Source organism: Coregonus clupeaformis, chromosome 24 (assembly GCF_020615455.1).
Source record: "Coregonus clupeaformis isolate EN_2021a chromosome 24, ASM2061545v1, whole genome shotgun sequence".
Taxonomy (NCBI): domain Eukaryota; kingdom Metazoa; phylum Chordata; class Actinopteri; order Salmoniformes; family Salmonidae; genus Coregonus; species Coregonus clupeaformis.
The window spans coordinates 19,287,355-19,420,471 of NC_059215.1; the positions used below are offsets into that span (position 1 = coordinate 19,287,355).

Genomic DNA, 133,117 nt, shown 5'->3' on the forward strand with positions numbered 1-133,117 from the left:
AACTGCTCTAATTCTTTAATATTTGAGGGGTGCCTTCCACCAACTGCTGTTTTCAGATCTCGCCATAGGTTGTTGATGTTTTAGATCTGACTCTTCACTGGCAACTCCAGAACAGTCCAGCATCCCTTAACCATTCCTGGGTGCTTTTTGATGTGGGTGTTTGGTGTCGTCATCCTGCTGGAAAGATCCAGAACCTTCAATGGAGACACAGTTTTTGGACACTGGGTTGAACATTGGACAACAAAACACATGACATTTTGTATTGCCAATGAGCTCCGATTTTGTTTTATTGGTCCACAGAACATTTCCCCCAGGATTTAGGCTTGTTTAGGTGGGTTTTTGAGAAGTTCAATAGTGCTTTCTTTTGTCTCCTTCAGCAGTGGGGTCTTCCTATGTTCACCAATGACCAAATGAAGCATTCAAAGAAAATAACACCCTCCCTACAATCAATTATGGGGGAGGTTTGATAATGCTGTGGGTTTGCTTTGTTGTCTCTGATACTGGGGGACTTGAATGTGTGCAAGACATCATGAAATCAGAAGATTATCAAGGTGTTTTGGAGTGCAATGTTCGACCAAGTGTCCAAAAACTGTGTCTCTGTTAAAGGTTGTGGGTCATCCAGTACGACAACAACCACAACAAACACACATAAAAAGTAGAAAGATGCAGCAAGCTACAAGAACGCTTTGTTGGCAAAGGCTGTGCAACCAAGTTCTAGCTATGGGTGACAATTTTGTCCATGCCATTTGTCTTTATTTTCTAAAGTAAAATTGTAAACTTAAGTTTACAAAAATAAAATAGGTTCTGCAATGTTGAAAATTCAATAACAAGGTGGAGACCAAATCTATTTTTTTCAATTTCAACTTATTTTATTTGAAATAGGGAATAAGTTAAGAAAGGTGCAAGGGTACCAATATATTTGGCCTCAACTGTATGATTCAGTTTTGATAGCAGTTTAGAAATTGAGTTTTGACTACAGTTTTTGATAGCAGAATTAGAATCAGAGGCACCTTTAGAGGCTATATAAAAAGGCGTTCTCTTATTCTGACAAGATGAGGAGGTTGAAACCTGATGAAAGATTGTTTTCAACCATATGCCTCTGGCAGTTTCTGTCACCAGTCAGAGTCATTATATATATTTTTGATTGCAGAGTACCACGGAGCCTAGTTTTACAGATAGATGGCCACAATATGAACAAAGTGTAAAGGTAAAAGTGGAACAAATAAGGATGATGTAATTATATAAAGACAATACACAACTTTCTTCACTTCATCACTGATCAGTTCCCCATAACTGTGGGATGTACTGTAGACATGATGGCCAGTGGTAGAATGATGCTGAAAACAGACTTACAAACCAAAAGTATCTTTAAAAATGAATAAATTAAAAACAGGATATATACAAAAATATTAGCATTAAGGATATTTATGTACAATTTCCCAATGACAGTGGATATTTAAAATGCCAATTCAGCTTCCCAAGCCACTGGAAAGCTGAGTCCTCATATCTTCAGAATCATCTCTCCATCATTCCATGAAAACAAAACCACATTAATTACCTCCAAAATGACCAGCAGCTGCACTGATAACACTTTTCAAAGAATATATTGTGAAAGGTCTAATGGTTAGTCCTTTGCTGAAAATAACTGAAAACCATTGTAGAACATTGACTGGGTTTTAATCTGAATGTTTGAACAACCAAAGACTTAAAATCCATTCCTTAGATATGGGATGGAATACGGATGGTATTATTAGGTATGCAGTACACAAGTGTTTGAGCATGATTCACAAATAAGTTGATTATCATTGGAGTATATAATTACAGGGAAATGCTTATTGAACTTTGTAGTAAGAAAAGTTAATCAAGAGTAATAAAAATACACTTTAAACAATAGAAGAGAGTAGAAAAGAGTAGTTTTCATCATTGGCACAAAAACATTGCAGCAGGATTCATGGTGTCAGTCCTGAGAGGAGACTGTGTTCATCAGTAGGCTTTTTTTCTTCTTCTAGAAAAGTTGTAAATAGAGAATGCAAATAAACAAACAAACAAACAAATCATTCCCATCTCCTCTTCTTTAGGAGTGCCTGGAGAGGTGTTCCATGTATAGAAATTCTAATTCTATGGAAGTCTCTGCGTAGTCGAAGTCCCGCCCACCTCGGCCAACTCCTCAAGCTGTCAGTAGTATCATAAATGCTTAGTCAAGAATGGCTACAATGTAGAGGAGAAATGTTCACCTGAAATGCCTGTGGCCTGATAATAATGTCAAATATTCCAGTTAATCCAGGTTTGATAACAAAATTAATCAAAAACATAACATACAGTAAGTGATATCCTGAAAAAAATACCCCTCAGAGTTGCTTCTCAAGCAGTCTGTGGGTATATCTTGGAAGACAGTGTCCAGCATACCACAACAAGAAAACATCCTCAAACATGGAATCTCATTGTAGAGAGGAACCAATTGGGATAGGAGAAATCAGCTTCCTTTAGCCGTCTAAAGGTGTAGCTCTAAAGAGATGCATACAGTAGGTGGCTACTCATGTCAAATGTCCAATGATGCGTTTGGAGCTACCGCACAACGTCAATAGGAGCATATAGTAACTGACAGACATGAACACAACTCAAAATAAACCAGGAGATTCGTACTGTCCTTTTCAAATCAGAAGGATATCAATAAGATAACAAAATCATGATATCATCACAATGAATAATGATAATGATAGTCAGGAGTGTGTGTGTGGCCATTGGCAGTTCAGTTCCAGGTGCACAACAGAGGTCAGAGCATCAGAGGTTATTCTGGTTGTATCCAGAGCACTGTTCCACTCTTCCACCCTGAGCCCTGCTACAGACCCTCCAGTCCTACAGGTTCTCCCCAGGCTGGTACTGGGGCTCAGTGGAGGTGAAATAGTCTTCCAGAAAGCCCTGCAGGTACTCAAAGGTGGGCCGCTCCTCGGCGTCCTTCCTCCAGCAGGTCAACATGAGGTCGTGGAGGGACTCAGGGCACTCAGCTGGACAGGGCATCCTGTAACCACGCTCCACCTGGTCCAACACCTCCCGATTCACCATGCCTGGGGGAGGGAGGAGGGGAGGAAGAGGGAGATGGAGACAGAGAGAGAGGGTAAAGGGAGAGAAGAGAACACAAACATTAATATACAGGAACCATTCGCAGGCACAGAATGATGACCCCAAAGATACTGCGTCAACCTTCATGGTTTCAAAGGTTAACAGTGTCATCACATAGGAAGTCTTGCTTGCCAGCACTGTGTGTCTTCGGCAAGAAGTCAAGGGACGTGCTCTGAGAGGGATAAGCAATTCCATCACATATGGAATCTGTTCACTAAGTGACATTTTAGAAGAGTCATGGTAGCTACCTGGATATGGGACTCTGCCTTTGGTGGCCAGCTCGGTCAGCAAGACCCCGAAGGACCAGACGTCAGACTTGATGGTGAAGCGGCCATACAGTGCAGCTTCTGGGGCTGTCCACTTGATGGGGAACTTTGCTCCTGCAACAAGAAAGAGAGACACACATTAAACTAGAGAAATCTCAGTAATGTCTGAGGACAGCATTCCAATTTGTCTGAAAACCGAAAGATTAAGAGTGAGGTGAGTGAGACAAACAGGAGAGAGGTGATAGACAATAGAAAGAGAGAGATGGTAATCAGCGCCCTCTAGTGGTCTTACCCTGCCTGGCGGTGTACTCGTTGTCCTCTATGAGACGGGCCAGGCCGAAATCAGCCACTTTACACACCATGTTGTCTCCCACTAGGATGTTGGCAGCCCTTAGGTCTCTGTGGACGTAGTTCATCCTTTCTACGTACGCCATCCCTGAGGCAATCTGAAGAGGAGACACAGGTTTTGGTTTAACTGAAACAGACAGTGTGTGTGTGTTGGCACTTAGACAGTATTTACCATCTCTAAACTCTCTTACCTGTGAGGCCATGTCCACCAGCTGAGGAAGGCGGAGCATCTTGCCCATGTCTCCCTTCAGGAAGTCCAATAAGCTTCCTTGTCCCATGTACTCAGTAATAATATAGATGGGCTCTTCAGACACCACAGCGTAGAGCTGGACAAGCTTCTCATGTCTCAGCTTCTTCATGACCTGAGCCTCCTGGAGGAAGGCCTCGGGGGACATGGTACCGGTCTTCAGGGTCTTGATTGCTACCCGTGTCGTTCCATTCCACGTGCCTTCACAGACGAAAGTTACACAGCTAGTTATGTCGTTGTAGTAACAATTGTCATCAGATCATGTTTTCAAAACTGTCAAATAACACCAACTGCCAAGGAATGTGTTTTTGATGCAATGATAAATGCACTCTATAGACATTCGAAGTCCTCTACATGGCAATACTCCCTGCTTTGTCTGAGAGGATCAGCTAGTTTAGGGAGTCGGCTGAAGATCAGAAGAATCACACTGATTCCTACAGTAGCTGATTAAATCCCAAAGACAGTAGTGATAGTGGACAGAGACTGTCTTACCCATCCAGACCTCTCCGAAGCATCCCTGTCCCAGTTTGAGGTCGAGGCGGAGGGAGTCCCTGGGGATCTCCCAGGCATCACGGGCCAGGCCCTGGGTCTGAGGCTTAAGTACGGGACACACCTCCGTCAGACAGTGGCACAGTCCGTCTGCATACTCTGAGAGGAAGGGAAGAAAACATGGTGAGCTCCAATATCATCTTCTGGTAGTGTTACTGTTATTGGTTCTTCACATGTAAAGAGTCTCCTTTTCTCTTCTTGTTTAGAAGGAATGACTTACTGTGGTAGTGAGCGACAAGCTGCTGTAGGTTGTTAAACTGAGTGCGTGAGGTGATGTAGAACCCTCCACTGTCCAGCTTCCTGATCTTGTAATGTTTCACGTTCAGCCCTTTAGTGTTGTCATAGTCCAGGACTGACAGACAGTAGGCACCTGAGGAGAGGAACATAAGAAAGGAAATCAGTAAAGAAAGCAAGATAACCTTGGGGTGGAAATATTGCTTCATCCTTTATTCTTCAATCCATTAGCTGATGCTTTTAGCGACTTCTCCTCTTCCTGGGTTCCAAGGGAAGAGTAGTTTGAATGTGTCCTTTTGCGTTCACAAGTTCCTTTCCCTTGTGACAGGTCCCACAAAAACTAAACTGTAGCCAGTCTGCCACCAGAGGGCAGCACCAGCCCAGTGAGCCAGCCTGATGAGTGAACTCAAAGCCCCACTGGGAATGCCCCCTTCTTCCCTCTCTGTTTGAACTAGGCGGTAGGGCCTGTGGTTGTCGAACGTTGCAGATAGAGATGTCATGAAAAGTGCCAACATGATTCCTTATTCTACATGTTATCTAGAGGCATGTTTGTTCCAATAACATATTTCTATCCGAATACTTGTTCCCCTCCATTGTGCCCTGCTGAACACGCCCCTGGCTCCACAATGACCTACTTCTGTCCCACTCAGTCACCGAGTCCTCCCCACTGCTCCCACTCAGTTACCGGCAGCGTAGTCCCCTGTAGCTCAGTTGGTAGAACATGGCGCTTGCAACGCCAGGGTTGTGGGTTCGTTTCCCACGGGGGGCCAGTATGAAAATGTATGCACTCACTAACTGTAAGTTGCTCTGGATAAGAGCGTCTGCTAAATGACTAAAATGTAAAAAAAAAAAAAAAAAAAAAATAGCTGTGAAATAGCTACTTTAAAAGAACATGGTTACACAGCTACACTGCTTCATCCCCAGAAAAGGACAATGCCAATGGGCCGGCATTCCAATATGGTCTTAATTGTCAGTGGAGACACTTTGGTGTAATCTGTGATGTGTTTCCACTGGAGATGCTAGGCTCAGACACTCACCTTTGGTGGTCTCGCTCTCTCTCACCAAGAACGTCCCTTTCCTGTTCTCCAAACCCAAGAGGAGCCGCTCCGAGTCGCGACGTGTGATCTTCCCAAAATACCACCTAGGGAAGAGAGGGGAGAGAGCACGAGACACAGGGACCAGGTTCAGAGGAGGGGGGAAAAGGTGTGGCTGTGTGAGAGAGAGAGAGAACCGCCCGTGCTGGCTTCTGAAAATAAGTGACTTAAACTCCTTCTGTGCATGCCCCAATCAAAGAAGTATTGCATTCTGATTACTGCCCCTTACCTGGAAGCCATAGGCAATCTGAGATGACTGGTAGGATAAAGGTGAGAAATGGAATCATTACAGAGGTTAATTTGTGTGTGTTATTATCATGTGTGTCTATGCATGTCAGCTTGTACAGTATGTACACCTTCAAGGTGCATTCCATTTACAATTAAATACAGAGAGAGAGATTTACTCTTCTGCCTGGATGGAGTCAGAGGGAGCCACATAATTGCTGGGGATGTAACCGCTTTCTCCCGTAGTCAGAGATCGAGCCAGCCACCAGTCCCCTTCTCTGTGGAGACAAGAACGGAACAGAATCTCACTGACGTTCTACTTTACACAGTGATTCTACTTCACGTGGAGTGATTCTAAAGACAGTACTCAGTGAAAAACTAACACACATTCCTAATGAGTGGACTCAACAACAGGAGGAGATTACAGGGAGGTTTCCTGGACTGGTCCTAGGAAATCAGCCCTACAACTCCTAGGAATACTAATGGAATGGATCCACAGGGGATTCAAACACCAACGTGTACTATGACACCATTAACCAAATGCAGGGAAGTTATCATCATGTGAACAAGCAACTATGATGCGTTAGTGACATGAACACACTGGGACACACAAAGACAACAGAAGCTTCACTAACCTGCTGTTCAACTTTCTCCTAAATACAATTATGAAGGTATGCAATGGAGAAAAAGTTTGGGGAGATAGAGAGGAGATGTGAAGGGGGTGGGTGGGGTTAAAAAAAAGAGACAGAAAGCATGTTAGCAAAGCCGATTTGTAGAGATACAGTGTACAGAACAGAATCATTACAACAACAGTAGTTATCCACCATCCCCTCATCCCAACACTACAGCGGAAGCTTTAGGCCTAGCTCACCATTAAACCAGAAGTTAGTCTAAAACTTTTACATCAAAGCAGGATTTTCATTGATTGTATAGACAGAAGAGAGCTTATTTAAAACACAGAATAGAAAAGGTGATTCGAAGCACAAAAATGTGGTGTAGAACTAATATCAATATCAAGAAAGCATAATGATACATATCATTACATTGACATATTAGCCATTTAGCAGACACTCTTATCCAGAGCGACTTAAAGGAGCAATTAGGGTTAAGTGCCTTTCTCAAGGGCACATCGACAGATTTTTCACCTAGTTGGCTCGGGGATTCGAACCAGCGACCTTTCGGTTACTGGCCCAACGCTCTTAACCGCTAGGCAACCTGCCCCCCCTAAGCTACCTAAAGCTAAGACAATGCGTTTGGGTCATAAATGGGAAATAATAATGAAACATTATCGGGGGGTTCACTAGGCTTATGTGTTTGTCCTGGCAACACTGTAGGTCCTGTGTGGCTCAGTTGGTAGAGCATGGTAGAGGTTGGTAGAGGTTGGTAGAGCTTGGTAGAGGTTGGTAGAGGTTGGTAGAGCATGGTAGTGTTGGTAGAGGTTGGTGGAGCATGGTAGTGTTGGTAGAGGTTGGTAGAGCATGGTAGAGGATGGTAGAGGTTGGTAGAGCATGGTAGAGGTTGGTAGAGCATGGTAGAGGATGGTAGAGCATGGTAGAGGATGGTAGAGCATGGTAGAGGTTGGTAGAGCATGGTAGAGCATGGTAGAGGATGGTAGTGTTGGTAGAGGATGGTAGAGCATGGTAGAGGATGGTAGAGCATGGTAGAGGTTGGTAGAGCATGGTAGAGGTTGGTAGAGCATGGTAGAGGACGGTAGAGGTTGGTAGAGGATGGTAGTGTTGGTAGAGGATGGTAGAGGATGGTAGAGGATGGTAGAGCATGGTAGAGGATGGTAGTGTTGGTAGAGCATGGTAGAGCATGGTAGAGGTTGGTAGTGTTGGTAGAGGTTGGTAGAGCATGGTAGAGGTTGGTAGAGCATGGTAGAGCATGGTAGAGGTTGGTAGTGTTGGTAGAGCATGGTAGAGGTTGGTAGAGGTTGGTAGAGGATGGTAGAGGATGGTAGAGGATGGTAGAGGATGGTAGAGGATGGTAGAGGTTGGTAGAGCATGGTAGAGGATGGTAGAGGTTGGTAGAGGTTGGTAGAGGTTGGTAGAGCATGGTAGAGCATGGTAGAGGTTGGTAGAGCATGGTAGAGGTTGGTAGAGCATGGTAGAGGTTGGTAGAGGTTGGTAGAGGATGGTAGAGCATGGTAGAGGTTGGTAGAGGTTGGTAGAGCATGGTAGAGCATGGTAGAGGTTGGTAGAGGTTGGTAGAGGATGGTAGAGGATGGTAGAGGATGGTAGAGGTTGGTAGAGCATGGTAGAGGATGGTAGAGGTTGGTAGAGGTTGGTAGAGCATGGTAGAGGATGGTAGAGGATGGTAGAGGTTGGTAGAGGATGGTAGAGCATGGTAGAGGTTGGTAGAGCATGGTAGAGGTTGGTAGAGCATGGTAGAGGTTGGTAGAGGATGGTAGAGCATGGTAGAGCATGGTACAGGATGGTAGAGGTTGGTAGAGGTTGGTAGAGGATGGTAGAGGTTGGTAGAGCATGGTAGAGGTTGGTAGAGCATGGTAGAGGTTGGTAGAGGTTGGTAGAGGTTGGTAGAGGATGGTAGAGGATGGTAGAGGATGGTAGAGCATGGTAGAGGTTGGTAGAGGTTGGTAGAGGTTGGTAGAGCATGGTAGAGGTTGGTAGAGGTTGGTAGAGGTTGGTAGAGCATGGTAGAGGATGGTAGAGGTTGGTAGAGCATGGTAGAGCATGGTAGAGCATGGTAGAGGTTTGGTAGAGGATGGTAGAGGATGGTAGAGCATGGTAGAGGTTGGTAGAGGTTGGTAGAGCATGGTAGAGCATGGTAGGACATGGTAGTGTTGGTAGAGGTTGGTAGAGGTTGGTAGAGCATGGTAGAGGATGGTAGAGGTTGGTAGAGGTTGGTAGAGCATGGTAGAGGATGGTAGTGTTGGTAGAGGATGGTAGAGCATGGTAGAGGATGGTAGAGCATGGTAGAGCATGGTAGAGCATGGTAGAGGATGGTAGAGGTTGGTAGAGCATGGTAGAGGATGGTAGTGTTGGTAGAGGATGGTAGAGCATGGTAGAGGATGGTAGAGCATGGTAGAGGTTGGTAGAGCATGGTAGAGGTTGGTAGTGTTGGAAGAGCATGGTAGAGCATGGTAGAGGATGGTAGTGTTGGTAGAGGATGGTAGAGCATGGTAGAGGATGGTAGAGCATGGTAGAGCATGGTAGAGGTTGGTAGAGCATGGTAGAGCATGGTAGAGGATGGTAGAGGATGGTAGAGGTTGGTAGAGGTTGGTAGAGGTTGGTAGAGGTTGGTAGAGCATGGTAGAGGTTGGTAGAGGTTGGTAGAGGTTGGTAGAGGTTGGTAGAGGTTGGTAGAGCATGGTAGAGGTTGGTAGTGTTGGTAGAGTTGGTAGAGCATAGTAGTGTTGGTAGAGCATGGTAGAGGTTGGTAGAGCATGGTAGAGGTTGGTAGAGCATGGTAGAGGTTGGTAGAGCATGGTCGAGGTTGATAGAGCATGGTAGAGGTTGGTAGAGCATGGTAGAGGTTGGTAGAGCATGGTAGAGGTTGGTAGTGTTGGTAGAGCATGGCGCTCGCAACGCCAAGGTTGTTCGATTCCCACGGGGGACCAGTATGAAAAATGTATGCACTCAGTACTGTAAGTCGCTCTGGATAAGAGCGTCTGCTAAATGACAAAAATGTAAAAATTTAAACACTATGAGTAAAGCTGCATCAGCTTCAGGGGCAGATATAATAATAATAACAACAACAACAACAACAACCCTCTATCATTCTATTGTTCTCAGCTCAGGCCTTCTAGGTCAACACTTTGTTATAGCTGCAGTATTGGGGGCTAACTAGAATAATATGGTCCACTGCACTTCTATTGATTAGAGCAAGCCTAAAATTTGTAAAAGCATCACGGATTGACTCCCCATGATTGGGTTACATTATCAGAATGAATGAACAGTCATTTTTATAATTTGAACACGTACATTTTAGTTATTTAGCAGACAGTCTTATCAAGTAATCAGTGCATTCAACTAAGGTAGAGGGAAAAAAGGGGCTAGTCGCAACAAAAGAAATATCAGCCTCCAAGTAGAAGCACCAGTGAGACATACAGCTGTGCTTTTGTGAATGAGCATGAGAAAATAGTAAATCTAGAACAAAAACCTGTCAGCTCACACAAAACAGATCCTTATTAAGGGAGCCTGTTCCTATGGTTACGGGCTGTACAGAGGGGGTTTGGGGGCAGAACAGCCAGCCAGCGCAGCGAGAGATCAGACATGCAGAGTACAGTGAGTGTGTGTGTGTGTGTGTGTGTGTGTGTATACACAATGGGTGGGTCTAATCCTGAATGCTGATTGGTTTAAACCGCATTCCAGCCGGTGTCTATTCCACAAGTTACCACCAGCTAAATCTATGACGTTAAAATGTCTATTTACTCTGTTCCATCTGACTGCCCAATCCACTGTCTCATCAGCCCAGCCAGGCACTTTATAAACTTGATCTCCACTATAAAAAGCATCTAGACATTATCTCACATTTCTTTTAGACTAACATTTAGTTTTCAACGGCAGAGATTTGTGTAAACCTTCCTGTCTGTCTCTCCGACATTTGCAACATTGTTTCAATATTCAAATTCGATCTCCAGCTGTCCCATAGTAATGAACGTGTCGGGACGAGACAGACAGGCAGGAAGCTTTTCTCAGCCAGTCGAAATCATGAATCAGCATCACTTTTATGGATATATACAAAGAAATATCAATAGAAAACAGGTAAAACTTAATGAAGTGCAGCTAGTTTGCAGTCTTTCCAGCTTCAGTTTGAAATGATTGTGTTAGCTGTGTTGTTGGCTAGCTCCTCTGAACAACAGTGTCTTGGCGAGAGAGCACATTTTCTATGACAGGTGAAATCGCACATCATTAGCTCATTGTTATGGATGTATCCAAATTAATGTCACTAGAAAACAGCTTAAACAAATGCAAATGCAGCTACTTTGCTGTTATTCTGGCTGCACTGTTTGACGTGACTGTATGTTAGCCGTAGTTGGCTAGCTAGCAAGCAAGGGATAAGAACATTGCCAGCCAGTATGGCAATAGAACAAACGACTGGGTCGCGTCTCCGGCAACCAAACGGATAGAAGGAAGAACAACCAGCCGGCTTGGGTAGCAACCCTAGATTTGTGTCGGGACTATCTTGTGGAAGGATGAAATAGTATGAATAAATTCATCAAAATAACGTTTTTAATGAAAATATGTCAATCATTATATAAATATGTTGGTAACCCGATGTATAAAAGTGATAATGCCCTCGAAGCCGGTGTTTAGAGGATATATTATATCCTCCAAACCCTGGCTTCCCGGGCATTATTACTAAATGTACATGGGGGGGTATGGCTGTGTCTATCCCTGTAGGTGTGACATTATCCTCATCCCAGTGTGTGTGTGTGTGTGTGATGTTGCCTCACGTGTTGTTTACTATCTGTAGCCGCTCGCCCTTCCTGAAAGACAGATCGGAGGCAGTGCGAGACTCGTAGTCATACAGTGCCACGAATGTTGTCACTCCTCCTGTGGGGGAGAGAGCAGACAGAGACTTATCTCAGTGGAGAGGATCATGAAATATTAAGTGATATAGCAATACCATGTTTAAAAATACACAATATGTACAATTCATATATCCCGAATAAGCTGTGTTTCAAATTGTACTGAATAAGATTTGCATATACTACAGTAGTCAGTAGCATCGAATAAATGGCATCCAATGGAGCTCTATCCGTTTTATATAACAATTATTTCTTTAGTGAAATTAAATGATTTAAATGCTCCTCTGGGCGGCAGGCAGGTAGCTTAGTGGTTAAGAGCGTTGTGCCAGTAACCGAAAGGTCGCTGGTTCTAATCCCTGAGCCGACTAGGTGAAAAATCTGCCGATGTGCCCTTGAGCAAGGCACTTAACCATAATTGCTCCTGTAAGTCGCTCTGGATAAGAGCGTCTGCTAAATGACTAAAATGTAAAATGTAAAATTTTTATAATTTATTTATATGCCATACTAGGTTATTAGTGGGTTATCTGGGCCCTAGTGTCTTACCTGCGAGTGTCCCTCTGTTAGGAGACGTGATGCTACTGGTGGACTCCGCGCCCCCAAACAGGGCCAGCTCCGGGGTATTGGTCATGGGCTGAGTGGGCTGGCGTGTCCCATCCACTGCAGGGCTCCGATTGGGTGTGAGGGTATGCTGGGCAGGGCTGAAGTTGTGGCTGCCGCCCCCTCCTCCCGAGCTGATGTCTTTGGGCTTGCTCTTGGTTCCCCCCATGGCCTAGGCCTATAAGACAAACAGAGAGACGAATAAGCTTCTGCAATTCAGGAAAAAATATATACTAAAGTGTATATTTAAATAGAACACAGTTCACTAGTTAAACCTAGTTCTTCTCCTTTCTACATGGATGGTAAAGGCTTAGAATAGCTACAGTATTTTTAGCCAACTACCCTCTCACACTAGGCCTCCCCTCCTAGGCAGCTTAACCGAGGGCAGGGCCAAGAGTGGAAACTGAAGTACATGTGAAGTCATACAGTTGCTATGTTTTAACCACAGCAATATAGTGTCATGTGCAGTAATAATACATGCTAAACCTAAGCTTGTAGCTGCCACTCCTCAGCTACCATTCAGCCACGGCTATGAGACCCTGCCCCACTCCCATCCTCCACCCCCTCCACCACCTGCCTCCACACCCACCTATCCACAACTAAATACACAACCCAGCACAGCAAACAGAGAGGCTTCTTCCCCCCAAGAGAGATCATTGAAAATGAAATGTATGAAATGGTGTTACAGAAATGACAGAATGTTCAAGAACATGCTAAGAGAGCAAGAAATCAGCTACTAAAGTATATATGGACATGGATGTGTATGCCATCATGGCTTTCATCATGGCTTTGTGCCACTGTGTGGCCTCCAGTATTCAGTGGCAGAGCACATATTGTTCTCCGCCATCATGGTTTTGCAGTGGCACTACAACACTAGTCGATGGCAAAGGGCGTAGTCACTGTCCTCAGTTGATTTTACACCAATTAATGAGTCAGGCTCAATAGACTCCCTCCCAGTCAGATCAAAGGGCTGGTTGTACAGTATGGTACCCAAAGGGCTGGTTGTACAGTACCCAACCTAACCTCTTATTCACACCCTCCTACCACCCAGTGAATAGTGTGACTTGATGCCGTGTCATCGCTCGAGCTCATTTGCTCCAGATGAATGCTGTGATCATGTTGCCCAAGGTGACTCAGTCAATCTGGCCATGTGGCTACATATGGGCTCATAAACATAAAGGCATAATGACACATAAACATAATGGGCTAGAGTTCAATTGAGCATAAATATTTACATGTTGCTGAATCAGTGTGTATAAGTACTGTAGCAGCTGTAAACAGAACAGTTCTCTCTTGAGATAAATAAAGGAGATGTTCTCAATGAGAATAACCTGGATGAATAAAGGAGGCGTTAACTCAATGAGAATAACCTGCATGAAAAAAGGAGGCGTTATCTCAATGAGAATAACCTGGATGAATAAAGGAGGCGTTATCTCAATGAGAATAACCTGGATGAATAAAGGAGGCGTTATCTCAATGAGAATAACCTGGATGAATAAAGGAGGCGTTATCTCAATGAGAATAAACTGCAGTTCCACAAGAGATTTTGTCAAGAGTATACCAATGACATATGAGGAGTGTTTACACTATTTAACACACAATTAAAGGGATACTTCGCAATTTTGGAAAAATCCCCAGTCAGTTGAACTCGTGGATACCATTTTTATGTCTCTGTGTCCAGTATGAAGGAAGTTAGAGGCAGCTTCGCAAGCTAATGCTAACTACCCATAGACTTCCAGTCATTGGACTAATGCTAGTTAGCAACTTCCTCCAAATTGCACGCAGAGACATAAAAATAGCCAAAATCATTGCCAAAATCCTGAAGTATCCCTTTAAGGTGCAAAGATCGCTTGAAGACTCTTGCTCTCTACTCCTCCTCAGCTTCCTGCCTGCATTCTTAGAGACTCCAGTTATAAACACATTAAGTATCTCAGTCTTCTCTAATAACAGCTTAGTGCACGGAAATCATTACACTAAGTCCAGGATAATTTAGGGACTCAACCCACCACTACTGTCATGGATGGATATAGGCCTAGCAGTGGGGGTTTGCTTGGGATAGATACTAATTTGGAGAGAAGAGGCATGTTTTTTCAAAGTCCTAGTAGTAGTCACCTAAGCCCCAGGCTAGAAAGTGTCAATGTTGATTAGAAATTTGGTAATTACTGGTAGCTTCTCTTTTTGTTTTTGCTTGTCTGGGGTCAGACAGGGCTATGACCATAGAAATATAACCCCTAGAACAGACATCTCTATGGTTATGGTAGAAGTAGGTGGGCTAATGAGCCCTATGCTGAATCCACTGTTACCATTACTAGTGCTATTCATACTAATGAGACTACAACCAAGGGCTGTGACAGTCATGGAATTTTACATTTACATTTACATTTTAGTCATTTAGCAGACGCTCTTATCCAGAGCGACTTACAGTCAGTGCATACATTTTCATACTGCATACATTTTCAAATGACGGTTATTGGTCAGCCAAATGACCGCGGGGGTCACCGTAATAACCTGTTGAATAGCATTCATTTTCCTTTTCTTTTTCGCAGAAACGGACTCAACCGCACAAATGCTCGGCCGCCCCGTCTTCAGTGAGCTGTTCACGCCACACAGTTAGGACAGTTATTTTATTTGCATGACTGCCTTCATCCATAACCGGCAGTTACACGGTTATTGTGCCAGCCCTACTACAGCTACTTTCAATCTTGTGGATCTAACTATGGAGTCAGTCAGTGTGTGGTAGTGGTCTCATTCAACAGACATGTGTCTTACTGGTAAGCCTGCTAAGCTAAAGCAGAGCAGCAAGGCTAGGCTAAGACACCAAGGCTGAGACAGCAAGGCTAAAACAGCAAGGCTGAGACAGCAAGGCTAAAACAGCAAGGCTGAGACAGCAAGGCTGAGACAGCAAGGTTAAGACAGCAAGGCTGAGACAGCAAGGCTAAAACAGCAAGGCTGAGACAGCAAGGCTAAAACAGCAAGGCTGAGACAGCAAGGCTAAGACAGCAAGGCTGAAAAAATGTATGGCACACAAAGAAAAACACGCCTCTCTCAATTTGTGAGACCCATCCGTGCTTCACGTCTGTCAGAGGACACACACACACACACCTGGCAGGCACCCAGCCTCTTGCTGCTTATCAAACATAGGAGATTCCAATGGATGGAATGTACACTACACAGCAGCAGCCCGTCTAGCTTGCCATCCTCCATCTTTCTCACACAAACATTTTCATGAGGGGGAAAAGCTGAACCAGCGGGGCTCATTACATTTCTAGCCCAGCCGGTGTCGGGGGGTGCTGGTGGTTAGAGCGCGGGGGTCAATGAGGATAGAGAGGCGGTCCATATGTCACCCAAGGGTATGTCTGTACAACGGGGTAGTTCTACTGTACAATAGCTAACAGTCTGGCCAGGTTAGAGCGCACACACACTCGGGCAGACACAAAGAGGACGGGTGGCACAGCAAGCCGGTCTTTGTCTTTTGTGTGTCTCATCCAATAGACTGGTTGCATGGTTAATAAGCCATTTCCTCTCCCATCTCACCGTCTCACTCAGTCAAATAAACCCTTCATATTTCACACAACTGGCACTTTTATGATGGAGTAGTTATTTGAACGATATGTCGCAGGTATTTATTTAGTAATATACATTATCGCTTGTGAATATGCTGAAACCATGTTATTAGTGGCAATCAACGTAATTTCTCAATACTAAAATCAGCTTTAGACTATAGCATGCAATATATATAGCAAATTAAAATAAAACAACATTTCATCCCATTAACATCTAGCCAGAGGTGTTCTATCACAATACTCCAAAACAAAACTCCAACAAAGCTTGTTTGTCAGATCTGACCAAACCTGACCAAATCTAGTCTCAGATAGCTGAGTGAAGTAAACATCAGATAGGTCTCTAAGTGTAGCTCAGTTGGTAGAGCATGGCGCTTGCAACGCCAGGGTTGTGGGTTCGTGTCCCACGGGGGGTCAGTATGAAAAATGTATGCACTCACTAATTGTAAGTCGCTCTGGATAACAGCGTCTGCTAAATGACTAAAATGTAAATGTAAGTCTTGGCTCTGGGGCATTCCACCCATCCTCTATTACACTACTGGTCAAACAAAGAAGTCTATTGTCAGCTCACACTCACAGCGAACCCTGCAATCAAACACAATATGCCTGATTCACATCATATACACTACCAGTCAAAAGTTTGGACACACCTACACCTAGGGTTTTTCTTTATTTTTACTATTTTTTACATTGTAGAATAGTAGTGAAGACATCAAAACTATAAAATAAAACATATGGAATCATGTAGTAACCAAAAAAAGTGTTAAACAAATCAAAATATATTTTATATTTGAGATTCTTCAAATAGCCACCCTTTGCCTTGATGACAGCTTTGCACACTCTTGGCATTCTCTCAACCAGCTTCATGAGGTAGTCACCTGGAATGCATTTCAATTAACAGTTGTGCCTTCTTAAAAGTTAATTTGTGGAATTTCTTTCCCTCTTAATGTGTTTGAGCCAATCAGTTGTGTTGTGACAAGGTAGGGGGGGAGTATAGAGAAGACAGCCCTATTTGGTAAAATACCAAGTCCATATTATGGCAAGAACAGCTCAAATAAGCAAAGAGAAACGACAGTCCATCATCACTTTAAGACATGAAGGTCAGTCAATACGGAACATTTCAAGAAATTTGAAAGTTTCTTCAGGTGCAGTCGCAAAAACCATCAAGCGCTATGATCAAACTGGCTCTCATGAGGATCGCCACAGGAATGGAAGACCCAGAGTTGCCTCTGCTACAGAGGATACGTTCATTAGAGTTACCAGCCTTAGAAATTGCAGGCCAAATAAATGCTTCACAGAGTTCGAGTCACAGACACATCTCAACATCAACTGTTCAGAGGGGACTGTGTGAATCAGGCCTTCATGGTCAAATTGCTGCAAAGAAACCACTACTAAAGGACACCAATAAGAAGAAGAGACCTGCCTGGGCCAAGAAACACAAGCAATGGACATTAGACAGGTGGAAATGTGTCCTTTGGTCTCGAGTCCAAATTTGAGATTTTTGGTTCCAACCGCCGTGTCTTTGTGAGACGCGGTGTGGTTGAACAGATGATCTCCGCATGTGTAGTTCCCACCGTAAAGCATAGAGGAGGAGGTGTTATGGTGTGGGGATGCTTTGCTGGTGACACTGTCTGTGATTTATTTAGAATTCACACTTAACCAGCATGGCTACCACAGCATTCTGCAGCGATACGCCATCCCATCTGGTTTGGGCTTAGTGGGACTATCATTTGTTTTTCAACAGGACAATGAACCAACACACCTCCAGGCTGTGTAAGGGCTATTTGACCAAGAAGGATGGAGTGCTGCATCAGATGACCTGGCCTCCACAATCCCCCTACCTCAACCCAATTGAGATGGTTTGGGATGAGTCGGATGGCAGAGTGAAGGAAAAGCAGCCAACAAGTGCTAAGCATATGTGGGAACTCCTTCAAGACTGTTGGAAAAGCATTCCACGTGAAGCTGGTTGAGCGAATGCCAAGAGTGTGTAGAGTGCTGTCATAAAAGCAAAGGGTGGCTATTTGAAGAATCTCAAATATAAAATATATTTCAATTTGTTTAACACTCTTTTGGTTACTACTTGATTCCATATGTATTATTTCATAGTTTTGATGTCTTCACTATTATTCTACAATGTAGAAAATAGTAAAAATAAAGAAAAACCCTTGAATGAGTAGGTGTGTCCAAACTTATGACTGGTACTGTACATCCTAACCGAACCGTACTGTGCTGGCTCAGCCCTACTGTATGGTTTGAATCAGGCTGCACTGTGCCCATGCCCAAGACACTGTGCTTGCTATGGACCGAGGTCGACCACAATCTTGCGTGTGTTTTCATTTCTCTTCACACACCGCCTCTCCACAGTTGACAGCCACCTGGAAATATGGAAATGGTTCATTAAAGTCATGAAGCGACCATCATGTTTGGGCGGGAAAAGGAAAAGAAAGAGAGAGAGCGAGAGCGAGAGAGAGAGACACACACAGAGACAGAGAGACACACAGAGAGAGAGACAGAGAGACACACAGAGAGACAGCGAGACAGACAGAGAGAGAGAGACAACGCAGAGAGAGAGAATGCGAGAGAGAGAGAGAGAGAGAGAGAGAGAGAGAGCAAGAACTATACCACCCAGATTCTGCCTTTCTTTGTGATAAACCAGTGAGGTCCAGTCTGTGCCTCATTGGGTCTAATAAGCCTGAGGTAACTAAGCACTCAGCACCTGCTCCACCCAATACGAGGCAGAAAGAAACCCAGCAAAATCCCTCTGGCAACAAGGCATGGGGGAATGATGGATTTGCTTAATTATGCACAAGAAACCGGTAACGGATTCCAAATCCTTCAAGTCTCATGGGCTTTGGCTGAACAGGGGAATAATCTTTTAATTTAGCTGCCGGTTGTCTTATGTATATTACGTTTTTTTCTCTCTCTCTTCATTTTTCTGTTTCTTCTGAAAGGATAACAAGGATCATCTCTGAATAAGAAAGTGAAACTGAGACAATTCAAAGGCTATTGTGTCATTCATCTATTTATGACGGTGCATTGTCTGAACATTTCCTATTAATTCAATAACACATTCATAACATTTCCCTGATGAATTCAGTTAGTGTTTCTGTAAAATAAATTTGAAGCCCCTTTTTACATTTACATTTTTTACATTTACGTCATTTAGCAGACGCTCTTATCCAGAGCGACTTACAAATTGGTGCATTCACCCTATAACCAGTGGGTTAACCACTTTACAATTTTTTTTTTTTTGTTAAGAGAGGGGGGGGTAGAATAATTACTTTATCCTATCCCAGGTATTCCTTAAAGAGGTGGGGTTTCAAATGTCTCCGGAAGGTGGTGAGTGACTCCGCTGTCCTGGCGTCGTGAGGGAGCTTGTTCCACCATTGGGGTGCCAGAGCAGAGCAGCGAACAGTTTTGACTGGGCTGAGCGGGAACTATGCTTCCGCAGAGGAAGGGGAGCCAGCAGGCCAGAGGTGGATGAACGCAATGCCCTCGTTTGGGTGTAGGGACTGATCAGAGCCTGAAGATACGGAGGTGCCGTTCCCCTCACAGCTCCATAGGCAAGCACCATGGTCTTGTAACAGATGCGAACAGATTTTTGATCATTAAGCAGTCTTCATTTACTCATGAATAGTGGTTGTTTGTAACGCCAGGGTTGTGGGTATGATTCTCGCTGGGGCCACCCAAACAAATTTGTATGCACACACACTACTGTAAGTCGCTTTGGAGAAAATAGCATATGGCATATTATTATATTATGAAAGTAATAAAACAGCATACAGGCTTGATTCTATTTGTTCAGGCTAAGATTGAAACCCTATAGCCAACTATAATGATGATAGACTGTTGACTGTAAGTGAGAATGTTTAAGCCAATATTTACATAGTATTGCACTCTCATTCCAGTGAAAGGAGAACCACCTGTGGGAAAAAATAGACTGTTTTAAGTTCTGAGTCCCCCCCAAAAAAAGCTGTCATTGTGGCCTTGCTCTGACAGTCTGAGTCTGACATCAGTGGTGAAGTTTGACATTAAAGCCCCATCCTATCCACTAGCCTTCTTTCCGAAATGAAGAACAACAGATGCCAGACTGTTGGAGAGATACCCATCACGTTTGTACTGAGGCTCTTAGGCTCAGGCCAGGAAACACAAACATGTACTCTAGATGTGCTTCTTCCTTCTCTTGGCATGCAACTTATAGTACATCCAACCACACAGGTTCTAGACAACAAATCAACATACAGAATGACTCTGTCCTGTTACATAATAACATGTGACCTGCTTCCCAGGCTACTACCATTGTTATCAGCTGGAGACAAATCTGAGCCACAGGTATAGTCAACAGGGATGCTAAAGAAAAAATAGAGAGAAAGACTCATATCAAAAACTGAGGTACTGTACATTAAGTATCGACAAATCGGATCCTGAGGCGTAGGTTTCATGTCATTGCTCAATGTTCTCATTTAAGCGGAAGGTACACATCAACTTCTAGAGAAGAAGTGGGTTGAGGGGGAGCAGGTAGACTAGCGGTTAAGAGTGATGGTCCAGTAACTAAAAGGCTGCTGGTTTGAATCCCCGAGCAGAGTAGGTGATGTGCCCTTGAGCAAGGCACTTAACCCTAATTGTGCCTGTAAGTCGCTCTGAAAAAGAGTGTCTGCTAAATGATTAAAATGTAAATTTAGGGGGAGGGCATCAAGTAAAACAAAGACTAGGCAGCATTAAACCTGAGGGGTGTACAATGACGCGAGATAGAGGAGTTAGCGAGCTAACTTTGGCGAACTCTGAGTTCAACTCAGGATAACAGTTGAGACGAAAGTGGCAACGAATCCTTCAGAACTAACCTGCTCTGGGGCTGGGTAACTCGGGGCTAATGCTGCATTCGTAACCAAGTGTGAGGTGTGAATTTACCAGTTGTGAAGTCGTAAATACCAGTTGGATGCATTCACGTGCTTTGATGTTGCATTTAACTGCCGAAAATGCTGTTATCATGGTAATTTCCTCAGCATTGTATCAATGAAGAGTTCAGCATTTTACTTGCTGGGATAATCCACGTGTGAAATGCAAGTGCAGTTACATGCCTGTCTGGAGGTAACGGCAGGTGGAGGATCAATATCCACCTTCATAACATTTTCAGACACACAGAATCCTAAGTAGATCTAGCTAGCATCGTAGTACACCCCTATGGGGCTGTGTCTGAAAAATTTACTAACCATAAAATCCTTGCTTCCTCCAGTCCTTGTTTCCTCCATTCCATGCTCAAAGTTAATTGGAGGAGGTCCGAGGGAGGGACCTTGGACCTCCTCCTCCAAACGCATTTTGAGAGGAATTGAAGAAAACAAGGATTTAATGTTTTCAGACCCAGCCCTGGATCAGGCCTTGGAAGTATTCCTTCATCTTAATGCTCTCTATGTGGCCAGGGAGGGCAGGGAAAGTGGGAGGCTTTGGCCCAAAGCCTCCCACTTTCCCTGCCCTCCCTGCGTCACTGCCCACCAATCGCAGCCCTAATCCATCCGCTTGTTCTCCTCAGATTATCAACATCAATTCCTTAATCGCGTTCGGATATGCCGTGATGACATTCCATCTGGGGAGTCAGGACTAGCTGTAACCGAACATTGGTTGCAATACAATTTAAAAGGACCGGATATACCGGTTGTACTCACTGCAGGCAGCTACTGCCGCCGAGCACATATCTCATCCTGCCTAGACAAATCCATCTGCTGCAGTGTGCTAAATACGAGTAGGCACCCAACAGTAAATCTCCCCTACAGACGCCACAGAGCTAGGATTCAGTCAGAGAACTCATTAGGTAACTTAAGTCATGCTTATCCTGCTCAGACAGAGAGCTGCTCTGGTTCATAGCCCTTAACAAAGTTCAAGTACAGAATGAGGGTTTTTCGTTTCTTCCCACAAACAACATTTTTCTACTATTTATCTTTTATTTCCCTCTATACCTGTTGTTTACCAAGTGACAAATAAAATTGGATTTGAAATGGCACGCAGTGTTTACACATCCCTCTATTCGATTCAGCCAACCTTTGTAACAGGACCTAGCCTACATCCATCATGCACACTTCCTATTCAGTAAGACATTAATAGGTGAATTATTACTGTGTAGTTTCAATGGAGTCCATCCATACACCATTTAACACTCTCAAGCTTGTTGTGTTCAAACTCTTTTCATGTGATACAGTGTGTGTATCAAGTCAAGCCAGGAACACTCTAGGCCAAATAGCTCTCCCATGTTTGGAAGGGCCAAAATGTAAACATCCACCCACAGTGAGAGGAGGACACTGGCTGCTAGTGAGTGCTGACCTGAGTACAGCAGGGCGGCTCGGTCGACACTCACCACAGGCTGTGTCAGCCCAGAAAGACAGAGAAAGAGACCCTGCTCTGCTCTCCAATCACTGAGAGACACCAGGTCAGGATGGAGAGTTAGTGGAGCCAATATTTACCTCTCCACACAGACACACCAGCCGTTGCCATGGAGGTGATTCCTCGCATTCCACAAGCAACGGCTCAGATGCACTTGTACACTCACACTTATTTGTCAGAGAAACATGCAGAAAACGGCAGCAAGCTTCTCAGATAGAGAGAAAAACACAGCGTTCATCCTTTTCTCATGTTGACTCTTAGGAGTTTACTGTACTGTGGTTCTTAATAGGATCAGAGGCTGTGAGTCCTGATCCCTTTCACTGTTCAAGCGTGTGTGTGTGTGTGTGTGTGTGTGTGTCAGCAGCACTGATATTTCTGCTTTACCCAATCTAAGTTCATATCACTTACTGTTTTCAAAACAAAACATCCAGTCAGTGTGACCATAAAAGTCAGACTGCCCTCAAAAAAGGCTGAGGCTGGTTGGTCTTAAAACCCGGTCCCTCCACAGGCAGGTTACATTTTTACGACTTGAAAAACAACAAACGAGCCACTGGTCTGGCAGGGTTCCCAGGTCCATGGTTTTTCTAAAGGCCTGTTATCCCCAGTTCTTAATCTCACTGGAACACATATGAAATATTTTTGCAATTGAGGCTCAACTCGAAAATATCTAGGCCATTTTGTATTAGAGGGGATTCGTTTAGAGGACAGTTCCTGTGACGTTGTGGAGGGAGGGAGGAACGTTGTGGAGGAAGGGAGTGCTGAATGAACCAAAACAACAGAAGTGAATGTGAAGTCTCAAAGTTTTACCTTCACATCAAGCTACAAAAAGGTTAGATATTTCTCCCTTTTTCCATCTTTCCCTACTTTCCTCCTTTTGCATTCTTTAATAATTTGTTTTAATTTTATTTTTAATTTTAGTCATTTAGCAGACGCTCTTATCCACAGCGACTTACAGGAGCAATTAGGGTTAAGTGCCTTGCTCAAGGGCACAGATCGATTTTTCACCTGGTCAGCTTGGGGATTCGAACCAGCGACCTTTCGGTTACTGGCTCAACGCTCTTAACCGCTCAGTTACTGGCCCAGCACAACTTATACCACTCCACATTCTCCATGCTCCTATAATTCAGTCAAGTTACTCATTATAGGACACATCAAAATATTGCATCACAAAGTATCCTGTGACAAAATGAGAGTGTAGCGATAGCAAAGAAAAGCAACTTCTATCACACTCCCTGCAACCATGATTCAGAGACATAGCAAAGTCAGTAGAGGACAATTCAAACTATTCTGTGACAATCCTATTTGTAAGTCGCTCTGGATAAGAGCGTCTGCTAAATGACGTAAATGTAAATGTAAATGTAAACATGAGAGAGTGTGGCAAGACGAGAGCAGAGCAGAGCTAGCAGAGTGCAGCATGCCAGTATCACTCCATCCCTGCAGTGAGCCTCCCAGCCCAGCCTGGCCCATCTGATCTGAATCACAAGTCCCACATCAGTCCACAGATTAGACCTCCATGGGCATATCAAATCCCATGTTAGACAGCACCATTTCCCACGCAACTCTGACTGACTGAGCCATAGGCCTAAATATATTCCATCCCAACCCAGACTGTGCTGTACCATTCCTAGTGGCTTAGAAGAGGCTCTTAAGAGACAGACATGGAGAATTAAGATAATTTCCTCAGCTTCGACCTGGTTAGCTTACACAAGTTTGGGATGTGGATCTGCTAAATATAACTCTTTCCGTTTCTGATGATGCGTAAAGATTTTGGAATTGAAAAACTAAAATTGGTCGACTGCTTAGAATCACAAGACTATGAAAGAGATAAATCCTAGGGTGCCAAAAGTGATCATCACTGCTGGACTAATAAAAAGGTAGCAAACCAAAACACTACTTATGTGGACAGCTTCAGAGCAGCAGTGAAGCCTTAAAAATAGGTTAAAGTTTACAGAGGCTACTGTTAAACTGTAAGGAAGACACTGGGTAGGTGAGACAGCAGTTCATAATCTTGTTGTGTTAAAGGACAGCTTCGAAGTAGCCGTTATAACAGCAGTTGTGCCATTCCTATACGTGAGACATGACAGTTATAAGAACAGTTTGTTAGGTTACAGTTATCTTGTGAAACCGTGTTTATACAAAAGCGTGTTCGGTTTCCTGGCCTTAGGATTCATGGCTGCTATCTTGGCCATATATCTTCAGATAAATAGAGACTGAAGCAAGCAACCCAAGCCTAAGTCACTTTCTCCTGCCTGAAAGTTAAGGATCTTAAAGGGATGGTTCATCAAAATATTTAACTGAACTGTCTCTTTAAGCATCTGGGCCTCAGCAATGAAGTGACTGCACTGCAGTGACCTTTGTGTGTGAATAGTGTTCTATAGAGACCATAAGAAGCCTCATTGTTCCACTGTGGTATATTTAGACTAAGAATACAATGGTTGATTTATTGTTGAATTGTTTAAATCTGATTTGCCATAGCTTCACACTGGAATCCTGGAAGCCTTACTGGAAGTCTGTGTAATGTTTGGGTACCCTGTTCACCTGCCATTGCCCCCAAACAATCACATCTCCTCCCAATCTCTTTCCCTTCATCTAAATATGGACATGTGTTTGAGGGACAAGTAGAGAGAGAGCAAGAGCGTGAGTGAGAGATGGTAGAAAAATATAATCCTCTAAGGGTTTAGCTTTCTCCCATTCTTACCCTCTCTCTCTCTCCTTCACTCTCTCCCTCTCCAATCCTTTCAGGAGATTTCCAGAGGGAAATAAAATAATCAAATTCCTTCCACAGCCTATGATGGCACATGACAAGGAAAAAAACATCCTCTCTTTCCCTGCTTCCAAAATGTTATTGAACTAGTCAACCCTAAGTAGTGGGAAAACACACAGATCCTCTTAACTCCATCAGTCCCGAGACCCTCGCAAAAATTGGCTTTTCATTTATCTGACTTTTATTCATCTCCAAGTCCAGCCTCACAATGAAGTGTTTTACCGTTTTATTTTCAGGACAACCAAGGCTACAAATAGAACACAAAACATTTTGACATAAATAGTTGAATTCATGAGATTTATTGGCAAATGTCAATGTAAAAACTAAGATCCACCAAAGCAAAAACCTGATAAAAATGAATTTATATGAATGCTGTAAGAACAGAAATTGATTGCTCAGTGGGAAATGAATATTCAACTAGTCAGTGACAACTGTGTGGAATTTGTGACAGCAACAATGTTAGTTTATTGCAGTATTAGACACTATGTCCTGGGATTTCCTATGATCTTCTACACGTATGTAGAACATCCCCTTTCCTTCTAATGACTCGTGTAGCTTGTGAGCGTCATAGAGCAAAACATGTTACACGTGCGTGTTCGTGAGAGTCTCAGCTTTCCATAGATAGCTTTTAGGAGTTTGTAGCTCAAACCATTGACTCTAAATACGTTTTTGTAAAAAAGAGACCAGGCCCCGGGCCCCTTCGGAATCCGCCCTTGTCTCAAAAACACCGCTCTAGCTCAGCCCCCGTTAATCACACAGACTAATGGTACCAACGGATGCAGAAGAAATAGTCGAATCCAAATTGTACAACCCAGAAGTCTGTAGCTCGAACACACAATGTTTAAAAAGGGGTTAGAAGTCCTAAATCACAACAGTGGGACTCATTGTGTTAAAAATGTATTGAAAGCCAACATGTGTTCATCCCTATAATTTAGTTTGTTCACATTCTGAACACTGTCAGATCAGATTAAAATATCACTATGCAACATCAATGTCAGAGGCAGAAACATTAGATAATAAGGAGAACCAGTCAAAATGTCGATGTAAAAACCTACAGAAAGCACCGAGATGCTTTGAAGTATAACCTAAACCTTCAATGATCCTTCTTTTTCATCTTATTTTAAAGAGGGAACTTCTGAGCAGCTAGCATCCACTGAGAGTGGAGAGTGCTGCATGCTTCACTAACTCAGGGCTTTGACCGTTTAACTTCTGATCTAGGCAGAAGTGCCTAGTACTGTTACCATTTAAGAACACTCCATGTCCCTCTGAAATCTGAGGCCCCAGTAGGAAACCATATAGATGTAAAATGGCAGTTCACAGCAACTCTAAACATAATCATGTGTGTGTGTAAACACAAGTCCAAATATTAGTCTCTCCATTACAGGTATGAGGAATGAGACAACCAGGTGTGTGTAGTGAAGAGGTTTGGTGTGTGTGTGTGTGCGTGTGTACACGTGTCAGTGTTTCCCCTATATTCATTTAGCAGCGGCCACCACTCCATAAGATATGATACAAAAATAAATAATGTTTTCAGTGCAAGCTTAAACATCCCCCCCCCACCACACACACACTAACTTTGCCACCGCTTTTGGAAATACTCATTGGGGAACACTGCATGTGCATGTCTACATCTATGCATGTATACTCTCAGGTGTCTGTACACCCAGGTTTGTTATATCAGTGTGAGCCCCAGTCATGTCTGTGGAATGCAGAGTGGAGAATGAGACAAGTCCTGACACCACTCCCTCTCACACACCACACATGAGGAATGTTCTGAGAGCAGGTAGAGACACCCCACACCCAGGACGTGGATAGAAGTTCATGATGCCACAGGCCACAGATTCAATCACAGAACATCCCAACATCCCACACCATCAGCCAGGGAACACACAATGTCAAATAGGAAAGAGACACATTTCACAACAACTTAGAGTAGGAAAAACGTTAGAGTGTTTCCATTCTTGAAACCAATAAGCAGTACTAAACCAAAAGAAGATTGATTGCTGTTCTCGTCAACAACACCAATTTCCACAAGCTAGTGGATGTTTGGATTTAGAATCAACTGAATCAGGTGACAGGACTGAATCAGGTGACAGTGTTTGGTTTGTTACTTGCCTGGAAATATTAAACGTTTCCTTAATATCTTCCCCTTTTGAGGCTGCCAAGAACACTTCCTCAGTGAGACAAGAACAATCCTAAAATTATCCTTCTACAAAAGTACAAACATTCATTATAGATTTGAACCAACATTAGGCTACACATGTGGCAGGAGCCTCTTTTTTTTGTTTTGTTGTGGGGCCCATCCGGGTTATGGACCCGGGACTCCTTGTGTTGTCTATTGTTTTGTGTACCAACAGGGAGAGTTGGTCAGAGAGTGTAGACCAGTTCTCACAGATACAGCCTAGAAATAGTTAGGTGACACAATTTTGGGTTGGACTTAGATATCTATCTATTCCAGGGCTCTCCAACCCTGTTCCTGGAGAGCTACCCTCCTGTAGGTTTCAATCCAATCCCAGTTGTAACTAACCTGATTCAGTTTATCATCCAGTGAATTATTAGAAGCAGGTGCGCTAGATTAGGGTTGGAGCGAAAACCTACAGGACGGTACGGTAGCTCTCCAGGAACACGGTTCTATTCTCTTGCCAGTAACTGCACCAATGGGACCCGTACAATGGACAGATTAGGGGGAGGGGGAAGACGATATGGCTACATATGGTGTAGATGCTGAACCACACTTTTCCAATGTTTGTCAATAGATTCAGCACTTTGTAACAGAGTAGAATGCTTCTCCAGCAACGCCAGTGGTAGACAAACAAGATGACAATAAAACAGTTGAGGCCCTCCCTACATTAAACAAACGTGCTCATCATGCATGATAATTAAAACATAACAGGTCTCCTCCACGCCTTGGTTAGCATTTGCATAACCTAGCGTAGCAGGCATAAAAGAAAGGCCTGAAACTAGATCCCCTACATACTGGTCTTTACCAGAAAAATATACATACTGTCAGGGGAGGTTCTCTTCTGCACCAATCCAGTAAATGTGGAAGAGAGTGTCGGCATTGTTAACCTTTTATGGATCGGACCCTCAATTTTCACCTAAAATGACATACCCAAATCTAACTGCCTGTAGCTCAGGACCTGAAGCAAGTATATGCTTATTCTTGATACCATTTGAAAGGAAACACTTTGAAGTTTGTGGAAATGTGAAATTAATGTAGGAGAATAACACATTAGATCTGGTAAAAGATAACACAAACAAATAAACATGCGGGTTTTTTTTGTTCCATCATCTTTGAAATGCAAGAGAAAGGCCACAATATAATATTGCAGTTTAGGCGCAATTTAGATTTTGGCCTGTAGATGGCAACAGTGTGTGTGCAAAGTTTCAGATTGATCGAGTGAAGCATTGTAATACTGGACCATTCTGTATCACGTCTGCCTAAATGTGCCGAATTGGTCAATTGATACATTTTCAATTACATAACTATAGAGAACATACAAAAATGATATGGTCATACAAAATGTAAGTTTACACACTCCCAGGAATGTCATAAATGATGGATCATTAGCTTATACACTAACTTTCACACATCTAGATGGCCTGGCGGGGTGGGTGTGGAGCCAGAGACAGCAGGGGCTCAAACTGTAGAACCCAGTTCCAACATTTGAATATGAAAATTGATTTTATCAAACAAAACTATGCTACATTTGATCTCTGGGACCCTCAGGATGACAAATCAGAGCAAGATTACTGAATGTTAATGATTACTACATTGGCAAAGTGGGCAAACCTAGGCAGGAAATGCCAACAATGAACAGTGAGCCATCGTATTCATGCATAAAAAAACAAATGAAAGAAAAGCATTGCAAGTTTGAATTTTGTAAAGTTAGTGTGGGAGAGGTGGAAAAATTATTGTTATCGATCAATGACGACAAACCTCCTGGCATTGACAACTTAGATGGAAAGCTACTGAGGATGGTAGCTGACTCTATAGCCACTCCTATCTGTCATATCTTTAATCTGAGCCTAGAGGAAAGTCTTTGTCCTCAGGCCTGGAGAGAAGCCAAAGTAATTCCGCTACCCAAGAATGGTAAAGCGGCCTTTACTGGTTCTAACAGTACACCTATAAGCTTGCTGCCAGCTCTTAGCAAACTGTTGGAAAAAATTGTGTTTGACCAAATACAATGCGATTTCTCTGTAAACAAATTAACAACAGACTTTCAACATGCTTATAGGGAAGGGCACTCAACATGTACTGCACTGACACAAATGACTGATGATTGGTTGAAAGAAATTGATAATAAGAAGATTGTGGGAGCTGTACTGTTAGATTTCAGTGCAGCCTTTGATATTATTTACCATAACCTGTTGTTGAAAAAACGTATGTGTTATGGCTTTTCAACCTCTGCCATATCGTGGATTCAGAGCTATCTATCTAATAGAACTCAAAGAGTTTTCTTTAATGGAAGCTTCACTAATGTCAAATATGTAAAGTGTGGTGTACCACAGGGCAGCTCTCTAGGCCCTCTACTCTTTTCTATTTTTACCAATGACCTGCCATTGGCATTAAACAAAGTATGTGTGTCCATTGTGACGTCACGAGAGGCTACACAGCTTTCAGCGGGATTGCTCAAGTAGTGCAAGGAGACAAGGTTCAAACAAAACAAGGATTTTATTATAGGTCTTGGGAAATTAACGAAAATATAACAAAAGTCTGTTCTCTTGTGGCTCTTTAAGGGTTAACAGTTCAGGGATGTCTCTTCCACATCCAACATCATAATTCTCACTCGCTCAGATAACTTTTCCCCAGCCTTACTGTAGTCCACGTTGCAGCTAGTGGCCAACCCAGCAAAAAGTCCTTCCAAATGTCTCTCACGTATTTCCACAGGTGCATATATCCAAAGGTGAGTATTTCCCAAAGGTAAGTATCTCCAAATCCTTATATTCCTCATGGAAGTGGACGTGCAGCACTCTTGTCCTCCAGAGAGCCCAGGTTGGAGACTGTGTCTCTTCCCTTCCCAAACCTTCAGCTCATCAGCTCCTCATTTGTTTCAGCTGCGTGGGAAGATTGGCCATAGAGGGGTGGAGTTCCCGACCATACCAGCAGATGGAGCCATAGCTGTCTGGGTTTGCAGCCACCTCAGGGGATGTAACGTCCCTCCAGGACACAGCCTCTCGTGACATCACACATCCCCCTCCCTCGGGACCGACGTCCTCGTCGGGTAAAGGCAGCGAAGAAGGCATCACGCCGGGAGAGGGCGTCCGCATTGCCGTGGTGCTTGCTAGACTGCTCTCTCTTCAACTCCTCCAACTCTAGGACCAGGGACTCAGCCTCCTGTTGTCTCTCCTTGAGTTTCTTACTGAACGCATCAGCCTTGGTTTTAGCAGAGTTTAGCTTCTGTTGAGCAGCTTTCAGTTCCTTCTCTCTCTCTGCCTCCGCATTCTTCATCTTGTTCTCCAACACCTTGTACTTCTCCTCTGCCTTCTTCTGGACCTCCTTACTACTGCGCAGGGTCTCCTCACACTCCTCGATGGTCCTGCGCAGCCTCTCCAGCTCCTCCTGTTGCTTATGGAAGGAGCTCTGTTGGAGTTTAGCCTGGAGGATATCTAACTCTTCTGTCTTCATGTCTAACTGTTGCTTTAACAAACGATACCTCTCAGCGGTCCCCTTCAGACCAGACAGTTCTTTGTCCAGATTCTGTAGCTCCGTCTCTGTGTCGGTCTGGGCACCTGCCATCCCTATCCGAGCCCGGGCGGGAGTGAGTAACTCGGAGGATTGCACCGGAGCCTTCCCAGGATGAGTCTTGCCTCTCCGTTTCCGAGGTACTCGGGTTATCCTCTCCTGAGACTCTCTCCAGAGTGGGTAAAAGGCTGGGCAGTCTCGTCCAATTAGGACAGGGACGGGGAGGGGAATCAACCACCCCCGCCGTCGTGTGTATGGTTCCCCGTGTGCTGGTCATTGTAAGTTCAGTAATGGGGTATTCTCTGGTGTCCCCATGGACACAGGAAACTGGGAGGACTTTCCCCGGGGTCAGACACGTTGGGCCCACCAAATCCTTACGCACCAGGGTGGCCCGGCTACCAGAATCCAGTAAGGCCTCCACATCATGGTGATTCACAGTTACCGGGCAGGTGGGGGGTCGATCTGGGCCGCCATCTACGACTCCCAAGAGCGAGGCAAAACGGTGTGTGGGTGCTGAGCTGGAGGACTCCGCAGTGGGCATAGGTTCATCGGCTGGTTTCCCACACAGCCAGGAGATATGTCCCATCTCACCACACCGGTAACACTGTCGAGTTTCCCCCTCCTGGTGTACTCTTCTTGGACCCGCCTGGTTTCTGGCTCCCCCTGGAGCCGGGATAAGTCCTGACGTGGCTGGGTTCGAGAACTTGGGGTCCTTTGGACGGGGTTCTTCCCATTTGTGGTGGGGCCGCCCTCCTGGGGTCTTTTTCGGGAAGCATTCAGCATCTCCGCTGTGGCCTGGTACCTTTCCACAGCTTCCACGGTCAGATCAGCCGTGGTCAAGGCCTGTTGACTGATGAACCGTTTTGCCTCATAAGGCAGGGCGCGTAGGTAACGATCCACCACAACGGCCTCCACCACCGCCGCTGCTGTATTCCTCTGCGGATCCAGCCATTTCCTTGCGATTCGGACAAGTTCATGCATCTGCGCCCGAGGAGGTTGGTCTGGTTGGAAGGTCCAGCTGTGAAAGCGCTGGGCCATACCAAACTTTGTGCGTCCATATCTGCTGAGGATCTCAGACTTCAGGGCATCATAGTCAGTAACCTGGTCAGGGCCCAGGTCCCGGACAGCATTCAGCGATTCCCCGGTTAGAAAGGGGGCTAACAGACCAACCCACTGTTGCTTGGGCCAGGCTTCCCTAGTGGCCGTGGCCTCAAATGCATGCAGGTATGCCTCAATGTCATCGGTAGCTCCCATCTTAGATATAAAGTCACTTGCCTTTATTGGGCGGGTATTTTGGACAACCCTCTGTCTCTGCAACTGCAATTCCTCTGCCTTCAGAAGGTTGGCTTTCTTTTGCTCCTCCAAGAGAGCCACGTTTGCTTGCATCTGGGCTTGCTGGCCAGCAACAAGGGCTTTCAATATGTCCTCCATTTCAGTCGGCGGGGAGCCTACGGCCAACTTGGAAAACTGGGTGATCAAACCTTCGGTATCCTCCTCTGACATGCACTATTAACGCTTGAGCGTGCCTGTATTCTCCACCATCTGTGACGTCACGAGAGGCTACACAGCTTTCAGCGGGATTGCTCAAGTAGTGCAAGGAGACAAGGTTCAAACAAAACAAGGATTTTATTATAGGTCTTGGGAAATTAACGAAAATATAACAAAAGTCTGTTCTCTTGTGGCTCTTTAAGGGTTAACAGTTCAGGGATGTCTCTTCCACATCCAACATCATAATTCTCACTCGCTCAGATAACTTTTCCCCAGCCTTACTGTAGTCCACGTTGCAGCTAGTGGCCAACCCAGCAAAAAGTCCTTCCAAATGTCTCTCACGTATTTCCACAGGTGCATATATCCAAAGGTGAGTATTTCCCAAAGGTAAGTATCTCCAAATCCTTATATTCCTCATGGAAGTGGACGTGCAGCACTCTTGTCCTCCAGAGAGCCCAGGTTGGAGACTGTGTCTCTTCCCTTCCCAAACCTTCAGCTCATCAGCTCCTCATTTGTTTCAGCTGCGTGGGAAGATTGGCCATAGAGGGGTGGAGTTCCCGACCATACCAGCAGATGGAGCCATAGCTGTCTGGGTTTGCAGCCACCTCAGGGGGATGTAACGTCCCTCCAGGACACAGCCTCTCGTGACATCACACCATGTATGCTGATGATTCAACCATATACGCATCAGCAACCACAGCTAATGAAATCACCGAAACCCTTAACAAAGAGTTGCAGTCTGTTTTGGAATGGGTGGCCACTAATAAACTGGTCCTGAACATCTCTAAAACTAAGATAATTGTATTTGGTACAAATCATTCCCTAAGTTCTAGACCTCAGCTGAATCTGTTAATGAATGGTGTGGCTGTTGAACAAGTTGAGGAGACTAAATTACTTGGCGTTACCTTAGATTGTAAACTATCATGGTCAAAACATATAGATTCAATGGTTGTAAAGATGAGGAGAGGTCTGTCCGTAATAAAGACACCACACTCCAAAAAGCAAGTTCTGCAGGCTTTAGTTTAGTCTAATCTTGATTATTGTCCAGCCGTGTGGTCCAGTGATGCAAGGAAAGACCTAGTTAAGCTGCAGCTGGCTCAAAACAGAGCGGCACATCTTGCTCTTCATTGTAATCAGAGGGCTGATATAAATACTATGCATGCCAGTCTCTCTTGGATAAGAGTTGAGGAGAGCCTGACTGCATCACTTATTTGTATAAGAAACATTGTGTTGAAAATCCCAAATTGTTTGCATAGTCAACTTACACACAGCTCTGACACACATACTTACCCCACCAAACATGCCACCAGGGGTCTTTTCACAGTCCCTAAATCCAGAACAAATTCAAGAAAGCGTACAGTATTATATAGAGCCATTATTACTCCGTTCCATCTCATACAGTGCCTTGCAAAAGTATTCATCCCCCTTGGCATTTTTCCTATTTTGTTGCATTACAACCTGTAATTTAAATGGATATTTATTTGGATTTCATGTAACGGACATACACAAAATAGTCCAAATTGGTGAAGTGAAAAAAATGTGTTTAAAAAAAGTATAAAAAATAAATAACGGAAAAGTGGTGCGTGCGTATGTATTCACCCCCTTTGCTATGAAGCCCCTAAATAAGATATTGTGCAACCAATTACCTTCAGAAGTCACATAATTAGTTAAATAAAGTCCACCTGTGTGCAATCTAAGTGTCACATGATCTGTCACATGATCTCAGTATATATACACCTGTTCTAAAAGGCCCCAGAGTCTGCAACACCACTAAGCAAGGGGCACCACCAAGCAAGCGGCACCATGAAGACCAAGGAGCTCTCCAAACAGGTCAGGGACAAAGTTGTGGAGAAGTACAGATCAGGATTGGGTTATAAAGAAAATATCAGAAACTTTTGAACATCCCACGGAGCATCATTAAATCCATTATTAAAAAATGGAAAGAATATGGCACCACAACAAACCTGCTAAGAGAGGGCTGCCCACCAAACCTCACAGACCAGGCTAGCAGGGCATTAATCAGAGAGGCAACAAAGAGACCAAAGATAACCCTGAAGGAGCTGCAAAGCTCCACAGCGGAGATTGGAGTATCTGTCCATAGGACCACTTTAAGCCGTACACTCCACAGAGCTGGGCTTTACGGAAGAGTGGCCAGAAAAAAGCCATTGCTTAGAGAAAAAAATAAGCAAACACGTTTGGTGTTCGCCAAAAGGCACTCCCCAAACATATGGAAGAAGGTACTCCCCACAGTGAAGCATGCATCATGCTGTGGGGATGTTTTTCATCGGCAGGGACTGGGAAACTTTTCAGAATTGAAGGAATGATGGATGGCGCTAAATACAGGGAAATTCTTGAGGGAAACCAGTTTCAGTCTTCCAGAGATTTGAAACTGGCACCTTCCAGCAGGACAATGACCCTAAGCATACTGCTAAAGCAACACTCGAGTGGTTTAAGTGGAAGCATTTAAATGTCTTGGAATGGCCTAGTCAAAGCCCAGACCTCAATCCAATTGAGAATCTGTGGTATGATTTAAAGATTGCTGTACACCAGTGGAACCCATCCAACTTGAAGGAGCTGGAGCAGTTTTGCCTTGAAGAATGGGCAAAAATCCCAGTGGCTAGATGTGCCAAGCTTATAGAGACATACCCCAATAGACTTGCAGCTGTAATTGCTGCAAAAGGTGGGTCTACAAAGTATTGACTTTGGGGGGTTGAATAGTTATGCATGCTCAAGTGTTCTGTTTTTTTTGTCTTATTTGTTGTTTGTATCACAAGAAAAAATATTTTGCATCTTCAAAGTGGTAGGCATGTTGTGTAAATCAAATGATACAACCCCCCCCAAAATCCATTTTAATTCCAGGTTGTAAGGCAACAAAATAGGAAAAATGCCAAGGGGGGTGAATACCTTCGCAAGCCACTGTATTGCTCAAATAAACAGCAAACCTGGTTAAAAAAACAGATAAAGCAACACCTCACGGCACAACGCCTCTCCCCTATTTGACCTAGATAGGTTGTGTGTATGTATTGATATGTAGGCTACGTGTGCCTTTAAAAATTGTTTTTATGTTGTTCTGTCCTTCAGCTGTTCTTGTCTATTAATGTTCTGTATTATGTCATGTTTCATGTTTTGTGTGGACCCCAGGAAGAGTAGCTGCTGTTTTTGCAACAGCTAATTGGGATCCTAATAAAATACCAAAATGTACAGTTGAAGTCAGAAGTTTACATACACCTTAGCCAAATACATTTAAACTCAGTTTTTCACAATTCCTGACATTTAATCCTAGTAAAAATTCCCTGTCTTAGGTCAGTTAGGATCACCACTTTAGTTTAAGAATGTGAAATGTCAGAATAATAGTAGAGATTTATTTCAGCTTGTATTTCTTTCATCACATTCCCAATGGGTCAGAAGTTTACATACACTCAATTAGTATTTGGTAGCATTGCCTTTAAATTGTTTAACTTGGGTCAAACCTTTCGGATAGCCTTCCACAAGCTTCCAACAATAAGTTGGGTGAATTTTGGCCCATTCATCCTGACAGAGCTGGTGTAACTGAGTCAGGTTTGTAGGCCTCCTTGCTCGCATACACTTTTTCAGTTCTGCCCACACATTTTCTATAGCATTGAGGTCAGGGCTTTGTGATGGACACTCCAACACCTTGACTTTGTTGTCCTTAAGTCTAACAGTGCAGTTAGATTAACAAGAATTTGGGGAAAAACTCATTCTGATTGGCTTGGCCTGGCTCCCCAGTGGGTGGGCCTATGCCCTCCCAGGCCCACGCATGGCTGCACTCCTGCCCAGTCATGTGAAATCCACAGATGAAGGCCTAATGAATTTATTTCAATTGACTGATTTCCTTATATGACCTGTAAACTGTAAATCTTTCGATTTGTTGCATGTTGCAGTTATATTTTTGTTCAGTATAAATGGACAGTAAAATACATGTTAGCATAAGTATAATACAACAGAAAGAACATTTATAGTCCAATATTTACACGTGTATTGGGGAAGGTGGGGCAAGTGTATATATATATACAGTGAGCTCCATAATTCACTGGACAGTGACCATTCTTTTGTTATTTTGGTTCTGTACTCTAGCACTTTGAGTTTGAAAGGATACAATGACAATGAGGGTGAAGTGCAGACTGTCAGCTTTAATTTGAGGGTATTTTCATACATATCGGATGAACCGTTTACGAATTATAGAAGCTTTTGTACATGGTCCCCCCCATTTTCGGGCATCAAAAATCATTGGACAGTTTAACATAATGTAGAATAAAGTAATCATTGTTAATATTTGGTCGCATATCCTTTGCATGCAATGACTGCTTGAAGTCTGCGATGCATCGCCATCACCAGACGCTGGGTATCTTCCCTGGTGATGCTCTGCCAGGCCTGTACTGCAGCCATCTTCAGTTCCTGCTTGTTTCGGGGACTTATTGCCTTAAGTCTCCTCTTCAGCATGTAAAATGCATGTTCAATTGGATTCAGATCTGGTGATTGACTCGGCCAGTCAAGGTTTTTCCACTTTTTGGCCATCAAAAACCCCCTTTGTTGCTCTAGCAGTATGTTTAGGGTCATTGTCTTGTTGCGTGATTAAGTGCCGTCCAATGAGTTTGGAGGCATTTGGTTTTATCTGAGCAGATAAAATATTTCTGTAGACTTCAGAATTCATTGTTCTACTTCTGTCTGCAGTCACATCATCGATGAAGACAAGTGAGCCTGTTCCACTGGCAGCCATACAGGCCCAAGCCATAACACCCCCTCCACCATGTTTCATGGATGAGGTGGTATGCTTTGGATCATGGGCATTTCTTTTTTTTCTCCACACTTTTGTCTTTCCATCACTCTGGTACATGTTAATCTTTGTCTCATCTGTCCACAATATTTTTTCCAGAACTCTTGGGGTTCTTTTAGGTGCTTTTTAGCAAACTGTAATCTTGCCTTTCTGTTCTTCAGGCTTATCAGTGGTTTGCATCTTGTAGTGTACCCTCTGTAGTCCTGCTGGTGTAGTCTTCTGCGTATGGTAGACTTTGACACATCTACAACTGCATCCAGGAGAGTGTTTTTGATCTGTTGGGCTGTTATCAGGGGTTTTTTCTTCACTATAGAGAGTATTCTCCGGTCATCCACTACAGTGGTCTTCCTCTGTCTACCGGGTCTTTTGACATAATTGAGTTCACCGGTTGTTTTTTTCTTGTTAATGATGAACAAAACTGTTGACTTGGGCATGGCCAGGGTTTTTGCAATGTTCCTGAATGATTGATTTTCATTTCTGAGCCTTATGACGGCCAACTTCATTTGCATCGACACTGCTGTCTTCCTCATGTTGTCACACCCCAATAACAACCTCCAAAGGCAATAGCAACGTCTAGAATCATTACTATTCATCAACAGCTCTCCTGCATTCACTAACGACACAAATGAATACACCTGCCTAACGACACACATCTGTGAAGCCAATTTAACAAATACTTGTAGTACCTTAAAATGGGGGGACCATGTACAAAAGGTGCTGTCATTTCTAAACGGTTCATCCGATATGTATGAAAATACCCTCAAATTAAAGCTGACAGTCTGCACTTCACGCTCATTGTCATTGTATCCTTTCAAACTCAAAGTGCTAGAGTACAGAACCAAAATAACAAAACAATGGTCACTGTCCAATGAATTATGGAGCTCACATATATATATTTAGCAGTATAATAAGAGTCTGGTAGCAGCAGCATGAATGTACATCCAGTAGCCAGTTTAGGTACACCAACACGAAAATGGTTCGCTCCTACACAAAGTGAGTCACGTGGCTGTGGCTTATTATATAAAGCAGGCAGACAGGCATTCAGTTACTGTTTGCTTGAACGTTAGAATGGGCAAAACGAGTGACCTAAGCGACTTTGAGCGTGGTATGATCGTCGGTGCTAGGCGCGCCGGTTCCAGTATCTCAGAAACAGCCGCCCTCCTGGGCTTTTCATGCAGGACAGTGTCTAGGGTTTACAGAGAATGGTGCGACAAACAAAAAACATCCAGTCAGCGGCAGTCCTGTGGGGGCGAAAACACCTTGTTGATAAGAGGTCAAAGGAGAATAGCAAGAATGGTGCAAGCTAACAGGCAGGCCACAAACAGGCAAATAACGGCACAGTACAACAGTGGTGTGCAGAACGGCATCTCGGAACGCACAACTCGTCAGTTCTTGTCACGGATGGGCTATTACAGCAGACGACCACACCAGGTTCCACTCCTATCAGTTAAAAACAAGTAGAGGCTCCAGTGGGCACGCATTGCCTGGTCTGACGAATCCCAGTTCCTGTTGTGTCATGCTGATAGCAAAGGGGGGTCCGAGTGTGTGTCTGTGCATGAGTGAGTACATGTGTGCTAAGGTGTGGAGAATTAGAGCAGGTGGTCAGTCCTGTTCAAGTGTTCAGCAGTCTGATGGCTTGTAGATAGAAACTGTCTCTGAGCCTGTTGGTATCAGATCTCATGCTCTGATACCATCTGCCCAATGGTAAGGGAGAGAACAGCTCATAGCTGGGGTGTGTGGGGTCCTTGATGATGCTGGGTGCCTTCCTCAGGCACCGTTTCGTGTAGATGTCCTGGATGGGTGGGAGCATGGTTCCAGTGATGTACTGGGCCATCTTCACTACCCGCTGGCGGGTGGAGGGCCTTGCGGTTGTGGATGGAGCAATTCCCGTACCAGGCCGTGATGCAACCGGTCAGGGTACTCTCGATGGTGTAGCTGTAGTATTTGGAGAGGATACAGGGCGGCATGCAGAGTTTCTTCAGCCACCTTAGGAAATAGAGATGCTGTTGCACCCTCTTGACAAGACTGATGAGGAGGAAGAGGACCCCAGGGAGAGGCTCTCACACTTACACAGATAAGCATCAGGGGGACTACGGCCACTGCTTCACCCATTACTGATTCAATTACGAGTCCTCCTACACACAGAATTCCCTTTTACCTTTTTCTCCCTGACCTGCTGTAGCCTTGTAGTGGTTGTTCTCAATGGATAGCCCTCACAGGAATCACATTCATGCAGTTCTTGTCTGTATTCTGTTCCAAGAGACACTATAGCCACACTCTCGACCCAGAAAGGAGAAGTGTGTTTCCATTCCCCTGAAAATGATAGGATCTGAGATCGTGTCATCTACCTACATCCTCTTGTACTCATAATGACATGGTACTTCAGATCAGTACAGACAAAAAGGTTATGTGTTGTGCCTTCAGTTAGATTACATCTGCATGGTAAAGGCCAGCAAGTCCAACTTAAGGGGGTCATTTTGTCAATACAACATTTACATAAAACCCATTTCAATATAGTGATTTTCAGGCAGGGGACCCTGAGAGGAACAAAGACCTAGGCTGGTCCAGCATCTTAAAGAGGATAGAGTATGAATATCAACGTTCATTTATCCTTTATTTAACCAGGCGGGTCCCATTGAGATAGGAGTCTCTTTTTCAAGGCAGCCTTGGCCAAGAGGAAGCAAGCAGCAAGCAGTCATGCAGTCATACAACTTGACTTAGTGGCCCAGCTGTGACTGCATAAAGACACAGAGAGACATCTCTTTGAATGAAAATGAGCCTTTTCCTGTCAAGAGAACTGGTGGGAGTGAGAGGAAAATCCAAACAAGACATTTCGACTGATAACCCTCCCGTCCCTACTCCCAAGCAACAGTGGAGGGATTGAGATGAGATGTATGGTCCCGGTCACACTGTTCCCAGAGTAGGCTAGGCCAGAACAGGAAGTGACTAGCTTCAGTAGCCTGGAACCCTGGGAGGAATGAGAGGACAGTCCCTCCTCTGTTCTGTTCCACTTAATGAACCACAATCAGATAGTCCATTCAAATGTCTCCAGCCACAGGGCTTCAGATAGCTTGCAAAGAGGGCTGGGTGAGTGACTGCTATCAGATAGCTGCATGCAGAGAGGGCTGGGTGAGTGACTGCTATCAGATAGCTGCATGCAGAGAGGGCTGGGTGAGTGACTGCTATCAGATAGCTGCTTGAAGAGAGGGCTGGGTGAGTGACTGCTATTAGATAGCTGCATGCAGAGAGGGCTGGGTGAGTGACTGCTATCAGATAGCTGCTTGAAGAGAGGGCTGCGTGAGTGACTGCTTATTATCATATACAGTGGTTTCTAAGCTGAACACAAACAATATCGATTTAACATTGGTTTGACTTTGGCATATTGAGCACCCTTAAGTACAGTGGGGAGAACAAGTATTTGATACACTGCCGATTCTGCAGGTTTTCCTACTTACAAAGCATGTAGAGGTCTGTAATTTTTATCATAGGTACACTTCAACTGTGAGAGATGGAATCTAAAACAAAAATCCAGAAAATCACATTGTATGAATTTTAAGTAATTCATTTGCATTTTATTGCATGACATAAGTATTTGATCACCTACCAACCAGTAAGAATTCCGGCTCTCACAGACCTGTTAGTTTTTCTTTAAGAAGCCCTCCTGTTCTCCACTCATTGCCTGTATTAACTGCACCTGTTTGAACTCATTACCTGTATAAAAGACACCTGTCCACACACTCAATCAAACAGACGCCAACCTCTCCACAATGGCCAAGACCAGAGAGCTGTGTAAGGACATCAGGGATAAAATTGTAGACCTGCACAAGGCTGGGATGGGCTACAGGACAATAGGCAAGCAGCTTGGTGAGAAGGCAACAACTGTTGGCGCAATTATTAGAAAATGGAAGAAGTTCAAGATGACGGTCAATCACCCTCAGTCTGGGGCTCCATGCAAGATCTCCCCTCGTGGGGCATAAATGATCTTGAGGAAGGTGAGGGATCAGCCCAGAACTACACGGTAGGACCTGGTCAATGACCTGAAGAGAGCTGGGACCACAGTCTCAAAGAAAACCATTAGTAACACACTACGCCGTCATGGATTCAAATCCTGTAGCGCACGCAAGGTCCCCCTGCTCAAGCCAGCGCATGTCCAGGCCCGTCTGAAGTTTGCCAATGACCATCTGGATGATCCAGAGGAGGAATGGGAGAAGGTAATGTGGTCTGATGAGACAAAAATAGAGCTTTTTGGTCTAAACTCCACTCGCTGTGTTTGGAGGAAGAAGAAGGATGAGTACAACCCCAAGAACACCATCCCAACCGTGAAGCATGGAGGTGGAAACATCATTCTTTGGGGATGCTTTTCTGCAAAGGGGACAGGACGACTGCACCGTATTGAGGGGAGGATGGATGGGGCCATGTATCGCGATATCTTGGCCAACAACCTCCTTCCCTCAGTAAGAGCATTGAAGATGGGTCGTGGCTGGGTCTTCCAGCATGACAACGACCCAAAACACACAGCCAGGGCAACTAAGGAGTGGCTCCATAAGAAGCATCTCAAGGTCCTGGAGTGGCCTAGCCAGTCTCCAGACCTGAACCCAATAGAAAATCTTTGGAGGGAGCTGAAAGTCCGTATTGCCCAGCGACAGCCCCGAAACCTGAAGGATCTGGAGGAGGTCTGTATGGAGGAGTGGGCCAAAATACCTGCTGCAGTGTGTGCAAACCTGGTCAAGACCTACAGGAAACGTATGATCTCTGTAATTGCAAACAAAGGTTTCTGTACCAAATATTAAGTTCTGCTTTTCTGATGTATCAAATACTTATGTCATGCAATAAAATGCAAATTCATTACTTAAAATTCATACAATGTGATTTTCTGGATTTTTGTTTTAGATTCCGTCTCTCACAGTTGAAGTGTACCTATGATAACAATTACAGACCTCTACATGCTTTGTAAGTAGGAAAACCTGCAAAATCAGCAGTGTATCAAATACTTGTTCTCCCCGCTGTAAATATTCTGACGTAACATCCTGCGGGCTGTTCACTGCTCAGCTGACTGTAACCTGGAAGTGAAACTTGGTAATACTGTACACGTCAGGTCATAAAGTCTGATTCCCTTTTACATGCACACGTTCACAAACACACTTTTACATGAAGCTCTGTCAGTACATTACAACAAGGGTTAGACTTCTAAGGCCCTGAAGATGGGTTAGGACTCACTTGACCAGGGCTCACTTGAAAAATAAGTTGTCCTCGTCAACCATGTATGAATAACTACCCCAAACAAAGCCCATTTCAACAGAGATAGAGAACAGGTGGCATTTCCAATCCCCCACCCCCCACTTAAAATCGCTGCCCTTGAAAATTGCTGGGCACTAATTATCACCAAAAATGGGCCAGATAGAGCGACATAAGTTTGGTATGTTCACCACATGAAAAATTAATTGAGTTCAGTGGGAGGCTGTCACAGTCACAGTCCTCACGCCAGCCGCCCAAAGTACCAATACAACTGCAGTGAGTGCTATGACTGAATTATAAATCCGAAGGCTAAATTGAAGGGGGATTGTTCTAGGCATTGTTGGCATCAGATAAGTGTTGTTTGTTAAGTACTCCTCAATAAGCCATCAGGGAACGTTGTGCTGTTCTACTTGGACCAACAAAACAGCACGTGTCTACGCTTGTGTCTGGATTTTTCTTTTCACCATCCCGCCATTTGTGCATCATTACTATCCTATTCCTCAGGCCCAAGAACCAGCCCCCCCCTACTCATAATATTATAGCCAATTAAGTTGTTAGAACTTCACGCGAAATTAATCCTCGTCTGACCTGGAGGAAACTGGGGCAGCTCGGTTGAAATTATCTTGCTAGCAAACTAGCTGCTAGCCTGTTCTGTTTTCATTTTATTTGCCCAGTTTGCCTCCTACAGCCAAATAAGGTTAACTCTCCAATTAAAAGGTAACAGTATAGGGTCATAACTGTACTCATAGTAATAGTCATTCCTCAAGTCGCTCTACAAGGCCCCTCTAAAAGCCCTTTCCATTTTTCTGCTTTTGTTAAGGCCAAAGACATTTTAACAGAGCAAGTCACAACTTGGTTCATAGGCAGATCATTCTCAAGGCTTGGACGCCCCGCTTTGGAAACAAGCGAGTCATTGACTACCGCCAGGCCCAGTGTAGTGTACTACCCTGTCAAAAAGAATGCTTCAGTATATAGGGGGAACAAAGGGGCCAATCCACCAATTAACAGGAATTTCTGCCTGTGATCTCATTGGAGCCTACAAAGTTCCAGAGCTTTCACTGAGGGACATTCTTTTGAAGGATTCCAAGGGGCATTTCGTTTATCCAGGGAAGATTCAGTTAGGCATGTTGATGAAACACTTATGACAGGCCACCTGAAAAGACCTGCAGAGAGAGAGGATGGCTGCCAAGAGAGCAGTAAAATCATATTGAATTCTCCCATTGTTTTAGTACAAAATAAATAAATGTAAATGACATTTTGCGTGCTTAAAAACACTGCAGTGCTCTTCTCGTCATCATTTATGATTTGGGGCATTAGAACTAAATCTCCTTGGAGTATACGTTTGGTTTGCGTGTCAGATTTTTGGTGACAGATGAGCAGAATTTTGGAAGGGATATAGGCTAGCCTATACAGAGATTAATAGTTTATTAATCATCAATAAGTGCATCGATGACGTCGTCCCCACAGCGACCGTACGTACATACCCCAACCAGAAGCCATGGATTAAAGGCAACATCCGCACTGAGCTAAAGGGTAGAGCTGCCGCTTTCAAGAAGCGGGACTCTAACCCGGACGCTTATAAGAAATCCCGCTATGCCCTCCGACGAACCATCAAACAGGCAAAGAGTCAATACAGGATTGAGTTGTACTACACCGGCTCTGACGCTCGTCGGATGTGGCAGGGCTTGAAAACTATTACAGACTACAAAGGGAAGCACAGCCGCGAGCTGCCCAGTGACAGAAGACTTCCAGACGAGCTAAACCACTTCTATGCTCGCTTCGAGGCAAGCAACACTGAAGCATGCATGAGAGCACCAGCTGTTCCGGATGACTATGTGATCACGCTCTACGTAGCCAATGTGAGTAAGACTTTTAAGCAGGTCAACATTCACAAGGCCGCAGGGCCAGACGGATTACCAGGACGTGTACTCCGAGCATGTGCTGACCAACTGGCAAGTGTCTTCACTGACATTTTCAACATGTCCCTGACTGAGTCTGTAATACCAACATGTTTCAAGCAGACCACCATAGTCCCTGTGTCCAAGGACACTAAGATATCCTGCCTAAATGACTACCGACCCGTAGCACTGACGTCTGTAGCCATGAAGTGCTTTGAAAGGCTGGTCATGGCTCACAACACCATTATCCCAGAAACCCTAGACCCACTCCAATTTGCATACCGCCCCAACAGATCCACAGTTGATGCAATCTCTATTGCACTCCACACTGCCCATTCCCACCTGGACAAGAGGAACACCTACAGTGAGGGAAAAACATTTTTGATCCCCTGCTGATTTTGTACGTTTGCCCACTGACAAAGAAATGTTCAGTCTATAATTTTAATGGTAGGTTTATTTGAACAGTGAGAGACAGAATAACAACAAAAAATCCAGAAAAACGCATGTCAAAAATGTTATTGATTTGCATTTTAATGAGGGAAATAAGTATTTGACCCCTCTGCAAAACATGACTTAGTACTTGGTGGCAAAACCTTTGTTGGCAATCACAGAGGTCAGACGTTTCTTGTAGTTGGCCACCAGGTTTGCACACATCTCAGGAGGGATTTTGTCCCACTCCTCTTTGCAGATCTTCTGCAAATCATTAAGGTTTCGAGCCTGATGTTTGGCAACTCGAACCTTCAGCTCCCTCCACAGATTTTCTATGGGATTAAGGTCTGGAGACTGGCTAGCCCACTCCAGGACCTTAATGTGCCTCTTCTTGAGCCACTGCTTTGTTGCCTTGGTTTTGGGTCATTGTCATGCTGGAATACCCATCCACGACCCATTTTCAATGCCCTGGCTGAGGGAAGGAGGTTTCTCACCCAAGATTTGACGGTACATGGCCCCGTCCATCGTCCCTTTGATGCGGTTAAGTTGTCCTGTCCCCTTAGATTTGCATTTGAATGAGGGAAATAAGTATTTGACCCCCTCTCAATCAGAAAGATTTCTGGCTCCCAGGTGTCTTTTATACAGGTAACAAGCTGAGATTAGGAGCACACTCTTAAAGGGAGTGCTCCTAATCTCAGTTTGTTACCTGTATAAAAGACACCTGTCCACAGAAGCAATCAATCAATCAGATTCCAAACTCTCCACCATGGCCAAGACCAAAGAGCTCTCCAAGGATGTCAGGGACAAGATTGTAGATCTACACAAGGCTGGAATGGGCTACAAGACCATCGCCAAGCAGCTTGGTGAGAAGGTCACAACAGTTGGTGCGATTATTCGCAAATGGAAGAAACACAAAATAACTGTCAATCTCCCTCGGCCTGGGGCTCCATGCAAGATCTCACCTCGTGGAGTTGTAATGATCATGAGAACGGTGAGGAATCAGCCCAGAACTACACAGGAGGATCTTGTCAATGATCTCAAGGCAGCTGGGACCATAGTCACCAAGAAAACAATTGGTAACACACTGCACCGTGAAGGACTGAAATCCTGCAGCGCCCGCAAGGTCCCCCTGCTCAAGAAAGCACATATACAGGCCCGTCTCAAGTTTGCCAATGAACATCTGAATGATTCAGAGGAGAACTGGGTGAAAGTGTTGTGGCCAGATGAGACCAAAATCGAGCTCTTTGGCATCAACTCAACTCGCCGTGTTTGGAGGAGGAGGAATGCTGCCTATGACCCCAAGAACACCATCTCCACCGTCAAACATGGAGGTGGAAACATTATGCTTTGGGGGTGTTTTTCTGCTAAGGGGACAGGACAACTTCACCGCATCAAAGGGACGATGGACGGGGCCATGTACCATCAAATCTTGGGTGAGAAACCTCCTTCCCTCAGCCAGGGCATTGAAAATGGGTCGTGGATGGGTATTCCAGCATGACAATGACCCAAAACCAAGGCAACAAAGGAGTGGCTCAAGAAGAGGCACATTAAGGTCCTGGAGTGGGCTAGCCAGTCTCCAGACCGTAATCCCATAGAAAATCTGTGGAGGGAGCTGAAGGTTCGAGTTGCCAAACATCAGGCTCGAAACCTTAATGATTTGCAGAAGATCTGCAAAGAGGAGTGGGACAAAATCCCTCCTGAGATGTGTGCAAACCTGGTGGCCAACTACAAGAAACGTCTGACCTCTGTGATTGCCAACAAAGGTTTTGCCACCAAGTACTAAGTCATGTTTTGCAGAGGGGTCAAATACTTATTTCCCTCATTAAAATGCAAATCAATAACATTTTTGACATGCGTTTTTCTGGATTTTTTTGTTGTTATTCTGTCTCCCACTGTTCAAATAAACCTACCATTAAAATTATCGACTGATCATGTCTTTGTCAGTGGGCAAATGTACAAAATCAGCAGGGGATCAAATACTTTTTTCCCTCACTGTACGTGAGAATGCTATTCATTGACTACAGCTCAGCATTCAACACCATAGTGCCCTCAAAGCTCATCACTAAGCTAAGGATCCTGGGACTAAACACCTCCCTCTGCAACTGGATCCTGGACTTCCTGACGGGCCGCCCCCGGGTGGTAAGGGTAGGTAACAACACATCTGCCACACTGATCCTCAACACGGGGGCCCCTCAGGGGGTGCGTGCTCAGTCCCCTCCTGTACTCTCTGTTCACCCATGACTGCATGGCCAGGCACGACTCCAACACCATCATTAAGTTTGCCGACGACACAACAGTGGTAGGCCTGATCACCGACAACGATGAGACAGCCTATAGGGAGGAGGTCAGAGACCTGGCCGTGTGGTGCCAGGATAACAACCTCTCCCTCAACGTGACCAAGACAAAGGAGATGATTGTGGACTACAGGAAAAAAAAGAGGACTGAGCACACCCCCATTCTCATCGCCAGGGCTGTAGTGGAACAGGTTGAGAGCTTCAAGTTCCTTGGTGTCCACATCACCAACAAACTATTATGGTCAAAACACACCAAGACAGTCATGAAGAGGGCACGACAAAGCCTATTCCCCCTTCAGGAGACTGAGAAGATTTTGCATGGGTCCTCAAAAAATTCTACATCTGCACCATCGAGAGCATCCTGACTGGTTGCATCACCGCCTGGTATGGCATCTGCTCGGCCTCCGACCGCAAGGCACTACAGAGGGTAGTGCGTACGGCCCAGTACATCACTGGGGCCAAGCTTCCTGCCATCCAGGACCTCTATACCAGGCGGTGTCAGAGGAAGGCCCTCAAAATTGTCAAAGACTCCAGCCACCCTAGTCATAGACTGTTCTCTCTGCTACCGCACGGCAAGCGGTACCGGAGTCCAGGTCCAAAAGACTTCTCAACAGCTTCTACCCCCAAGCCATAAGACTCCTGAACAGCTAATCATGGCTACCCGGACTATTTCCACTGCCCCCCCACCCCATCTTTTTACGCTGCTGCTACTCTGTTAATTATTTATGCATATTCACTTTAACTCTACCCACATGTACATATTACCTCAACTAGCCGGTGCCCCCGCACATTGACTTTGCACCGGTACCCCCCTGTATATAGCCTCCCTACTGTTATTTTATTTTACTTCTGCTCTTTTTTTCTCTCAACACTTTTCTGTTGTTGTTGTTTTATTTTACTTTTTTATATTTAAAAAAATGCATTGTTGGTTAAGGGCTGTAAGTAAGCATTTCACTGTAATGTCTACACCTGTTGTATACGGCGCATGTGGCCAATAAAATGTGATTTGATTTGATTTGATTCAGAATGCTCTTGTCAAACAACATAATTCCTCAATAATGCAGAAACAGATATGGGCTTGCTATTCTTGCGCCCTACATGTATTCTCATCATCACAGAAACGGAGTGGTTCATAGTTCATATTCAATTAAGGATGTGTCCTTCAATTCATCTAATCATCCACAATTTACTGGCAAATTCAATGGCACATTCTAAACAAAAATATAATTCCTTGGGAAATGTTCAATTCTTTGTGATTCTAAAATTAACTGGGTGAAATTCTAGGTGAAGTCCTGGAGACACGGTCACAGAGAAGATTTTGCCTTTGTTGGTTCATACAATATCTAGACTTCAGGCAGATCAAAAGGTGCAAGACAACACTTGGCAGGTGTGTAAACAATGTGTGATGTATATGTGTGTGTTTTAGGATTATGGCAACTGTGTTGAATAAATACAAGGCCATCCTATCACTTTATCAAGTGTACCACTCCCTATAGTCTCAACACTGAAACCAGTTTTTTTATAACCTTAGTCATAGCCATACTCAATGAGGAAAACATAACTTGTATGTTCAAAAACTTTAAAGAGACATGCTAGGCTTCATCAAGAGTCAATATTTGGCTCGTTGACTCATCTTGAGTGGGAGAACACTAATTCCGAGCATATGACACAGCCCATAGTTTAGTAAGTAGACTATAGGCACCGGCAGAGAGCTGGCCTATATAGCTACACCTTATAACATATTCCTCTCTCTCACACACAGGCTAGTGTATTGCTGATTGACATATATTGGCATGAATGTAGCTACTTGAAGAGCCAATAATGTGATGGTCAATGGAGTTTCACAGCTTTGTCCCAATCATAAAACTAGCTATTTAATAACTACGTAAACTTTTAGGGACACAATTAGCCTACTTACATTAAAAATACACAATTTATTGGATTAGAAAGACCCTCTTGAACACCCTGATCCAGCGAGCTATTTCACATCAGCTGTATTAGAAGCATTGCGGCAATGTTGAGATCAGAATGTATTTGATTTCAATACAACTTGACGGACCGGATACATTTGGGATACATTGTTTATGTTCAATCATTGGTTTCATTATATACAAAAATAACAAGTCACTTACTTACCCTGACGAGTACCAGTGTATTGCCGTTGCTTGTTTATTTACCAGATGGACAATAGTTCATCGAATGTAACCACAAAATGTCACAGACTCCGTCATCGAAGTAAACCCAAAAATTATAACCGATTTCAGACGACGTTCACAGCAGAGAATCGATTATCGAACTGATGCGGAGGGATCCCATTCAACCGGAGGGGCGGGCTAGGTCAAGACGGGGATTGCCTAAGAATCAGGGCAGCAGTCGGAACTAGTCTGATTGCAGCAATCATTTGAATCCCTAATTATGAAAGAGAGTATCCAGCTCTTTGCCAACTGCCTTCAAATCAGAGGATAGATATGACTAGATTTTGTGGTAGAAAAATATCTAGGCTACTGCGTACACTGCTGCACGTAGTAGGCCTATCACTCACACACACAAGCAAAGAGAATACAGGACCAAAACATTGGAGGAGGGGAGGATGGGGTAAAGGCGTCCGCATGCTTCCCATCTGAAACAGTTTGTGCATATATTATGACGACATTTTGTGACGTTTTTGGTGCATTACCGCCACCTACCGTACTGGAATGTGGGCCAGAGACAGGCAGAAACTAAATCCTATCTGCCAACCCCGTTTCTCTTAAAAAAGATAACAAAATATTTGAGACTATATCTAATGACGTTCTGCTCAATATACTCTTTAAACTAATTTCCTGTGTCACCTTCTCCCTCATACTAGATCTCAGCCTCTCTCTTTACCTCTGCCCACAATGTAGCGATACATTTTATTTTTATTTTTTTATTTTTTTACCTTTATTTAACCAGGTAAGCCAGTTGAGAACAAGTTCTCATTTACAACTGCGACCTGGCCAAGATAAAGCAAAGCAGTGCAATAAAAACAACACAGAGTTACATATGGGGTAAAAAACATAAAGTCAAAAATACAACAGAAAATATATATACAGTGTGTGCAAATGTAGCAAGTTATGGAGGTAAGGCAATAAATAGGCTATAGTGCAAAATAATTACAATAGTATTAACACTGGAATGCTAGATGTGCAAGAGATGATGTGCAAATAGAGATAATGGGGTGCAAAAGAGCAAAATAAATAACAATATAGGGATGAGGTAGTTGGGTGGGCTAATTTCAGATGGGCTGTGTACAGGTGCAGTGATCGGTAAGGTGCTCTGACAACTGATGCTTAAAGTTAGTGAGGGAGATAAGAGTCTCCAGCTTCAGAGATTTTTGCAATTCGTTCCAGTCATACATGCTCCACAGTCTCTGTTTCCTGGCAATAATCTCACTTTCCTGTTAGATGCTTTCCTATCACATTTAAGGTCTTATTCAACTGGCTGTGTCCCACCCTTAATCTTGTAAAAATAGCCTCCTCCCCTCGTCGACTTTCCTCTGTACTTGAAATAAATGCCTGCCCTTAGTCAAATCAAAACCCAAATCAAATCAAATTGTATTTGTCACATACACGTGTTTAGCATATGTTATAGTGGGTGTAGCAAAATGAATGTGCTTCTAGCTCCGACAGTGCAGTAATATCTAACAATTTCACAACATATACCCAATACACACAAAAAAGTAAGGAATGGGATTTAAGAATATATACATATATGGACAAGCAATGACAGAGCGGCATGGACTAAGATACAGAATATCAATTTCTTAAAGTGGCCAGTGATTTCAATAGGCAGCAGCAGCCTCTAATGTGCTAGTGATGGCTATTTAGCAGTCTGATGGCCTTGAGATAGAAGCTGTTTTTCATTCTCTCGGTCCCAGCTCTGATGCACCTGTACTGACCTCGCCTTCTGGATGATAGCGAGGTGAACAGGCAGTGGCTCGGGTGGTTGATGTCCTTGATGATCTTTTTGGCCTTCCTGTGACATCGGGTGCTGTATGTGTCTTGGAGGGTGGGTAGTTTGCCCCCGGTAATGCGTTCGGCAGACCGCACCATCCTCTGGAGATCCCTGCGGTTGTGGGCGGTGCAGTTGCCGTACCAGGCGGTGATACAGCCCGAAAGGATGCTCTCAATTGTGCATCTGTAAAAGTTTGTGAGGGTTTTAGGTGATAAGCCACATTTCTTCAGCCTCCTGAGGTTGAAGAGGCTCTGTTGCGCCGCCTTCACCACACTGTCTGCGTGGGTGGACCATTTCAGTTTGTCGTGATGTGTACGCCAAGGAACTTGAAGCTTTCCTCCTTCTCCACTGCGGTCCCGTCGATGTGGATAGGGGGGTGCACCCTCTGCTGTTTCCTGAAGTCCACGATCATCTCCTTTGTTTTGTTGATGTTGAGTGAGAGGTTATTTTCCTGGCACCACACTCCCATTCTCTCTATTCCACTTCTCCTGTCATCTCTGCACCATCACTGTCCATATCAGGATTTTTGCCTCTGCCTTGCTCATTGAAACTACAACATCAACATCCCCACTAGTAACTGCTTGTTTAGCCAGTACATCAACTGCCTTGTTCCCCTCCACCCCCACATGGGCTGGGATTCAAGTAAATCTTATTGGTTTACCCATCTCTCTAATCCTGCCATGGGTATGTAGCACCTCATAAAGCAGGTCTTGTCTGCTACGTGAGCTAAAGGACTGGAGACTCATCAACACTGCACATGAATCAGAGCAAATAAACTTCTCTGTCTGGCTCAACTTCCTCCACCCACTTTCCCACCACTCTCTCAATGTGTTCTGCCCAGGTCAGTCTAGTGTCAAAGTATACCCCAAGGAACCTGAAGGCCTCCACCCTCTCCAAGTTTCTCCCATATAACCTCAAGCATAGATAATCTCCCAGCTTCCTCCTGGTAAAGAAAACTGTCTGAGTTTTCTCTACAGAGAACCTGAATCCCCACATTAATGCCCACCGCTCTACTTCATCAATTCCTTCCTGTACCTTCCTGACTATGTATGGCACATTTCTTCCCCTCTTCCAAAAGGCCTCATCATCTGAAAAGAACGACCTCCCAATATCCGGCTGTACCTGAGAGTAAACATAACTGATCATGATTGAGAACAACAGAGGACTAATCACGCTCCCTTGAGGTGTACTTTTATCCACCAGGTAGCTGCCTGATAGAGACTTCCCCACTCTCACTTGGATAGACCTTCCAAACAGGAAATAATTTATCCAGTTGTAAATTCTTCCTCCTACCCCCACAATATCAAGCTTGATTAACAACCCCTCCTTCCACATCATATCATACGCCTTGTCTACATAAAAAAAGACAGCTACAACCGTCTCCTTGTTCACCTGAGCCTTCCTGACCCCTGCTTCTAAGCAGAGTACTGGGTCCATAGTTTCCCTACCCTTCCTGAACCCACTCTGATGTGGTGATACTAGCCACCTACTCTCCAGGAAGGAAGTTAGCCTCTCCGTAATCATATGTTCCATAATCTTACATACATGTGATGTTAAAGCTATTGGCTGATAGCTTGTTGGCCTCATTGGATCCTACCCTGGCTTCCGGATTGGTGCCACTACTGCCTCCTTCCAGCTGCCTGGTAGTTTCGCCTCCTCCCACACTCTGTTGTACAACAACAATACCTTATCCAGTGCCTCATCACTAAGATGGGCCAACATAACATAGCACACCTCATCTTTCCCAGGTGAAGTTAACCCAGCCTTACCTATTGCTCTTTTCACCTCTGCCCTGGTAAATGGTGCATTCAACGCATCATTTCCATCCTCCCTCCTATCCAGCACTCCAGGATGCTCCTCTCTCGTTCTCGTTCTCTCTCTCCCCCTCTGCCCCTCCTCTAACAAATCTGCAGAGCTATGCACTTGGACAAACGCTTTGTCCATCATCTATGCCTTCTCCTCATCTGTTATTGCCACATCTTTCCCCCTCGTCAACGCTGGATAATCCCACTCATCCTCTTAATCATCCACCTCACTTCTCCCACAGGTGTCACCCTTCCAATGGTGTCACAGAACCGATGCAACATGACCTCTTTGCCTGACGAATAGTTCTCCTCACCAGGGCCTGGGCCTGCTTATACTGAATCAGATGTTGGAAGTTATGCGTCCTTTTCAGTACTCTAAATGCCCTGTTCCTACTCCTCACCATTGCCCCATACTCCTCCGTCCACCATGGGACTGCTTTCCTCCTCCTCCTCCCTGAACTCTTAGATATAGCCTCAGTAGCTGCCCCCACTAACGCTGTTCTCACCCAGTTATTCATACTATCCACATCCCCTCTCATATCAACCTGAGCCATCACCTGCTCACTCAGCTCCTGAAACTGATCCCACTTTGCCCTTCCTGCCTACATCCACTGACACCTCCTACTGCCTTCGGCCTACTGTGCAAACTATAGGGTAATGATCACTCCCTACTGTTGACTCCTCCCATACCTCCCACTCACAGATTCCTGCCATCACACTAGATACCAGAGTGAGGTCCAAGGCAGACTCTTTCCCTGTGGCTACATCAATCCTGGTCCCTCAGACATCATTCAGGCACACCATATCTCTCATTTCTATCAAATTTTAATTACAGACTCGAGTCTTCTTGGGTATGATGCTACAAGCTTGGCACACCTGTATTTGGGGAGTTTCTCCCATTCTTCTCTGCAGATCCTTTTAAGCTCTGTCAGGTTGGATGGGGAGCGTTGCTGCACAGCTATTTGCAGGTCTCTCCAGATATGCTTGATCGGGTTCAAGTCCGGGCTCTGGCTGGGCCACTCAAGGACATTCAGAGACTTGTCCTCAAGCCACTCCTGTGTTGTCTTGGCTGTGTGCTTAGGGTCATAGTCCTGTTGGAAGGTGAACCTTCGCCCCAGTCTGAGGTCCTGAGCGCTCTGGAGCAGGTTTTCATCAAGGATCTCTCTGTACTTTGCACCGTTCATCTTTCCCTCGATTCTGACTAGTCTCCCAGTCCCTGCCGCTGAAAAACATCCCTACAGCATGATGCTGCCACCACCTTGCTTCACCGTGGTTCCAGGTGGTTCCAGGTTTCCTCCAGACGTGACACTTCGCATTTAGGCCAAAGAGTTCAATCTTGGTTTCATCAGACCAAAGAATCTTGTTTAGGTGCCTTTTGGCAAACTCCAAGAGGGCTGTCATGTGCCTTTTACTGAGGAGTGGTTTCCGTCTGGCCACTCTACCATTGGTGGAGTGCTGCAGAGATGGTTGTCCTTCTGGAAGGTTCTCCCATCTCCACAGAGGAACTCTGGAGCACTGTCAGAGTAACCATCGGGTTCTTGGTCACCTCCCTAACCATGGCCCTTCTCCCATGATTGCTCAGTTTGGCCGGGTGGCCAGCTATAGGAAGTCTTGGTGGTTCCAAACTTCTTCCATTTAAGAATGATGGAGGCCACTGTGTTCTTGGGGACCTTCAATGCTGCAGAAATATTTTGGTACCCTTCACCAGAACTGTGTCTCGACACAATCCTGTCTCAGAGCTCTACGGACAATTCCTTCAACCTCATGGCTTGGTTTTTGCTCTGACATGCACTGTCAACTGTCGGACCTTATGTAGACAGGTGTGTGGCTTTCCAAATCATGTCCAATCAATTGAATCTATCACAGGTGGACTCCAATGAAGTTGTAGAAAGATCTCAAGGATGATCAATTGAAACAGGATGCACCTGAGCTCAATTTCGAGTCTCATAGAAAAGGGTTTGAATACTTATGTAAATAAGGTATTTCTGTTTTTTATTTACATTTCTAAAAACCTGTTTTCGCTTTGTCATTATGGGGTATTGTGTGTAGATTGATGAGGAAAAACTACGGCTGTAACGTAACAAAATGTGGAAAAGTCAATGGGTCTGAATGCTTTCCGAATGCACTGTATTCCTGTTCAATACCTTTGCCTAGCATCCTGTAAGGAAGTCCTTGCTTTACGAAGGTGGTACATCCCCCCTACATCTCTGTCCCTACGAACCACTACATATCCCTGTATGATAAACTCCACAGTCGGTTTGAGCCATGTTTCCTGCACACAAATCACATCTGGCTTAGCTTACCATACGTTCTGAACGGATGCTTCAGCTTCATAGCCCCTGTGACGTGTCTGGGTTACCCCGTGTATATTATGGAGGTCCGCAAACATTAGAGGTGCATGCCGCCACCTGCTGTACTGGAGTGTGTAGTCAATCACAGTTTACAGACTAAATACATAAACAAACAAACATTAAAATAAACCCTCCTATCTAATCCTGTACTAAGCAAATAAAGAGCCCTAATAACTTCTATCAAACCCTCCTATCCCCCAATTCTCTTCCAACCCCCCCATCCCCGTCCAACCTCAATAAACCCACACATCAATCTTTCCCTCTCTTCCACATACCAGTACTTACAACAAGACATCAACACATGCTTCAATGTTTCATCAACCATACACTCCGTACGCAAACCATTCGCATGCTTTCCAACACAGATATAGTAACGAGTACAATGTCCTAGACGCAACCGAGCAAACACCACCTCTTCCTTCCTAATCTGACCCTTGAATCTTGGTCCACCAACCTTTCTTTGGATGGCATATAAATGCTGGCCCTTGGGCTCTGAGTCCCACCTCTTCTGCCACACATTTATCATAATGGCTCTAATTGGCTATTTTCTCGTTTTTCAAGCAAGGGTCTTTTAAGGGAGTATGCGAGGCACAGACATTCACTTCGCCTAGCCGAGTTCTGCTAGGACCAAACCTAGTATGCTGACACCTTAGCGGAAGGATTTAGAGTGAATGGTTCCGCATTTAAGCACCGCCTGCAAACAGGGGAAGTCTGCACACATGCGCTATTTTGGAGGTATCAACAATTTTGACATTGGCTGTGATTGGGATAAGGCTGGACATATACACAATTAGATATGCATTTATTATACATAATGATGCATACATCAACCAATGACTGCATGCCCCGTCATTGAGTGTGTCATCGACTGACAGATTGCTATAACATATCATTTGGTTCGCTGATATGTAAAATACCTATCCAGGCGTTGTAAGATCTGGCAGGCGTCGGCAATGCCTGGGCAGAGGAATGCGGCCATTGACAATTTGCAGTCAGATGGGCACAGCCTCTGAATGAGTTGGATTCTCATCCTTCTAGGGAGTTTTTTTGTTGTTGCCACTGTGCTGCTGAAGATTTGTCAGTGCAGATACTTTGCATTTAAAAATTCTCTATTCTCTAAGTGAGTGTTCACGTTGGGCCATGTAGGAGCCATTTTGGCCTGCTTGTGTGTCTCATTTAACGTGTGGTGTAGTTGTCTGTTTTAGGGGTGTTTTAACTTCTTGTACACTAGGAGCACTCTCACAGGGTTATGGCAGGTACGAGCTCTGCAAATCCTTTAGGGGACGCAAAAAGACAATACAGACTCAAACTTGAAGTGCTGTTTGACAACTCAGACTCACGTCACATGTGGCAAGGACTACAGACTATCACAGACTACTTGAATAAATTCGGCATGCCAACCCGACTTTTACTATTTCTTATTGTTGTTGCATTGTCAAGAAGGAACCTGCAAGTAAGCATTTCATCGGATGATGTACACCTTCCTAATTCTCTCAAGGCTTAAAAATCCTTCTTTAACCTGTCTCCTCCCCATCATCTACACTGATTGAAGTGGATTTAACAAGTGGCATCAATAAGGGATTATAGCTTTCACCTGGATTCACCTGGTCAGTCTATGTCATGGAAAGAGCAGGTGTTCTTAATGTTTTCTATACTCAGTGTATACCATGCGTATCCCATACACACAACTAATAAAAAACTTGAATTTATGGGTCACTGGTTACATGATTACATGTACTCAGGTGACCAGGAAGTGTTAGTACAAGTGAGAGGGGAAAACATGGTTGGACACACTCTTTTCACGGCACTTCGATACAGCTAGGACCTGAAGTGATTTTCGATAACTGACAAGACTACGTCGGCGAGTGGATAAATCGCCTCTACCCTCCGTTCTTTTGGCGAATGTGCAATCACTGGAGAATAAACTGGACGAGCTCCAAACGAGACTATCCTATCAACGTGATCTGAACAACTGTAATATCCTATGTTTCTCCGAGTCGTGGCTGAACAAGGACATGGAAAATATAAATCTAACTGGTTATTCTATAAATCGGCATCACCGCTTGGTATGGCAACTGCTTGGCCTCCGACCGTAAGGCTCTATCCAGGACCTCTACAGTGCACTCGGAAAGTATTCAGACCCCTTGACTTTTTCCACATTTTGTTACATTACAGCCTTATTCTAAAATGGATTAAATAAATAAAAATCCTCATTAATCTACACACAATACCCCATAATGACAAAGCGAAAACAGGTTTTTAGAATTTTTTTCACATTTATAAAAAACAAATACTGAAATACCTTATTTACATACGTATTCAGACCCTTTGCTATGAGACTCGAAATTGAGCTCAGGTGCATCCTGTTTCCATTGATCATCCTTGAGATGTTTCTACAACTTGATTGGAGTCCACCTGTGGTAAATTCAATTGATTGGACATGATCTGGAAAGGCACACACCTGTCTATATATGATCCCACAATTGACAGTGCATGTCAGAGCAATAACCAAGCCATGAGGTCAAAGGAATTGTCCGTAGAGCTCTGAGACAGGATTGTTTTGAGGCAAAGATATGGGGAAGGGTACAAAAAACATTTATGCAGCATTGAAGGTCCCGAAGAACACAGTGGCCTCCATCATTCTTAAATGGAAGAAGTTTGGAACCACCAAGACTCTTCCTGTGACGAGTACTGATATACGAAGAGGCAGGATGCAGACGCAGGAATTAACAAGGTCAAGGTTTACTTAATAATGAGAAAGAGAATTACAAAGAGAGAGTAAACAACACAACACTTAACAATCACACACAACACAGTACTGAACAGTCCAGGGCTAAATAGGGGTGGTGATGAGATGATGAGGTGCAGGTGCGCTGGAGGTGATTAGGTTGCATTGGGTTTCCATTCCGGTGTTGCCAACGTGGTGCGCTCAGACCGGTGGCTCAGTAGACCGGCGAATCAGAGCGCCGGAGGTTCCTCTGTGGAGATGAGAGAACCTTCCAGAAGGACAACCATCTCTGCAGCACTCCACCAATCAGGCCTTTCTGGTAGAGTGGCCAGATGGAAGCCACTCCGCAGTAAAAGGCACATGACAGCCTGCTTGGAGTTTGCCAAAAGGCATCTAAATGACTCTCAGACCATGAGAAACAAGATTCTCTGGTCTGATGAAATCAAGATTAAACTCTTCGGTCTGAATGCGAAGCGTCAAGTCTGAAGGAAACCAGGCACAGCTCATAACCTGGCCAATACCATCCCTACGGTGAAGCATGGTGGTTGCAGCATCATGCTGTGGGGATGTTTTTCAGAGGTAGGGACTGGGAGACTAGTCAGGATCGAGGGAAAGATGAACAGAGAAAAGTACAGAGAGATCCTTGATGTAAACCTGCTCCAGAGCACTCAGGACCTCAGACTGGGGCGAAGGTTCACCTTCTAACAGGACAACGACCCTAAGCACACAGCCAAGACAACGCAGGAGTGGCTTCGGGACAAGTCTCTGAATGTCCTTGAGTGGCCCGGACTTGAACCCGATCTAACATCTCTGGAGAGACCTGAAAATAGCTGTGCAGCGACGCTCCCCATCCAACCTGACAGAGCTTGAGAGGATCTGCAGAGAAGAATGGGAGAACTCCCCAAATACAGGTGTGCCAAGCTTGTAGCTTCATACCCAAGAAGACTCGAGGCTGTAATCGCTGCCAAAGGTGCTTCAACAAAGTACTGAGCAAAGGTTCTGAATACTTATGTAAATGTGATATGTTTTTGCTTTGTCATTATGGGGTATTGTGTGTAGATTGATGAGGAAAAAAAACAGTTTCATCAATTTTAGAATGTGACTGTAACGTAACAACATGTGGAAAAAGTCAAGGGGTCTGAATACTTTCCGAAGGCACTGTATACCAGGCGATGTCAGAGGAAGGCCCTAAAAATAGTCAAAGACTCCAGCTACCCAAGTCATAGACTGTTCTCTCTGCTACTGCACTGCAAACGGTACTGGGACCCAAAGGCTCCTGAACAGCTTCTACCCCTAAGCCATACGACTGCTGAACAGTTAATCAAATAGCTACCCGGACTATTTGCATTGACCCCCTTTGTTTTGCACTGACTCTCTTGCACTGTCTCTATGCACACTCGCTGGACCCTACCGACACACTCATACATACTACACTGACACACCAACACACACATACACACACACACACACACACACACACACACACTTTCACCCTCTACACTTACGCTGCTGTTACTCTGTTTATTATCTATCCTGATTGCCTAGACACTTTAACCCCTACCTAAATGTACATATTACCTCAATTACCTCAACTACCTCATACCCATGCACATTGACTCAGTAACGGTACTCCTTGCATATAGCCTCGTTATTGTTATTTTATTGTGTTACTATTTCCTTTTTTCATTTAGCACATTTTTCTTACTTTTAAATCTGCATTGTTGGGAAAGGGCTCGTAAGTAAGCATCTCATGGTAAAGTCTACACCTGTTGTATTCAGCGCATGTGACAAATAAGATTTGATTTGATTTGATTTAAAGTTGCTGTGTTTTGAAAATAGACTTATAAATGGTTAGGAAGTAGCAAAAAAGTAAGTGAAATTACAAATAAGTCCAAGCAATCATGAGGCAGATCAGCTTCAGTTCAGTTAAACTTTAAAGAGAAAAATAAGTTCAAAACATTTAGCAATCAACAGCAAAAAAATAAAACAAATGTAAGATTTTATACACAATAATTACTATGTTTTTAGAAATACATTTGGGAGAGACGGAGCACATAATAACTACGTACAGATACATATTCCTTCATTGTTTCATACAGAAAATTGCAACACAGTGCTGGGCACCAATACACCTAACTAACTGGACTCACGCTTTACAATTGAGACACAAAAATGAATAAGAAATCGATCACATATTACATGAAGCCTATACTGTACGTCCATGTTATTTTTGATAAATTACTTTATGGAATATTATGTACTGTTATGTCAATCATCTAATATGGTTTATTATAATCTTGTTTCTGCTATTGTGCAGATCTTCCGGCCTCTATTAAATCATAATGCTGTAGACAGAGATGACGTCATCCACATAAGAATAATAAACTCAACAAATGGAAGCAGAGCATTGCCAGGTCCTCTTACTTAACCCCTCTTTTATCGCTGTCAGTTTGTCTCTCTGTCTATAGTCTCTCTGTGCTTTGTTTCCTTGATCTCTTCTCATCTTCCTCAGTCATTTGGGTCCCTGTTCACAGATGAAGTTGCCAAGTCCTAACCCCTCTTTTCTCTCATTCTCTTTGTGCGTTGTGCCCTTTAATCATCTCTCCTCCTCCTCCTCCTCCTCCTCCTCCTCCTCCTCCTCCTCCTCCTCAGTTGTCCCTGGCCCCAGAGGAACCACAGCTGGGGTAGTCACTCTCCAGCGACATGTTGCTCCCCAGCCCACCCATCCTCCTGCGTAACAGGAAGTGTGTCCGTCTTTGCAGTAGCCTCTGCTGCTCCTGCTTCAGCTCCACGTAGGACCGGGAGAACGTATGGAAGATGGAGGTCACTGGGAATGCCATGAGAAGAATCCCGCTCAGGATACTGCTCAGAGCCACCACCTGACCCGGGATGCTCCTCGGAACCATGTCCCCGTAGCCCACCGTCGTCATGGTAATGACGGCCCACCAGTAGGTGGCAGGGATACTACTGAACTCATGGGTGGCGGCCATCTCGTTCTCGATGAGGTAGAGCAGCGGGGAGAAGAGGGCAATGGCCACGCAGAGGAAGAGGAGGAGTAATCCGAACTCCCGTGTGCAGCGCCGCGCAGTAAGCCCCAGAGTCTGCAGGCCCAATGAGTGGCGGGCCAGCCGCATCACGTACAGGATCCTCAGGGCACGGAGGACCCTGAGCACCAGACCCACCTTGTCCAGGTAACTGCTGCCCGAGCCCAGCTTCTTCTCCCCCTGGTAGCTGTCCACTACCAGGGTGATGTAGTAGGGCAAGATTGCCACCACGTCTATGAGGTTCAGAGGGCGTCTCAGGAAGGCTAGTTTGTCCCGGTCCTGGATGAAGCGCAGGGTGAACTCAAGGGAGAACCAGCCCACACACACCGTCTCCACGATGAAGATGTTGTAGCACATCTGGGAGCACTTGCCCTAAGAGACACAGGAGACACCGGTTAGCACATGTACATACACATCTAGCATTATGCATCTAGCATATACAACAGTGTTCTTCACCATTGGTCCTATAAGGCCACAGGGTTTGTAGGCTTTTGTTCTGAACTCATTCTGGACTTTTTGTTGTTGCAAGAATGTGGTTAGACGCGAGAGGGAGCTATGTGCTGCCTAAAATCCAAGGGACATTATTGTGGTATACCAAACTCTATTCCTCAAATGTCAAATCGTAGACTGCAGGGCATCAAAACAGACTCTATTTATAACAGCCCATTATTTTCCAGTCACAGCTTGTTGCCAATCTTTTCATGGTAAACTCCAAGATTGCACCTTCTCTGTTCTCTGCTCCGATGGTTCTGTTCAGAGTGAGGTGTTGTGAGTGTAGGTGTTGCTTTATTCAGCTACATAAAATATGAGAGTTCAATGTACTGAAACAAAAACCTGACAAAACTCCTGAATGTAGTTATCACCAGAGAATGCTCTCCAAGCCTGAAGGTTATGTATTATTTGGGAGGTTGTTTCTAAGAATTTTTTCAGTGAAGATGTTTCAATTGAGCATATTAAATGATTAACCAATTCAAAGCACATACAGTATAATATCAAATGGCCTTTGAGTTGATTCTATTTCAGAAGAAAGCATGCAGTATTATTATGAAACACTCCCACACAGTCGGAAATGTATCATGTCTACACAGAATGTACAATAAGCTTTTTTTCAGACAGAACAGCTTTTAGAAAGCAAAATACTCCTCTTCATTTAATTCTAACCGTGTAACAATATAATATATCAGGGATACAACTTTGGAATGCACTGCTCAGGTATCAGCCTTTGGAGCCCCATATAAAATCATTCCCCTCTGGGGTAATGAATTACCATCTGGGAACAAAAACATGTTCCATAATGGTTACATTCAGGTAACTGAGGCTAAAGACAAATTCATTGCTTTTGCTCCACCTGCAAGTACTCTCCTAGAACTCACAATGAAACCAGAGAAGTGCAGTGTGTGTGTGTGTGTGTGTGTGTGTATGTGTGTGTGACTCCAATTTTCGATTAATAAAATTTTTATCTGGCTACCGAGGCCAGAAAAAGTTAATTACCGCAGTGATTGAAGTCAGCCATGATAATGAGCACCTAAATTAGATTAGAACAAGACTTTTCCAAATGTTTCAGACGTGTTTTCTTTGCAAATTAGAAGCGTCTTCTGATGCCCACGCACGTAATCAATTATTACTTTTACTTGCCAAATACTCTTTGAGCTTTGATATTTAAAAAACGTTATTTACAATTTCAAAGTGCAGGCTTTGTTATCAAGGGTCGGGGAATGGAATTCTGTGTAGATGTAATGGCTATGTTAGTAATTATGTAATAAGTATGGTGTAATTATTATGTCCATATGTAATAACTATGTAATAACCATGGTGAGAGTGTATGACCTGTTGACCTGTGCTGACGCCTCCTAGTCCTCACGATGTCCACCTACCTGCTCCTCCTCCTCTCTCATGGCTGGCATGGTACTGATGGACAGGTTGACAGCTGTGATGGTGACAAACAGCACCGACAAACAGGCAAAGATCTTCCCTGGCAGGCCTGAGTGAGGCCTCTCCACCATGTCTCTCAGCTTGTTCATATAATGTCCCATCCGGGTCTCTGTAGCCAGGCCGGCGCTGCCCCTGCGGTGCCCACTGTCGGTGTCCATCATCAGCTCCTCCTCCTCGTCCTCCTGGGCGGCCCGCTCCAGCTCGTCACACTCCTCCACCCGCTGGATGAGGCGGCGACGGCAGCACCACTCTAGGTTCTCCTCAGGAACCCCCCAGTAGAGCAGCTCCTCCCTGAAGGAGAGAGCACACATCTCCCTGAGGGACCGCAGCTTCCCGGCCCTCAGGAAGGTCAGGATGGTGCGGAAGGCACAGGGCGAACGGTCGAAGAAGTACTCGTTGCTAGCAACGTCGTAATCGTCACAGACGCACATGATCTCATCAAAGCTGCTGCAGAGGCGCAGCTGGCCCAGTCGGGACAGGGGGAAGTCCTCCAAGGTGGTCCATGGTAATTGATAACGCAGCCCGCCCACATTGATAATGGCGTGGAGTTTACGGGCAGCGGAGAGCGAGGTGGAGTTGGTGAGGAGGTGGTCTGGGTCCTCAGGGAGGAGCTGGGCCCGTTTGTAGTAGGCCCCCTTGAGGGCCTCCTGCTCTGACAGGGGCGGGGGTTGAGGGAGGAGGAGGGAGGCATTGGAGGCACAGCTCAGAGCGCTGTAGTCATAGTCTGAGCCGTCGCCTGCCAGCAGAGTCATCTTTACCTATACAGGCACAGAACCTCCATGTGCACTCCCACCGCAGCTCACATTCCTGTGGTCAACCTCTCACAGACACACCTTTACCTTCTGGAGGGAAAGGACAAAAAAATCAACTAATCATAATCTCTTATGAAAAGTGTACATGTACTATACACTGTTAAAAATACTCTTAAACAGATTGTTAGAACCTTGTTAGAACCTATGGTTCTCGAGGGAAATATGGCCTTTTAGAATGTAAAACGTTTCTTGACCCTTGCATTAAAGGGATAGTTCACCCAAATTACAAAATGACATTAGTTTCCTTACCTTGTAACCAGTTTATGGACAAGGTATGACAGTAATCCATGCTTTGGTTTATTTTACAAATGATAAAGTTGTAGCATTTGTGGCACAAATCCCATTCAAGTCATGGGACCGATATTAGCATTTTTCGAGCATCATGTCCAAATAAAGTATCTAAAATTGATTGTGAAGCTCAACAAAGTCACTTATAGATCATTTGAATGTGATGCACGAAAAATGCTAATATCGGTCCCATGACTTGAATGGGATTTGAGCCAATGGAAACCATGCCAGCCACTGCCAGGTAAACTAAACCAAAACAAGGATTGCTGTCATACCTTGTCTATAGAATGCTTACATGGTAAGGAAACCAATGTGTCATTTTGTAATTTGGGAGAACTATCCCTTTAAGAGTACAAGCCACCGACATACTTTAGGTATATTGAGCCTCTTTTGTCAGTGCCCCGGGGCCCCAAATGCAGTAGTCAGGTCCTGTCTTTTGTATTTGCTTGAAGCTTAATGTCATACAGTACATCAACCCTAAGGACATTTTCTCCACCACCCCTCCACCCACAAGTTATCGTGCCACTTTTTCTGAGGTAACCTGAAGTTGAACCTCAACCTTACTTTTTTCTAACATTACTTATTTGCATTTAACTGAATAAGACCTACAATATATTTGGTAGTGTAGCTTGCTAGTTAGCTACATTTATATTGTTTCTGCTTTGAGTTGGCTGGTAGCATATCAAATTGTAGTTGGCTGGGAAGCTAACTGCTCATTCCTGTCTATGCAACTCAGTGAACATTTCTCTTTGTAGGCAGAGCCAGTGGTGACCCGTCATTCAGGGCAGGTGGGGCAGAGCCGCATACAAACATGGTCTCTTTTTTGCTTTCTTGAGTAAGGCAGTTCCAAAATGCAGGTGTTTCAGCCTAGCTCAGTGCTTTCTGTGATGGTGGGGCAGCCAGAGCAAAATATGGAGCGTAGGGGTTGGTAATGTTCTCTAGTTGCGCCGTGATTGGCTCAGTTGTCTGTCACTCATGGGGACACTAAGTCACTGCAAAATCTATGGGTAGAGCTAGAAAATTCAAGCCCCTTTGGTGCTGTTATAGAGTAACATTAGAAGAGCCCATCCAAAAAGGCTCAAGGTCATTGGCCACAGATATAATGATGTCAAATCACGTTATATCTACCGTAGCTTTGATTGGACTGATCATGTCGACATCATACTTTCAAAATCTTAGCTAGCAATCCAGCAGTCATCATCATGAATCAAGTCGACAATCTACTGACAAATCCTTTTCAATCATTGTCATATGAAGATAAATTATGATGATAAAACGTATCGGTGCTCATCAGCCATTGGACATAAACATTACACAACAAGTTGGAAATCGCAAATTCAACAATGAGTGGTTTGGAAGGAATCAGTGGCTAACTGCAAGCGTTGCAAAGAAATCACTAGCCTGCTATTCAGTGGAGTGGGTGTGTGGTCCAAGTCTGGGTTTAAAAGGATAAACATTCAACACGATTGGCCAGAAAAGGTTGAATACATTGGCCATGCTGTCAATCCAGCATGACTTCTGCCATGTTCAAAACAACTGGAAACTCGGAACTGGGAAATCTCAGGCTTCAGTGAGTTCATGACAACTCGGAACTCGGAAAGAAACTAGCTCTGACTGGGAAAATACGTTTTGAATGGTCATCCAACTCGGAATTCCAAGTCGGGAACTAAGGCCTCTTTCTAGAGCTCTGACCTGAAGATCACTGACGTCATGATTTGACCTTGTTATTTTCAGAGTTCCCAGTCGTCTTGAAAGCACCATAAATCCAGAGAATGCCAAACTTCGATGACAAAGTTTGATGACAAAATTTGCCCATGAAGGACCGCCGCGCCAACTTCCTATTCAAGTGAGCACAGCACAACAAGGTGAGTCCAGAAATGTATTGTATGCTGCTGCATAAATGATGTAATATGCCAGGGAGATATGTATACTGTAGCTAAGAAAGTAATACTAAGTATAGGTTGTGTAGTAAGGTGTTAGTAGCCCATGTGCCTCACCCTAGTAATTTGGTCCCTTTCCCCCTCCTAACTTAGCCTACTGTTCTGACTTGTGTTGGGATCTATTTTCTTACAACTAGATGTGATGCCTAGCTTAGAAAGAATACATTAATGATTAAACATAATAGGTTTGTGCTGTACTGATACAGATTGTTTAACATAACAAGCTGTGATTAATGTGAGGAACCGTTAGGGGGTAGGCTGAGACAGACTTGTGACTCACACACACACTGCCTCTTTGTTAAACCGCTCAAGGACATGTGTTCTGCTACAATGAAGAAGAACAAACTATGTCTGAGGTTGCTGACTCGAGACAAGTTGTAAAGATAACAACTAATGCCCGGCAACAGTGAAGCGCCAACGGGCTGGGACCAGCCTGTGCACCATCGATAGGTTGGGTAAGTTTAAACCACACCCAGCCTCTACTCTGACAGGCCCAGCAGGGAGCGGGAACTATCTCTGTCAGAGTATTTAAAGAAGAACTTATAACAATAGCTCAGTTCTCTGTCTGCCCTGCGTGGTGTTTCAGTGGGCCCGTATATACAAACATCATATTTACCATTCAAGTGTTTGCATTAATTAAAGTACTAGTCTATTTTAGAAGACGTGTATTGACCTCTTTTTGTTCCTATACCAGATTCGAATTGACGCAATTTGACAATTGGTGACCAACGACGTGATCTGGTAGAGGGACTTCGCTGGGTATTGTCCAGCCGATTGGACATCGCTGTCGTTGGACGGTGTGTTTCACAAAGAGTCCGGACAACTAAAAACAGGTAAGCAGACAACTATTGTTATATAACTAAAGTTCTGCACATTGGCTTTATCCAAATTAATTTTGTGAAACACCTGTTTGATGTAAGTGAACTAAATTATGAATTATTATACGAATTATTATGAGTAGATAAGCACCATATTGTGACATATAAACCTGTGGTGAATGTGATGTTAAACCATGGTACCATAGAGTATTGTTCTACCGGCGAGGTCCGTAACTACGAGGGTACGGCTAGGTTCGAGGATATAGGGAATAATTGAATTAGTAATTGCTATCGGCGAGGTCCGTAACTACGAGGGTACGGCTAGGTTCGAAGAATTACATCGGCGAGGTCCGTAACTACGAGGGTACAGCTAGGTTTGGGAAATGTTTGATAAAATACTAGCGACCGGCGAGGTCCGTAACTACAAGGGTACGGCTAGGTTCGGCTGAGTATTTTGTAGATAGGAGGAGGTATAGGAGGCGAGGTTGGTAGGAGTAATAGTAAATTGGGAATATAAAGGTAAAAATAATGAATAACGAGTATGACTAAACTGAAACGTTTGAACTGATATAACTGAACTATAACGTTTGATGTTTGACATAGCATAATACTGGTTTCAAATAATTAAGTTGAAGCAATTTGGTTTATTATTTAATTAAACGTTTGATGTTTGACCCTGCAAAATACTGGTTAAATAATTAGACTGAAATAATTTGGTTTATCGTTGAAATATAAATATACACCGACTTTAACTAATTAGGTGGGAATAATTTGATTTAAATAAATAGATAGACGTACTTTAAATAATTAAATAACGGACGAATATTACAAATTAAAACGAAAAACATGACTACCAGTGGAGAAGCGGAAAGAATATTGAAGGTTCTAAAATCCACACTTGAAACTAATGGAGGAAAGGACGGGAAGGAATGGAGCAGGTGAGGAGAGAAACTCTATAAGGAATGGATAGAAGATGTTTGTATACTATCCCCCGATGGAGTGCCTGTAGGAGGCGAACCAGGGAGAATACTGGAAACGTTGAAGCGGAAAACCCAGAAAACAGAGGGGGAATGGAAGAAAGAGGGAGAACCCAGAAGGGGTAAAATCAAGGAAGCAATGGAAAAAGCAAGGCTGAAGGAAAGAATAGGACTAGCAATGTTGGGAAAACTTAAGAAAATGTGGGAAGAAAAACAGAACAATAAGGAGAAGCAGGACAAGAAGGAAGGATCCAGGTTTCCTACGGAACCGCCACCAAGATTATACCCAGAACTGCCTACGTCTCCACCCCCATACGAGGTACCAAAGCTAATGGCTCCAACACTGGATATTGTGGGGAAAGTCGAATATCATAAGCGACCAGAAGAGGAAGAAGGAGAAAAATGGGTGAGGGCTTGCGATCTGGGCGATCGGAGACAGGAGGTAGGGGCACTGCTAGAAGCAGCAAGAGCTATACGAGACGGGGTTGAGAACATGTCCAGATTACAGGAAGAAGAAAGTCGTATGAGCCTGATGGGTGACGGCGACAGGGGAAGCCTGATGCTTGATGGGGGTTTGACCCAAACAGAACTGAAGAATCAGGAAAGGGAGGACAGAGAGAGAGAAGAAAGAAAAAGGAAAGTGAAAATATTGGAAGAGGAAGTAAGAAGAGGCGCGAAACAGCTGAAGGAAATGGAACAAACTATGCGAGACCTGAGCGAGGAGAGGAAACAAGGAAGTAGAGCAACCTCTCCACCAATGATGCACAGACCGGTTTCACCTCCCAGAGGGCACTATATAGACATGGGAGAAGAGCATGAAGAAGCAGTGAGAGAGAGAGAGAGAGAGAGAGTAGGAGGGGGCCAGTACCCACTGATAGCCTTACCTAATCTATTGGCGGGGAATGAAAGAGGCCCCAGCAACCTTAGATGTATACAGTAATAATAATAATAATAATAATAATATGCCATTAGGCAGACAGGCCATGAACACAGAGGACGTGGCCAGAGCGGTAGAAGGAATGACCCACCCCAAAACAGGAATAGTAAGGTTTGGGCTGCCGTTAGAGGGCAATGGGTTTCAGGGGATGCCCAGAGGACACTTTTGCCATGGGCCGATCACGGAGAGTATGTTGGGAAAATAACTGAATTGTGTAATAGCCTCGGAGAGACATGCAATCCATCATGAGCAGAATAACAGACAGGACAGAGCCAAGAAAGAGCAGAAAGGAGCAGAGTACCTAATGGCCACTCTTGGGGAAATAGCGGGTAAAGGCAGGGAAAAGTGAAGGCTACAGCGGGGGAGGTCGATGCTTCAACTGTAACAAAGGAGGGCATTTCGCCAGAGAGTGTGAGGCCCCATGCAGATACTGTGGTAAGACAGGCCATAACTCTTTTCAATGCAGACCCAGGGGAGGAGGAAAGAAAGAAAAGAGAGAGAAGCCTAACAGACGTCTATTTCCCAACTTTGAGCGTGAGGAAGAGGAAGATAAGGCGTGACTAGTCCTTGAGGGAGAAAGAGTAGAACCCTTTGATCCAAATTATGAGGTGTTTGAATTGGCTACTATTGACTTAGCACTTCAACAGGAACAATAGAAGGGGAGACAGATTTTCCTAGGGGGTTGATCAAATAATTGATAATGGATCATTTGAGATGAGATCACATGTAGCAGATTTAGGGTAATCAATTAAATAATCATTGTATACTCGAGGAATTTTGAGTGGTTTTATGGATTAGTTATGAGGAATTAGATTGATACAAACAATTATTGATGGGTTAGGACTGGGGATATCTGTATCATGTTTTGTGTGTACTACCATCTTTAGATTACTGATGGTAATTGAAGGTTAACAAAATGTATAACCAGGAGAAAGAGATTAGCTTATCTCATTGGAATGTTGCCCAGGGCTAGGGGGAGCAGTAGTGAAGTTAGGCAGTATTTAAGTCGTAAAAGTGAGCTACCAAATTAAGTGGGGCCTGGCTATTTGTGGTTGTTGTTTTTCAAATTGGGTTTTTCAAATAAAAAACAACACACCTAGTATGATGGTTATAAAGGGTTGTTATGTTAAATTTAGGGGGTTTGTGTTAGGTTTGAAAGATTTAAGTATGGACCTGTGATGTCCAACCATCAGTCTTCAGGTCAAGCCCGGGAGAGCCGGGGTAGAACAGAGTTTGAACTAAACATGAGTGTTTTTACAAGATAAGGGATTGATTGATTGGATTACTATTGATTCTGAACTGAATGAAAGTCGAATTTAGCCGCCATAAAAGACAAAGGAAGTGGGAGGAGCAATAAAGAAGCAAGGGACAGTCTAATAAAAAAAAATAAGGGATGGCAATTGGATGATAAATTACCAATATTACCTAAGTGATTGTTTAGGTAGGTGGTAATATTGACACATGGGCAAAACATGTGTCAAAAGGGGGATGATAGTAGATGGTAGGATTAAATAATAAATATATACGAAGGAGAGGACAAAATACTTAAAAAAAAAAATAGATACAGTGTAGAAAGAGAATGCAGTCAGAAATAGAAATTGAGAGCTGAACATGTGTGAAGATAGTTTATTAACCACACCCGTATGTCAGAGGTTTTGTGCCCCACAGGTGAACTAAAGGAGAAGGTGACCCACTCTATCTAACCAGGTGAATGGTGAGCATCCAGTCCCTAAAGAAGAAAAACTGGAAGCAGGCCTGTTGGGAAGGGCCCTATCAGGTTATATTGGTCACTGGGGATCACCTCTGTTAACGAAGATCTCCTACCCCGACCTATCAACACTGTAGTGTGTTCTCAGGGTGTGAGTATGGGGTAGTACCAAGCAGAAAGACTGAGGACAGGAGAGGGTTGGCGGTTTTTGGGAATATGGATAACTTGAGTTGCATCATAGTCTCGGCAATGGTCTTGATATGTCAAGATCCACCACCAATTACGCTATGCCCTTACCATTGTTAAGAAGTAAAAGAGAAGAGAAGCGACCCGACATACTGACCGTCAAGGACGAGTGGCCTACAAAATGGGAGTCAGAGAAGGGCAGACTGTCAGATTCAGAATAAGGGTTAGGGACGTAGCCAACAGGTGGGGTACATGTCAATAAGCAACTTGGGATTATAAAATCCCATTAAATTCGTGTTCGGCCCCCACGGCGGATTGTTCCTGTTTAAAAACACTTGGGGATGGGGATATGAGACCGGGCGGGACTGAACATCCAGATGGGGGGTAAAGAGAAACAAAGACATCACCAATTATCAATTGGAGATAGTAGTAATGTGACAGACTTAAGTTCGGAAGCACAGGAGAGAATTCTAAACCTTACAGACCCTGTAACCGATGTGTGGTGGGCGTGTGCCAGTAAAGGCAGTGTAAGGCAGAGGATTCCAAAAGGGTGTCTAGATACGTGCGCCCTGGTTCTACTGGTTCAGCTAGTTAGAATTAGTCACCAGGAACCAAGGATTAAACAGATGTAGGAGGAGTTTTAACAAGAAGGAGAATAGCCCTATTTAGATGGATGCGATTGTGATACCAAGGGGGGTATCGGATGGATACCGAGCTATGAAACAATTAGGGGAAGGGTTTACTACCACATTCCTTTGGTGGGTGACAGGCAAAATTGTGGATTGGATTAATTATATCTATTACGACCAACAACGATTTATTGGCTAGACTAGGGATGCAACAAAAGGGATCTTTGAACAATTATCTGCCATCTCACTCTTATGACTTCGTAAAAAGAGGTTGGCTCCAGATCAGGCAGAAAGGGGTGGTGTCTATAGAATGGTAAGCCATTGTTGTACGTTTATCCCTAACAATACCAGTCCAGACGGGAGTATCTCTAAAGCCCTAGTTGGTTTAGATAAACTATCAGCTGAAATGAAGAGCATGGCTGGAATGGAGGGAAATGGACTGTTCCTCTGGTTGGGGGAGTGGTTTGGTAAGTACGCTCCTGGGTGGCTGGTAGCCAACCTAGTACAATTTAGGTGTAGATGGAAGGACTGAAGGCCTTTTTATTATCATTATTGCCTATTAATGAAAGTGTGATTATTTTTGTTTGTATTGTATTTTAATGAGTGTGTCAAAAGGGGGAATCCTACATTTCCCTGAAATTTCTTATTTTGGGTTCACACCCAGCGGGTGTGAAAAGGGGGATTGTTGGGATCTATTTTCTATCTATCTATGTGATGCCTAGCTTAGAAAGAATACGTTAATGATTAAACATAATAGGTTTGTGCTGTACTGGTAGAGCACGGCGCTTGTAACGCCAAGGTAGTGGGTTCGATCCCCGGGACCACCCATACACAAAAATGTATGCACGCATGACTGTAAGTCGCTTTGGATAAAAGTGTCTGCTAAATGGCATATTATTATTATTATTAACATAACAAGCTGTGATTAATGTGAGGAACCGTTAGGGGGTAGGCTGAGACAGACTTGTGACTCACAAACACACTGCCTCTTTGTTAAACCGCTCAAGGACATGTGTTCTGCTACAATGAAGAAGAACAAACTATGTCTGAGGTTGCTGACTCGAGACAAGTTGTAAAAATAACAACTAATGCCCGGCAACAGTGAAGCGCCAAGGGGATGGGACCAGCCTGTGCGCCATCGATAGGTTGGGTAAGTTTAAACCACACCCAGCCTCTACTCTGACAGGCCCAGCAGGGAGCGGGAACTATCTCTGTCAGAGTATTTAAAGAAGAACTTATAACAATAGCTCAGTTCTCTGTCTGCCCTGCGTGGTGTTTCAGTGGGCCCGTATATACGAACATCATATTTACCATTCAAGTGTTTGCATTAATTAAAATACTAGTCTATTTTAGAAGACATGTATTGACCTCTTTTTGTTCCTATACCAGATTCGAATTGACGCAACTTAACACTTGGTGGTCCACATGTAGCCTATAGCCTATCAGTGGCCTTGATTCCCGGGAGTTCAGTTTCAGTTAGTCTATGACCCCAGCACGCTGTGTGGTCAGAAACATGCTTTCCCCATCCTGATGAGCATTTCCATAGTTTTCCCTCCTGCTGAACCTTTCCTCCTGTGGACTGAGTCCCTGTATGTCTGATGTTTAATTGTGCGTGCATCTAAACGTAAGTGCCTTGAGATCTGTGTCATATTATGTGGAGCTAAGTTTTGTGGTCTATTGTGTATAATTACCGTGTGTTGAGCTTGTTAGCTAGCTTGCGCTCCTGCCAGCGTTAGCACTACCGTTAGCATTTTGAATTGGAATGCATGAGCATTTAGCATGACTGTTAGCGATTAGCCGTTTATTAGCATTTATCATTTATGGTGCTGGGCTATTTTCTATTCTATATATATCACTCATGCTCATTGTATTTATATTATGTATACGTTTCAACATTACTGTAATGTTTATTTGAGCACATTTGCCTGAGTTTCATGTGTACAAGTCTAATAGATTGTGTAGTCTATTGCCATGTGACTAGGCTTATGCCTGCTGTAGTGTATAGCCTTTGCTGTTATATACTTACCTGTGCTAGCTTATACAGTCATGGCATTCATATTATAGCAGTGCTATAGCCTACATTTTCTTTATCCACTTTCCTTTCAGAAGCACATAGTTAATGTCAGGTATCCCTGGACATGATTCTCAGTTATCTGAACCATGAGTGGTCAGATGTGTGTTTGATGTGTGTGTGTGTGTGGATGTGGACATCTTCTTCCATTAAACTCCCCTTAACCTGAACATCCGCCTCATCCTTGTTCTGACCGGACATTCTGTAGTGGTTGCTACCGGCCTTAAGCCAGCACCTAAGGTTTCTTATTACATTCATGGTCCTTCGATTCTCTACAACACTCCATTCTATTTTACAGCTTTCATTGTCTTTTTATATGCCCCCCTTTATTTATCCTACGGGTTTGACTTGGTGTACAGGAAGAGTGCTGTAAGAATGGCCCATGTTCTGATTTCTGTCGCTGTACATTTCAAAAGTGCTGAACAAATAGTTATATTGACTACGTCCGTCCTAGCTCGCTCTTTAATGTCTTAATCAAAATGACGGATTGCCTCTTATCCGCTCGTCTTCCCCTTATGCCATAGTTTGTACATCTCAATTGTCAGGTGAAACCACATTTGTCTAAGCAAGTCAGCCATATCAGCTATGTTTTTTTTTAATGCAGTAAATGAGGCTGAATAAACTGTTTCGCTGCCAGACAAGGCTCCGCTGATAGCCAGGTGTAGCAGTGGTAAGGATTCACTCCATGGTGCTGAAAAGAAAGCTCTGCTGTTGGGACAGCTTTATGTAGGCCCTAACAGTTTGTGGGCACCGTTTGTCACCGTTATATTGCAATTAATGTATTGTTTAGTGTTGTGTTGGGTAGTGTCTTTTTGAGTTTGCCCCACCAAGATTTACACGCTAAATTCGCCGCTGGCAGAGCAAACCCGTTTTGGTGATTTCTGGTACAGTGGGGAAAAAAAGTATTTAGTCAGCCACCAATTGTGCAAGTTCTCCCACTTAAAAAGATGAGAGAGGCCTGTAATGTTCATCATAGGTACACGTCAACTATGACAGACAAATTGAGGAAAAAAAATCCAGAAAATCACATTGTAGGATTTTTAATGAATTTATTTGCAAATTATGGTGGAAAATAAGTATTTGGTCACCTACAAACAAGCAAGATTTCTGGCTCTCACAGACCTGTAACTTCTTCTTTAAGAGGCTCCTCTGTCCTCCACTCGTTACCTGTATTAATGGCACCTGTTTGAACTTGTTATCAGTATAAAAGACACCTGTCCACAACCTCAAACAGTCACACTCCAAACTCCACTATGGCCAAGACCAAAGAGCTGTCAAAGGACACCAGAAACAAAATTGTAGACCTGCACCAGGCTGGGAAGACTGAATCTGCAATAGGTAAGCAGCTTGGTTTGAAGAAATCAACTGTGGGAGCAATTATTAGGAAATGGAAGACATACAAGACCACTGATAATCTCCCTCGATCTGGGGCTCCACGCAAGATCTCACCCCGTGGGGTCAAAATGATCACAAGAACGGTGAGCAAAAATCCCAGAACCACACGGGGGAACTAGTGAATGACCTGCAGAGAGCTGGGACCAAAGTAACAAAGCCTACCATCAGTAACACACTACGCCGCCAGGGACTTAAATCCTGCAGTGCCTGACGTGTCCCCCTGCTTAGGCCAGTACATGTCCAGGCCCGTCTGAAGTTTGCTAGAGTGCATTTGGATGATTCAGAAGAGGATTGGGAGAATGTCATATGGTCAGATGAAACCAAAATATAACTTTTTGGTAAAAACTCAACTCGTCGTGTTTGGAGGACAAAGAATGCTGAGTTGCATCCAAAGAACACCATACCTACTGTGAAGCATGGGGGTGGAAACATCATGCTTTGGGGCTGTTTTTCTGCAAAGGGACCAGGACGACTGATCCGTGTAAAGGAAAGAATGAATGGGACCATGTATCGTGAGATTTTGAGTGAAAACCTCCTTCCATCAGCAAGGGCATTGAAGATGAAACATGGCTGGGTCTTTCAGCATGACAATGATCCCAAACACACCGCCCGGGCAACGAAGGAGTGGCATCGTAAGAAGCATTTCAAGGTCCTGGAGTGGCCTAGCCAGTCTCCAGATCTCAACCACATAGAAAATCTTTGGAGGGAGTTGAAAGTCCGTGTTGCCCAGCGACAGCCCCAAAACATCACTGCTCTAGAGGAGATCTGCATGGAGGAATGGGCCAAAATACCAGCACCAGTGTTTGAAAACCTTGTGAAGACTTACAGAAAACGTTTGACCTGTGTCATTGCCAACAAAGGGTATATAACAAAGTATTGAGAAACTTTTGTTATTGACCAAATACTTATTTTCCACCATAATTTGCAAATAAATTCATAAAAAATCCTACAATGTGATTTTCTGGATTTTTTTTCTCATTTTGTCTGTCATAGTTGACGTGTACCTATGATGAAAATTACAGGCCTCTCTCATCTTTTTAAGTGGGAGAACTTGCACAATTGGTGGCTGACTAAATACTTTTTTTCCCCACTGTATATCATCAACATAAATCAATTAAAGGCCGTTTTTGAACTAATTCAGCAGTTTTTACCTGATTAAGTACAATAGCAATGGAAATTCATGTTGAAAGTTCAAATTATATTCCTAAAACTTGGGAAAAAAATATCAAAAAATGTTTTATTGTCACATACCCCGGATAGGTGCAGTGAAATGTGTTGTTTTACAGCATGGGTTTTAGTTTTTTTCTTTTCAATTAAGACCTATACAACCAGGTGAGGGGAGTTCCTTACTAATTCGTGGCCTTAATTCATCTATCAAGTACAAGGGTGGAGCGAAGGCACTCTGTGGATTGAGTTTGATGTGTTTTACAGGGTCAGCCATAGTAGTACGGTGCCCCTGGAGCGATTTAGTGCCAAGTGCCTTGCTCAAGGGCACATCAACAGATTTTTCACCTTGTCGGCTCGGGTATTCGAACCAGAGACCTTTCGGTAAATAGCCCAATGTCAAAGCACAGTTTTAAAGTGTCCAAATCAAAAACCAATATGCAGAAACAGTTTGTGATATATTGAAAACCTAAACATAAAATGTACTATCTACACATACATGTGCAACAATAGTAATCATATTCCTTGTATTTTTTTAAATGAGCACCTTATAAACCGCACATGCACCAAAAATCCTGTTTTGTCAAGTGGCAATACATTAGTGATCGTTTTGGGGAGGGTGAGTGGGGTCACCAAAACAGAAAGTAGAAGTGGTAGAAGTTACTAGGGATTTATTTGGTTTTTATTTTATTTTCATGGTAGGACAGAATTGGGCAGATCATGATTGATCGTACATTCCAACACAGTAGGTGGCGGCATGCCCTTAGAGTAAACGATTGTTTGCGGACCGCCATGATATAATAGAAGAGGAAGAGAAACGCAACACTGTTTTGTCAATCACTCATCGATTATCACGTTGAAATCAATTGCTCGAGAGGGGGGAGATTTTTATTTTTATTTATTTTATTTCACCTTTATTTAACCAGGTAAACCAGTTGAGAACAGGTTCTCATTTACAACTGCGACCTGGCCAAGATAAAGCAAAGCAGTGCAATAAAAACAACACAGAGTTACATATGGGGTAAAAAAACATAAAGTCAAAAATACAACAGAAAATATATATACAGTGTGTGCAAATGTAGCAGGTTATGGAGGTAAGGCAATAAATAGGCTATAGTGCAGAATAATTACAATAGTATTAACACTGGAATGCTAGATGTGCAAGAGATTATGTGCAAATAGAGATACTGGGGTGCAAAAGAGCAAAATAAATAACAATATAGGGATGAGGTAGTTGGGTGGGCTAATTTCAGATGGGCTGTGTACAGGTGCAGTGATCGGTAAGGTGCTCTGACAACTGATGCTTAAAGTTATTGAGGGGAGATAAGAGTCTCCAGCTTCAGAGATTTTTGCAATTCGTTCCAGTCATTGGCAGCAGAGAACTGGAAGGAATGGCGGCCAAAGGAGGTGTTGGCTTTGGGAATGACCAGTGAGATATACCTGCTGGAGCGCAGACTACGGGTGGGTGCTGCTATGGTGACCAATGAGCTAAGATAAGGCGGGGATTTGCCTAGCAGTGATTTATAGATGGCCTGGAGCCAGTGGGTTTGACGACGAACATGTAGTGAGGACCAGCCAACAAGAGCGTACAGGTCACAGTGGTGGGTAGTGTATGGGGCTTTGGAGACAAAACGGATGGCACTGTGATAGACTACATCCAATTTGCTGAGTAGAGTGTTGGAGGCTATTTTGTAAATGACATCGCCGAAGTCAAGGATCGGTAGGATAGTCAGTTTTACGAGGGCATGTTTGGCAGCATGAGTGGAGGAGGCTTTGTTGCGAAATAGGAAGCCGATTCTAGATTTAACTTTGGATTGGAGATTCTTTATGTGAGTCTGGAAGTTGAGTTTACAGTCTAACCAGACACCTAGGTATTTGTAGTTGTCCACATACTCTAGGTCAGACCCGTCGAGAGTGGTGATTCTAGTCGAGTGGGCGGGTGCCAGCAGCATTCGATTGAAAAGCATGCATTTAGTTTTACTAGTGTTTAAGAGCAGTTGGAGGCTACTGAAGGATTGTTGTATGGCATTGAAGCTCGTTTGGAGGTTTGTTAACACAGTGTCCAATGAAGGGCCAGATGTATACAAAATGGTGTCGTCTGCGTAGAGGTGGATCTGAGAGTCACCAGCAGCAAGAGCGACATCATTGATATACACGGAGAAAAGTGTCGGCCCAAGAATTGAACCCTGTGGCACCCCCATAGAGACTGCCATAGGTCCAGACAACAGGCCCTCCGATTTGACACACTGAACTCTATCTGAGAAGTAGTTGGTGAACCAGGCGAGGCAGTCATTTGAGAAACCAAGGCTATTTAGTCTGCCAATAAGAATGCGGTGGTTGACAGAGTCGAAAGCCTTGGCCAGGTCGATGAAGACGGCTGCACAGTACTGTCTATTATCAATCGCGGTTATAATATCGTTTATGACCTTGAGCGTGGCTGAAGTGCACCCGTGACCAGCTCGGAAACCGGATTGCATAGCGGAGAAGGTACGGTGGTATTCGAAATGGTCGGTGATCTGTTTGTTAACTTGGCTTTCAAATACTTTCGAAAGGCAGGGCAGGATGGATATAGGTCTGTAGCAGTTTGGATCTAGAGTGTCACCCCCTTTGAAGAGGGGGATGACCGCGGCAGCTTTCAATCTCTGGGGATCTCAGACGTTATGAAAGAGAGGTTGAACAGACTAGTAATAGGGGTTGCGACAATTTCGGCGGCTAGTTTTAGAAAGAAAGGGTCCAGATTGTCTAGCCCAGCTGATTTGTAGGGGTCCAGATTTTGCAGCGCTTTCAAAACATCAGCTGTCTGAATTTGTGTGAAGGAGAAGCGGGGGGCATGGGCAAGTTGCAGCAGAGGGTGCAGAGTTGGTGGCCGGGTTAGTGGTAGCCAGATGGAAAGCATGGCCAGCTGTAGCAAAATGCTTGTTGAAATTCTCGATTATTGTAGATTTATCGGTGGTGATAGTGTTTCCTAGCCTCAGTGCAGTGGGCAGCTGGGAGGAAGTGCTCTTATTCTCCATGGACTTTACAGTGTCCCAAAACTTTTTGGAGTTAGTGCTACAGGATGCAAATTTCTGTTTGAAAAAGTTAGCCTTTGCTTTCCTGACTGCTTGTGTATATTGGTTCCTAACTTCCCTGAAAAGTTGCATATCGCGGGGGCTATTTGATGCTAATGCTGTACGCCACAGGATGTTTTTGTGCTGGTCAAGGGCAGTCAAGTCTGAGGAGAACCAGGGGCTATATCGGTTCTTAGTTCTGTATTTTTGAATGGGGCATGTTTATTTAAGATTGAGAGGAAATTACTTTTAAGGAACAACCAGGCATCCTCTACTGACGGAATGAGATCTATATCCATCCAGGATACCTGGGCCAGGTCAATTAGGGAAGGCATGCTCACTAAAGTGTTTTAGGGGAGCGTTTGACAGTGATGAGGGGTGGTCGTTTGACCGCGGACCCGTTACGGACGCAGGCAATAAGGCAGTGATCGCTGAGATCCTGGTTGAAGACAGCTGAGGTGTATTTAGAGGGTATGTTAGTCAGGATGATATCTATGAGGGTACCCATGTTTACGGATTTAGGGTTGTACCTGGTAGGTTCGTTGATAATTTGCGTGAGGTTGAGGGCATCTAGCTTGGATTGTAGGATGGCTGGGGTATTAAGCATATCCCAATTTAGGTCACCAAGCAGTACAAACTCTGAGGATAAATGGGGGCAATCAATTCATATATGGTGTCCAGGGCACAGCTGGGGGCTGAGGGGGTCTGTAGCAAGCGGCAACAGTGAGAGACTTATTTCTGGAAAGGTGGATTTTTAGAAGTAGAAGCTCAAACTGTTTGGGCACAGACCTGGATAGTATGATAGAGCTCTGCAGGCTATCTCTACAGTAGATTGCAACTCCACCCCCCTTTGGCAGTTCTATCTAGACGGAAAATGTTATAGTTGGGGATGGAAATTTCAGAATTTTTGGTGGCCTTCCTGAGCCAGGATTCAGACACTGCTAGAACATCAGGGTTGGCAGAGTGTGCTAACGCAGTGAATAACTCAAACTTAGGAAGTAGACTTCTGATATTTATGTGCAAGAAACCAAGACTTTTGCGATTACAGAAGTCATCAAATGATAGCGCCTGGGGGAGTAGGAGTGATACTGAGGGCTGCAGGGCCTGGGTTAGCCTCTACATCACCAGAGGAACAGAGGAGGACTAGAATAAGGATACGGCTAAAGGCTTCAAGAACTGGTCTTCTAGTGCGTTGGGTACATAGAATAAAGGGGGCAGATTTCCGGGTGTTATAGAAAAGATTCAGGGCATTATGTACAGACAAGGATATGGAAGGATATGAGTAAAGTGGAGGTAAACCTAAGCGTTGGGTAACAATGAAAGAGATAGCATCGCTGGAGGCATCAATTGAGTCGGTCTCCGCGTGTATAGGGGAGGGGCAAAGGAGCTATCTAAGGCAGGTTTAGCTAGGCTGGGGGGTCTACAGTGATATAGTAAAATTAGAAATAACCGAAACAACAATAAACTAACCATGTTTGGGCTGAGGCTAAACATAAACAGGATGTAGTACCGTAAAAGGAACAGTCCAGCAGACATCAGCTGTATAGCTGAGTTATCATAAGGTCCGGTGGTAAACTAGTGAGTAAGAGGCCACGGCTAGCGTGTGCTAGCGGGCGGGGGCTAGCAGATGGATGGAATCTTCGTGGTTAACGTCGTAACCACATCAGACGATTTCGTCGGCAGACCAGTCGTGTAGGATCGGCGGGGCTCCGTGTCAACACTAGGTGGTCCCGTCCGGTTGACAGAGAGGTAGATAGCCGGGAGATGGGCCTAGCTCAGGATGATTAGCCAGACCACAGCGTCCGTTTTGTTGTAGCTAGCTGATAGCGATGAATCCGGAGTTAAAGGTCCAGTGATTCAGTGATTGCGGCGGAAAGACTGATATGTTCTGGGTCGATAACGCGCTGTGCAGACTGGCCGAATATCCGGTGATTAATGTCCAGTGATTAAAATTAATCCCGCAGAAAAAATCCAATGTTCTGGGTGAAATACCGCTAGCTGAGGCTAATAGCAAGTAGCTAGTTAGCTGGCTAGCTGGCTAGCTAGTTTCAACTGGAGATTCTAGATTCTAGATAAAGGTAAGTCAATAATAGAATCCGTTCCACATTGAGTGAGGCGGGTTGCAGGAAAGTATATTTTGTAGAAGGATGAAAAGTCTGATATGGAAATATGTACGAAAAATACAGAAAAATAGGGTATTTACAGGCTATTTACAGACATACGATAAAAACACAACTGCACTACTACGCCATCTTGGATCAGAGGTTGCACGTCCTGTTAAAACTAACACAGCTCAAAATCCACAATAAATCAGGTAATGTTTTAGAGGACAATTTGTAGAAGACAGCTAGCTACATTTTGAAGTGTTGCATTTTGATTCAAGTAGGTCGCCAACTCGGTAAGTGTAACGCAACACTGTTGTTAATCACTTCTATCTATCACGCTAAAATCAATAGAACAGGGAACAAACGTTTGGGATGTAGCGCAGTTTAAACTAACATTATTCAAAGGCCACACGGAAACTTGGAATAACCGATGGTTGGTTAGATGAAGACTTTTAGGCTTATATCTATACTTTGGAATGGTGAATGTTGATTTCGGGAGGCTGCCATCATTGAAAAGGGAACAAACCACTTTTTCTGTTAACTTCAACGAATCACAACCCGCCATAGGATATCAACAGTGACAACGGTTGGCTGCTATTTAAGTAATAGTTTGACTTTCAAATATGTGTATTGGTGTGGGACCGGCCCGAATTATCCGTTCCATTTGAGAAAGGAAATGGTAGCTGCATTCTAAGTCCTGCGACCCACAGTGCAGCGCATATGACAAAATCCTAAGTAAATTTTTTATTTGATTACATTTCTCTAAAACAGGCTATAGGCTACATGTGCACCATCAAGTCAGAACAGTAGGCTAAGTTAAGAGGGGAAAAGGGACCAAATTATTAGGGTGAGGCACATGGGCTACTAACAGCTTACTACACAACATACACTTAGTATTACTTTCTTGGCTGCAGTATACATATCTCCCTGGTATATTAAATCATTTATGCAGCAGCATACAGTGAGGGAAAAAAGTATTTGATCCCCTGCTGATTTTGTACGTTTGCCCACTGACAAAGAAATGATCAGTCTATAATTTCAATGGTAGGTTTATTTGAACAGTGAGAGACAGAATAACAACAAAAAAATCCAGAAAAACGCATGTCAAAAATGTTATAAATTGATTTGTATTTTAATGTGGGAAATAAGTATTTGACCCCCTCTCAATCAGAAAGATTTCTGGCTCCCAGGTGTCTTTTATACAGGTAACAAGCTGAGATTAGGAGCTCACTCTTAAAGGGAGGGCTCCTAATCTCAGTTTGTTACCTGTATAAAAGACACCTGTCCACAGAAGCAATCAATCAATCAGATTCCAAACTCTCCACCATGGCCAAGACCAAAGAGCTCTCCAATGATGTCAGGGACAAGATTGTAGACCTACACAAGGCTGGAATGGGCTACAAGACCATTACCAAGCAGCTTGGTAAGAAGGTGACAACAGTTGGTGCGATTATTCGCAAATGGAAGAAACACAAAATAACTGTCAATCTCCCTCGGCCTGGGGCTCCATGCAAGATCTCACCTCGTGGAGTTGTATTGATCAGGAGAACGGTGAGGAATCAGCCCAGAACTACACGGGAGGATCTTGTCAATGATCTCAAGGCAGCTGGGAGCATAGTCACCAAGAAAACAATTGGTAACACACTACGCCATGAAGGACTGAAATCCTGCAGTGCCCGCAAGGTCCCCCTGCTCAAGAAAGCACATATACAGGGCCGTCTGAAGTTTGCCAATGAACATCTGAATGATTCAGAGGAGAACTGGGTGAGGACCTCCTTCCCTCAGCCAGGGCATTGAAAATGGGTTGTGGATGGGTTTTCCAGCATGACAATGACCCAAAACACACAGCCAAGGCAACAAAGGAGTGGCTCTAGAAGAAGCACATTAAGGTCCTGGAGTGGCCTAGCCAGTCTAAAGACCTTAATCCCATAGAAAATCTGTGGAGGGAGCTGAAGGTTTGAGTTGCCAAATGTCAGCCTCGAAACCTTAATGACTTGGAGAAGATCTGCAAAGAGCCGTGGGACAAAATCCCTCCTGAGATGTGTGCAAACCTGGTGGCCAACTACAAGAAACGTCTGACCTCTGTGATTGCCAACAAGCGTTTTGCCACCAAGTACTACGTCATGTTTTGCAGAGGGGTCAAATACTTTTTTCCCTCACTGTACAATACATTTTTGGACTCACCTTGTTGTGCTGTGCTCAATTGAACAGGGAGGTGGCGTGGCGGTCCGTCTTGTGGGCTCTAGAAAGAGGCCCGAAATCCCGACTTGTAATTCCGAGTTGGTATCCAATTGGTAGTTACGATCTTGTCTCATCGCTGCAACTCCCCTACGGACTCAGCGAAGGTCGAGAGCCAAGCTGCACTGCTTCAAGACACACTGCTCGCTTAATCCGGAAGCCAGCCGCACAAATGTGTCGGAGGAAACACTGCCGAACTGACAATCGAAGACAGCTTGCAGGCACCCGTCTCGCCACAAGGAGTCGCTAGAGCACGATTAGACAAGGACATCCTGGCCGGCCAAACCCTCCCCTAACCCGGACGATGCTGGGCCAATTGTGCGCCGCCTCATGGGTCTCCCAGTCACAGCCAGCTGTGACACAGCCTGGGATCGAACCCGGGGCTGCAGTGGCGCCTTAGCTGACTTGATGCATGACGATGACTGCTTGTCTAGCTTGCTAGCTAAGATTTTGAAAGTATGACGTTGACATGATCAGTCCAATCAAAGCTACAGTAGATACAACGTGATTTGACGTAATTTTATCTGTGGCCAATGACCTTGAGCCTTCTTGGACGTAGTGTTCCCTTGAGTGACAGAACACTGAGCCAATCACGGCGCAACTAGAGAACATTACCAACCCCTACGCTCCGTATTTTCCGCTGGCTGCCCACCACCACAGAAAGCACTGAGCTAGGCTGAAACACCTGCATTTTGGAGCTGCCTTACTCAAAAAAGCAAAAAAGAGACCATGTTTGTGTGGCATTATTAACTCAATTATTGTTATTTTTTGTACATTGTTTGCAAACTCATATGTGACACATATTAATGCCAAAATAACATGTAAAACAAGCAAAAAATTATAATTATATACTTTTTCTTTTTTAGCTAAACAGGTGGGGCTCAAAACACCTGCCCTGAATGACAAGTCGCCACTGCACCAATCTGAGGTAAAAAGGATGTGTAATTTCCCACAATTCGATGTGGTCAAAACATCAACTTGTGTAATGTACAAGGCCCAAATCCCCGTCATTCGCATGAAAAAGAGACGGAGATATCGTGGACGTAGGTCGGGGTGCCTTGTAAGGATCCAACGGCGAGCGAATAAACTGCCTCTTCCATCAATCCTATTAGCCAATGTTCAATAATTTGAGAACAAATTGGACAACCTAAGATTACGGTTATCCTAACAATGGGACATTAAAAACGGTAATATCTTATGTTTCACCGAGTCGTGGTTAAACGACGACATGGATAAAAACGGTAATATCTTATGTTTCATCGAGTCGTGGTTAAACGACGACATGGACAACATACAGCTGACGGGATATACGCTACATCGGCAGGATAGAACGGCTGACTCCGGTAAGACAAGGGGTGGTGGTCTGTGAATATTTGTAAACAACAGTTGACGCACAAAATCTAATACTAAGGAAGTCTCGATGTTTTGCTCGCCTGAGGTAGAGTATCTCATGATAAGCTGTAGACCACACTATTTACCAAGAGACTTTTCATCTATATTTTTCGTGGCTGTCTATCTACCACCACAAACCGATGCTGGCATTAAGATTACACTCAATGAGCTGTATAAGGCCATAAGTAAACAGGAAAACGCTCATCCAGAGGCAGCGCTCCTAGTGGCCGGGGACTTTAATGCAGGGAAACTTAAATCCGTTCTGCCTAATTTCTAACAGCATGTTAAATGTGCAACCAGAGGAAAAAAACTCTAGACCACCTTTACTCCACACACAGAGACACATACAAAGCTCTCCCTCGCCCTCCATTTGGCAAATCTGACCATAACTCTATCCTCCTGATTCCTCCTTACAAGCAAAAACTAAAGCAGGAAGCACCTGTGACTCGGTTAATAAAAAAGTGGTCAGATGATGCAGATGCTAAGCTAAAAGACTGTTTTGCTAGCACAGTCTGGAACATGTTCCTGGATTCTTCAGATAGCATTAAGGAGTACACCACATCAGTCACTGGCTTCATCAATAAGTGCATTGATGACGTCGTCCCCACAGTGACCGTACGTACATACCCCAACCAGAAGCCATGGATTACAGGCAACATCCGCACTGAGCTAAAGGGTAGAGCTGCCGCTTTCAAGGAGCGGGACTCTAACCCGGACGCTTATAAGAAATCCCGCTATGCCCTCTGACGAACTATCAAACAGGCAAAGAGTCAATAACGGACTAAGATTGAATCGTACTACACCGGCTCTGACACTCGTCAGATGTGGCAGGGCTTGAAAACTATTACAGACTACAAAAGGAAGCACAGCCTCGAGCTGCCCAGTGACACAAGCCTACCAGACGAGCTAAATCACTTCTATGCTCGCTTTGAGGCAAGCAACACTGAAGCATGCATGAGAGCACCAGCTGTTCCAGGTGACTTTGTGTTCACACTCTCCGTAGCCGATGTGAGTAAGACTTTTAAGCAGGTCAACATTCACAAGGCCGCAGAGCCAGATGGATTACCAGGACGTGTACTCCGAGCATGTGCTGACCAACTGGCAAGTGTCTTCACTTACATTTTCAACATGTCCCTGACTGAGTCTGTAAAACCAACATGTTTCAAGCAGACCACCATAGTCCCTGTGCCCAACAACACTAAGATAACCTGCCTAAATGACTACCGAACTGTAGCACTCACGTCTGTAGCCATGAAGTGCTTTGAAAGGCTGGTCATGGCTCACATCAACGCCATTATCCCAGAAACCCTAGACCCACTCCATTTTGCATACCGCCCCAACAGATCCACAGATGATGCCATCTCTATTGCACTCCACACTGCCCTTTCCCACCTGGACAAGAGGAACACCTACGTGAGAATGCTATTCATTGACTACAGCTCAGCGTTCAACACCATAGTGCCCTCAAAGCTCATCACTAAGCTAAGGATCCTGGGACTAAACACCTCCCTCTGCAACTGGATCCTGGACTTCCTGACGGGCCGCCCCCAGGTGGTAAGGGTAGGTAACAAAACATCTGCCACGCTGATCCTCAACACGGGGGCCCCTCAGGGGTGCGTGCTCAGTCCCCTCCTGTACTCCCTGTTCACCCATGACTGCATGGCCAGGCACGACTCCAACACCATCATTAAGTTTGCTGACGACACACCAGAGGTAGGCCTGATCACCGACAACGATGAGACAGCCTATAGGGAGGAGGTCCGAGACCTGGCCGTGTGGTGCCAGGATAACAACCTCTCCCTCAACGTGATCAAGACAAAGGAGATGATTGTGGACTACAGGGAAAAAAAAGTGGACTGAGCACGCCCCCATTCTTATCGACGGGGCTGTAGTGGAACAGGTTGAGAGCTTCAAGTTCCTTGGTGTCCACATCACCAACGAACTATCATGGTCCAAACACACCAAGACAGTCGTGAAGAGGGCACGACAAAGCCTATTTTCCCTCAGGAGACTGAAAAGATTTGGCATGGGTCCTCAGATCCTCAAAATGTTATACAGCTGCACCATCGAGAGCATCCTGACTGGTTGCATCACTGCCTGGTATGGCAACTGCTCGGCCTCCGACCGCAAGGCACTACAGAGGGTAGTGCGTACGGCCCAGTACATCACTGGGGCCAAGCTTCCTGCCATCGAGGACCTCTATACCAGGCGGTGTCAGAGGAAGGCCCTCAAAATTGTCAAAGACTCTAGCCACCCTAGTCATAAACTGTTCTCTCTGCTACCGCACGGCAAGCGGTACCGGAGCGCCAAGTCTAGGTCCAAAAGGCTTCTCAACAGCTTCTACCCCAAGCCATACGACTTCTGAACAGCTAATCATTGCTACCCGGACTATTTGCACTGCCCCCCCCCCACTCCCCTCTTTTACGCTGCTGCTACTCTGTCTATTATATATGCATAGTCACTTTAACTTTACCCACATGTACATATTACCTCGACTAGCCACATTGATTCTACACCGGTACCCCCCTGTATATAGCCTCCCTACTGTTATTTTATTTTACTGCTGCTCTTTAGTTATTTGCTTTTATTTATTTTACTTAACACTTAACCAACAATGCATTTTTTTTTTTTTTTTTTTTTTTAAGGGCTTGTAAGGAAGCATTTCACTACACTACTACACCTGTTGTATTTGGCGCATGTGGCAAATACATTTTGATTTGATTTGTAGTAACACATACTGTCCACATCATGTTAAGTAGGTTAATATACATTAATTAGATATGGGAAAATAATTACATCTTAATTTAGGATGATAGTAAATGAAGCAAACTCAGATGTTTTTCAGTAATCAAAAATATTTCTCACTAGTTTAAAAAAATGCTCCGAAACACAATTTAACCAGGCGCTCTGGACTAGAGTGTCCATAGGGTCTGTGCGGCAGGCTGAACATTTGACGTCCCTACTCTTCGGCAGTGATTTTATATAGCTGGCTACCATTGTTTAATGGCTACCTGTGGTTTTTGGTGTCAGTCATTCATAATTTCTTGGTTAACAGCGAAATTGGCTAATGTAATGGTAGCTCTAGTGATCGCTAGCTAGCTAAGTTTCTATGGACTAGGCATATGGGGCTATTCATTGGGGGGCAATTGTACCTGCTAGTTAGGATATTTATTTGACTTTCTATATGTATCCTGCAATTTAACTTATAAGGTCATTCAAAGAAGTGATGAGTTAATTTCACAGCTGTAGTAAAAAAAAAAGACTTTTAAAATGATTATATTACAATTATGTAAGGGATAATCAATGAGGCGTTATGCGTTCTATGGAAAATAATGTACGACGTGTAAGGTGTGTGTCACGATGCGTAGCCTAAGTGGGGTGGCACTAACCTTCCACAGAGTTGCATTATTTTCCAGAGAACGCATAGAACCCGGAGTTGATTATCCTTCTTATACCACGGCTATAATTTAACACATTTACCGCTAGAAATGTAGACATTTCCCTGTAAAAATGAGTTTACCATCCACTGCAGTAGTTAGAAAATTGATTTGATAGCTACAGCCTTGGTAATCAAACAGACTTGCTAGCTTAGCGAACCAAACCATCAGTCCTTCTACAGTAGCTTGCTGTCATGAAAATCAAATTCAACAATGCCAATAATGTTTTCAATTTGACTTTCAAAAGCAGCTTAAACATAGAACATGTAAAAATGAACTTTATAGCCATTTTAATGTTGCTGTGCATTATAGAGATAAAATGCATGCTCTAGAATGCCCTTCAAGCCAATCAGAAACAAGATTTCAACAATCCTGTGGTATAAGTGGCCATAATGTACATCACTATACCACAACAGACATGGCACCAAATGTACAGGGTGTTGTGACAATTATGGGAAACATCGAACACCACAAACATGAATAAATCATTGATTTAGCCTACTATCTTTTCTCATTATGCCCCTAATGGAGAGATTACTGTCAAATAAGAGCAAAAGCCTCTACAAAATAAACCCTATTGCATTTAGTGGTCAATTTAGGATGCTTGAAACAGTTACTGATTGTGGCTGATTTCCCCTTAATGCACATAAAAGCTTTGTCTAATCAACATATAAAAATGCCTTGGGTTTTGCGCATCAATAATTCTGACTCAGGATTTTAGTCAACAACATGATTTCGCTGTGATGTTGTTTGATTGACGAGAGCTGAAATTATCCTGGTGTCTGATTATATAGGGGGTGTCATTGTATCATGTAGCGGAGTTATGTAGCTATGAGAAACACTGGGTTGAAATGAAAAATGTACTTGTAACTAAAACAAGTGAGAACTTGGCAAGACTCATTCAGAGCCAAAGGTGAGGTGTCTTCTGTTGTGATGGGAATCAAGATCTTCTAGCAAACAACTTCTATTTCAGGAGCTTTACATAACAACACTAATAGACACATAGACACACTCACACGCACAGATACACACATGCAGATAGACTCAGCAATATGACATCATCATACACATCGGGGTGACTTCCTGCATACAAAAATGGATTTCTAATCTGCCAAGACTGCCACTATTGGCTCTTCCTAATATGGACATTCCTGCCACATTGGTTCTGACCACATGTTTTTCTTGATGTCATCCCACTTGTATGAGGATGTCACATGGCTGGCCTTATAGCTGTTGAGGCAGCAGAACAGAGGTAACTCCAACCCCATTACCCCCCAGTTTGGTCACAGCAAACGGATCATTACCATAGAATGGTGCAACACTACACCCACACTGTTGACCCCTGTTACATAAAGATGCCGTTTACACATCTTTGAACAAGATTACTTGTCTAGATCAATTGATATAAACATAGCCATGTTCTGAGAGCAAATATATGCTATCCATTGTGTAACAGTTGCTCATACTGGGAACAATATGTTGCTTTTAGTTTTTCCGAAGTAGTTTTTATTTTTTGGAGACTATATGGTAGCTAGAGCATTTAGGGCTGGATTGATTGCATGTGGTATCTAAGGCGAAAACTATGTATGTACTGAACACCTTTTTAACAATACAATCACCTCTGCTTTATACAGCTACACTCTCTACAACTATAAAAAATGGCCTTTTGGAACACTCCAATTTCTGTCTTGTGTGAAATAACTACCAATCTCACAACACAACACATTTTGTAGCTGAAAAAAAAAACACATGACAAATCTCCAGAGTTTGAATGTTTTATTATGCCTATAATCCCATTGGTGCCCTGATTTATAATGATTACAATAAATATTCTAATAGTATTTCTCTGATTCCTGACAGACTTTCCTTGGCAATGCCATAGCAACCAAAAATACCACTAAGAAAACAACATTGGATTTCAATTCAAGAACAATTTTCATTAGTTTCAGTGTGCAGCCACAAAGGAAAACGATTTACTTCATCAGTGGCTCTGAGGACCTTGTGGCTTATGTCCAATCTAATTAAATAAATTATTGTGATTAAGGAGAGGCAGGTTAGCAAGTTGCAAATTGTCACAAATTAATGTCAGAGCGCAGGCGTCTTCAGCCACCAATCACTGGGTGAGGAAGGATCCTGAGGGTTCTAAAAATGGATGGATCGGAGTGCGTCACGGTCAGTGGATGGTTATTAGGCACCTGCACTGTCAGTCCCTCTGAGCAAATGATTACAGTTGGCCTTCTCTATGTTTCCCGCCTGTCACATTAGAGTGAACCACCCCAAGCGAAGCCAAAGATTATGGAGTACATTGACATTCGCCTATTCCTCTCTGGCGAAGCCTCTCTGTAACATTTAGCCTGCTTGGTATTCTATGGGAGCAATCTGTGTTTGGTTTGCCACTGGTTGTTTCTAAATAACAGAGGAAACCAGCATTACTCATAGAAGGATATGTGTAAGATGGGTGAGGAGAGACACTTAGGTCACAATGATCAGCATCTTGAATCGACTCAACAGCTTGAACAAAACCTACAGGCCACTATTGTGACAGTCAATAGAGAGCAATAGTAATGGCATCTTTTTATAGGCACTAACTCCGCCATGGTTCGTGTACAAAGCTTATGGGGAAATTAATAGGGTTTTTGGAGTAAAAAATAAATAAACACCGAAAATAAGTCCTGTGGTAAACACAGGCTTAGGAGATCTTATACGTTTTGTTCTGTGAGATAATCTTAATCAGCTAACATCACTTTTTGTGAATTTTGAAGCATTTATGTAATCAAAATAAGCACATAAAGGCTTCATCATTCCTAAAGGTCATGTTAACTGACTGATATTATCTCATAGAACAAAACGTATAAGATCTCCTAAACCTATAAGATCTCCTAACCTCAGACCTTATTTTCGGCGTTTACCTGAGGTAACTCATTCCCGGTTTTTAGGACTACAAGCATGACACAGCAGTGATTCCCAACAGCATTCTGTATCTTGATGGAATACCCTAAAACATATTACCAGTGAAAGGTGTGGCAAATAGTACATGGTTTGCTGAAACTAAAATGGTCTATCTGCTTCTAAAATCCTAAATATCCAGTAAACCATTTCATGACAATTACTCATTTATTGATGCTCCAAGGATATTATACTGATAAAAATCAGGAATAAAGGTTATTGAAACATTCTTCAAATCCTCTAATTTTCTTTGGTAAAAAGCATGTTCCACTCTAAATTGCAGAACAATTATTTATTCTTCATGCTCCAACGGTCAAATTGTCAAATAAATTATCTTAAATGCCTCTCCTCTTCTTAGCCCAAAGACATGGATGGCAATGATACGATAGATAAAACCCTTCTATTCTCCAGTTTTGTTTACTCTCTAGGGCCAGTAGTAACAGGTGTGTCCTGTCACAGGAGCACCCTTGTAGTTGTGTTTTAGAACTCAGCTGTGCCTTTAAACTCCTCCTTGAGGGAGATTTGTATTTCCCAGGGATCTCAGAGAAAGAGATGAAACACAGAGCCAGATACATTTTTCTCTCTCCACCAGATCGGGTGAGGTCTGGCCCTCTCTCGATGTGCCTCTCCGTGCCTCTGCCATGCTATCTATCGCAGCTTTGCCACAGGGCATGTTCTCTACAGATTGCTTGTGAGTCACTGGCCTGGGCTGTGATTCTCTCTGTCTGCAGTGCTCATGCATTTCCAACTGTGCCTCGAGAAACTGACTCAAATTGTCTTTGGAAAGCACTACCAGATTATACAGAAAACTTCAAGGGTCTGAGAAATGTAGGGTTGTCTGTGGCTTCAAAATGTAACACAATTGAAGCAGATTTCCAACAGTACCTTGAGAATCTGACTCAACCTGCTTGGGGAATATAGTGAGCAACTTACTTCAAGTGTCTGATAAAGGCTATGACTGAGATCCTGGAGTTGTGCCGTTCACGGCATCATAATGTAACAAATATGAAGTTGATCAGAAGTGAACTTTTATTTGGTGACATTTTCTGGTCACACTTTGAATCAACATTGACGTTTCTGTTAGCTTTGAGAGGTCATTGGTTTGGTAATGAGTAAAAGGCATTTTGGTTTCAGAGAAGTCTGTGTAAACATTTACATTTGAGTCATTTTATCAGACGCTCTTATCCAGAGCGACTTACAGTTAGAGTGCATAGATTTTTTTTTTTATACTGGCCATCGAACCCACAACCCTGGCGTTGCAAGCACCATGCGCTACCAACTGAGCTACACGGGACCACAAGTAAACACAAGTACATTATAGTTAACTAACTATACGAAGCTTAAATGCATCTTCTTAAGTCCTTTTTAAGCTAGACACATTCATGTTCAGTTTAGATCAAACGACCGAAACGGAGTCCACATTTTTACAATCTCTTATTAATGAAATATTTAGAATTCAATACAGAATCTCGGTCTGTTAAATTTAAAACTCACACAAGGTTGAATTAAGCAAATCATATATCTTATTAGTCATGCGGTTGGTTACTTTTTATTTGTTTTGTGTTCTCTGCCATTATTTAATAATCCTGTCTACTTGGTATGAGCAGAGTAGGAACTATTTTTCACCCTCTACTATAGACGGGTCTTACTTCACCAAAACTGACCAAAAGCATGCTGTCTGGAGGACTTGGTGTGCGTCCCAGACTGTTTTCCTAATGACTTGTGTGCTTCCCTCTTGTCTCCTGGGAGGCCTTGCCTTCCCAGCACCCCAACAGTGTTAACCATTTGTTTTTGACCCCGATCATGAATGTGTGGTGCAAGTAGACTATTCAAGATGGCACAACAGTATACAGCCTGACCTGGTGTCTTGCATTCTCCCCAAAATGACCATTCAGACCATCTAAACAACAATTTTCTCTGTTTCTCCTTTAGAAACCCATCTCACTTAATGGTCTCAAAGTGGGTAGTGTTATGTGAAATTGATTTTTGACCACAGAGATATTGAACTCTGTCTGTCACTCTTGCTCACTTGCTCTCTCGCTCTCGCTCCTTCTCTCTTTTCAAAACAGTTTTTTATGCAGGCAAGAAGGGATTGCTCTGTGGGATTGCTCTGCTTCCTTAGAAGGGATTGCTCTGTGTGGCTACTAGACCAAACCGGACCCCACTGCAAGCCTCAGCGGGATGGTCTGGCAAGGAGGACATGGAACGACAGATCAAAGAGATGGAGGGATGAGGGATGTACTGTGTTGGACTGAAAATGAGAAAAATCAACATCCAGTCTTTCTGGACACCATTATTAGATTGTGTCGGCCTGAACAGAGAGGGGAAACTACTTTAGTTGATGGGATTGATTAACAGAGCTGGGCCCTAGGTAATACCAACACTACCGTGGTCCTCTGTAGCTCAACTGGTAGAGCACGGCGCTTGTAACGCCAAGGTAGTGGGTTCGATCCCCGGGACCACCCATACACAAAAATGTATGCACGCATGACTGTAAATCGCTTTGGATTAAAAGCGTCTGCTAAATGGCATATTATTATATTATAACAGGAGGAAAACTTGTTTTGTGTGGAGTTGAGTGAAGACCGGTATTTTCTGCAGTGGTAGCAAATAGGATTATGTGGAATGGTAGGGCCTCAAAAGGAAAAGTTGTTTTATTTGGAACGGAGTTAAGACTGATGGAATTAGTAGTGGCTCAAAAAGATGGACAGTAGGTTCCTTTGTAATTTATAATCTCCTGCCAGCAGGAATTTGTACTGTAACGTAATTGTACAAAAGGAGATATAAAATAACAATCTGCCCTGTTGGTAAAGTTTGATGTAAGCCTCTGTCTGCTTACTGTTCAGCCAGTGACGGTTTACCCAAATTACCTATCTAAAATCATTCTAAACTGGGAGATTTGTACTGTACATAAATTGCATTGTATATTTTATGCAGGAACTAGCCAACATTTTAAGGCACTCAACTCAAGTTATATGAAAATGGGGGAAGAGTGAAGTTCTTTGTTCCCCAATCACACACCTCCGCACATCCCAGCCTAATTTGTGTTTGTTGACAGTTAGCCCTGACCAGAGAGCAGATAGGTCTCTGTAGGCTATTTTCCTCAGGTGCATTGAGAATGTAAGTAATTGATGCTGTTAAAGAGGCGCCTCTGTGGCTTGATCTAGGATATGTTACTCAGGTCCTCCACTCCTAAAAACATCTTGGAATAGCAGTTTATAATTACTCTGGCCCTGGCCCTGTCTGAGTGGGGTTGGGGAAGCATGACTGCTATAGATGTAGGTACAAGAAAGTCATTAGATCATCTCATTAAAATCTGAATAACCCTGTAGAGTGGGAGAAATGGATCTATGGGTTACACACCATACATCATAAAGAGGTCTAAAGAAGGAATTGCATTTTGTGCAATAATACATTTGCGGAAATTCATGATCAGGTTATTGGTAGTATCACAATTGATTAATGACCCTACTAACATATCCTGTGATCTAACAACTGTACTGCTGTAAATCAACTCTGCTCATATTGCTTCACTTCTTAGCTCTGTTATCGCTCTTAATTTCCAATTAGGCTATTTCCAATAGTGGCTTTTAGAGATGTAATCAAGGTGTTGAGCATTGCTTCCTTCATGTTGCCTGTTGCAAATAAATATAGAAAAGCTGTGGGGTTTACAGTGTAAAGCAGAAATATTTACAGGATATTTTCTGGATCAAAAAGGGGCTTAGGTGGTGGGCGTGGCAGGGGGTGTGGCAGGGGGCATGCCAATGGGTGCGGTCGGCCCATCGGTGTGGCTGAAGTTTTGATAAAACGTTTGTCTGTAACCAGGTTTCCATCCAACCTTTTTATGCGAGTAAACTGATTGTCAGATAAAAACTGTCATGACAGGCCTGATGGAAACAGAAACATTTTCTGTAAACGTTCCAAATGTCGACAAAACAAAATACGCTAGAAAAGGTGGGATCTTTTTGTGTCTGTAAAATGAATTATGCGAGAAATGTCGGTGGAAACGCTTTAATGCACAAATATTGATATAATAATCCTCGGGAAAGCATGCTGTTTATTAGGCTACAGATTAAATAAATTATTATTAACTTCACAGGGCGGTGAAAGTGCAAGGTTGATGCTTGATGCTCTTTTCAAATCAAATTGTATTTGTCACATGTGCCGAATACAACAGGTGTAGACCTTACAGTGAAATGCTTACTTACAAGCCCTTAACCAACAATGCAGTTTTAAGAAAGAATACACAGAAAAATACAATATTAAATAATACGAAATAAAAGTAACGAATAATTAAAGAGCAGCAGTAAAAATAACAATAGCGAGGCTATATACAGGGGGTTAGAGTCCTGCTCAGTTGGTAGAGCATGGCGGTTGCAACGCCAGGGTTGTGGGTTCGATTCCCACGGGGGACTAGTATGAAAATGTATGCACTCACTACTGTAAGTCGCTCTGGATAAGAGCATCTGCTAAATGACTAAAATATAAAATGTACCGGTACCGAGTCAATGTGTGGGGGCACCGGTTAGTCGAGGTAATTGAGGTAATATGTACATGTAGGTAGAGTTATTAAAGTGACTATGCATAGATAATAAACAGAGTAGCAGCATCGTAAAAGAGGGGGGGTGCATGCAAATAGTCTGGGTAGCCATTTGATTAGATGTTCAGGAGTCTTATGGCTTGTGGGTAGAAGCCTCTTGGACCTAGACTTGGCGCTCCGGTACCGCTTGCCGTGCGGTAGCAGAAAGAACAGTCTATGACTAGGGTGGCTGGAGTCTTTGACAATTTTTAGGGCCTTCCTCTGACACCGCCTGGTATAGAGGTCCTGGATGGCAGGAAGCTTGGCCCCAGTGATGTACTGGGCCGTACGCACTACCCTCTGTTGTGCCTTGCGGTCGGAGGCCGAGCAGTTGCCATACCAGGCAGTGATGCAACCAGTCAGGATGCTCTCGATGGTGCAGCTGTAGAACCTTTTGAGGATCTGAGGACCCATGCCAAATCTTTTCAGTCTCCTGAGGGGGAATAGGTTTTGTCGTCCCCTCTTCACGACTGTCTAGGTGTGCTTGGACCATGTTAGTTGTTGGTGATGTGGACACCAAGGAACTTGAAGCTCTCAACCTGCTCCACTACAGCCCCGTCAATGAGAATGGGGGCGTGCTCGGTCCTCTTCTTTTTCCTGTAGTCCACAATCATCTCCTTTGTCTTGATCACGTTGAGGGAGAGGTTGTTGTCCTCGCACCACACTGCAAGGTCTTGGACCTCCTCCATATATGCTGTCTCGTCGTTGTCGGTGATCAGGCCTACCATTGTTGTGTCATTGGCAAACTTAATGATGGTGTTTGAGTCGTGCCTGGCCATGCAGTCATGAGTGAACAGGGAGTACAGGAGGGGACTGAACACGCAACCCTGAGGGGCCCCCGTGTTAAGGATCAGCGTGGTGGATGTGTTGTTACCTACCCTTACCACCTGGAGGGCGGCCCGTCAGGAAGTCCAGGATCCAGTTGCAGAGGGAGGTGTTTAGTCCCAGGGTCCTTAGCTTAGTGATGAGCTTTGAGGGCACTATGGTGTTGAACGCTGAGCTGTAGTCAATGAATAGCATTCTCACATAGGTGTTCCTTTTGTCCAGGTGTGAAAGGGCAGTGTGGAGCGCAATAGAGATTGCATCATCTGTGGATCTTGTGGGGCGGTATGTAAATTGGAGTGGGTCTAGGGTTTCTGGGATAATGGTGTTGATATGAGCCATGACCAGCCTTTCAAAGCACTTCATGGCTACAGACGTGAGTGCTACAGTTCGGTAGTCATTTTGACAGGTTACCTTAGTGTTCTTGGGTACAGGGACTATGGTGGTCTGTTTGCAACATGTTGGTATTACAGACTCAGACAGGGAGAGGTTGAAAATGTCAGTGAAGACACTTGCCAGTTGGTCAGCGGTGCTCTGAGTACACGTCCTGGTAATCCGTCTGGCCCTGTGGCCTTGTGAATGTTGACCTGTTTAAAGGTCTTACTCACATCGGCTACGGAGAGTGTGATCACACAGTCATCCGGAACAGCTGATGCTCTCATGCGTGTTTCAGTGTTACTTGCCTTGAAGCGAGCATAGAAGTAATTTAGCTCGTCTGGTAGGCTCGTGTCACTGGGCAGCTCGCGGCTGTGCTTCCCTTTGTAGTCTGTAATAGTTTGCAAGCCCTGCCACATCCGACGAGCGTCGGAGCTGGTGTAGTACGATTCGATCTTAGTCCTGTATTGACGCTTTGCCTGTTTGATTGTTCGTCCGAGGGCATTGCCGGATTTCTTATAAACTTCTGGGTTAGAGTCCTGCTCCTTGAAAGCGGCAGTTCTACCCTTTAGCTCAGTGCGGATGTTGCCTGTAATCCATGGCTTCTGGTTGGGGTATGTACATACAGTCACTGTGGGGACGACGTCATCGATGCTCTTATTGATGAAGCCAGTGACTGATGTGGTGTACTCCTCAATGCCATTGGAAGAATCCAGGAACATATTCCAGTCTGTGCTAGCAAAACAATCCTGTAGCTAAGCATCTGCTTCATCTGACCACTTTTTTATTAACCGAGTCACTGGTGCTTCCTGCTTTAGTTTTTGCTTATGAGCAGAAATCAGGAGGATATAATTATGGTCAGATTTGCCAAATGGAGGGTGAGGTAGAGTTTTGTACGCGTGTCTGTGTGTGGAGTAAAGGTGGTCTAGAGTTTTCTTCCCTCTGGTTGCACATTTAACATGTGAAAAAACCATCAGTAGAGTTGAAAATGCGATGGAAACCCTTTGTATTTTTTATTCGGTACATGGGAATTTAACCGCAAAAGGTATTTTTATGTGCACTATATCATCAAGCTCAGCCTTTTATCTGCAACAGGTCAATTTGATGGAAACACATCTCTGGTGGGAAAATGCACATATTGTTTTTATGCAGATTTTAGAATATTCACATGAAAATCTGTCACCAATTGGATGGAAACCAAGCTACTGTACAGACATTTTTGCATATTTAAGCCAATATTCTACAATAGATCTGAGACATTTTTGCAGTTTTAAAGGTCCAATGCAGCCGTTTTTATCTCGATATCAAATCATTTTGGGGTAACATTAAGTGTCTTACTGTGATTGTAAGCAAAGAGCAATTTCTCAAGCAAGAATTGTGTTAGGACTGTCTGGACTGAAAACTAGCTATTAGAAAACTAGCTATTATTGGCAGAGTGGTTTTGAACTCTCTTTCTTACTGGTCTAGTAACTAATTTACTGCCTGGCATGCCAAAACTCCATCCCACCAAAGCAGGAAAAAATGTCAGGCGGTCTTTTCGAACAGCTCTTACTCTAAAAGGGTATTATCATAATTTTCACAATTTTACAGTATTATTTCAACATTATAGCGTGGAAATATAGGATGATCACGTTTTTGACTGCACTGGGCCTTTAAAGCAAATTTTCTGTAATTCTATGCATTTTGCCATGGCTAATACTGTGTTATTTTGCTCAAACATAATAACAAAATCAATACTGCATTTCTCCTCAACTGTCTAGTTTCTCTTTTGGTGATTGTTTTTTCTCAAAGATTATATTATGAAAAAATATATAGGTCCATTATCTTTTCTACATAGTTTCCCACTGGGCAAATCTGGTTAAATCAATGTTGTTTCCATGTCATTTCAACCATAACATGCAATGTGATGACGTTGAATCAACATGGGAAAACTGATTGGATTTGCAAAAAACTTTTAAGCTAAATCCAATGAGTGACATTTTTTGTTGATTTCATGTTGAATTTACGACACGTTAGTTGACAACTCAACCGCATTTTAATACAACTGCACGTTGAACTGACATCTGTGACCAGTGGGTTATATCTGGTTTTAGTCATTTTAAGTTTACACTAAAATAGTTTTTCCATCCCAAAAAGTGTGTGTGTGTATACATACATAGTCGTGGTCAAAAGTTTTGAGAATGACACAAGTATTGGTCTTCACAAAGTTTGCTGCTTCAGCGTTTTTAGATATTTTTGTCAGATGTTACTATGGTATACTGAAGTATAATTACAAGCATTCCATAAGTGTCAAAAGCTTTTATTGACAATTACATTAAGTTTATGCAAAGAGTCAATATTTGCAGTGTTTCCCTTCTTTTTCAAGACCTCTGCAATCCACCCTGGCATGCTGTCAGTTAACTTCTGGGCCACATCCTGACTGATGGCAGCCCGTTCTTGCATAATCAATGCTTGGAGTTTGTCAGAATTTGCGGGTTTTTATTTGTCCACCCACCTCTTGAGGATCGACCACAAGTTCTCAATGGGATTAAGGTCTGGGGAGTTTCCTGGCCATGGACCCAGAATTTCGATGTTTAGTTCCCCGAGCCACTTAGTTATCACTTTTGCCTTATGGCAAGGTGCTCCATCATGCTGGAAAAGGCATTGGTCGTCACCAAACTGTTCTTGGATGGTTGGGAGAAGTTGCTCTCGGAGAATGTGATAGTACCATTCTTTATTCATGGCTGTGTTCTTAGGCAAAATTGTGAGTGAGCCCACTCCCTTGGCTGAGAAGCAACCCCACACATGAATGGTCTCAGGATGCTTTACTGTTGGCATGACACAGGACTGATGGTAGCGCTCACCTTGTCTTCTCCGGACAAGGTGTTTTCCGGATGCCCCAAACAATCGGAAAGGGGATTCATCAGAGAAAATGACTTTACCTCAGTCCTCAGCAGTCCAATACCTGTACCTTTTGCAGAATATCAATCTGTCCCTGATGTTTTTCCTGGAGAGAAGTGGCTTCTTTGCTGCCCTTCTTGACACCAGGCCATCCTCAAAGTCTTTGCCTCACTGTGCGTGCAGATGCTCTCACACCTGCCTGCTGCCATTCCCGAGCAAGCTCTGCACTAGTGGTGCCCTGATCCTGCAGCTGAATCAACTTTAGTAGACGGTCCTGGCGCTTGCTGGACTTTCTTGTGCGCCCTGACGCCTTCTTCACAACAATTGAACCTCTCTCCTTGAAGTTCTTGATGATCCGAAAAATTGTTGATTTAGGTGCAATCTTACTAGCAGCAATATCCTTGCCTGTGAAGCCCTTTTTGTGCAAAGCAATGATGACGGCACGTGTTTCCTTGCAGGTAACCATGGTTAACAGAGGAAGAACAAGATTTCAAGCACCACCCTCCTTTTAAAGCTTCCAGTCTGTTATTCTAACTCAATCAGCATGACAGTGATCTCCAGCCTTGTCCTTGTCAACACAAGAGAATCACTGACATGATGGCAGCTGGTCCTTTTGTGGCAGGGCTGAAATGCAGTGTAAATGTTTTTTGGGGATTAAGTTCATTTTCATGGCCAAGAGGGACTTTGCAATTAATTGCAATTCATCTGACCACTCTTCATAACATTCTGGAGTAAATGCAAATTGCCATCATCAAAACTGAGGCAGCAGACTTTGTGAAAATTAGTATTTGTGTCATTCTCAAAATTTTTGACAACGACTGTACATACATACATACAGTACCAGTCAAAAGTTTGGACACACCTACTCAGTCAAGGGTTTTTCTTTATTTTTACAATTTTTTTGCATTGTAGAATAATAGTGAAGACATCAAAACTATGAAATAACACACATGGAATCATGTGTTAAATAAATCAAAATATATTTTATATTTGAGATTCTTCAAAGTAGCCACCTTTTGCCTTGATGACAGCTTTGCACACTCTTGGCATTCTCTCAACCAGCTTCATGAGGAATGCTTTTCCAACAGTCTTGAAGGAGTTCCCACATATGCTGAGCACATGTTGGCTCATCCCAAACCATCTCAATTGGGTTGAGGTCGGGTGATTGTGGAGGCCAGGTCATCTGATGCAGCACTCCATCACTCTCCTTGTTGGTCAAATAGCCCTTACACAGCCTGGAGGTGTGTTTTGGGTCATTGTCCTGTTGAAAAACAAATGATAGTCCCACTAAGCGCAAACCAGATGGGATGGCGTATCGCTGCAGAATGCTGTGGTAGCCATGCTGGTTAAGTGTGCCTTGAATTCTAAATAAATCACAGACAGTGTCACCAGCAAAGCACCATTACACCTCCATGCTTCACGGTGGGAACTACACATGCGGAGATCATCCGTTCACCTACTCTGCATCTCACAAAGACACAGCGGTTGGAACCAAAAATCTCACATTTGGACTCATCAAACCATAGGACACCGGTCTAATGTCCATTGCTCGTGTTTCTTGGCCCAAGCAAGTCTCTTCTTATTGGTGTCCTTTAGTAGTGGTTTCTTTGCAGCAAATCGACCATGAAGGCCTGATTCACGCTGTCTCCTTGAACAGTTGATGTTGAGATGTGTCTGTTACTTGAACTCTGTGAAGCATTTATTTGGGTTGCAATTTCTGAGGCTGGTAACTCTAATGAACTTATTCTTTGCAGCAGACGTAACTCTGGGTCTTCCTTTCCTGTGGCGGTCCTCATGAGAGCCAGTTTCATCATAGCGCTTGATGGTTTTTGCGACTGCACTTGAAGAAACGTTCAAAGTTCTTGAAATGTTCCATATTGACTGACCTTCATATCTTAACGTAATGATAGACTGTCGTTTCTCTTTGCTTATTTGAGCTGTTCTTGCCATAATATGGACTTGGTCTTTTACCAAATAGGGCTATCTTCTGTAGACACCTGCTTGTCTAACATCTCATTCCAAAATCATGGGCATTAATATGGAGTTGGTCCCCCCTTTGCTGCTATAACAGCTTCCACTCTTCTGGGAAGGTTTTCCACTAGATGTTGGAACATTGCTGCGGGGACTTGCTTCCATTCAGCCATGAGCATTAGTGAGGTCGGGCACTGATGTTGGGCGATTAGACGTGGCTCGCAGTCTGCGTTCCAGTTCATCCCAAAGGTGTTCGATGGGGTTGAGGTCAGGGCTCTGTGCAGGCCAGTCAAGTTCTTCCACACTGATCTCGACAAACCATTTCTGTATGGACCTTGCTTTGTGCACAGGGGCATTGTCAAGATGAAACAGAAAAGGACCTTCCCCAAACTGTTGCCACAAAGTTGGAAGCACAGAATAATCTAGAATGTCATTGTATGCTATAGCGTTAAGATTTCCCTTCACTGGAACTACGGGGCCTAGCCCGAACCATAAAAAACAGCCCCAGACCATTGTTTTCCTCCACCACACTTTACAGTTGGCATTGCATATGGGCATGTAGCGTTTTCCTGGCATCCGCCAAACCCAGATTCGTCCGTCGGACTGCCAGATGGTGAAGCGTGATTCATCACTCCAGAGAACGCATTTCCACTGTTACAGAGTCCAATGGCGGCGAGCTTTACACAACTCCAGCCAATGCTTGGCATTACGCATGGTGATCTTAGGCTTGTGTGCGGCTGCTCGGCCATGCAACCCCATTTCATGAAGCTCCCGACTAGCAGTTCTTGTGCTGACGTTGCTTCCAGAGGCAGTTTGGAACTTGATAGTGCGCTACGCGCTTCAGCACTGGGCGGTCCCGTTCTGTGAGCTTGTGTGGCCTACTACTTCGCAGCTGAGCCTTTGTTGCTCCTAGATGTTTCCACTTCTCAATAACAGCACTTACAGTTGACAGGGACAGCTTTAGCAGGGCAATAATTTGATGAACTGACTTGTTGGAAAGGGGAATCCACTATTTTGAAGGGTTGCCACATACTTTTGTGTATATACAGTCGTATGAAAAAGTTTGGGCACCCCTCTGAGGCTGCATAATAATTGACTCTGTCGTCACAGAAAATGATCACAGTGGCATGCCATTCATTTTCTAATAAAAGCTGAGTACTGGGGTATTGTCCAGACAAAGATTTTTTGTGTAGCAATATTAAGTTGTATGAAATTAAATCAGATGTGAAAAATAGGCTATGCAAAATTGTGGGCACCCTTGTCATTCTGTTGATTTGAATACCTGTAACTACTTAGCACTGATTAATTTGAACACACAATTGGTTTGGTGAGCTCATTAAGCCTTGAACTTCATAGACAAATGCATCCAATCATGAGAAAATGTATTTAAGGTGGCCAACTGCAAGTTGTTGTTCTCTTTGACTCTCCTCTGAAGAGTGGCAACATGAGGGCCTCAAAACAACTCTCAAATGACGTGAAAACAAAGATTGTTCAACATTATGGTTTAGGGGAAGGCTACAAAAAGCTATCGCAGAGATGTAAGCTGTCAGTGTCCACTGTGAGGAACATAGTGAGGAAATGGAAGACCACAGGCACAGTTCTTGTTAAGGCCAGAAGTGGCAGACCAAGTAAAATATTGGAGAGGCAAAGGCGAAGGATGGTGAGAACGGTCAAAAACAGCCCACAGACCACCTCCAAAGACCTACAACATCATCTTGCTGCAGATGGTGTCACTGTGCATCGTTCAACAATTCAGCGCACTTTGCACAAGGAGAAGCTGTACGGGAGAGTGATGCGGAAGAAGCCTTTTCTGCACACACGCCACAAACAGAGTCGCTTGAGGTATGCAAACGCACATTTGGACAAGCCAGCTTCATTTTGGAATAAGGTGCTGTGGACTGATGAAATAAAGATTGAGTTATTTGGTCATAACAAGGGGCGTTATGCATGGCGGCAAAAGAACACAGCGTTCCAAGAAAAACACTTGCTACCCACAGTAAAATTTGGTGGGGGTTCCATCATGCTGTGGGGCTGTGTGGCCAGTGCCGGTACTCTTGTTAAAGTTGAGGATCGCATGGATTCCACTCAATATCAGCAGATTCTTGGGAATAATGTTGAAGAATCAGTCACAAAGCTGAAGTATATTTCAACAAGACAACGACCCAAAACACTGCTCAAAATCTACCCGGGCATTTATGCTGAGGAACAAGTACAATGTTCTGGAATGGCCATCCCAGTTCCCAGACCTGAATATCGTTGAGAATCTGTGGGATGATTTGAAACCTAACTGAAGTGGAGATGTTTTGTAAGGAGGAATGGTCCAAAATACCTTCATCCAGAATCCAGACACTCATTAGAGGCTATAGGAAGTGTCTAGAGGCTGTTATTTTAGCAAAAGGAGGCTCTACTAAATATTGATGTGATTTTTCTGTTGGGGTGCCCAAATTTATGCACCTGTCTAATTTCGTTTTGATGCATATTGCACATTTTCTGTTGATCCAATAAACCTAATTTCACTACTGAAATATTACTGTGTCTATCAGTTATTTTATAGATCAAAATGAAATTGCTGATCCAAACACCCAATTATTTATAAATGGAAATCATAGAAATTGTCAGGGGTGCCCAAACTTTTTCATACGACTGTATAGTGTGTGTATATGTATGTGTATTTACTTTTTGGACGTACTGTACAAGTAGAAATGCCTAAAGCTCCTCATGCAGACTCAACATTTATATTGTCACACCAAGACACGCTGTCACTGTCTGTCTAACTAGTGTCTCCAATCCCTGAATACATTAGTGTAGTGGGGGGTCACTACACTTACAAGCAAATATGGGTAACTGTTGGAAAGGAGTATAATAAAACATTGTTATGCAGATTTTTACTTTAGAAACGTATATTATGTTGAGAATGATCTGCAGTCATTATTATTCACTCTGTTTAAAATGTCTGTTTGACTTTGAAAATACTGAATACCAAAAATGCTGGAACCATTTTGTCTTGTAAATCTTTTTCAATTCTGTCTTTTTAGATATACTCCTTGCCAACAACAAATACTGTATGTTGCTCAGATGCTACAGCTATGGAATGTAAAGAAAATCTGGCCTCTAAGAAGAAATACATGTGACTCACCATGTAGCGTATCTGCTGTATCTTCCGGTCTTTTACCACGGAGTGATCAACAATATGCAAATCATAGTCATCTGTCAGAGACATGGAGATGGAGTGATGCAATGAGAAGAAATTAACAGATGGAATCATTGGATACAATCAGAGTGGACAGTAGCTAAAATGTTTCATATGGCACTGAAAGGACAGTATATTACTATTATTTAATTCAGAACCCTGGGGGGGAAATACTAACTAGCAATATATACATAGATACTGATACTCAAATGGGTTTTGCGTGCAAGAGTATCATTATCAATACTAAATGTGATGTCTGGTTGACTGATTTTTCAACTAACTGTTGCTGAATCTGAAAACATGCTCACTAGATTAACATTTTGGGAAAAAAATCATAATCATGGCAACTGTGAGGGTGATTAGTACAGTAGCAATACTGATATTACACCACCCAATGTTTTATCATGTGTTCCACTGAAAATTATAAAGAAATATGTTGAAAGGGTGGTCAGCGTCAACAGACACAATTGTTGAAGTCTTGTTAAATACTGATAGCACTTGATACCACTATGCATTTACTGTTACATGACCTGTCAAAACTGCGTTGTATCAATATCTTCTGAGATGATATTAATGATATAAGAACAAATATGATTAAATACTCACTGTGGTTGTGTATCAGTTCTTCCAACAGCTGTGAGTTTTAGTTTATACAAAAAAGCCAACGGCTCTCAAAGTGATCAAAAAGAAGTCCTAACTGTTGCTGTTGCCTCTGCATCGCACAACAACTCTGCTCTCTCTGCACACCGGCACAAGGCTTGTAGAGTATTACCAGGTTATTTGATGATCATGAGCAACAGGCTACAGCCTCCCCCTTCCCTCTACATCAACAGCTAGCCTCGCAGCTCTGACATCACAGGTGGGATGTGCCATTCTAACATTCTGAGAGCTTTTCACAGAAATCCACAGCAACCAGCATCTGGCTAGTGAGTAGAGCGTAGGGTTCCCCCCTTGAAACAGGAATAATCACTCTCTTTTGACCGTAGACTCACTCTCTTTTGACCGTAGACTCACTCTCTTTTGACCGTAGACTCACTCTCTTTTGACCGTAGACTCATGTGGACGGTTTACATTTGTCCCCTGAAGTTAGCTGCCTGAGGAGGTTCACTCACTGTGGTTCCTCATCACTCTATGTACTCGGATAGCCTTCACTGTGTCCAAAATTAGACAGGTGTGAGCTCACTGTGAGAATAAGTTGGTGGAGGTACAGTCTACCATTGTCAACAGTGCAAAAAAGTGTTTAGTTACTGTCAGATATCCTCTTCCTCCATCCCATTCTCTTTGTCCATTTTTGGTAACGCTTTACAGAAAGTTGATTTTTATACCTGTGTAGTAACTTTGTAATTACACTCTTAACAATATTGGTCCAGCTTTCAGCTGTGGCCTGGCTCAGATGAAGGGACTGCACATGAGCAGGCACACACAATCAGAGCATTCATCGTCTCACGTCTGGGTGATGGGATGTTGAATTGATCTGACAGAAGGAAACGTTTAACACACTCACTTACCTACACACGCTTGTGCATGCTATAGCCTGACTGACCAGTACTAAGCACCCCAGATCTCCCCCTGATGCAACGCTACACACAGAATCTCATTTTTATGCAGTACACTGGAGAGGAATTGAAGGTCTCCTTGAGATGATCAGAGCTTGCTTCATTAAATCGTTTGTAGTTCACCTCATTTGTCTTTTGTGAAAGGATAATGCTCAAATTGCCTGTTGGCGTTTTATTGTGGCAGGTTTCATTCCATCATTGTTGTCACTCAAAGAAGAGATTGTCAATAGTGCATTGATAACTGCATATCAGCTTCCTACAGTAGGGTTGACTTGCTATACTGTACTGTTATTATTAGGATGTATGTAAAGCTACCATGCAGCAGCATCACACAGTGTGGAAGTATGTGGGAGGCAGCTATGACCCCTGGCTATTTCTGACAGATTTCAGCTCTCAAATCCCTGTGTAATTCAGGTGTGAATAACAGCTTGATTGTACTGTACATTCTCTTTGTTTACCAGTGGATAACGGCCACCTCTACAGTATAGGCACAGCATTATTGCAAAAAATATAATTGGTTAACAGTAATTATGGACTCATGTAGCTTTACTACTCTAAAGAGGATGAATTCAAGCAACTCTCCACTCTGCCATGTTAGGTATTCAACTCACTTCCCATAACATCCTCTTGTGGAAGAAATCTGCTCAAAGACAGTACTTCTGGACACGTACTTTAGTATCTCTGCATTAGCATTCATCACAGAACACAATTCTAAGAGCATGAACTCAAACAACTATCGTCTCCGCTGTGTTTGGTATTCAACACACTTCCCCTCCCACCTCATGAAATGTTAAGCCATCCACCTAGTAACTCTGAAAACAGCCTCTTCCATTCAGTTGTACTAGCTAACCCATATGTTGTGTGAACCATTTTGCCAAAGGGTAGGTCTTCCAAAGAATTAACAAACAGTTGATTCAGATCAGTTATCCTCTTGAGGTAATGGCCACTATGAATTAAAAACACATTTAATTATCCAAGCAGTTTGGATCATTGTAAAAAGAACACAATTTAACTTTTTTTCTGAATACAAATCAGCAGGAATCTAATTGCGCTATTAAGTGTATTTGACCATGGCATTCGTTCATATTACTTATCATGAACATAACAATAATTCAAATTCTGTAAGTGGTTTATGTACAGGTAACTGCCAAAATAAAGGAATCACCAACATAAAGCGTTTTAAAAGGGCATTGGGCCACCACGAGCCGCCAGAACAGCTTCAATGCGCCTTGGCATAGATTCTACAAGTGTCTGGAACTCTGTTGGAGGGATGTGACACCATTCTTCCAAGATAAATTCCATAATTTGCTGATGGTGGTGAAAAATGCAGTCTAAGGCAAACGCACCAGAATTTCCCATTAGTGTTCAATTGGGTTGAGATCTGGTGATTGAGACGGCCGTTGCATATGGTTTACATCGTTTTCATGCTCATCAAACCATTCATTGACCACTCGTGCCCTGTGGACGGGGGCATTGTCATCCACTCCCATCAGGATAGAAATGATTCACCATAGGTTGAATGTTTACCTTGCCCTCTAAGGCGTTGAGTGGACCTAAACCATGCCAGGAAAATGCACTCCACACCATAACAGAGCCGCCAGAACCCTCATTTACTCATGTGTTTCCATTATTTTGGCAGTTACCTGTATATTAGATGTGTGCATGCACTGTTAATTTACATTTTCACAATAACATATCCTGGAAATAAAATGAGGCATCTACATTTGTTCCTCATGAAAATGTTTATGCATGTTGACAATTAATATAATGAACCATAAACTATTCAGTGCAGTAAATGTATATTGCCACAGTAATGACATCATTCTAATATATACAGATTAATCTTAAAGCTTTGCGTAGGATTTATCAATGCAATTCATTTGGCAATGCAATAAACTGTGATTTTCTTTCTACCATGCAGAACAAAAACTACCACAAAAGTCTGTTTATTAAGCTTTCTCTAGAATGAAATACAAAACAATCAATTAATTAAAGTTGGTTGTTTTGCGGCCTCTATTTCAGATACAGTGGGGGGAAAAAGTATTTAGTCAGCCACCAATTGTGCAAGTTCTCCCACTTAAAAAGATGAGAGAGGCCTGTCATTTTCATCATAGGTACACGTCAACTATGACAGACAAATTGAGAAAAAAAAATCCAGAAAATCACATTGTAGGATTTTTTATGAATTTATTTGCAAATTATGGTGGGAAATAAGTATTTGGTCACCTACAAACAAGCAAGATTTCTGGCTCTCACAGACCTGTAACTTCTTCTTTAAGAGGCTCCTCTGTCCTCCACTCGTTACCTGTATTAATGGCACCTGTTTAAACTTGTTATCAGTATAAAAGACACCTGTCCACAACCTCAAACAGTCACACTCCAAACTCCACTATGGCCAAGACCAAAGAGCTGTCAAAGGACACCAGAAACAAAATTGTAGACCTGCACCAGGCTGGGAAGACTGAATCTGCAATAGGTAAGCAGCTTGGTTTGAAGAAATCAACTGTGGGAGCAATTATTAGGAAATGGAAGACATACAAGACCACTGATAATCTCCCTCGATCTGGGGCTCCACGCAAGATCTCACCCCGTGGGGTCAAAATGATCACAAGAACGGTGAGCAAAAATCCCAGAACCACACGGGGGGACCTAGTGAATGACCTGCAGAGAGCTGGGACCAAAGTAACAAAGCCTACCATCAGTAACACACTACGCCGCCAGGGACTCAAATCCTGCAGTGCCAGACGTGTCCCCCTGCTTAAGCCAGTACATGTCCAGGCCCGTCTGAAGAGTGCATTTGGATGATCCAGAAGAGGATTGGGAGAATGTCATATGGTCAGATGAAACCAAAATAGAACTTTTTGGTAAAAACTCAACTCGTCGTGTTTGGACGACAAAGAATGCTGAGTTGCATCCAAAGAACACCATACCTACTGTGAAGCATGGGGGTGGAAACATCATGCTTTGGGGCTGTTTTTCTGCAAAGGGACCAGGACGACTGATCCGTGTAAAGGAAAGAATGAATGGGGCCATGTATCATGAGATTTTGAGTGAAAACCTCCTTCCATCAGCAAGGGCATTGAAGATGAAACGTGGCTGGGTCTTTCAGCATGACAATGATCCCAAACACACCGCCCGGGCAATGAAGGAGTGGCTTCGTAAGAAGCATTTCAAGGTCCTGGAGTGGCCTAGCCAGTCTCCAGATCTCAACCCCATAGAAAATCTTTGGAGGGAGTTGAAAGTCTGTGTTGCCCAGCGACAGCCCCAAAACATCATTGCTCTAGAGGAGATCTGCATGGTGGAATGGGCCAAAATACCAGCAACAGTGTGTGAAAACCTTGTGAAGACTTACAGAAAACGTTTGACCTGTGTCATTGCCAACAAAGGGTATATAACAAAGTATTGAGAAACTTTTGTTATTGACCAAATACTTATTTTTCCACCATAATTTGCAAATAAATTCATTAAAATCCTACAATGTGATTTTCTGGATTTCTTTTTCTCATTTTGTCTGTCATAGTTGACGTGTACCTATGATGAAAATTACAGGCCTCTCTCATCTTTTTAAGTGGGAGAACTTGCACAATTGGTGGCTGACTAAATACTTTTTTTCCGGTGGTTAGTAGACTGGCAATGTTGCGCGCCTGAGAGGGACCGGGAGTAGGGGTGACACTGCACGCTCCTCAAATTAGTTTCTGCTCCAGCCCTGTTGGCACTTTGACTGACTGCTTTTTGCTCTCCCTTTTATTGCAATTTTAATGACACAATTAGGAACCAGGGGGCAACTTAATTCCCCTCCGTGCCAACAGGGCTGGAGCAGAAACTAATTTGAGGAGCGTACAGTGTCACCCCTACTCCCGGTCCCTCTCAGGCGCGCAACATTGCCAGTCTACTAACCACCGGTCCTGGCACCCCACATTAAGCACACCTGGCAACCATCATTAAGCACACTTGGACTTCATCATTACCCTGATTACTTCCCCTTTATTTAGCCCTCAGTAGCCTCAGTCTTCAGGCAGTATTGGTTTTGTTTACGTTCAGTACGCAAATCCTGTTTTGATATTCTTCATGTTTCGTATAATTAAACTCACCTTCTGCACCTGCTTCCTGACTCCCTGCGTATACGTTACATACAGAGAGCGGTATGTCTGAGTACCATATGACTGACCTTGCAGGAGTCATATATAACCTGCTCTTCGCACATAAACAACATCATACAAAATGTCCCAAAGCGTCTAAATCTAACTTTAAGGCTTTTTAACCATATGTTTTAAGATTTGAAGATGTGTCCTCTCCACTCTCCCAAATACCATCCTAACTAATGGTCTGAAGTATGAACATTAGCCAGGGGTGGAGCAGAGGTACTGTATGCAGTTAACACTCTTCGGGTGTTAATCTCATTGAGCAGGTCCATGTAGAATGGGTCAGAATTCTACTGTAATGATCAGGATGGAGGTTTGAGCAGTCAAACCGTGATGAATGCGATAAAGGGGACTATATAAATCAACATATCAGTAATGGATCAATACATCTTAAATGATACCTCAACTCCTGTAATGTGGAAGAAGAATCTTTCTCTTTCCAGATTGTAATCTATCCATTGTGAATATGCATTTTGCATGACGGAAAACCCATCCTGCCTCTGCCTGGGCACACTCAAGTTCTGTTAGCTGTAATGTTGAGACACAGCAAACACATCAGTCAAGGTACTGTTGAAATATGTGCAGAAAATACCTAGACCTCTCTATCCATCACCAGTTTCACATTAAACTGGAGAACACTTGATGTTCTTGGTCAAAGTTTTTTATTGTGGCTGAACTTGGGAGGGAGCAGTAGCCTTCCTTTTTATATATCCAACAGCAGTCAGTCATTCATTAATGCAGTCAGGAGAAATACTAATGGCAAAATAATTATAATGCTAAAAAAATACTAACACTAAAATAATACTAATGCTAAAATAAACCTCAAAACACTTGTCTCTATCTGTCTACTACAGTAGCTGAGGTTGTTTTGTTATTCTGACCGGGCGCTTGCAGATCTGTGAAGAAGAAGGAGAGGATGAATTTGACTGCTCCACTCTGCTGAAGAGCCTTTTGATGGGCTCTTCAGGGGAAAATCAATGAAGGTGTTACTGCAAGTTCAGTCACAACTGAGAGTCAAGACAATAAAACACAGAAATACTATAGGTGCTCCAAGAGAAAGCAATAAGAGCACATTGGCATGATGGGAAATGTAGGCCATTCATGTCTTACTTTATTGATAGATGCTTTGTGGTTCTGGGATGTTTTTGTAGAAGAACGTACAGTAGACAGTAGACATCTATCCCTGTATGATTTGCAGCACGGCTCTGCTTGTTGCAAGCTGAGCAGACCTGATAACAGATATCAAGGGTCAGAGACATGAAAGCCTTCCAGTCTGCAAAAATCTGTAAAGCAGCTAAATTTGAATCAATAATCATCTTGTCATTGGAAGGGAGAACAAAATTCAATTGCTTCATCGATAGTTTTTCTATGTGGTCTAGATGTCACTTCAGACAAGAAAGCAAAGGACTCAAATGCAATTTCCCAGTGACGAAACGCAACGCGTATCATTTTAGTCCTTTTAACACTTGCACTAGTCCTTGTAAACCATTGTTTGCCTAGCTTGCTATCTGCCCAGTCAATATCAACTGGTACCTTCCGATAACTACCAAGGCATATCTCACTATCACACTCTTAGCTCTGCTGTAGAGCAGGTTAGTTGTGTCATCTGTCTGTTGTCAGATTCTGGTGTCTGACAGGGATGTCTGTATTACAGGTCCTAGCCTTAACGGACGTCATGCCTATTGAAAATGAGGAAGGCTTAGGCCCTTATTTGTTGACTTAGAATTCAGAAGATATTGTTTATTTTACGCATAATTAGTCCTAAGAGATGGAATTTGCCCATCAGTGCCCCTTTCCTAAACAAAACAAACAAGAGGTGCACAACACCCTTGCTAGCCTTGTTTATGTTTCTGTGCAGAGGAATATTGTTGACTTGCTGCTGTCAGAGAGCACGATGGTCCCCTTTTGATTGGTATCGTATCTGAAGATTATGTCTCTGTTGAATGTTTTTCATGAAGAAATGGAATGTTGTTTGTGTTAGTATCAAGAGGGAATGTTTTGGGTGTGACGTCATATACAACAGACCGGAAGTGTCTTGTAGACAGGGGAGACTGGGGATTGGCCAGAAGAGGGAGCTTCATTGTTTATAAATAGGGGGGTTAAACGAAGAAGAAGTCAGAGCGAGCAGTCATTCGGAGGCGTCGCTCTCCGGGTGTCATGTCACCTGTCATTTATGCTGTAACCTCGTGATTTTAATAAAAGCCTCTAACACGATGCAGCATAGACGGACTCTTTGTTGACAGCAATAATGACCACCATTCATCAGATACGACATTGGCTTGCTGCTGTCAGCCTCATAGGAAAATGGAGGCAGCAGGACAATCTATTCACGCTGCAGTCAGATGACAGGTTGATTGTGCTTCTGTCCCATTGCCTGCCATCGGAGGGTGGGATCTAATAGAAACAACATGTTAACCGGTCATAACCAGATAGACACTGACTGAAGTTGCCGTTGGTCAAGAACTCCTACAGTACCCTCAGATCATTATTGTACTGTCTGTGTGGTGATGAAAAAAAATGATTTTGGGAAATGTTATGAGTTTACCTAGCATGTGAAGACCAGAGGACAATTGTTTTCACAAGGTGGCTGAGCCACATGCCTTTAACCACAGAAGAAAGTGTTGAATTCTAGAAGAGTGACTTTTTCTGTGCCCTCACTGCTTTGCTATGGTACCTTATCACAGGGCCATATTGAAGCTAACTTTTCATGGTTGAGCTGTCTTGTCAGTCAATGGATTAGCCCTAATCTTGTATTGAGGGATACTGTGTCTGTGTTCTGTTTCCAATTGACACTTGGCCTGAAGAAAAGTTGGGAAAAGTATCATTATTATTGACTACATGTCAAAGTGTTTATCTATTTTCAGGACATGACATTCATTACAATGTGTGTGGGGATGGCTAAGAGTTAGGGGATAGTAAACATTTGTTGATCACATAAACAACGGCATGCCTGTCACGCAAGGTCGTTTGTAAGTCTGTAGTGTTTTCACACTGGCCTTTTCACCCTGAGGGGAGACCCAACCTTGCTATGGACCAGCATCTCCCTTTTATGAACAGAACACTATCAGAAAATGGTCTCACAGACCTATAGTACAATTGAAAACTGTGGCACTCACTCAAAGTGCTTTTGATGTACAATATGGTCATCATTTTTTTGTCCGACATTTTAATTGCAGTGTATCAGTAAGAGGCTGCAGAACTGGGCCAAGTATCCCTATTAGCCTTACTGTATAATAGAGTGAATATAACAGATTACCTTCTTCCCAAGTGGATCGAATGGCCTTTAATTGATAAATTAATTACTAATAGTCCCCCAATTTATTTTTTGCAGTATTCTGTAAGAGGGCTAGGACAGGAGCTAGCTAGAACCCCTTAGCTAGTAATGTTATTGAAAAGCATAATACTTTTCTCTGATTAAAATATTGTCATGCAACAGCACCTACAGTATAGGTTGAGTCTTTTTGATGAAAATCCATACAGTATCATGATGGGAGAGAATACTGCCTTGGAATTCATTTCTGCGCACAGGTGGTCAAGAAGATGATAGTGGAAAAAGGTTCAGTGAATGGTCCTCCAATTTCCATCATTTAAAAGGGTCATCCATTCCGTCACTGCCATTCCCATCTTTATGATCATGTCAGTCAGTGGACCCCAGGAATAGTAGCTGCTGCTTCAGCAACAGCTAATGGGGATCCTAATAAAATACTAAACATTAACACACATATGATATGAAAATGCTGTCTATGTGTAGTCCCATCATTATTTGGAAAAGAAACTCATGAAGAGGTTAAGTCTCAATCTAAGTTCATTCTCAACATACTATATTTCTGGCATCGTGGATGTCTGAACTCGAACTTGAATTGTAAATCATTCCAAAAAAAGCTTTAAAGGTCCCAAGTAAAAATAGCCATTGAATGACCAAATCAAATCAAATCAAATGTTATTGGTCACATGCGCCGAATACAACAGGTGCAGACATTACAGTGAAATGCTTACTTACAGCCCTTAACCAACAGTGCATTTATTTTTAACAAAAAAGTAAAAATAAAACAACAACAAAAAAAGTGTTGAGAAAAAAAAGAGCAGAAGTAAAATAAAGTAACAGTAGGGAGGCTATATATACAGGGGGGTACCGTTGCAGTCAATGTGCGGGGGCACTGGCTAGTTGAGGTAGTTGAGGTAATATGTACATGTGGGTAGAGTTAAAGTGACTATGCATAAATAATTAACAGAGTAGCAGCAGCGTAAAAAGGATAGGGTGGGGGGGCAGTGCAAATAGTCTGGGTAGCCATGATTAGCTGTTCAGGAGTCTTATGGCTTGGGGGTAGAAGCTGTTGAGAAGTCTTTTGGACCTAGACTTGGCACTCCGGTACCGCTTGCCGTGCGGTAGCAGAGAGAACAGTCTATGACTAGGGTGGCTGGAGTCTTTGACAATTTTGAGGGCCTTCCTCTGACACCGCCTGGTATAGAGGTCCTGGATGGCAGGAAGCTTGGCCCCAGTGATGTACTGGGCCGTACGCACTACCCTCTGTAGTGCCTTGCGGTCGGAGGCCAAGCAGTTGCCATACCAGGCGGTGATGCAACCAGTCAGGATGCTCTCGATGGTGCAGCTGTATAATTTTTGGAGGATCTGAGGACCCATGTCAAATCTTTTCAGTCTCCTGAGGGGGAATAGGCTTTGTCGTGCCCTCTTCACGACTGTCTTGGTGTGTTTGGACCATGATAGTTTGTTGGTGATGTGGACACCAAGGAACTTGAAGCTCTCAACCTGTTCCACTACAGCCCCGTCGATGAGAATGGGGGCGTGCTCAGTCCTCTTTTTTTTCCTGTAGTCCAAAACATCACCCATAATATTTTTACACTGTTCAAATGCTCAGAATGGAAGAAATGTTACGTTTTCTCTCATCTCTAACTCTCAGGAAGCCTGAAAGAACAGGCTGAGTGGCGGGGAGCTTATATTCATGAGCTCGCCTTGACTGACAGCTCTTTGAAACGCCCTTGTGGTGGTTGCCAGGTAACAAGGTAAACAATGGCAACATGCCATTGATGACAAGGTAAACAAAGGGCCACAATAGTGTGCCTCAACCCATTTTCTCAGCAAAATGCTCTCATGGTAAAAAGAGATGATCATGGACTGTTGGATATCAGACAAATAGCAGCAATACAGAATTGCATTTCTATTGTTTTCTAACTAATTACAGAATACAGTTCACTTATTCACTTCTTCACAATAATTAGTCAAGCTGGAGTCACCTTAGAAGCTTAAACATAAGGGAATGTACATGAAAACAGCATACAATAAGTGTACTAGACAATGTATTGGTGCCTCTGCATTAGCATTATAAATGACTATGTTCAGAATTGTATGTATTGATCAGAAATTTATTTATTACAATAGGCCAGCCAAATAGTGATTTAACATCAACACTCATGAGAAATAAAGAAAAGAAGTAATGGTGAGACATCATTTGACATAAAAATCTAATCTCCCCTTTGTATGCTTGAAAAGACAATACAAAGTAACATAATGTGATATCATATCACGTAAAAGTGAATTACTTAGGCTTTAGGAAATGCAACCAACTACAGAGATTGATGGGGAGCGGGAGAGGAGGGGGACCCATGTACCCCGCTTCAATCAAGCAGGCTTCAGTCACCCACTTGGCTTCAGTCACCCCCAAGATTGAAGTGGGAGACAAATCCAGCTATGGCCTCCTCCTTGCCAGGCCTCTCACACTGGGCAGACAGGGGTCCTGGGATGGACAGCTAGCACAGCTTCCCCACATACGGCGCTGGATCAAGGGTGACCTCATTGAAGAGGAGATCCAGGAGCCTGTCTACGTAGCCTGTAATGTTTTTGAAAGGAAAAATGTGTTAAATGGGTAGTGAATTTAATTTCCTTTAATTTACTGGTCTGCGTTATGATGCTGTACATTTGTTGATGTAGTGATATAAAATGTGTTTTCTGGTGTTTTTTTAAGTATTCAATTTAAAATGTGCAATATTTGTGTGCCTGAAATGCTCAATTGATGCAGATTTGAAATGAATAACTACACTACATGGCCAAAAGTATGTGGACAACTGCTTGTCGAACATCTCATTCCAAAATCATGGGCATTAATATGGAGTTGGTCCCCCCTTTGCTGCTATAACAGCCTCCACTCTTCTGGGAAGGCTTTCCACTAGATGTTGGAAAATTGCTGGGGGGACTTGCTTCCATTCAGCCACAAGAGCATTAGTGAGGTCGGGCACTGATGTTGGGCGATTAGGCCTGGATCGCAGACGGCGTTCCAATTCATCCAAAAAGGTGTTCGATGGGGGGGTTGAGGTCGGGGCTCTGTGCAGGCCAGTCAAATTCTTCCACACCGATCTTGACAAACCATTTCTGTATGGACCTCGCTTTGTGCATGGGGACATTGTCATGCTGAAACAGGAAAATGCCTTCCCCAAACTGTTGCCACAAAGTTGGAAGCACAGAATTGTCTAGAATTTCATTGAATGCTGTAGTGTTAAGATTTCCCTTCACTGGAGCTAAGCGGCCTAGCCCGAACCATGAAAACATCCCCAGACCATTGTTCCTCCTCCATCAAACTTTAGAGTTGGCAGTATGCATCCAGGCAGGTAGCATTCTCCTGGCATCCACAAAACCTAGATTTGTCCGTCGGACTGCCAGATGGTGAAGCGTGATTCATCACTCCAGAGAATGCATTTCCACTGCTCCAGAATCCAATGGCAGAGAGCTTTGTACCACTCCAGCCGACAGTTTACTGCTCGGCCAAACCCATTTCATGATGCTCCCGACGAACAGTTCTTATGCTGACGTTGCTTCCAGAGGCAGTTTGGAACTCGGTAGTGAGTGTTGCAACCGAGGACAGATGATTTTTTATGCGCTATGCGCTTCAGCACTCGCCAGTCCCATTCTGTGAGCTTGTGTGGCCTATCACTTCGCGGCTGAGCCGTTGTTGCTCCTAGATGTTTCCACTTCACAATAACAGCACTTACAGTTGACCGGGGCAGCTCTAGCAGGGCAGAAATTTGACAAACTGACTTGTTGGAAAGGTGGCATCCTATGACGGTGCCACGTTGAAAGTCACTGAGCTCTTCAGTATGGGCCATACTACTGCCAATGTTTGTATATGGAGATTGCATGGCTGTGTGCTTGATTTTATACACCTGTCAGCAACGGGTGTTGCCGAAATAGCCGAATCCACTAATTTGATGGGGTCCACATACTTTTGGCCATGTAGTGTATGGCAGCATCTGTAAAGCCATCATGTTTGAGTACCTGGTTTTGAACTGGAATAGAAATTGAACAGCAGAATATATCCCAATATGTGCCTTTAACTTGCCTTCTTTGTCTGGATAAAAGATGAACCAGTGAGATACAGTATATTGCAGCAGAGAGGTGGAGGTTTCCAGCTGGGATGATACCAATGAGGGGCTGGTTCTTCCACTGTCTGAAAAATGAGCATTCGCTGTAGGAAAATTTTTGCTCCACAGACAATGTTCCCCTCACGAATCTTGTGACACTGCACACCCTTGTGCAGATGGGGCAGTCCTGGAAAAGTTCCAACAGGCAATCCTCATACTTAAAGTATTTTGGAATGTCCTGCACGGATTTCGGGGATCATGTGTGGGGAAAGAACACACACACACACACGCCCAGAAACATGCCCAGAACTACAAGCCAGTCTCACGTCAGAATCAGACATTCATCCACGTCAAATGTCGAAGTTGTTCCAAATTTCAAAGTGCTTCAGGTTAAGTTTAGGCATTAACTCCTAATTTTGTAGGTTAGGCATTAACTCTGAATGGTTAAGGTAAGGGTTAAGGTTTGGGATAGGCCACCATCCCCGTCCACAACACCCACAAAAACCTACTTGAAGGTAACAGCGTTCACTGTTGTCCCTAGTGGCCAGTTTCCACGTTATCTCCTGATGTCCTCAGACATGAATGGACGTTGAATACTGACTTGTACTGACTTGTATCACGGATAACCGGCCTGTATCACAATTTATTAGAGTAACTGTAAAATCGGGGAAGGGGACCAGTAACTTTATGATCAAACTTTATCAATGTACCAGCTACAGTCATTTTTCATTCTTGGGTCACCCTACTTTGAACTGGTTTCATAGAAAAACATGATTTTCACTGTTCGGGACCTTTAATACTCTGAATTGAATTGATATATTTTCTGTATGAATCATCATCATTTTATCATTGCAGACATGTTTATCTAGAAAACAAGTCAGGAATTCACTCAGAAATTGTTGTCACATTTTTATTACTTTGGCCTGTTTTTAAAAGCAAAACAAGCACATTCCCAGAATGTATCTGCTTGAGTGCAACTTCTTCTGCACAATATCCTGTAATGATGTGACTGTGAGGGCACTCATTTATATTCAGAGAGAAAAATGACGTGTTAAAAAGAATCAGCGCCGCAGAGTTTAATAGATCACAGATTGAGGGAGCATAATTAAAACCTAGTGTGACATGCGTCACCTGACTATGATTGTGCCCAGGTGCGTCTTGTTAACGGGGGGGTGTTTCCTTGTGCCCAGCAGATTCAACGCCAGGGTTGTGGGTTCGATTCCCATGGGGGGCCAGTATGAAAACATTTATGCACTCACTAACTGTAAGTCGCTCAGGATAAGAGCGTCTGCTAAATGACTAAAATTTAAAATATACAATGTAATTACAGTATCTATAGTTGAAAATGTATAATCTGTTAAATATCTATATACAATGTATGGAAATATCTATAGTTCAAAATGTATATTCAAAATGTATAATCTATACGAATTATAATGTACCGTTTTTATAATAATCTATAAGGTAGTGATATGATGACACTTCACTGTGTGGCTGTGACACATTTGGCATGGCTTGTACCTGACAAATTAGTGCTTCATTTTCACATCCCTACCAAAATGAATATAATGATGGGGTTACGACATGAGGAAACAGATCTGTAGGAGGGGTGGTTTTAATGTTCAGCACTGTGTTCTTAATTGTGTTGTTGCCATGGACAAGTGGCTCGTCTCCCCTCACTTCCTCTCCGGAGACCATATTATAGTGTGACCCTGTTAGACTCTGTTTCATTTAGCATGCTAATATTAGCCCACTGGTACAATATGGCTGCTTCTCAAATTGGCACCCTATTCCCTATATAGTGCTCTACTTTTGACCACGGGGCATAGGGCTCTTAGTCTCCTTAGGCAGACGGGTTGCTGAAACAAGGAAAATCTAATTTGCAGGTTCACATGTAAGAAAACTCCACGTGAAAATCTCACTTTCACATGTGGAATTACAAATTCACATGTAAAAATCTAATTTGCAGTTTCATATGTGAAAAACTTTCACGTGGTTGTTTTTCACATGGGAACTTGCAATTCCACATATGAAAGTTAGATTTTCACCTGAAAGTTGTTAACATATGAAACTGCAAATTACAGTAAGAACTCCACATTTACTCCAATGTTTGTAAACAAACACTGTATAGCCTAAAAGCATGGTTAAAACTATTGATATCATGGATGGTCAATCCTATGGATGTATTAATATTTTTTAGTAACCCATCCATAGTTTAGAAACCCAAACTATAGTTTTCAATAGACTTCTAATAAAATGCCAGGTCAGTCAATGAAAACCACAGCACACTGGTGATCTTTGCTCCACAAACAATGTAATGGATCTCACACAAGGTCTATACACCTGTCTTTCCCCACAACGACAACAGGAGAACACTGATGCTCAAAACCCAAAGCCTGTGACTAGACGGCCAGCATTGAGAAGCTTTTAAGATCCTTGTCAACCTGGTAATTTTTGTTGTGCAGTTCATGACCATTGGCCTTTCCAGACAGTTCCAAGCCTCATCGCCTTATCCCAGCCTTTTCTTTCTCCATCTCTGGGGGAATTGAGGATGTCTCTCTCCAACAAATCAGAATGATGGTGATGTATCGTCCTGGAGGGAAAGGCAGTGACTGGATGACAGTAGAAAACAAACTTGAGGCTCCTTTTTATGAACCAATGATTACCGTTCAAAGGCATAGCCCCAGGTTCATGGCTGAAGTGAATGCACTTGACATGCTCTGATGTCTCAGGGTTCGGTCGGTGTGAGCAGCGTATGTATGTTGGATTCGGTCTGTTTGATAATTGAATTCCTATATATCCATTGTCGATGTTTACAATCAAAATGATATTAAAAGTATCAGATGTCCACATAGACTGCAGGATCATTCTTTCCATCTAATATTTTTGACTGGCAGAAAGCATGTAGTAATTTATTCATAGTAATGTTGTAATAATATATGCATAAAATCTAAGAATTCCTCCCTCAAAGCAATGAAGTGATGTGACCTTTGCAGCAACTCAACCAGCCTAATACACAACCTGTTATACTAATGATGAATACAGATCTATTACAACACCAGTGGAGTCACTCTTCCAGGTCTCCATTTCAATTCCCACGCACGCCCAAAACAAACAAAAGAGAAACCCAAATCTTATTCACCGCAAACAAAAGGCAGACAGATTTGCAAGTCAAATGTCATTTCAACTGCCAGTGCCAGCGCCTATGTTAATAAGGGACGGCATAGTGTTTCAGTTGGAGTGCCTTTTTAATTGGGCATCTAGCTTTCAGAATAATTGAATCAAGTGGCATAACCACAACCAAGTGAAAAGGATGAAGATATGTGTATGTTCAGTGCTACTGCTACTTACCATGATCATATTGCTGATTGGAAAAGCAATGTGCAATAATGAGATTGAATGAATGAATGAATGAATGAATGAATGAATATGTATGAATCTATTTCAGACTATGCAGAGGGTAACAGAGCCATACACATTGAGTGTACAAAACATTAAGAACACCTGCTCTTCCCATGACATACAGTACCTTCGGAAAGTATTCAGACCCCTTGACTTTTTCCACAATTTGTTAGATTGCAGCCTTATTCTAAAATTGATTGAATCGTTTTTTTTCCCCCTCATCAATCTACACACATTACCACATAATGACAGGGCAAAAAAACGTTTTTTAGAATTGTTTTGCTAATTTATAAAAATAAAAAAAGACACTTTACTCAGTACTTTGTTAAAGCGCCTTTGGTAGCGATTACAGCCTCGCGTCGTCTTGGGTATGACGCTACAAGCTTGGCACACCTGTATTTGGGGAGTTTCTCCCATTCTTCTCTGCAGATCCTCTCAAGCTCTGTCAGGTTGGATGGGGAGCGTCGCTGCACAGCTATTCTCGGGTCTCTCCCGAGACGTTAGATCGGGTTCAAGTCCGGGCTCTGGCTGGGCCACTCAAGGACATTCAGAGACTTGTCCTGAAGCCACTCCTGCGTTGTCTTGGCTGTGTGCTTAGGGTTGTTGTCCTGTTGGAAGGTGAACCTTCACCCCAGTCTGAGATCCTGAGCGCTCTAGAGCAGGTTTTCATCAAGAATCTCTCTGTACTTTTCTCCATTCATCTTTGCCTCGATCCTGTCTCCCTGTCCCTGCCGCTGAAAAACATCCCCACAGTATGATGCTGTCACCACCATGCTTCACCATAGGGATGGTGCCAGAGAATCTTGTTTCTCATGGTCTGAGAGTCTTTAGGTGCCTTATGGCAAAGTCCAAGCGGGCTGTTGTGCCTTTTACTGAGGAGTGGCTCCCCTCTGGCCACTCTACCATAAAGGCCTGATTGGTGGAGTGCTGCAGAGATGGTTGTCCTTCTGGAAGGTTCTCCCATCTCCACAGAGGAACTCTAGAGCTCTGTCAGAGTGACCACCTCCCTGACCAAGGCCCTTCTCCCCTGATTGCTCAGTTTGGCCGGGCGGCCAGCTCTAGGAAGAGTCTTGGTGGTTCCAAAATTATTCCTTTTAAGAATGATGGAGGCTACTATGTTCTTGGGGACCTTCAATGCTGCATACATTTTTTGTTACCCTTCCCCAGATCTGTGCTTACAACACAATCCTGTCTCGGAGCTCTACGGACAATTCCTTCGACCTCATGGCTTGGTTTTTGCTCTGACATGCACTCTCAACTGTCGGACCTTATGTAGACAGGTGTGTGGCTTTCCAAATCATGTCCAATCAATTGAATCTATCACAGGTGGACTCTAATGAAGTTGTAGAATCCTCTCAAGGATGATCAATGGAAACAGAATGCACCTGACCTCAATTTCAAGTCTCATAGCAAAGGGTCTGAATACTTATGTAAATAAGGTATTTCTCTTTTTTATATTTAATAAATTTGCTAAAATTTCTAAAAACCTGTTTTTGGTTTGTCATTATGGGGTATTGTGTGTAGATTACTGAGGATTTTATTTTATTTAATCCATTTTAGAATAAGGCTGTAACGTAACAAAATGTGGAAAAAGTCAAGAGGTCTGAATACTTTACAAAGGCACTGTGGAGTGTCGAGGTGAAAGCTATGATCCCTTATTGATGTCATTTGTTAAATCCACTTCAATCAGTGTAGATGAAGGGGAGGAGTGAGGTTAAATAATGATTTTTAAACCTTGAAACAATTGACATGGATTGTGTATGTGTGCCATTCAGACGGTGAATGGGCAAGACAAAATATTTAAGTGCCTTTGAACATGGTATGTTAGTAGGTGCCAGGTGCAGAGGAACAGCAATGCTGCTAGGTTTTTCACGCTCAACAGTTTCCTGTGTGTATCAAGAATGGTCCACCACCCAAAGGACATTGACACAACTGTGGGAAGCACTGGCGTCAACATGGGCCAGCATCCCTGTGGAAAGCTTTCGACAGCTTGTAGAGTCCATGCCCCGATGAATTGAGGCTTTTCTTAGGGCAAAAGGAGGGGTGCAACTCAATATTAGGAAGGTGTTCCTAATGTTTTGTCCACTCAATGTGCTGTATAGACATGTCTAGATATGACTGGTGGGCAATACTGCTACACACTGAAATGTTTTTTTTATCTGTATTCTACCTGAGAGCAAATGTCACATGTAAAGATGTATGCCACCCATTTAGGCTGGAAATGATCATGGGTGGGTTCGTAAATTCACTCTGGAGTGCCAGAGAGCGCTCAGAGTACGCTCTGGGCATTCGTAAATTTAGAGCAAGATGTGATGGATGTGGCTATATTGATACACTTGAAGTTATAATTCAACATATTGCCAAATATAATGGCAAAACAAACCAAGGAGGTAATTTAGATATGTAGCGTATGTACAGTATGTGTTCATGAATATTGAAGGTGTATGTCATTTATTACGTTCACTTACTAGGTAAGTTAATGTCACTTAGCTAGCTAACTTAGCTAATGTTAGCTAGCTAGCTAATTTAGCTAACGTTAACTAGCCCAGTTTCTTCATCCTCTAATTGATCTAGGGGTTGTTATCGTCAAGCTAGTAATTAATCAGCCGGGTCAATAGAGAATTGCCCCATATAATAGCACTTTACTATGACAGTAGCCTTGTTGTATTTAATTTTTATATTGTAGAGTCAGGATCACTGCAGGAGCCAACCAGTGAGGGAGTCAGGGATTCAGGTAGCCAGTGAGGAAACCTCAGCAGTCAGTCAGGGAGCCATTGAGTCAGGGGCAGCAGGGTTCACCTGGGACCAGGCAGCGGTCCTTCTCCTCATTGCACTTTATGAACAATACAAATTGAATTTCCATTCTTCAAAAATGAGAAAAAAGCTGCCTGGGAGAGCATAGCACTAGAAATGCAGATGAAAGGCCAACAGGTCACAGGCCCCCAATGTGACAACAAGTGGAAGGGCATGTTAAAAGTGTACAAGGAGCAGTGGTGACCCGTCATTCAGGGCAGGTGGGGCAGAGCCCAACCTGTTTTGAGCCCCACCTGTTTTTTGTTGTTGCCTGTTTTGCATGTTATTCTGTGCTCGTTGTTCTGTGCTCATTGGACATAAACATTACACAATAAGTTGGAAATCGCAAATTCAACAATGAGTGGTTTGGAAGGAATCAGTGGTTAACTGCAAACGTCACAAAGCAATCACTAGCTTGCTATTCAGGGTAGTGGGTGTGTGGTCCAAGTCTGGGTTTAAGGGTCTCTTTTCCAAGCTTAAAAGGATAAACATTCAACACGATGGCCCAGAAAAGGTTGAATACATTGGCCATGCTGTCAATCAAACATGACTTCTGCCGTGTTCAAAACAACTGGAAACTCATTACTGGGAAATCTCAGACTTCAGTGAGTTCAAGACAGCTGTGAACTCTGAAAAAAACGAGCTAGCCGTTTTATTTTATATATTTTTAAATGTTGGCAGTGTCATACTCCTAAAAGAAACAAATGAAAGACATTGTACTGTAGCAAGCTAGCTATCTGGCTAGAATAGCCTGCTATGTTACTAGCTACAGTGGGGAAAAAAAGTATTTAGTCAGCCACCAATTGTGCAAGTTCTCCCACTTAAAAAGATGAGAGAGGCCTGTAATTTTCATCATAGGTACACGTCAACTATGACAGACAAAATGAGAAAAAAAAATCCAGAAAATCACATTGTAGGATTTTTAATGAATTTATTTGCAAATTATGGTGGAAAATAAGTATTTGGTCAATAACAAAAGTTTCTCAATACTTTGTTATATACCCTTTGTTGGCAATGACACAGGTCAAACGTTTTCTGTAAGTCTTCACAAGGTTTTCACACACTGTTGCTGGTATTTTGGCCCATTCCTCCATGCAGATCTCCTCTAGAGCAGTGATGTTTTGTGGCTGTCGCTGGGCAACACAGACTTTCAACTCCCCTCCAAAGATTTTCTATGGGGTTGAGATCTGGAGACTGGCTAGGCCACTCCAGGACCTTGAAATGCTTCTTACGAAGCCACTCCTTCGTTGCCCGGGCGGTGTGTTTGGGATCATTGTCATGCTGAAAGACCCAGCCACGTTTCATCTTCAATGCCCTTGCTGATGGAAGGAGGTTTTCACTCAAAATCTCACGATACATGGCCTCATTCATTCTTTCCTTTACACGGATCAGTCGTCCTGGTCCCTTTGCAGAAAAACAGCCCCAAAGCATGATGTTTCCACCCTCATGCTTCACACTAGGTATGGTGTTCTTTGGATGCAACTCAGCATTCTTTGTCCTCCAAACACGAAGAGTTGAGTTTTTACCAAAAAGTTCTATTTTGGTTTCATCTGACCATATGACATTCTTCCAATCCTCTTCTGGATCATCCAAATGCACTCTAGCAAACTTCAGACGGGCCTGGACATGTACTGGCTTAAGCAGGGGTACACGTCTGGCACTGCAGGATTTGAGACCCTGGCGGCGTAGTGTGTTACTGATGGTAGGCTTTGTTACTTTGGTCCCAGCTCTCTGCAGGTCATTCACTAGGTCCCCCCGTGTGGTTCTGGGATTTTTGCTCACCGTTCTTGTGATCATTTTGACCCCACGGGGTGAGATCTTGCGTGGAGCCCCAGATCGAGGGAGATTATCAGTGGTCTTGTATGTCTTCCATTTCCTAATAATTGCTCCCACAGTTGATTTCTTCAAACCAAGCTGCTTACCTATTGCAGATTCAGTCTTCCCAGCCTGGTGCAGGTCTACAATTTTGTTTCTAGTGTCCTTTGACAGCTCTTTGGTCTTGGCCATAGTGGAGTTTGGAGTGTGACTGTTTGAGGTTGTGGACAGGTGTCTTTTATACTGATAACAAGTTCAAACAGGTGCCATTAATACAGGTAACGAGTGGAGGACAGAGGAGCCTCTTAAAGAAGAAGTTACAGGTCTGTGAGAGACAGAAATCTTGCTTGTTTGTAGGTGACCAAATACTTATTTTCCACCATAATTTTAAAATAAATTCATTAAAAATCCTACAATGTGATTTTCTGGATTTTATTTCCTCAATTTGTCTGTCATAGTTGACGTGTACCTATGAGGAAAATTACAGGCCTCTCTCATATTTTTAAGTGGGAGAACTTGCACAATTGGTGGCTGACTAAATACTTTTTTCCCCCACTGTAAGTAAGTTCCGTTATACTACTCTAGCTGTTGCCATTCCAGCTGACAATCAGCAGATTGCACTTGCCAACGTTAGCTAGCTAGCTTGATGTTACTCTAGCTAAAAAGAAGGTTAGTGACACACTGACATGTCAAATGCATGTTGCAAGGCCAACATTGTCCTCATCACTGTCGCTGTCAACCAGTCTCAGAAATAGATGAAACAACATTGTTTACTACCCAAAAGAGAGCAGTCACGCCTTTTCTGTTTTCAGCCATTTTTATTTGTGAACCGTTTTATCGTTCATAAATCCGTCATTATCAAGCGCTCTAGGACGCTTGAACCAGAGCACTCGCATTTCAGAGCAGAGCGTCCAGAGAGAATTTCTGAATATATATTAGAGATATATATATTTTCACATGTTTTTGATCATCCTAAAGGATTTATTGTATGAGTGATGCCTGTGGAGATTTGATCCTAAATGATTGACTGTGAGTGATGCCTTTGGAGATTTCATCCTAAAAATGATGGACTGACAAAAGAGATACAAATACATTTTGTTTTAAGTTTGAAGCAGTTTCTATGGATACCGCATTGTTGCTATTTGACATATTTGATATGTGACATGAAGTAGGAAGAGTATGTTTTCTCCATATGGTGTACATGTGAATGATTGGATATTTGACCATTTTCTCTGGTTAATGGAATAACAAAAGTCATGGCCATCATCACAACATGATATATCTCATCATGAAGAAGGTTGTTCACACCATGGGCACTAACATCCTATCAGTAACAGCAACAGTCCCTCACGGTGCAAATTGCATTTTAGACTCAACATGGCATGGAAGATGAAACCAAACAGGGGGCCTTTGGCTCCTTTTAACTTGGCAGATTTAATGTGTTTTTTTAAATAAAGTCACGATCAGAGATAATATGGACTCTCAAAGCAGAGCCAATTTGGCATTTGTCGTGATATTTGAAAATGAGTAAAGCCCATAGAGTCAAAACAACAATGTACTAATCAGAGCACGCAGTAGCATATTTTTGCTTGGTTTACACGTTCATCTGCTTTTCACCTCAGGTGTTGTGCTCTACTTACAATTCAAATCTCTTGAGGGGGAAAATCTTGATTATTCGGTTTTGTAGTGTGACCAGTTGATTGATCCAGATGATTTGTAATGCCATGCTTGGAAAGACTGATTAAAACCAGATCAGGAGGTGTATAATTAAGGTTCCCACTCAATTTGGCCTAATCAGTGTCCTTTGCGACATCACTGATAGAGATTTCTACAGGCACAAGGTTCAAGGGCATGTGGAGGTTTTGTCACAATGGGTAATTATAGCAGAGTAGGGCAGTAGATAACTGCTTGGTGGGTTTAGTTAGGTTCGCTAGGTGTCATTCAAATAATTTTTGAGCAGGTTCCGAATCTGTCTAACCCTAGCTTCATGCCCACATCCCAGTTCCTTCCTAGCCTCAACCCTAACGCTAACCCTAGCTTCATGTCCACATCCAGGTTCAACCCTAACCCTATCCTCAACCCTAACCATAGCTTCATGTCCACATTCTGGTTAAACACTAGCCTCAACCCTAACCCTAGCTTCACGTCTACATCCTGGCCCAACCCTAACCCTAACACCAACCCTAGTGTCATGTCCACATCCTGGCTCAACCCCAACCCAACCATCAACCCCAACCCCCTCCCTAGCTTCCCATATACATCCTGGCTCAACCTCAACCCTAACCCTAACCCCCACCCTAGCTTCCCATCCACATCCTGGCTCAACCCCAACCCTCGTATTCCTTTACAGCTGTGGACTATATTATAAACTTAAGAATGTGTAATATCGACCAAATTAACTTTATAAGCTTTTCCGCAGGTTGATTAATTAAATTAAACAGGCAAGGAATAATACACATGACACCACCACGAGCATGACACCACCAACAGTAGGAAAACCAAGGGAAATAGAAATGTTGTTTACGTAGGAGTAAATGGGCTTCTCACTAATTGGACGGTCCTGTCATCCCCTATCAACAGAACACAGTCAAGAAGACATTTGTCAACAAATATTTAATTTTGTTCAGAATCAGTCAACTGAGAAATTACAAATTGTCAAAACATCCACGATCAACCACTAATTAATCTTCCTTTTTGATGTTGAGCTAACAGCATCTGGATATGCATATGAATTGTATATTTGAGTATGCATAGAGTTCAATATACTCTCTCGCTCTCTCTTACACGCTCTCTCTCACTCTCTCACTCGCTCACTCTCTTTTCTCTCACTCTCACTCTCGCTCTCTCGCCCCCCCGCCCGCCCCGCCCCGCAGGCCTGAGTGCATCTGAAATACAAGAGCCTTTTAGGATGCGGCAGAGTACATAGAATTTAACTTACTGGGCACTTTGGGTTGTTATGCTGTTTATGCTGACACCACTTTTCTTATTATGCCACAATTACTGTATACTACTTGGAGGAGGATGACAAAACCTCTTGGCGAACAGACACATTCATTCATCACACATCTGTTTCCCTGTAAACAAAAGCAACAAACCTCATGTAGCCACAGATATCAATCATTCAGCCAACAGTGGAATACTACATCATTCTGTCTATCTGTGTAGTAAAAGCCAGCAGTGCTATCTCTTCATTTATTTCTAATTTCCTCTTATCCTCTCTGTTAGAAACCCTAACCGGAGAATCTCTGCTCTGGCTGAAAGCCATTAGTCACAACAACAAATCAGTTGTTTTCAGTGGACCCTATTACAAATGCCAAAAGGAGTGAGGAGCTAGCGAGCTGATATGCAACAATGTGTTCTACAGCAGTGCGACATGTACACAACAGACAGTTGAACTGTCATGAGAATTTATATCTCTAATTCAACCTAAGCTTGAATCATTACCAGGGGTTGTAAGGCTCTGGTTTTAATCATAAATGATTCAAGGTCCACAACCAGCAAGAATGATCTGTATTTTTAATCATGGAGAGCTCTGCCGCCAAAAAACATACATACAGCTTTATACCCCTTGACACACAAAGGCACTTTGCTCCGCCCACCTTTAGGAGGCTTTTTTTAACCCATTTTCTCAGTCCCCTTCACCCTGGAATGTTTAGTCCCGCCCCCCTCTGTTAGTTGGTTGCCACTACATTATAACTCTAACACCGTTCACACATTTATACTGTATTTGGGGTGAAATCCTTTAGTCATTATTCTTAAAATACAAATTAATCTATCAATCCACCCCTTTGACTAAATGTTTTCACATTCAGGATAAATGTATTTTACAAGCATGATTAATCTCAGAGATTACGTCAGAACTAATAAACATTTCATCCAATGGCGGTCTTTCAGGGTCAAAATCCTCGTCATCCACCAAGCCTGGAGGATCGTTTTTCACATTCCCCTGGTCAGAGTCCGGAGTCGGTCCATCTCTCATCATTGTTGAGATACTGCATTTCACCAACAAGACAACAACCACATAATACAAGAATACCCATACAAACACTGACCGCCCCTAAGATGGTGGCTGCTATGGTTTTCCATTTACCAAACATTTAATCAAACCACCCTATCCACGATGTACTAACTTCTGAGTTCTCAGTTCATTCTTCACTTAGTGCAGTTAATTCTGCAAGACCTCTGGTGACTGTCCCATCCAGTGTGGTGTTGTTAGGGATAAATGTGCAACAATGGCTTATCATTCTATAGACACCAGCCCTTTCTGCCTGATCTAGAGCCAACCTCTTACTAAGTCATGAGTGGGATGGTGGATAATTGCTCGGAGATCCCCTTTACTGCATCTCTAGTCTGGTTAATAAATCGTTGTTGGTTGTAATAGATATAATTTATCCAATCCACATTCTTGTTTATTGTCACCCACCAGAAAAATGTTGTGGTAAAACCCTCCCATATTTGATTCATAGCTTTGTATTCGTCTGGAACACCCCTGGGGATGCCTATACCATCTATCCAAATTGGGCTATTTCCTTCCTGACCTATATTTATTCTCCTCCTGATTATTCTTCCTGTCACTGGTCTTTGATGACTAATTCTTACAGGTTTGGACCAACAATACTGGGGCACAAGTACCCACCCATCCTTCTGGTAATGTCTGTCGAATGCTCCCTTTGTTAGTACATGCCCACCACACATCAGTCAGAGGGATGGTAAGGTTAATAATTTTTTTCCCCCCTCCCCTATCTAAATCAGTCAATTATCTCCTTACAGCCATCAAAATCACCCAAGTTACCGGTGCCATTTCTATGTCTGTAACACTGGTATCCGCCAGGAGTTAAAGTGAACCTAGGTGGGTTGGCCGAGTAAGTCAACTTTGCTAGCCCAATCCCTGTGCAATTGGCCTCTTTAGTGACCTTTACTATTGTTACTACCATCTCCGTGGGGATGTCATTATACCTCCTTATCCTCCATCTGGACGTCCAACCCCCCGTCCGTCCGTCCGTCCGTCCGTCTCATCTCTCTGTCCCCCAGTATGTCTAAACACCTGAGCCCAGGAACAATCCGCCGAGGGAGCTGAACATAAATACAATGGGATTTTATAATCCCACGTTGCTTGCTTATTGACATGTACCCTACCCGTTGGCTACGTCCCTAACCTTTATTTTGAATCCTACAGTCTGCCCTTCTCTGACTCCCATTTTGTAGGCCACTCGTCCTTGACGGTCAGTATGTCGGGTCGCTTCTCTTCTCTTTTACTTCTTAACAATGGTAAGGGCATAGCGTAATTGGTGGTGGATCTTGACATATCAAGACCATTGCCGAGACTATGATGCAGCTCAAGTTACCCCCCTTCCCAAAAAACGCCAACCCTCTCCTGTCCTCAGTCTTTCTGCTTGGTATCACCCCATACTCACACCCTGAGAACACACTACAGTGTTGATAGGTCGGGGTAGGAGATCTTCGTTAACAGAGGTGATCCCCAGACCCTATTGGTTCCAGTTCTTCTCTCTAACTCTGCATGTGTACAGTGGTGCTTGTATGGGTTCTTACCTGTTTGCAGTGGGTAACGTGGACCCAGGTTGCTCTTTCTGCTATTCTAATGGCAAAGGCAGTGACCAATATAACCTGATAGGGCCCTTCCCAACAGGCCTGCTTCCAGTCTTTCTTATTTAAAGACTGGATGCTCACCAGTCACCTGGTTAGATAGAGTGGGTCACCTTCTCCTTTAGTTCACCTGTGGGGTACAAAACCTCTGACATACCGCTCACATCAGTATTCTCTTTCTAGACTGTATCTAAATTTATTTATTTTTTTAAAAGTATTTTGTCCTCTCCTTCGTATATTATTTAATCCTACCATTAGCCTCTTCCCCCCTCTTGACACATAGTTCTGCTCATGTGTCAATATTACCACCTACCTAAACAATCACTTAGGTAATTTATCATCCAATTGCCATCCCTTATTTATTTTTTAGACTGTCCCTTGCTTCTTTATTGCTCCTCCCACTTCCTTTGTCTTTTATGGCGGCTAAATTCGACTTTCATTCAGTTCAGAATCAATTAGTAATCCAATCAATCAATCTCTTATCTTGTAAAAACACTTATGTTTAGTTCAAACTCTGCTCTACCCCGGCTCTCCCGGGCTTGACCTGAAGACTGATGGTTGGACATGACAGGTCCATATTTAAATCTTTCAAACCTAACACAAACCCCCCTTCATGCTGTAATCAATCAAGAAGATAGCAAAGGAGAGAAAGGTTTTAGCCTGAACTCTGCTTAACCCTGGTGCCGCTCCCTTCACAATGTTTGAAGAGAGACAAAAGACAGCCATGGATTGAAGTAAGAGCAAGCACTTCGACCCTAGGTCACCTAAGTCTTCTGCCTAGCAACAAAGAATTAAAAAAAACTCTGTTCGTGATTAACCCAGTTATATCTAATAGCCCACAAAAAAAAAAAAACATCACCATCTTTAAATCACGACCAATGTCATATCCCTCTTTACTCTCTACCATTTGGGTAAAATCCCTGATATATGTAGGAAAAGTTAAGACTGTTTGGGAAGTGAGCAACAACATAAATTGTTCTTCCTCAGAGTTCCAAATGATTTTACCATGGGCTGCCATTGCCTTCCCATAGATAAGATCACTTAATTTACCAGTATGCAGTACATAATGGAGTACCCAAGCTTTACAGCAGTCTATCAATCCCAAAAAGCTCATCATTCTTCATCTATTTCTGGACAGCTAGTCCCTATCTTAAATGATCCTATCCAGCTTCCTATTACTACTATCTTCCTGATCTTATTACTAATCAATGATCTAGGCAATAGCTGTTTCGCATTAGATTGTGCCTTCCTCTGATTACTGCAGCTCATTGCATTAATTTAGTTTCAAATACCAACTTGTTGTTTATTAAAGCTTAATAAAAATTAAATGTAAATGACAACATTTGATAATATCTCAACTTACTTATATCCTGTAAAAGTAATCCAAGATTAGTACAATTGACTAGCAACAGGTATCTTTCATTCAGGGAAAGCTCTCTCCCTCTTCTGTTATTTTAATGTTTCAAATATCACCCAACAAACCATTCCATCCCACAGCATAGTAAACACCACCTATGAACTGTTGAAAATTCCCTAAATTCAACATAACAACCCTTTATAAACATCATACTGGGTGTGTTGTTTTTTATTTGAAAAACCCAATTGAAAAACAACAATCAAAGATAGCCAGGCCCCACTTAATTTGGTAGCTCCCTTTTATGACCTACATACTGCCTAACTTCACTACTGCTCCCCCTAGCCCTGGGCAACATTCCAATGAGATAAGGTGATCTCTTTCTCCTGGTTATACATTTTGTTAACCTTCAATTACCATCAGTAATCTAAAGATGGTAGTACACACAAAACATGATACAGATATCCCCAGTCCTAACCCATCAATAATTGTTTGTATCAATCTAATTCCTCATAACTAATCCATAAAACCACTCAAAATTCCTCGAGTATACAATGATTATTTAATTGATTACCCTAAATCTGCTACATGTGATCTCATCTCAAATGATCCATTATCAATTATTTTATCAACCCCCTAG

At 43.3% G+C, this 133,117-nt stretch overlaps 2 protein-coding genes across 6 annotated transcripts; both read right to left on the bottom strand.

The window, feature by feature from the left end:
- Positions 1 to 843: 843 nt before the first annotated feature.
- LOC121537961 (proto-oncogene tyrosine-protein kinase Src) lies at positions 844 to 49,307 on the bottom strand. 5 transcript variants are annotated; one of them, XM_041845639.2, is made up of 13 exons: positions 48,832 to 49,307; positions 12,121 to 12,352; positions 11,503 to 11,602; positions 6,719 to 6,736; positions 6,263 to 6,361; positions 6,088 to 6,114; positions 5,802 to 5,905; positions 4,751 to 4,900; positions 4,474 to 4,629; positions 3,926 to 4,182; positions 3,679 to 3,832; positions 3,369 to 3,500; positions 844 to 3,065 (listed from the first exon to the last, which is right to left on the bottom strand). In XM_041845639.2, exons 2-13 carry the CDS (start codon positions 12,341 to 12,343, stop codon positions 2,857 to 2,859), a joined length of 1,629 nt encoding a protein of 542 aa, XP_041701573.1. In that variant the 5' UTR covers positions 12,344 to 12,352; positions 48,832 to 49,307; the 3' UTR covers positions 844 to 2,856. The 5 variants fall into 5 exon arrangements, with proteins under 5 accessions (XP_041701573.1, XP_041701574.1, XP_041701575.1 ...); XM_041845640.2 differs by having other exon boundaries at positions 48,828 to 49,307; XM_041845641.2 differs by lacking the exon at positions 6,719 to 6,736.
- Positions 49,308 to 60,202: 10,895 nt separating this feature from the next.
- LOC121537963 (potassium voltage-gated channel subfamily G member 1-like) lies at positions 60,203 to 105,236 on the bottom strand. The gene is made up of 4 exons (XM_041845644.1): positions 105,047 to 105,236; positions 104,387 to 104,457; positions 62,473 to 63,372; positions 60,203 to 60,970 (listed from the first exon to the last, which is right to left on the bottom strand). The coding sequence occupies exons 3-4, from the start codon at positions 63,280 to 63,282 to the stop codon at positions 60,203 to 60,205; spliced, it is 1,578 nt and encodes a 525-aa protein (XP_041701578.1). The 5' UTR covers positions 63,283 to 63,372; positions 104,387 to 104,457; positions 105,047 to 105,236.
- Positions 105,237 to 133,117: the final 27,881 nt, after the last annotated feature.

What these genes read in the sequence shown, in the direction of transcription:
- LOC121537961 (XM_041845639.2), bottom strand. Translation starts at nt 12,343, where the DNA reads ATGGGGGGAACCAAGAGCAAGCCCAAAGACATCAGCTCGGGAGGAGGG. An exon ending in AGAGAGCGAGACCACCAAAG is followed by an intron (nt 4,901 to 5,801) that starts GTGAGTGTCTGA and finishes TCCTCTCCTCAG; the next exon opens with GTGCCTACTGTCTGTCAGTC. An exon ending in AGGCAGAGTCCCATATCCAG is followed by an intron (nt 3,066 to 3,368) that starts GTAGCTACCATG and finishes TCCCTCCCCCAG; the next exon opens with GCATGGTGAATCGGGAGGTG.
- LOC121537963 (XM_041845644.1), bottom strand. Translation starts at nt 63,282, where the DNA reads ATGACTCTGCTGGCAGGCGACGGCTCAGACTATGACTACAGCGCTCTG. An exon ending in TGAGAGAGGAGGAGGAGCAG is followed by an intron (nt 60,971 to 62,472) that starts GTAGGTGGACAT and finishes TGTGTCTCTTAG; the next exon opens with GGCAAGTGCTCCCAGATGTG.